Here is a 144,179-nt window from a genome sequence, read left to right on the forward strand (position 1 = left end):
GTTGGGAGGAGGTTTCAATGGATTTTATGACAGGTCTACCCAAGTCCGAAGGAAAGAGTTTCATCATGGTGGTAGTTGATAGACTTACCAAGTATGCACACTTTTGTGCATTGTCTCATCCATTCAAAGCCAGTACAATTTCTACTACATTTATTAAAACAATTCAAAAGCTACATGGAAACCCAAAGATTATTGTAAGCAACGGAGATCCTATTTTCACTAGAAATTTTTAGACATAATTATTTTCCTATCTCGGTACTCAGTTAGCTCATAGCTCATCTTATCATCCTCAATCTGATGGGAAGACTGAGATAGTGAACAAATGTTTGGAAGGATATCTTCATTGTTTTTTATCTTATAAACAGACACAATGTGTCAAATGGTTACCTCTATTTTCCTGTCTCGGTACTCAGTTAGCTCATAGCTCATCTTATCATCCTCAATCTGATGGGAAGACTGAGATAGTGAACAAATGTTTGGAAGGATATCTTCGTTGTTTTTTATCTTATAAACAGAAACAATGTGTCAAATGGTTACCTCTAGTTGAATGGTGGTATAACACTTCCTTCCATACTTCAGCAAAAATGAACCCATTTATGGCACTTTATGGATATCATCCACCGTCCATCACATCATATTTAAGAGAAAATTCTAAGTTTCAAGAAGTGGAAGATCACATCGAGCATCAACAAAAATTTCTCCAACTCTTACAGGATAACCTGACTTTGGCGCAGAATAGAATGAAACAACAGGAAGATCAACATCGCAACAAAAGAAGTTTTTATGTAGGTGACTGCGTATTTCTACAACTACAACCACACAAACAAATTTCCCTCAAGCAAGCTAAGAAGGATAATAAATTATCACCAAAGTATTATGGTATGTACAAGGTGTTGCAAAGATTGGTACTATGGCATACAAATTGGAACTTCCCGCATCTTCCCGAGTGCACCCAGTTTTCCATGTTTCATGCTTAAATAAGGTTATAGGTGACAAGCTCCCAGTTCAAACAATATTGCCAGAACTTGATGAGGAAAGAAAAATCATATTGGAAACTGAAGCAGTCACTGAAACAAGAACTTGATAACTACGAAATCGATCAATTTTAGAGTATCTCATCAAGTGGAAGAACTTACCCGCTAAATATTCCACGTGGGAGGATGAAAATTTTATACAAAAGCATCCAGAAATACTCAAGTGTTGAGGACAACACTTTTTTGAAGGAAAGGGGCATGTTAGGTCCCTATAATACTAGTGTATTCCCTTATTATTATTATCATTGTATCCCCTTATTATTATTGTTATGCCCATGTTGTCCCCATATTGTTATTGCCGTGCCCCATAGAAGCACACTATTGTTATTGTTGTGCCCTTACATTATTATTGTTATGTCAGCTCTGATTATATTGTGACCCCTTAGACTCCTATATATAGAAAGGAGGCGTTGTCATTTGTATTATCCAAGAATTTTTCATTTGTGTAATGTAAAGGAGGTTGCCCCCTCGAAGAGAATGATTTTTAAGTCATTGACCTATATTTTCTTCTATTTTATGAGCTGGTTGCATAACAGTTAGGATGAATCAATGTTTGTAAAATATCGAATTATGTAAAATGTTTTGTGTTCCATCTTTCATAATATCATAAGGAGGTTTGGTTGTCTAATGTTTTTTATGATCACTCAACATATAGAATTCATTATTACCACAATTAAAGCATTAAACTAAGTTCAACATAAAAAAAGTATAACATATGATCCATGGGCTAATGGAAGAGGTGAGGATTTTAATAAGATTCTAGAGCATGCCTTGAAAAAAATATGTAATGTGGAACATGATCACTGAGATAAGTGTGTTCTTTTAGTGTTATGGGAATGCAAGCCCACATGTAAGAGATTGACAAAGAACACTCTATTTTCATTGGTGCAAGGGAGGGGAGTACTGATGTCCTTAGAGTTTTTTTTATCATAGTCTACATATTGTAGCAGCTACATAAATGAATAATGACGAGTGTCTTTAGATGAGGATAGAGGATCTCATGGAGTTAGAAGAAAATTGTGTTATTGTAGGATCGAACTAGATAGTGGTAAAAAAGTACAAAAGGCTTTGCATGACTAATATATTCATTATAAAGTGTTGGAAACCTAGATGACTAGTTTTCCTTTATGCCAATAAATTCTTGGAAAATATAGGGAAACTAAGGATGAGATAGCTTAGACCCTTTTAGATTGCATACATCTTAGAAGTTGGCATAGTAAAGTCGATAAATATTGATGGTTACACAATGAATGACTTAGATAATGAAGTAGAATGAGGTCATAATATAGCCTACTAGAGGCCCAATGATTTGCTAGTATAAGTGAAACACATTTAATATGGTAGGATTAATAGTGGTTGAATGATTTTTTATCATGGTAAAGTAATTATAGTTTATGTCGTTCAGTTCCAAAGCTTGTTGAAAGTACATATTTGTCATTTGCTTAAAACGTGGTGGTTCATAGGTAGTGTCATAATAATGAAACTAACAAATGTACTAATATTTGGAAAATATATAAAATTGGGTGCTCTTGTTGACACCTTAGGTGATTAAGACAAGAAGAAATGCAAGGGTGGTGATTTGAGATTAGTTTTAAGAAATGGTCATGGAAGAATATCAAAGAACACCATATAAAAAAGAATGCAATGAGAATAAAAAATAGTCATAATTTGAACTACCCACTATGGACATTAAACTAGTAGAGCATTACATTAATATGAGCCATGGGCATAATAATTACTAGGTTCATTGTTTAAAGTTCTATAAGTAATAAAGAAGGAGTTGAGGACAACATTAATCATTTCATAACCTACATTAAAGAATTAGGAAACTAGAAAAGCATATTTTTTGTTAGTGAGTTCCATGGTGAATTTGACATCTAAGTGGAAAGCTCATCCAAAGAATAAGGCACATAAATAAGTGAAAATGTAAATTGTAAAATTCATGAGAAGGTAAACATTGTTGAGCCATTACTTTGGAAAGTTAGCATTGTAGAGTAGTTGATTTAAATATTCAATATGCTACATAGTTTCTTGAATTGAAATTTGACTATTACAATAAAGTGAAGATATTATCCAATAATGAGAGAAGAGAGTCTAAGGCATGGGAGAAGAAACTATATAAGTTTTCTATTATGTTTTTATTGGATGTGGCCTATTTTGAATGGAGTATATCAATTTCTTATTGTGTTAGGGTTTTCCGTAATAGGTTACATGGAAGCTAGTTGTAGCTCAATTGTGCATGTCTTCTCAATCTAAATGTTTTATATTGTGCTTCAATTTTAGCACAATAGGTAGAGGATATCATAAAGGTGACAATGTCCTAAAATTTCATGACCAAAGACATGTTTGATAAATATCGAACACAAAGAGGCATGAGAAACATGGTAATTCTAAACATTTAAGATCTAAAAGTGTGATTTACAACTCAAATTTTGGCTTTCAAGTTCGTCTGCAAGTGTAGGAAGAATGATATGCCACTTTGCAGTGGTCCATGTAGCCAAATGGTTCACAAAGAGAATCAAGTTGTCTTAGGTTCTCTACCTTTAAGATGAATTTGTATAATAATGTTTGGATGTGCATCAACATGGTTATGATTTTCACTACAATTGGATCCTATTACTTTTGGATATGTTATAATGGGAAGCGTCAAACAGGAAACTCTTCGACACAAAAGTCAAAGAATCATTCCCAGTGCCCAAATTCAATATGTGGTTGTTCAACAAAGACAAATGATTTTAGGAATATATAAAATTTTCTTTTCAACATTAGCATATTAGGACAATACATGAAACTATCTAATAATTTCATATCTATATAATATCTATAGAAAAATGAGATGATTTTATTTATTTTGAGATTGAAACGCATAATATTTATGTGAAATCTCACACATATATCCATAAGAACTAGCATATGTATTATCATTTTGTAGTTCTAGGAATGATATTCAAAGTGTAGTTACGTGATGTCATAAGAACTTGTGCCTTCAACTTGACCTAGAAATTGAGATCACACAAGTGAAAGAAGCCCACAACAAGAAAAGATATAGAATGGAATCACATGAACACTTACTTCTAATAAAATGTTTAAGAGTCTCCCCATCTGACAAAGCAAAAAGTAATATAGAGAGAAGGAACATGAGGAAAAATCTAGACAAGAGGAAGGGGATGCAACATGCGCAATAAGACTTACCAAAAAAAAGGAAAAATACATATGTTGTCATTTCATCACAATCAAATAGAACATCTAGTCATGGAAAAGGAACTAATACACAAGTCCAATCAACTTCAAGACCTAGGGAGACTGTCCATAGACCAAGTCAATCCAAGTTACTAGTAAAAGAATAGTTATTACCAAAATAGTTAGCATATATCCCATAGTTGTAGCAACAAGAAAAATAGAACAAGATTTGATTTTGAAATCACAACAATAGAAATAAATAATAGACACCTTGGGTAAATCTCATTTTCCTAAGAAGGTATTTAATATTGTTGACAATTTACATTCACACATAGGGGTTCAAAAAAAGATTCATAAAGACATTTCCCAACAATTAGATAATTTTGTGTTCATCTCACAAACCAAAGAAACAATAAATGAATTTGTTTCCCCTCTTTAAGAATAGAGTGGCAATGAATTAGGGACAGGGTAGCATATTTTTCTCCAAGCCCTACTAGAAAGATCCTTTATGGCCAAAGGGTTCAATGGAGGATGTTTCAAATACATCATATGGCCCTTATGACCCAAGAGGATTCTACATTTCATGAAATCTCACAATGAATCGTACATGGAGAACTTAATATTTATACTATTTATTCTAAAGATTTATCTATTTATGTATCTCAAATGTTGAAAGAATTAGATGATCAACATTAAGGACTTGGAAATTATTATCAAGAACTCACTTGAAGCCATGCAAGAATGGTAGTTGAGCATAAATGGCCTAGTGCTACATTTGATGATGTATACTTAGTGCTTCCTACTACCCCTATTGAGGCAACTCTACCTACTTCTATGCAAGAAAATCTTATTTAGCTACACAATGCAGTCCAAGTGTTGTGAGGTAAAAGTTTGGAGTTTTAAGGAAATCTTAAGGAAGTTTCCAATCCATAGGGATTGAGTTAGAGACACGTATTGAAAAGTTCCAAATGAGTTGATTCAAATTGGGAAGGATGGGGAGGATAGGCTTTTGGGCATAGTTAACTCTAGGTTTTATCTTTGGATACATTTGTATAATGTCCTTGAGGTATGTGTTAAGGATGATGATATCATAAACTTAGAAGGACAAATTTCAAATAAACAACAATCCATTCTTGAGTTACCAGTATTTGCCTGTAAAGGGATCATGGTTAAGGTATTTTCCCTAACTAAGTGTATTGTCACAACATGCACTATGCAGTAGCAAATTACCAATAAATTTGCACAATTTCAAGAGAATTTAGAAAAGAAGTATTCATGGTTAGCATGTGTACACACAATATATTTACAGTTATTCAAACATGTGAACAAATAAAGGTAGAGAAAGGGAAAGAAATTGTAGAGTCTGTTAATGGTGTTAGACCCGTCAACATGTCAGGGATCTCCCAAGTAAGAAGTCCCAATTAGATCTCACACCATTTGGAGTAGGAGTACCAGAAGTGGGTCGTACGGTAATGCCTTGACCACGGTTTCGCACAAAGGAAAGTAAGATGTCCCTGTTGGTAGCAAGGGTGTGACATATGCAGTAAGTCAAGGAAGGTCCATGAGAGGTTCTAACACATGGAGGGTGAGGTGAGTGCACCCCTTGGAAACCTGAGATAACATGGAGTTAAGAAGGGAACACACGAGAAAATATACATCACAACATGGAAGGCAAGTTAGCTAGCAGTCAAAAGTAATGGTTAAACCAACAACATGTTTCAAAAAGATTCATGCATACATATACAGAAATAGCTACACATGCATGCGTAAGAAAACATATACATATATCATTTAGAGTACTCAAGATAGTTGAAATACAATACAACATATGCATGAAACGCGTTGGCTCTATTATATTAAGAAATGTAAGTTCCAGTCATACAATACATCCATGTCCAACCACTAATTCTGACAGCGGAACGTTACAGCCACAACCACCTGCTCCTCCAAAGAGATATACTTGCTCTGGGCAGTGGAGAATCCAAGGCTCGCTACAATATTGTCCAAGATTTCTCTAAGATACTCCTATCAGAAGCTTGGCTGACCAAAAGCCTTTACAATGAGTTATGAGGGACTATTTATAGCAAAGGGTGGGGCCACCCTTGACATTCCCCTTTGTGAATGTTCATCTACCCTCATGAATCTTCGACTACTCTATGATTGTTACATTCAACTATTAACACTTGAACTTTCACTTGAAAAGACATTACATTACAATGCACATGTGCCCATATGAGACAAAATAGCTTGAGAAGGCCATGTAATACATCGCTGACACTCAGACCATTGTGTTGAGACAAACTCTTTGACATCCTTGTGATGGTCAAAGGTGGTGAGTTGATGCCAAGATTGGTCATTCGTGATGGTGTCTGTGCGCTTAATGGTGACATCTTGCTTAAGCGAACTCTTGCATTTGTTGCATCTGAGTGCAATGATATGGCTCCTTAGTCCAACTCATCTGATAGCATGTGCATGGTCGTCCTGGGTGCAACCGGACTAGAAACATGTTGATGCATAGTGTCTACGCTGATCGCCAAGCATGTCCTGGTGGATGTGCACATCAACTTGTCAAAATACATGTTCAGCACCTGTTGGACTTGCTTCTTGTCTTCGCCTCAATGAGTGTGCCAAATGGGTGGGATCGCATGTGTGCGCATAATGACATGCATGCCGTTGAATTCCTTGCATGCGATCAACAACACTACTCACCTTGTCTACTCCATGCCAGATGCTGGGATGGATCTATAACTTGTATGGGCACAGTTTCATACGTCTATGCATGTTGTGCCCCCTGTTGTACATGATTCTATAGCAACTCATTCTCTCGTCTGTGTAGCTCCTATTCTTCCTTGATTTGAGGCTTCAACACATGAAACTCCTTCTCTGTTCCTTTCTCTACCTTCACATGATGCTCATGTCGCACCGTCATCTCATAGTCTTAATCTCCAAATCTTCTTTCGTCATGAGTGGATCTGATTTGAACTTGCAGCTTTGCTCCGCCTCTATGTTATCAACAACCTTCCTCTTGCACTTACCGCATGTGGGTGTGTTGCCTTCTACTGCTTTTGATGGTGTTGCTCGCTGTGATGCTGCTACCATCTTATCTTGATTTCCTTGTCTACAAACAACTTGATGTCTTCATAGGTAGCTAAGCTCATAGACACTTACTTGGTTGCAACCCCGTTGTGCTCTCAACGATGTCCTTTGACTCTGCTCTCCTGAAGGTGATTGTACTTGTGTTTCTAAGAGACAGAAGAACACCTGTGATGCCTGGAGACATAGAAACACTCATGGAAAGAAATCTATCAGTCGAAAACAAAAACAAACTTGAGGACTGACTTGCAACATACGTATGTGACTGATCATGAAGGTTGCGCAATTTACACCGGGATATTGGGAGACTGACTACCAAAACTATGCAAGGCACAATCTGGGCTATCAGTAGGCTGATTGATAGATGGAACTGCACAATGCATAGTCCATCCTAGCCTACTGAGGGCTGAAACTGCGCAATGAGCAATTTTCAGTCAGCAGTGACATGCAACCAGCGAACTACATTTTGCAGTTTCTAGGGCCAAGGCACGGTCCGGGCCAAGGCAGCTCAGACCAGTCGACGGGCGACTGAAAACATGAGAAGTATGGATGCATGGTGAGATGAGTGCAAACAAGAGTGAATGATCATACATTCAAACAACAAGTGCAGGATTCATGAAACGGGAAAGCATGCATGTGTGTGAAGCGAGTCGCCACAATGGTGACCATTTGTGAAAAAACAGTGTCATGCATGCGACAGCAGTGAGATGCGAATGAAAACTGAAACAGTGCTTCTACAAGATAACATACATTAAAATGACAGCAAGCGCTCATTGAAATCAAGCAGACAACACTCACACAAGGCGAAACACAAAAAGCGACATAAATGTCGCGCAAGACATGAAAAGTGATCTTACCCCGAAACAACTGAGTTGAATGTGTCGACGACTCCTAGATGCAATTTGGGATGTCAAATTCGTAAGGTCAATGTGAGGAATGAGCTCTGCAGCATCTGGTTAATGAGTTTTGATAAAATTGAGGTTGTGACACTCATGCCACAAATCTAGGAAAAGCGACACTTGGCAAGAAGTTTCTGAAATGATCCTTGCATGTAACCTCCAGCTGCTAAACATAGATCCCTGAATCAAGGGATTCCTTTGCATGTTGCCTTGGGAGAAGCATTCCATGCATGCAAATCAATTTTGCTCGGTCCCAGAGGGAACCGATCAATTTGAAGGCACATGCATCGGTTTGTGAGCCTAGGATGAAAATCTGCGCAATTTCTAGCTTGAGCAGAGATGGTTGTCCTAGAGGGATTGCACAATTTCTAAGAGGAATAGGTGACTGTCTCCCAGGATTGCACAATTTTTGGGCTGAGCAGCTATCTTGGGTCAGACCTCGTAATTTTTTCAAGGAAGCCCATCTGATTGTATTGCGCAATTCTAAGCCCAGCAAGCTACCTGACTGGATTCGCACAATTTCTGCTAGCTGTTGCGCTGATTGTCCCATAGGGATTACACAATTTCTTGGAGCAGCAAGTGACTGCTTCCTAGAATTGCACAATTTCTGGGCTAAGCAGCTCTCTTGGGATTAATTGCACAATTTTTGTGAGGAAGATTGTCAGGAGGAATTCCACAATTATGGATCCTAGCTAAGTGTCCAGTTGGGTTTGCGCGATTTATGGAGGGAAGGTTGGTTCCCCTCTAGAATTACACAATTCCAAGAGGGAGATGCTTAACCAGAGACTATCACTAAGTCAGAAAAGCAGCCTGTGAAGGGGGTGGAACAAGCTTGCATGCACAGGGTGACAAGACTCTGTGAAACAACTAAAGCTGATGTGCTTGACAGTGCAAGACATGTTTCTGAGGATGGTCGGTAGGGAGGCTCGAAAAGGAATCTAAGGAAAAATTTTGGAGGGTAGTTGTAGCTGCTACAACACTTGGTGACACACTAGTTGAACTCTAGCTCTCTGAATGGACCTTGTTCATGAAAATAAAGTCTAACACCTCCGAAAGTATTGTTCAGTTCTCTGTTTGTCTTAGTTTCCACACTTGCTTGATTGTAAGATGTAGCATCTGCCAAGCCCTTGGTCGGTCGACACACATTCCAAGTCAAGCCAACGCAGTTGTTTCGATCGGGGATGAGGGATATATTGGTGCACAAGTAGTATAGTCGCCAGAGTTTTGGTTTCATCTTTGGTGTTGCTCCGCTCCCAGTAGGCCTACACAGTACCCCGACAGAGTCACACAGGAACACAAGCATCACTCCACTACCAGCAAGCCTGGTCAGTACCCCAGCGGAGTTAATTGTCTACATAGGAAGCCTTTCTCTTCTTTCACCTTGTTCATTTTCATTTTTCATTTTTTTCATTTTTTCATAATTGTGCATAGCACTTATTCATTTCAGAGGCAGAAGAGTGGTCCCGACTTATTGAGAGCAGAAGAGGTTGTTCCTTCAGAGAAGTAGTTTGTATATACCTATAACGTGCTTGTTAAGGTTTCCCCCTCACCTTACTCTACTTAACTGAGTTGACAAGGATTAATCCAAAAAAAATCGACTAGAGTAGGTGATACTAGTTCACGCTCAAGCGTTGTGTTTTCACGAAGGTTCACTTTGAATAGTAGGTATTTTCCTTTAATGTATCATGGACTGAAGACAACAAGTTCTTCATACATAGGTAGGACGACTGTACTAGTCCTCTTGTACTTCACCCAGCTTGTTTCAAGAGTCGCACATGGTCCATGTGAAACTAACCTACATACATAAACAAGCAAACAAACCAAAAAGAAAAGAAATAAGTAGAAGCAAATGTGTATGAAAAACGAGTAAGCAAACAAACAACTAGGCATGAAAACACACAAAGAAAGAGGCAAACATGCATGCAAGCAAACAACTCAAAAGAAAACACTACTCCTACTCCTAAGCTAATAGTGCATGGGTCGGATCACGTGAAGTGATATTTCCAATGCAGCCACTGGCGCATTGGTCGACCCATGTTGGTGAAGGCATGGTTTGCGAACAACACAGTTGTGAAAACCAGCAAACATTAAATATATAACGATGAAGACAAACACACTCCGATCTTATAGGTGTCCATAGAACAAAAATGAGTGAAAGTGCATGACATGCACTCTGTGGACTTGCCATGGTGTTGTGCTACATTACGTGTAGATGTTGAGTGTATCCATTTTCTTGACTGTGACATGCAAGCAAATGTGAGAAATTTATACCACTTATGTTGTGAAAGATTCCTTCAATGCATGAGTGATGGGATCGTGTAGTTCGAGTGGGGGAAGTGAAATCTGAGTGTTGGATTGATATTGAATTTTCCTCAACAGTATCGGGGGTTTCGACTTCGTCGACAGATAGATCATCGTAGACCGGTGTCTTAGACAGATTAACAACGATTGAATCAACATCGTGATTGGATGAAGAAGTAGAGAGATCTTGACAACCAAGATCATAAAATTCAAGATGTTTGTCAGCATCCTCATGATTTGATGAATTGTGTAGAGGGGTAGATGAGAAGCAAGGATGTTCACCCTCTGCATTTTTAGAAATGACAGATAACAGATTGGACAGATTTTCAGAGGAAGGTGTGTCCTCTCTGCAATGTAATGACAAACTGACATCCAACATGTCCTGTGAATGATCGGAAGTAGAAACATCGGGAAATGAGTTTTCACAAGGGAAATCAATAGTGGCAGAATCACAAGGGATGTTAGGATAGATCGGATGAGGCGTGGCTAGAAGGGAGTCATCCTTAACTGTGGGTTCTTCTTTAAATTCCTACACACACTCATCATGAATGATGGCGCAAGTTGGCTGCATAACACCAACTTTGTCAACAACTTGATCCTCGTTCACAGCAGGTGAGGAGTCTAGAATGGAAGAAAATAAGACAATACAATCCGGAGGATCAATAGAATGCGGGGATGGTGGTTGAATGAATGAATCGACGTGAAAACCAATAGGCTTGCAAGCCAAATCTACACAGATATCAAGAGTGGGTGGGGTGGCAGGATGTGACAGTTCAACAAATGTGTGTGCATAATCTCCCACATCACTCTGCAGTGGTGGAGCTGTTTGATGAGGTGAAGGTGGACAATCACTTGTGACAACAACTGTGCCTGCCTGTGATTGCGCAACTCCATCACCAAAATGGGTTGAGCAGGGTTCAGATTATTTCAAGAATTGCGGATTCCGGATATGTGAAGAAGATACTCAAATCTTCCATAAAGAAATTCCCAACCAATTTCATCTTCGGAAAATCAGTATTCCATATTACAGAAGCGAGTGTAAAATTGTTCAACGGATTCATCGGGTGCATTTCGTAATTTCATAATTTCTTGGTTGAGTGCTTTACAGTTAAAGCGATTGAAAGCACGGTCTATCTCTGCAACCAGATGAGCAAGAGAATGCATAGATTTTTTAGGCGGTGTGGCACACCAATGCATTGGGTGGCCTCGAAGCGTGTAGATGAACAACGTGCGGGTCATGTATTCTTCAAAGATTCCATGTCTTTCACATCAGCCTGCAACATTGGTTGCGTGCCTAACCAATTCTACGTGGCCTCCACCACCATATGTTTTATGTGACAAGTTATCCGAGAGATTTTCTGAGATAATGAAGTTGTTTCCATAAGACATACACTTCGGAAGAGAAACTCTGTAGTTAGTCATGATAGATATATAGAGATTCAAAATAGATGTGAGGACTCAGCTTGTCATCTGGCCCTCCTTCTAGTGCCAAAATTTTGACAGTGATGGACCTTCCAACATGTCAGGGGATCTCCCCGGTAAGAAGTCTCAATTAGACCTTAGACCGTTTGGGGTAGAAGTCCCAGTAGTGGGTCATACAATAATGTCTTTACTACGGTTTCGCACAAAGGCAAGTAAGATGTCCCTGTTGGTAGCAAGGGTGTGACATATGTAGTAAGTCATGGAAGGTGCATGAGAGGTTCTAACACATGGAGGGCGAGGTGAGTGCGCCCCTCAGAAGCCTATGATAACATAGAGTTAAGAAGGTAACACATGAGCAAAGATGAATCACAACATAGAAGGTAACAACACATTTCAGAAAGATTAATACATACATATACAGAAATAACGACACATGCATGCATAAGAAAACAGATACATATATCATTTAGAGTACTCAAGATGGCTCAAATACAATACAACATATGCATGAAACATGTTGGCTCTATTATATTAAGAAGTGTAAGTTCCAGCTATACAATACATCCATGTCCAACCACTAGTTTCAATAGCGGAATGTTACAGCCACAACCGTGTGCTCCTCTAAAGAGATATACTAGCTCTACATAGTGGAGAAGCCAAGGCTCATTACAATATTGTTCAAGATTTAATTAAAGTAACTCCTATTGGAAGCTTAGCTAATCAAAAGCCTTTACAATGAGTTATGAGGGACTATTTATAGCAAAGGGTGGGGCAACCCTTGACATTCCCATTTGTGACCATTCATCTACCCTCATGACTCTTCAACTACTCTATGGTTGTTACATTTAACTATCGACACTTGAACTTCCACTTGATAAGACATTACATTACAATGCACATGTGCCCAAGTGAGACAAAATGGCTTAAGCAAGCCATGTAAGATGTCGTTGACACTTGGACCGTTGTGGTGATACAAACTCTTTGACATCATTGTGATGGTCAAAGGTGGCGAGCTGATGCCAAGCTTGGTCGTCCGTGATGGTGTCCGTGCGTTTAATGGTGACATCTTGCTGAAGCAAACTCTTGCCTTCGTTGCATCCAGGTGCACTGATATGGCTCCTCCATTAAACTTGTCTAATAGCATGCGCATGGTTGTCCTGGGTGCAACCAGACTGGCAACATGTTAATGCATAGTGTTTACGTTGATCTCCAAGCAAGTGTAGGTGTTCATGCGCATCAACTTGTCAAAATATGTGTTCAGCTCCAGTTGGACTTGCTTCTTGTCTTCGCCTCGGTGAGTGTGCCAAATGGGTGGGATCACACGTGTGCGCACAATGACATCCATGTTGTTGAATTCCTTTACATGTGATCAACAACATTGCTCACCTTGTCTGCTCCATGCTAGCTGCTGGGATGGATTTATAACTTGTATGGGCGCAGTTTCATCTGTTTGTGCATGTTGCGTCCCCTGTTGTACCTGTTCCTGGTGTAACTCATTCTCTCGTCTGTGCAGCTCCTGTTCTTCCTTGAGTTGTTGCTTCAACACATGCAACTCCTTTTATGTTCCTTTCTCTACCTTCGTGCGATGCTCGTGTCACATCATCACCTCATAGTCTCAATATCCAAAGCTTCTTCCATCATGAGTGGATCTGTTTTGAACTTGCAGCTTTGCTCCGCCTCTATGCTATCAACAACCTTCCTCTTGCACTTTCCACATGTGGATGTGTTGCCTTCTGTTGTTGATGGTGTTGATCACTGTGATGCTGCTGCTATCTTATCTCGATGTCCTTGTCTACAAAAAACTTGATGTCTTCATAGGTAGGCAAGCTCATAGATACTTGCTTGGTTGTAATCACATTGTGCTCTTAATGGTGTCCTTTGACTCTGCTCTCTTAAAAGCGATTGTACTTGTGTTGCTGAGAGACAGATGAACACTTGTGATGTCTGGAGACATAGAAACACTCATGGATATCAATCTGTCAGTCGTAAACCAAAACAAACTTGAGCACTGACTTGCAATATACCTGTGTGACCGATCTTGAAGGTTGCACAATTTCCGTCGGGAGGTCAAGGGACTGACTGCCAAAACTATGCAAGGCACAATCCGGGCTATCAGGAGGCTGAATGACTACTGGAACTACACAATGCACAGTCCAGCCTAGCCTGTTGAGGACCAAAACTACGCAATCCGCAATTTCAGTCAGTAGTGACATGCAACTAGCAAACTACATTGCTCAGTTTCTAGGGCCAACAGGACACTGCCTCCAAGAATTGCGCAATGCAAGCCTGGAGGTCATTGCTAGGCTAGAATTGCACAATTTCTGGAGGGAAGGAAGAGCCTTCGCTTCCAGAAATGCGCAGTGCTAGCCGGGCAAGGCATAATCCGGGCTAAGGCAGCCTGGATCAGCCGAGGGGCGACTAAAAACATGAGAAGTCTAGATGCATGGTGAGATGAGTGCAAACAAGAGTGAATGATCATACATGCAAATGACAAGTGTAGGATTCAGGAAACGGGAAAGCATGCATGTGTGTGAAGCGAGTCGTCGCAACGGCAATCGTTTGTGAAAAAACAGTGTCATGCATGCGACAATAGTGAGATGCGAACGAAAACTGAAACGATGCTTCTATAAGCTAAATACATTAAAGTGACAACAAGCACTCACTGAAATCAAGCAGATAGCACCCACATAAGGCGAAACACAAAAATCGACAGAAACATCGTGCAAGACATGAAAAGCGGGCTTACCCCGAAGCAGCTAAGTTGAATGTGCCGATGACTCCTAGATACAATGTGGGATGTCAAAGCTGCAAGGTCAATGTGAGGAATGAGATCTGCAACGTCCGGTTGATGAGTTTTGATAAAATCGAGGTTGTGTCGCACATGCCACAAATCTAGGAAAAGCGACACTTGGCGGGAGGTTTCTGAAATGATCCTTGCATGTAACCTCCAATTGCTAAACATAGATCCCTTAATCAAGGGATGCCTTTGCAAGCTACCTTGGGAGAAGTAGTCCATGCATGCAAACCAGTTTTGCTCGGTCCCGGAGGGAACCGGTCAACTTGAAGGCACATGCATCGGTTTGTGAGCCTGGGATGAAAATCTGCGCAGTTTCTAGGCTGAGTAGAGATGGTTGTCCCAAAGGGATTACGCAATTTCTGAGAGGAATAGGTAACTGTCTCCCAAGATTACGCAATTTCTAGGTTGAGCAGTTGTCCTAGGTCAGACCTCGCAATTTTCTCAAGGAATCCTATTTGACTGTATTGTGCAATTCCTTATCCTAACAGGTTGCCTGGCTGGATTTCCACAATTTCTGCTAGCTGTTGGGCTAGTTGTCACAGAGGGATTGCGGAATTTCTGGGAGTAGCAAGTGACTGCTTCCCAGAATTGCGCAATTTCTAGGTTGAGAAACTGTCCTGGGATGAATTATGCAATATTTTAGAGGAAGACTGTTAGGAGGAATTGTACAATTCTGGAACCCAGCTGGACACCCAGCTGGGTTTGTGCAATTTCTGGAGGGAAGACTAGTTACCCTCCAGAATTGTGCAATTCCCGGAGGGAGCTGCTTAACCAACAACTATCACTAAGTCCGGAAAGAAGCCTTTGAAGGGGGTGGAACAAGATTGCATGCACAGGCTAATAAGACTCTGTGAAACAGTTGAAGATGATGTGCTTGATAGTGCAAGACATGTTGCTAAGGATGGTCGGTAGGGAGGCTCCAAAACGAAGCTAAGGCAAAATTTTGGAGGGTGGTTGTAGCCGCTACAACAGAGTCTTTTGCTAAATTTGAATTGAATGTGGAAATAAGACACAGTTGTAGTGGCTATATTAGTTGGAAAGAAAGATCCTCTCAATATGGAGCAATCTTCAAAATCCTAAGGATATTATAGCTCCAAAGGAGAAGTTGATTAAAGAACATAGAGATGCATATGACCAAGTATTCCACAAATATACAAACATTAGTAATGAAGAGAAAATGAAATAGTGCGTTTCATTATAGCCCAACAAGTTGGAAGATCGGGAAAAATTGTTGTTGAACATTGCTAGAGAGCTCGAAAGAAAATCTCAAGAGAAGTTTGTCATTTTAAAAAACACTAAGCAATGCATATGTTCTTAGTTAAATGCAATTTTAGAGAGGGCCATGACAGAGGAGAATAAGGCAAAAGGGTCTAAGAAATAAAGGATAACAACATTTGGACTTCCACCTTTGATACCTAATCACAATTTTGGGATATCAATGGCATGGAAAATTTTATTATTGAGTTATTTTTTAGCCCAACTCAATGAGTTGTGTAATGGGATCAAGGATTATTGCAATTAAGTTTTGAACTCTTTTAAAAAAAAATGAAAACAAGAGTGCACTGAGAGTTTATTTAATAAATATATTTTATAACATGTGTATTTTTATAAAGTATTAGATATTACTCCAAATTTCATAACATATGAGATATTTACTTCTCAAAACCTTTTTTTTAATTGAAATTAAAGAATATTATATTCAAAAAGTTACTACAAAGATAATAGCCAATATAAATAAAGGTAATGATATAAATTTCTAATTTAAAAAAAATCATATTTTCAATAAATATTTAAATTATTTATTTTTAAATTATTTTAAGATAATAACATGATATAATTATTATTATTATAGTAATTCAGAACAACCTGGCACCTCATGTCACATAAGGCTACCAATAAACCTATAAATATCTATGACTTGTACTCCTCTCCTTAAATCAAATCACAAATATTTATTAATTTTAAATAAATATATATGATGAGTTTTTTTTAATCTTTAACTTAATAACTTAATTATACTCCTCTTTTTTATTAACTAATTATGACCCATGCTATCACAATGTGTATATGATTTTAATGTATTAAAAAATAAACCTTATGTTTCATACCTATCCCCATAGAAGAGTAAGAAGATCCATGGTGGAGGATTGATCCATAAAACACTGATAGTCACATAAAGTGAGTAATTCTCAATGGAAGAGCAAGATTATCCAATGTGAAGGATTGATCCACAACACATTGATAGCCATTATATAGTAGGCTACATACCCATTATAGTCTAGGCTACATATGGTAAATCTCCATGGAAGAGCGAGATGATCCAAAGTGGAGGATTGGTCCTTAAAACAGTGAGTCTCTACACAGAAGCCTAAGTACATTTCAAATCATCCATACAGGCTTCGAGTCCAATGACATCTTGTCAGAGTTAGTGATGCATTTTGTTCTTAGTGGGAAACAAGTGTTAGGTTTATTTTATTCGAGAAGTCTTTGTAATCCACTAGGATAAGATATGAATACCCGCTTTAGATTACATTGACAGTTTCTGATCAAGTTATTATTACTTTTAAGTAATAATTAACAATGTGCTTTTTAATTAATTATCAAAGTTAAATTTGAAAAAGGATAGGGAATCTACTAGTTTCTCAACTATTTAAATTAATTCTAATTCACAGACGCATGTAAATTATAAAATTATCTAAATTCCATAGGCCGATGTAAATTTGTGTATAGGGATTTAAATAATGTATTTATAGGTATTAAATTAACCAAATGTCCAATAATATCTAAATTTCATAGATCTATGTAAATTTGTGTGTCTACAGATCTAAATAATGTACTTATTGTTATTAAATTAAACAAATGCATGATAATATACAATAATATATATGACACTTAATTGTACTAAACCCCAAACAATATATGTGTATTAATATTTCACAAGCCAGAACAATCCATTAATGGGATGAATCTTAGTTTCAATTTTTTTATAAATAGATTTAAATAAATTAACAACTAGTTGTACTAAACCCAAATGATATATATGTATTAATAATTTATAGGTTATAATAATTATTTATCAATATGAATTTTGGTTTAAATATGAGAATTCTTAAATTAAAAATTGTTTCTCATTAGAATTTATATATTATATTATATTATATGTATTTAATTTTTAAAGTTAATTTAATTGGTAAAAGGTTTATTGTTAAAAGCACTTTTTAATTGGGAGGTTATGGGGTTAATTTGTTTCCAGTGAGATTAGATTAAGCTAATGCTAACAACATAAACCATGGAGTGATATTATAAGGAGAGGTGAGTGAGACATTAACCTCTTCATGTCCTTAACAATTAAATATCTCAAATTGAAATTATACAATTTACAAAAGCTTACATAATTCTTAGTATATATATATGGTACACTAAGGGATCCCTACCAAGCTGACAACATAAACCATGGAGTGATACTCTCTTTTATGATTATTATAAGGAGAGGTGAGTGAGATATTAACCTCTTTATGTCTATAACAATTAAATATCTCGAATTGAAATTATACAATTGATAAAAGCTTGCATAATTCTCTTTCTCTCTCTCTCTTGTGGGCTTAACCACACAGCGTGACCCCAAGAGTGTGGAGAGAATTGAACTCTTGACCTTTCAATAGCAAAGGTGCTTTAACAAGACCAATAGAACTAACCCTAGGGGCTAGTGCACTTTTATATTATAAAGATTGAAAATACATATTCTAACACTTTGTGGTGCATTTGCATAGTACAAGTGAATGTCAAGTTTTTATTCTATTTGGTAACATTTTTACCTAAATATAAATTAGAATTTATAGATTATTATAATTGCTTCGATAGGCACTCTCCAGCCCAATATGGAATAGATGATGTAATATCATGTCATGTCCCATAAATATTTTGACTAATAAAATTAAATAAAATAAATATTAATTATAATTATAATTAATAAGTAAATTAACATAAATCTATCTTAATTCTGGCTGCAAATATCTAGATGGATCAATTTTTTTTCACATTTAAAAAAGTATTTCTTTTCATTCTAAAAAAAATTACATCACAAAAAAATTAATTTCTCGTCAAATTAAAATAAATATAAATTAATTTAAAATACATTCCCAATACAAATATACTTATGATAAACAAATAAAAATTAATTATAAAATTATAATGAACTATTAAAATCTAATTATAAAATAATTATTAAAAAATATTTAATATTTTTGCATATTAGAATTTATATCATTAAATTTAAATATGTAAATTAAAAACACTGCGGAGCATAAATACAGTGAAAAGCAATAATTTCAACACACGCCAGTTTCCCATTACTCTTTTCAAGTACTGTTTTGCTAATTTGCTAACCACGACCCAATTGGCATTGCCCTGGGAGGTAAACAATATTTTCTGTCATTTGTAAATCTCAACCTTATCCTAGGAAGTTATTTCCAATTACATAAGCATTAAAAGACGTGCATCTTTCCAAATTTGGATAAGTTATTCAGAGTTTTTTCTTTTTCAATATCAAACACATGAAACTAAGTTATTCCCCATTGCCTTTAAAGTTGTTTTCTGATTTTGGACAAAGAAACTAAGTTATTCCCCATTGCCTTTAAAGTTGTTTCCTGATTTTGGACAAATTAACATTATGCTAATCACTGATTCCAAGCTATTCACTTTACAGAAATAATGCTGAGAACCCTAAGCCGGCAGGTCGGCCAGGAGTGAGAACAAATTCTCAGTGCCAACTTTAAATATCGACCACACATGTCACTTAGGAGAAATTTTAATATATATATAAGCACATTTACTTTAAATCTGATGGGCTCTGTTATTCTATTCTCTCCTGGCCCAATGCCTTGAAGAGCGAATCCAAATAGATAATGTGCTACTCATATAAAAAACCAGGCTCCTTCAAACTGAAGGAAAGCATGAGGATTCCCTCGTATCAGTGGACCAGAACTTTGGTAATAACTGTCAGTCAAAACATATTATATTCTGGGAACTATATTGAAATTCAGTGAAACATTACAGAGATAGCTTCCTTTCATCTACTTACACTCTTGGGATAACTGAATTAGCATCTCTTCTCTTCCTTACTGAACTCCCTAACAGCTTTGGAAAATTAAATAACCCAGGGCACAATTAGGGGTTGTAAATAACTTTGTTTTAGGTGGGGACCCCCACTTTCCTTTATTGTGGAGACCGGCGATCTAAGAACACTTGCACCTACTTATAGCCGGAGAGGGAAGGGGAGAAACAGAGAGAAGTGAGAGGAGAAGGCCTGTGATGATTGCCCGGATTTCAACGGAGAAACCAGCTGATATCTGTTGTTGCAGAAATTAGCAAAAATGGACGAGGAGCAGCTTTCTCTTTATATGGAAACTCCCACTCCTGAGGCATCCAAGACAGATCATGCCAACGGCGATGGTAAATACATTCACTTTCTATAAACAGTAAATATATTAAATTTCACTGAAGTGAACCGTTTTGAACTTGTTGCAGATCCATGGTACCAAGTAGGTTTCATTCTGGTAACTTCAATGGGCAGTGCCTATGTGTTAGCATATTCATATGTTGTAATGGTTCCCCTGGGATGGTTAGGAGGCACCGCGGGGTTGGTAGTATCGGCCATTATATCCCTGTATGCAAATCGCATGCTTGCTCGCCTTCATGAAACTGGAGGAGTCCGACATATTCGATACCGAGACCTCGCTGGTCACGTTTATGGTATGTAAACAAAAACTCTGCATTTTTTTTGCATCTACCACACATGCCATAATCCATCTGCAGCATTTGCCATCAAGGCCAATCTTAGCAAGGATGCATCGAATAAATCCCGCAATACAATATTTTAATTTCCGCAATCCAAATTTATAATTTTAAAATTCAAGCTAATAATTTCCAGCAATCCAATTTTAAAATTGGAAAATTTATTATATGTAGAGTTCGGAAAATTGATTATAGAAAACCTCAATATTCTTTTGTTACAATTGTGATCAAGAAACTATGAAAACTGATAGCAAATCTAAAAACTAAATACCCCAAAATTCTTTTGTTACAATTGTGATCAAGAAACTATGAAATCTGATAGCAAATCTAAAACCATCAAATTTAATTAATAGATTTAGGTTTAGTAGGCTGAGGAATTGTTCGAAAAGTTATGGAAATTCTGGTCATATTTAAATAAAATCCAGCGAAATTTTTTGTGAATTATCGAAAACACTTATTAATTTTTTTTAATATAATTAAACATTTCTTTGGTAGATAAAGGTTATATATAATTGACATTGAAGAGGATGATAACAAGTTAATAATTATTTATTTAATATTGAATGATAGTCAATTTGTTTATATAATGCTCATATTATAGTACACATGTCATGTCATTAAAGTATAGATTGAAATAATGAGAGTTGTACAAATGGTACACATGTTATTTTTACATATTTTTTCAAATTTATATTTTTTAATTATTTTTTGTAAATTAAAAAATAAAACCCATAAAAATGATCTATTCAATATTTTACACCTATGAGAAAATGGAATTTTTGAATTTAATTACAAACCATTTGTGTTTACGGTACATAGTAACTAATATATAATGTTATTTTTCAAATTATTTATATTTATTGTATATCGTAATTATTGATATAGTACATAGTAATTAATAATATAGTACAGAAAAGTCAATTCTTGTCATCATCACACAATAAGAGAGGAGACATTTCAACCAATCATATTTGAGATAAATAGAAATAAATTTTATTTTAAAATAATAAATTTAATTTCATAATGTTAAACTTTGGATAGATTTTAAATTTTTTTCATCAAAACAAAACTAATAACAAATCAATAAAAAACTGAATACGTTATGTTATACCATGCCAACAGCCGTATAATAAGTTTATGCATATAAAATATAAATAAATAACTTTGCTTTTAGTAAGTCCTCTTCATCTTCTTTTTTTTCTTGATTTTGATTTTAATTTGATAATAAGAGCTTAGATAATGTTTCTTAGTGACTTTGAGTTTATAAATATTGTAATAATAATTAACTTTATTTTTAATAAATATTTTTTTAATTAACTTTGATAAAAAATCATTAGAATATAAATTTAAGTAATATAATCGGAGTTGTCTTTAGTGTCATTTTTTGGAAGTTTTCCCGGCGGATTTTTCCGGTCTAATTTATCTAAAATCCGTCAAGAATCATTGAAATCGGAAGTTCCTTAGGAGTTTTTCATGGTGCTGAATCTATATACAATCAAAAAAATAATTTAAATAACATAAATCAAGATTTCACATCAAAATTTTCACCAGATTCCAGCACAAAAAACTCCAAAAAAAATCGCATCATAAACAACTCCAATATAATATATACAATTTTAATTATTAAATTTAACTATATAATAAAAAACACAATTAAATAATAAAAATCGTAATCCTTTCGATTATTATAATACTAAATTATAATAATAATAAAAAAATTCAATTTTCATAATCAAATTAAAAAATATATTTAAATAATAAAAATCACAATCTTCCTATAAAAAAAATGTATACCGCTAAATTAAACCAAGTTTAATTTTGTCAACAAAAGTAAAGTCTCGGGACGATTCTTATTCGTAATTTTTAGTATTAGTTTTTAGTCACGATTCTGATGGTCTTCTATCACTTTTTGTTTGGATTCTTGTCTGGTTTTTTTATACTATTATTTGTTTTTGTCATGGTTCTGAGAACTTGTATAAGAGGCTTTATGTTACTGTTTCTGTGATGACACTTCAAAACTTTTGATAAACATGTATTTATAATATAAAAAGAAATTGGATTAGGGTGTTTTTAATTAATCTCAATAAATTTGTCAATTTTATAAAATATTTTATTATTAAAAAAATTAATTGGTTTTCTAGAACATTATGAACAAAGAGTATTCAATATGCTTCTATATTGGATTTTATGATTTCATATAATTAAAAGGATTATTGGGAAGAAAAGCCTTTGATATATTTTTGATATATCTTTTATATGTAGATTAAGGGTAAAAGGAATAAGTCTTATATGGAAAATTATACTTAATTAAACTATTTTATTGTGTTTATGAGATATTTAATTTTTAATCTAAACAATATATTAAAATGAATCATTTTTATTTGTGTTATATTAAAAATCATGGTTGTTAATATTATTAATTATTTGAAAGTAGAATTTGTTTTTATGTAAATAATTTATTTTTGAAAACAAAAGAAAGTGACAAAGGAACTTGTGAATAGACATGTAGCCTATTGGTAAATAAAGAGTGGTAGATCCTTGATATATGTGAAGGAGTGTAAATAAAGAATCCATGACTTAGAAGAACAATGCATGATTAATTACATTGAATCAAGTATTGCATATATTTTTCCTAATTTTTCTAGTTATTGAAACTTTTTATGAATATTTAAAAATTTACAGCTTTCTTCTTTAATCAAACTTTTCTTTCATCTTAATTTCCAAATAAGCTCTCCCTTCAAGAGTTCAAGTGGTTTCTTTGGGCTAATTTCAATAATGGAGCTTGATTACTTAATTGGTCCCTTTCTCATTATTCAAGTGGATGTCATGGCCAATTTCATGACAATTTTGCAATAGTAAATGGATTCCATTTCCTTCCACTTCCCATCTCCTTCATTAGCATTCTTATTGTAAGCATTTTTTGAATAGAAAGATTTGTAGATGAAAACAAGAAACTTAGGACAATGATTTTGTAATCCCGACTCTTGCATTTTTTAACTAATATAATGGTTGTTTCATATATGAATTTTACAGTCCCCAGCATTGGAGCTACCATTTGATTAATGAATTATTGGATTTATGGTGAAATTAGAATCTAGGTTATTTCCACTAATCAATAATAAATTCAAGAAATCTATGTTGGTTTACCTATATCATTTCTTGTCTTATATAATGTTAAATGAGTTAATGGATCAATGCTTGTATTTCCCATAGGTATTCAATCTCATGAATATGTTCTAGGAAAGTAGTTCCATGCCACCCATATTTTTTCTTTCTAATATATTTTCCTACCTTAATGAAATTTTGGTGCCCATAGTTCAAAAGATCATTCCTATGGTTTAATTTTGTCACAACCCCTTGTTGGTTGCGCCCCTTTTGAATTTCATCCAAATTAGAATTCAACATCCTATTCACATTTGGGTGAATAGTAGAGATTGACTTCATGCATAAATTTTCTATGTTATAAATCAATTAATGCCTTCATTTGTTAACTAGGTTATCCTTCGTTAAAAAAACATAAACACTTTCCTTAGGAAATATTGAGGTTAATCTCCTTATATCCCAAGAACAAGATTGAAGGCCTACAATGGTGTACGAAGGTGCATTTTGCACATTATGCGCTATATTTTGGCACCTCTATGAGAGACAGTGGACAATGTGGGGATAGCATAGGAACAGAAAATGAGGGACCCATTCTAGTATATGACATTTTTGTTCTCTAGTCAAAGAGAGAATGAACTACTAGGTGATATTGACACATAACATCTTTCAATGGGTCTATTTATTGAATCAATTACCACCTATCATAGACAAATATATAGTTGTTACTCTGTAGGGAAATATTGGTAAGTGATCCTTTCTCTATAAATCTAAAGACTCTTCCAAGAAGCCAGCCCATAATGTACAAATCTGGGAAGTGTTCATTGCAATAATCTAGTTCCATATTCATTGTCAGAAAATCCAATTCTAAAGGATGTCCAGTGACTCGAATATAAAGTTTTGAACAAATATGGTAATGAAGACAAAGGAATTTAAGCCTCTAGGCCCACATATAGGTAAGAAATTAAACTATATTATTCATTTTCTACTTCCATAAAAGGGTGTGTTGATATTCTTATGCTAATTCACATTCCATAGTAATATATGACAGATAAAACTTTGGGCGTGTGGCCTTTCTTATCCCACCTTAATAAATTTATTAGGAGGACCCATCTTTTTTGAACAATCTCGGAAATTAATTATCATGTTATATCATAAAGCCCCACTTGGGAAGAAGATTACTCCAAGTTGTATCCAGATAAGAAGATAGAAACCACAACACATCAGTGTAAATATCCTAGTAACCACTGTAACTTCTACAATATTGATGGTCACATAGAGGAGAAGTGATGGAAATTACATCCATATCTCAACCCAAAGAATTGAAAGAAAGATGGAAGAAGAAAAATATTATAGCTACATATTTGAGAAATAAGGTAGAAAGCAACTTGGACATGAATGGAAATATTGTCTACACATTAGTACAGAAGGAGATGAAGCTAAGTAGCCTTAAACAATAGGGAGAGAATGAGATGAACAAACTCTTCCATATAAATATATAGGTCAAGAAGACAAAATTTAATGCTCTATTTGACTCAATATCACTGGAAAAAATCATTGCAACAGATGGTCGACAAACTAAGATTGAAGGTTTGAGATCATCTTAGAGAATATCCATTGGGATGGGTCAAAAATCTTGTAGAAATCAAGGTAACAAAGTAGTGTAAGATATTTTTTTGTGTAAGTGCTAATTTTATTAAAGCAATAGAATTGGATGTAGTTCCACTTGATGTATGTCGAGTGGTGTTTGGGAGTGGTGCAATTTTCATGTGGAGAGCCAACTTGTATCACCTCATCAAGGAAGGAAAGTCCTTCATCATCAATGCACACAAAGGAAAGTATAAAATTTCATTGGTATGTGCCAACCAAGCTAAAAAATGATTAGTTCTAGCAAGAAGTGTGTTTTATTATTTCTAAGAGAAAAATAGTCTATAGAAAAGTCAATGAGAGTAAAGGCATCCTTGGAGGAGTGCACTAAGGAATAGACAAAACAATTGGAAGAACTGCTACAACCATATAGTGAAGTGTTCCAAGAGCCTAAAGGGCTACTTCTTAGGAGGAAAGTGGATCATATGATCCAACTATTACAAGAGTCTCCATTACAAAAAATTGGGTTGTATAGGTAGTTTGTTTTAGAAGAAAATGATGTGAAGAAGTAGTTGTAGAAACTATTAGAGAAGGGTGTTATTTAACCAAGTACCTCACCATATGGGTCACCCATCATAATTGTCCCTAAGAAGGATGAGACTCAGTGAATGTGCATCAATTATAGGGTGTTGAACAAAATTATATTAAAGAATAAATACCCCTATCCAAGATTTATGATTTATTACATTATTTTTAGCAATTGAAATACTTCATTAAGTTGGATTTAAAATTTGGTTATCACCAAGTTCAAGTCGAAGAAGAAGATACTTGAAAAAATGCCTCCAAAACTAGACAAGGATTGTATGAGTGGTTAGTCTTGCATTTTGGTCTAATGAATGTGCCAACTACATTTATGAGATTAATGAATGACATATTGTGCCCTTTTCTAGATTCATTTTTTATTATTTATTTGGACGATATACTAGTATACAATTCTACCTAGGAGGAGCACATCTCACACTTGATGTACATGTTAGAGACATTGAAGAAGCACCAAATATTAGAAAATCTCAAGAAATGTGATTTTGCACAACAATCTTCAATGTATTTAGGATATGTTATTGGTGTAGGAGAGGTCGAGATAGATCATGTAAATATGGAGGCCATCATGAAAGTGGTTGGTTCCAACTAATGTTTTGAGGTCATGATTTTCGTTGGGGTAGCACAATACTTGAGGAAATTCATAGCCTCATTTTCAATAGTGCTTACACCACACCACACCATATCACTGAGTGGTAAGATTTTCAAGTGGGGAAAGTGTCATTAGAAGGCCTTTAAATAGGTGAAGAAGAAAATTAGTCAAGCATTGGTTGTATTACCAAACTTCTAGAATCCCTTTGAACTAATACAAATTCAAGTGGGTATGCTATGAGAGTAGAATTTATGTAGGGAGGAAGGCCTATATGCTACCATTCTAAAGTGTTTCATAGGGTGGTTCCCAACTACCCTGCCTATGAAAAGTAGTTATATGACCTAGTACAAGTTTTTAAGAAGTGGAAACACTATTTGATGGGATATGGGACAACCATCCTCATATATCAACATTCATTACAGTACTTGCAAGCCAGGGTAAGTTACAATAGACCAAAAATTATAAGTGGATGTAGTTTTTATGGTTGTTTCATTTAGTGATGAAGTACTAGAAGGGAAGCACAAGTAGGTTGGCCGACATGCTTTAAAGGCCACCCACATAAATAATTATAGCTTTGGGAACTTTTATGCACATGGAACCTTTCACCCATGATCCATATAGAGAGGCATATGCAAAGGTTGAGTAGTTTGGGGAGGTGTATCAATAGTTATAGGGCAAGAGTCATGTAGACAATGGTGGTAGCATAGTTGACTAACATCTCCAGAATGGGTTACTTTATAGGGTGGAAAAGTTGTATGTTCTTAAAGGTGAGTGATTATAGCTAATCATAGAGGCTCACATCTCCAAGGTTGTAGGACATTTTGGTGTAGGGAAGATAATTGACGATTTGCAGAGGTATCTGTACTAGCCTAGAAATGTGAAAGAATATGTAGCTAGGCTCATAAAGGGATGTATTACTTATTATACCAACAACTTAAATTATAGAAAATAGGGTTTATACCATCCCTTACATGTACCCATTCGTCCTTGGGAAAGCATCTCTAGGGACTTTGGAGAAGGTTTACCACCAATTGGGAAGAGGCATGATTCACCTACATAGTAATTAACAAGTTTAGCAATATGTGTGCTCTCATGCCTTGTAAGAACACCATCTATGGGAGAGAAGAAGAAAAATTGTTCTTTGGACATATCTATGTGCACTTTGGGATATCACGGAACATTATTCTAGACAAGGGCGCTAGATTTATTAGTGCATTTCGGACTACATTGTGGGAAAAGATGGACATAAAGTTGAAGAGGTCCAAAACATTCCATCCATAGATAGATGGGAAAAAAAGAGTAATCAATAGGAATTTTTTGTAGCTTATGAGGTGTTACAATTAGAAGAATCCAAAGACATAGGAAAACATTTGGTATACATACAACACTCTTATGACATAGTGGTATACAGTTTTATTGGTAAGTCCTCATTTGAAACTTGCTTTAGATATTGCCACCTTTACCATTGGATATTCCATATGGATAACAAGGAGTGTGGAAGGATCTCATAGGGTATTTTTTAAGGGTAGAGAAATTTGTTGAGAATATTAGGTATCCCTTTGCAAGTACATGAGGCACTAAAGAAGCCATAAGAAAAACACAAGGATAGGCATGATCAAAAAAGAATAAAAATGTTAATTAATATTATGGGGGTTTGAATTTGGAAAGTTTAGTCTACAAAATGAGTAGATGAGTGGTGGTGTAGATCACAAAATATATATTCATTGCAGGAGGCAAGCTCCATTCCTGTGGAGTTGAGGAGCTAAGCTCATGGCGAGGAATGAAGGGGGCACAAACCCCTCCTTCAAAATAGTTTTTTCAAGAGATTGAATTGGGGGTTCAGAGGTTGTAGACTCAATCTTGGAACAATAATGATTAGCCCCAGGCTCAAGTGTTGGGGGACCCTCTAGCAACAAACCACCAATGGGTGCAGTCTAGTAGAAAAAATTACAAAGAAAATGATTTCCAAAGGTTGTCAAAGATCCAAAATATGAGGTGAAATCCACCAAAATAGAAAGTTACATCCATTATATGAAATATCAAGCATTTATTTACAAATTCATTATATTTTTTACATTATAACAGGCTCTCATCAATTGGATCCAACAAAAATGGCATCCAAAAGGCCAAGTGGATTTGGAAGAAGGAACCAAAGGATTTTTTATAGTTATTTTCTCGAATTTGGAGGATCAATCAAAGGTTTTTGAAGGAGGGTCGCATTTCATCAATAACTTAGGGGTCTTCATGTTGAAAATTGTAACTAGATTCAATCTTCACAATGACCTAACTGTAATCATGACACTGTATATTATTTATAAAGAAAGATAAATTATATTTTATTTTGGAGTATGGGTTTCATACTAAAGTTTGAGTCAAAAGCATGTTTTTCATGCTTTTAAATTTTCTAGGTCTTTCTAGGATAAAAAAATAATATTGGTCATGTGTCATAGTCCCATTTGGACTCATTGTAATAAAGAAAGATATTTATTTTATCAAGAAAAATCCATTTTGTATCCCATTGAGACAAAGTTGGCCCAAGATCATATCAAGTTGGCCTAAGAGAGGGTTATTCGATCCCTCGAGAAGGCTATCAATACAAGGAACTCGACCTCATTTGATACACTCACTCATCTCAAGTTCGATATGCAATAGCGAAGAAGAGAAAGAGTAGCTGGGAGGACGAATAAGAGGAGCAGAAGTTGAAATATTTGGAAGGTTATATTTTCTTGTCCATAGGTGTGAAGCTTCCAGGGTTTGTGAAGCTACGAAATTGTAGGGACAAAATTCTAAGAAGCAGTTGAAGGGCCAAAATTTTGGGGCAAAGTTGCAGTAGGTCGAAATTTAGAAGCTGCCTTGGAGAAGATCTTATTGGGGGTTGACTTGGTGCTTGGTAGGGTTGTTGGATTTGTTCTTTGGGTCTTGGAAGTCCCTTTCTAAGCAAAATATAAAGAAAAGGAGAAGCATTTTTCTAGATTTTCCTATTGGAGAGGTTTTCCCCTAGCTTGGATTCTATATCTTGTTTGTTTTCTTTTTGTGATCTTCATTGTTTTGGTAATTGCTTGATGAACAAAGATATAATAAATTAATAAAAGACCAACACATATCACAAGTAATTATTAATTTAAGGAAAATCATCTATAATACACAAGTCTCAAGATTTTCCAACATGGTATCAGAGCTATGGTGCAAGAAGGAGACTGAAGATCACATCTTAGTTGGCACTATGGAAAGGGTTATAAGAAAGGGTTTCAAGTTTCTTGAAATCTTGCTACATCTATCAAGTATTATATATTGAAGATCATCTCCAAGCTTGCAAAGGAAGTAGTAGATGGAAGTTTGTTCTCTGCTTTATTCAACACTTTCAAGGATGAGAATGTAGGGGTTATTGACAGTGGTGCCTCCAGACATATGATGAGATAATGCAACAACTTCAAACCCTATCTAAAGGAAACTCCTCACATTCAATCGAAATTGGAGATAAGAAAATTCATCCAGTGAAAGGCATTGGATATACTTCGTTGGAGCTTGAGTCTGGTGGAAGAATTCACCTCAATAATATTTTATATGTTTCATATTTGAAGAAAAACTAACTTTCTATTTCTTGTCTAGAGGATAAGGGTGATGGAGGTTTTATTTTTTATGGCAAGGTTTTTGTTTGGGGTAAGGGCTCTAGTATTAATGATTCTAAGGTAACTGATATTTGTGAGGAGACATTATATAGACGTTTTACATCCCTATCTCATGCCCTAGTCCACTTGCATGTGAGTCCTTCTGAACTATGGCATAGAAGGCATGGAAACCTTCATTATAATATTTTTCCATCTCTAAGTCAAATGGTCAATTGCATCCCCGAATTGAAGGAAGAACATGAAGGGATTGTTGATGGCCAAAAATGACCTTCATCAACATCATTCGAGACCACCTGGTCAGGGCCCCAAATCAAACCCTTTTTCATTTGGCATGGTGTTTCCAACTGGTTATGGGACCAGTTACTCATTCTCCAAAGACTATCCTGAGTTCAATCTAACCTAATCTTACTTATCCTATGTCAAGACAATATTAAATGTTAATGTATTAGTATTTATCCTCTATGTTATGTTAAGTTAGTGTCAATCCTATGATACTATGTTATCTAGGTATTAATTTTATTCTAATATTAATGTTATGTTAGATATTAATGTGTTAATATAAGTCTCCTAAATAAGCTTATGTTAATTGTTACCTAATATTATATTGATCTGATCTACAATATAATTCTAACTAACACTATCCTAATACTATAATACAATTATTATACTATACTATGATTTAATATAATTGTATTGAAATTTAAATAAATGTTACTACGTATATGTTTCTAATTCCTTAATATTATTCCTAACACTAACTAGTAATCAATCCATTTATCAATGCAAGTGTCAAGCTAGGTATAGGAGATAAACAACCAATGTGACCCAATGTGAATAGTGAGAGGATGTGACAACGAAAGGTGGCACATCACATTTACACGACTAGTGTCGTCATGAATGTGGCAGGTAAGAAACAATATAGCCAGGAAAATGACAATCACAATGACCATAAAGGAGGATAGGCCAAAACATAATAAAGTCCTGAATAATCAAAAGCTCCAAAGCCCAACAATAAAGATCAGAAAAGTCATTAGTCACCAAAACGCCAAGAAAGAAAGGAGTTTTCCAACATGTAAGAAGGAGGGACCCCATTATTTTTCCCAAAAACAAAAATATTTGTGGGGTTGTGGCCACAACAATGGTGACTCATGGGGAAGAAGCAGTTATCTCTAGTTTCAAAGGAAATGGGTTTAATTTACCAAAAGGTTGAAGTGATAGATTCCGTGAAATCTGCAAACATTAAAACATTTCCCATGGGTACCACATCAATAAATCAAGCAATAGAAATTCTTAAAAAGATAAGTACTTGAAACAAGCTAAGTCTAAAACCATGAATCCAAATTTGAGGAAAATAATTAATTTTAAATTTACCTCATGTGAATGAAAAAAGAGGTACAAATAGGAAGTTTTAAGGAAAGTATACATCCATTGATATAGTCTCCCTTACCTGACATCGCTTCAGTTCCAGTGAGTGTCCATAGCCCCAACAAAGTTGTCTTAGTACTACACAAGCATAGCCCCGCTACCAGCAAGCCCGTTCAATATCCCGACGAGTTCACTTATGCTTCCCACACATATGTGCTCTCGACCTTCTTTTACCACCCTTTTGGTAAAATTTATTTAGAGAATTGCTTTAAGCAATTGGATGAAGAGGTTGGGGTGGTACGGGAGATTTTAAGGTAATGGGTATGATACTTATAAAGTTTAGACTCCCTTATCTTTCCCTACAACTATCAATTTAGATGTTTTTTAAGTGAAGAGGTGGGAAGGATGGGATTCATTGAATTAGACTCAATTCAATACCTTTCCTTGAAAACATGAACCTTATCACTTGGAAAAGATAAATGTTCCTCCACATAACAGATTTAATGTGAGAGGACTCAGAATTCAGTAAAGATTCCCCTTTAAGGTAAATGAAAACCCATTTAAATGGCAGAGTAAAAATTCCCTTAAATCACTATTGGCATTAAACCAACAAATCCCCTTTATTAGAAAGTGAAATCAAAATCAAAATCAAAATATAATGGTAAAAAATAGTGAAATAAAGGAAAAAGTAAAATCAAACCCTGCTAAACTATGAAAAATACAAGAAGCCAAAAAGAAATGAAAGAATGAACTATAAGAAAATTCTCACAAAACAAAATATAAAGGCTTAACTTATATTCTTGTAAAGAGATTTATTAATAAGGCTCTTATTCCAAAGCATGGTTGTGATTTACATTTGAGTGCTTTACTAAGAATTTTCTTTATTTCACAAAACTTGCTTGAAAACTAAACTTGCAAGCCTTAAAGATCAATTTTAGGAATAAGACTAACAATTAGTTTCAAAAGAGTATACATAAAATAAGAAGAAAAATTGGAAGAGGGAAAGGAAAATCATTGAATGCATTATGATGATTGTTTTTCACAACTGCTATATTTTAAGATGGATGTAATTTTCTATAAAAATCAAATATTCAAATCAAACTAGTGAAGACCTACACACGGAAAAACAAAACAAGATATAAATAAAGGAGAAAAGAAAAGTTGAAACTAATGGTAGATGAAAATCGACATGTACACATACCTAGACGAATATGAATACGATTTACCTTATATATCTTGTCATCCTCTCACGGAGGTTCTATAGGAAAAACAAATTACATTTTCCTCCAAATTTCCATATGTTGAAAATCATGAAATTATTAAATCTAAATGCTAAGCAATGCACTACAAGGATTTTTCACAAGACAAAATAAAAATCTTGTCATATGAATAGAATGCATGAAATAATATTGTATGCCAAAATTTGAAATTTTGTCTTATAATCTCTTTTATTATTTAAGCGCTTATTTAGAATGTAAATTCTAATCACAATGCAATTAAATTACCTTGAAATAAAAATGAGTAGTATATCAAGTTAACATCCTATTATATGGGTTTTGCCATTAATGATATAAAATTTTAACGAATGATAACCCACTATAAGCAAGATGATAATTGAATGAATGGTAAAGACTCATTCCTATTCATTAAAATACCATAATTGCTTTATTAAACTACACTAAGCTTAATCTATTCCTAATCTAATTCTACATAGGAAAAATGACTAGGTATAGAAATATTTTCAATGCAACCAAGCAAGCTCTTTATTATCTGCACAAATATACATTACATACATTAGTAAAAGTATCCAAACCAATGCTAAAATATGTACAAAAATCATAAAGTCGGCATACATATTAATTCCTAAAAACAAAGATAAAAGACATCGATAATTAGAAAAAATCCTATTGTAAGAATCTTCAAATTGTAAAATATGGAAAGTATTAACATCAATTATTTCTAGGAATTTACAAAAACCATGTTTTACATTGTGAGATATTGATTATAATAATGAAGAGAAAAATAAGGAAGATCCTTAAACGGACATATTATATGTACATAAGAATTAAGGCATTTGGTAAACCCATGATTATTTACAAAGGTAAAAGGGCCATCAGATGATTGTATCAACCAATTTATAACACAACAAGTTTCAAATTTAAGATATTAATGATTATCGAAAACATGTAATAAAAGTTAATGATCCCAATCATAATGAAAGGAAGTAGGTTTTTTCTTAGAAAATGAATAAGGAAAATATGTTATGATTGAAACAAATGATCTATATTCATAAATATCGGGATAATTGTTAAAGATCACATCATTTTCCCATGGTTTATTAGAATCATGATAGTATTGAATGTCATGAAAAGGATGAGTAAAAGTTCCTAAACTAGTATCAACAAGTAATTGATCATTTAGGGATACCACTTGAGTTTCATCATATATTTCATTCTTAAGAACTGAACTAGTAAATATTCCAAGAGGTTAACTCATGCTAGGATTATGTTGCAAATAATGATAACTAGAAAATAAATCATCATTTTGAATTTCTCTTGATAATTCATTAAATGATTTCTGGTTTAATAATGTGTCATATGTTGTCAAAATAGAACCTAGCTCATTTTCAGAAGAATAAGTATCATCATGATTATTCATTAAATCTTGATGCTCCCTATAATTTAATTCTATTGAACTTGACTCATTATCACAAACATAAGGTGGTACAGTAGAAGCACTTTCAAATGTAATATTTTCTCTTGATGTTGATGGTTGAGGAAGATTATTATTTTCATTTGAGGGTTCAATAGGATTAATTGTAGGATCAAGATTTGTTGATGGAGATTCATCTTTATGTTCATTAGTGATTATTTCATTATGTTCTTGAATAATGGAGATAACTTTTTCTATCAAAAATTTCTTAGGGGGTAAGTCATCATGAAAAAATCTGTAGCATAATGACTATAAATATATCACAAAATTCACTAATAGAGTCATCTTCATAGATTGTCAAGTTATCAAATTCTAAGCACAATTTCTCATAACTATAATTGTGATGTCCCAAAAAAATACATGCTTGAATTGACTTAGTTGGTAGCATCTTTTACCACTCATGTATCCTTCCTTGAAGCATGAGAGTAAATAACCTACAAATTGCATTGTCATTAGTGATGTTAAAACATCTACATTTATGTATAAACTGATCAACATGCTCTAAAGAAAAAATGTAACTCTCACCATCATATTGCAATTCAGATAAGGATTCAAGTTGTCTCTTGGGTATGTCTCTTGTAGGGTTTCGTGAGCTAAAAACATGATCTAAAGTAGGAATACATATAGGAGCCATAGTTAGTTAAAAACTTTAAAACCAAAACTCCACACAGATAATCTAGTTGTGGCCCTCTTTATAGCGCCAAAAATGTTGATGGCTAAAACTGACCTTCATCAACATCATGGGAGACCACCCAGTCAGGGCCCTAAATCATACCCTTTTTTGTTTGGGATGGTGGTTCCGACTAGTTATGGCTCAGTTAGCCACTCTCTGAATACTAGCTTGAGGTCAATCTAACCTAATATTACTTATCCTATGTTAAGACAATATTAAATGTTAATGTATTAGTATTTATCCTCTATGTTATGTTAAGTTAGTATCAATCCTATGATACTATGTTATCTAGGTATTAATATTATTCTAATATTAATGTTATGTTAGCTATTAATGTGTTAATATATGTCTCCTAAATAAAATTATGTTAATTGTTGCCTAATATTATATTGATCTAATCTACAATAAAATTATAACTAACACTATCCTAATACTATAATAAAAATACTATATTATAATATAATAAAATTATTATACTATGCCATGATTTGATATAATCATATTGAAATTTAAATAAATGTTATTATGTATATGTTTCTAATTCATTAATATCAGTCCTAACACTGACTAATAATCGATCCCTTTATCAATGCAGGTGTCAAGCCAAGTATAGGAGATAAACAACCAATGCGACACAATGTGAATAGTGAGGGGATGTGACAATGAAAGGTGCCACATTTCCTTTACATGACCAGTGTCACCGTGAATGTAGTGGGTAGGAAATAATCCAGCCATAAAAATGATAATCACAGTGACCATAAAGGAAGATTGGCCAAAACATAATAAATTCCCGAATCATCAAAAGCTCCAAAGCCCAACAGTAAATATCAGAAAAGTCATTAGTCACCAAGATTCCGGGAAAGGAGTTTTCCAACATGGAAGAAGGAGGGTCCCCATTATTTTTCCACAAAAAAAAATGGGTGGGGGTGTTATGGCCAGAACAGGGACCTATAAGGGATGTGCTCTAGGCAATAATGTAAATAAACCATTTGCAAGAAGTGATACTAGATCTACGGAAGTGTTAGATCTCATACATTCAGATGTATGTGGACCTATGACAATTAAGTCTCTTGGTGGGAATCAATATTATGTAACCTCCATTGATGATTTCTTAAGGAAGACTTGGTTATACCTTCTCAAGAACAAGTACGAGGTATTCAAAAAGTTTCAGGAGTTCAATAATGAAGTGGAGAATCTAACTGAGAGAAAGATCAAGACTATGAGGTCAAACAATGGTGGAGAATACACCTCCAAAGAGCTGATAGCTTTCTGCAAGGAAGCTGGGATCAATAGGAAGCTTATCACTCCTTATAATCCCGAATAGAATGGTGTGGATGAAAGGAAGAATAAAACTATTGAATAATGTGTCAGGGCCATGCTACATGATTAAGATCTCCCTTAATTCCTATGGGGAGTGGCATGTATGACAATTGTTTACTTGAAGAACCTAAGTCCTCACAAAATTCTCAACAACGTGACTTTGGAAGAAGCATTTACAGGAATTAAGCCAAGTGTGGATCATCTTCGAATATTTGGGTGTCTCGTGTATATTCATGTACCCAAGGAAAAGAGAAAGAATTTGGATCCTACTAGTCCAAAGGAAATCTTTGTTGGGTATAGTGCTTTATCAAAGGCGTATATAATCTATATTAATGAGGGTCATCAAATTTAAGTAATCAGGGATGTCATCTTTGATGAAAGTATAGCTCACAAGAAATCAAATGATGTTCTTGTTGACTCTGATGAAGAAGAGATACATGTCTTTGAGGATATGTCAAGGGAAAATAATGGTCAATATCAGAAATCTACTCAAGAAGATTTTGAAGGTCCTAGTGAGCCTATACAAAAAGTAACCATTACAAAAAATCGAAAGAGGCCAAATTGGTTGAGAACTGCTCTACAAGAAGTAGAAGGACATATGACATTGGGGACCTCTAGGGAAAGTAAAAGATCAAAATGGTATTCCAGGTATGATTCATATATGACAAAGCTCATTGAAGTGGAACTTTCCTCCTATGAATATGCAACTAAACATCAAGAGTAGAGGAATGCTATCCATGAAGAATAGTAGTCCATAATGAAGAATGATGTCTAGGAAATTGTCCCTAGGCCAAGTGACAAATCTATAGTCACTTCAAAGTGGATTTACAAGATAAAGTGCATTGTAGATGGGCGCATTAATAAATACAAGGAAAGGTTTGTAGAAAGAGGCTTCTCACAGAAAGAAGGGATTGATTACAAGGAAACATTTTCTCCCATAGCTAGATATGCAACAATAAGATCGCTTGTTTTGTTGACTGCTACTATGGAATGGAATATCCATCAAATGGATGTTAAGCCAACTTTCCTAAATGGGACCATTGATGAGGAGGTTTACATTAAGCAGTCTCAAGGATTTTAAATAAATCAAAGGGAGACGCAAGTCTGTAGGTTGAATGAAGCTCTAAATTGCTTAAAGCAACCACCTAAAGCTTGGTATGCAAGAATGGATGTATACCTATTGAGACTTGGTTTTACCAAGAATACTCTAGATCCTAACCTATATATCAGGGTGGTTTAGGGTGAAGTAGTTATCATACTCTTATATGTGGATGATCTACTAGTCATAGGTGTAGAGCACTAGATTCAGGAATGCAAGAAGCAGTTATAAGTTGAGTTTGATATGAAAGATCTTGGGATTATGCATTATTACATGGAACTAGAAGTATGGAAAAATCCATGTGAGATATATCTTGGACAAGGTAAATATGTGATCAAGATACTTTAGAAGTTTGACATGATGGACAACAAGCCTATGATGACTCCCATGATTATGAATTTAAAGAAGTTGTGGAGTTTAGAATCTAGTCCTGTGGATCCTACTTGTTACAAACTGTTGATTGGGTCCTTGATGTATCTAGTAAATACAAGACCAAACATTTGTTTTGTAGTAAATGTCCTTAGTCAGTTTCAGATGGACCCAGTCAACTGTTTGTAGTAGTTTCAGTTGATTGGGTCCTTGATGTATCTGGTAAATACAAGACCGAACATTTGTTTTGTAGTAAATGTCCTTAGTCAGTTTCAAATGGAGCCAAAAAATGATCATTGGATTGCTGCTAAGCATATCCTAATATATTTGCGTGGAACCATACATCACTGCCTCTGGTATACTGGTAAAGAAATCCAACTCATGGGATATACAGATTCAAATTGGGGTGGAATTGAGACAAATGGAAGAAGCACAATAGGTGGATGCTTCAACCTAGGGTATTCCATGGTCTCATGGATGAGAAGAAAGCAGGATACAATTTATTTGAGTAGTGATGTTAAATATGTTGCTGCAAGTGAAGTCTGTTGGGAAGAAATTTAGTTCAGGAAGTTGTTATCAAACTTGTTTGAATGACCACTTAGACCTACATGAATACATCGTGCCAATAAAAGTTGCATAAGATTGATGGAAGACCCGGTGTTTCATGCTAGGAAAAAGCATATAAATAATAAGTACCACTATGTCACAAGCTTGGTACAAGATGGGGTCATGGAGTTGCACTATCTACCTACAGATAGATAGTCTAATAACCGGGAAGTTGATTGGTTGAGTGAGTCACTCTCGGCACGAAGAGATGCCAGATTGGCCCTTGCTTAGGGGGATAAGGGGCAGGGACAAATTCAAACCAAGCTAGGGGATATAGATCTACCAAGTGGTCTGAATTAGTTAGGGGAGTGAGTTCATACTTCCCTCACACACTTTCACATATCTAGTCTAGGTGGTAGCTAGCTAAAGGATGCAAAAGGGATTTCCCTTTATATGACAAGAAATCTAACCTTTATTGAGGAGAAGGAGGTAGATGATTAACCTGAGTATCAAGGAGAAGGAGATGGATAATTGACCAGAGAGAGTGGCTTCATAAAGCAAGATTATTCATTTATGTTTCTCTCTGACTTTTCTCATTTCAGGTTCCTTCTCAATTGTCGAATAATGTGAACGTGAGAGTGTGGCCAAATATATATGGGCTTAGTTTCTCCTTTAAAATCGCACGATAGAACTTTGAAAAGCCATCTAGGAGGGAATATTTAGTTCAAGGATTTATTTTGTTCAATGGTTCCACACTCTTCATACCCTTCCTCCTTCCTATTCATTCGTGGAGCCATGCGAGCAATTAAAGTCACAACACTTGTCATTCATTTCACCACATCAATTGTAACACCCTCCTCCCACATTTACCCAAGTTAACCAGTCTGTTGGGGTAAACATGTGATGAGAGGCTACTATGATCTTATTCAAATCCCCATGTACAGTTAAGAAAGTGGAACTAATAAAACACAACCAATCTGACCTTCTACACATGTTACAGAACCTCCAGGATCCAACCAACCTTTCCAGGTGACCAACCCTTGAGGCAACTTAACATTTTACTAACCTAGAGCCTCAGTCACTCCCATGACATGGGAATGCATGCAAATGGGACCCTCCATTCGCTCCCATAGAAAGGACATGCCAGCGACTGGTGACATTTTCAACTAAATCTGAGCCTGCGATCTCAGATTTTGTGCCACTTTTTTAGGGCTAGGACTCAGGCCACTTCCCATAACTCCATGAAACTTTCATAAATGAAAAATAACATTGGGACAATGATACTAATGCAAATACTTGAACAAAGACTTTATTGGATCCCTACTAGCCATGATAGGAATTTAATCAAACATGTCACAAATATTTATTCTACACGTCATAACAACAGATCTATGCATAGGGGTCTCATACTTATTTGAGATTCGTAAAGAAGCATTGTTGCCTTCTCATAATAGTTGCATTATCATCTATTAGGTCATATTAGGTCATATGTTCATTGTTCATTCATTTACTAATCAAAACATGATGAGATCCATACATCATCACTGTCATAAAACATACTCATAACCATCATATAAACAATAGAAATAATAAGGATGCAACAACCATAAAATCCATATATAAACCAATACATTTACACATGAAATACCAAGGAGAAAGAACTCTTATTAATGAATGCATAAGCCAACCAGGTATGGGACTTCCACGAACCACCCGACCATAGATTGGCTGAACCAAATATTTCTTTTAGTCAGTCACCCTCGTACCATATTCCAAGCATGAATGTGGGGCTCATAACCAAAATCAACTAGGGCTTCCTGAGGCTACACCACCTCACCCTCAACAATATAACTAGGCTTTACCGCAATCCCAACCAAATCACTAGGCCCTAAACAAGCATGGATGCCACCAAATTTCTCCATTCACATTGCGAGGAATTTTTTTGTCTCCTCGTCTCTAGAATTTACTGTACATCCCGCCATACAATGGTTGAGGATCCCTAGGCGTAATCAAGACTCCACCCTCTAGGCTTTACCATATATCCTGTTGTTCACTGACCAAGGATTCCTAGTCCTAATCGAGGGCACCCACATCTAGGATTTATCGTATACCCCGCCATTCATCGGTCGAGGATTCCTAGGCCCACAGAGGTAACACAAAGTTTGGCTTTACCGCAACCCACAGTCAAGTTCAGGGGTTACTAAGCCAAGGCTTTAACGCAATCCATAGTTTGATTTAGGGATCACTAGGACATGTGTTCTTTCTTTCAAAGACCATGTCACTCAGTTTTGAATCCATCTGACAATCCAGCTCAACCAAAACATGAGAACCCCATCACACCATGGCTATCCGAAAATGGCAAGGCTAGGCTGAAAAACATTGTCACACCTAGAAAAACCCATGCCCATGACATCAAGATAACCAAGAACACGCATGCATAACTATGCATTCCAAAACTAGCAAGGAAACCATACATGCAACTTGATACCTGCAAAGAATCCTGATGTAGTCGCTTGATCCTGCTCTTCCTTGCTTGATCTTTGCTTCCTCTTTTCCTTCTTTACTTTTCTTGATTCAAAGTTGAAGTGCTCCAAGAAAAATTTAAGTGTTCAAGAGTGTGAGAGAGAAAATAGAGAGAGTGCTCCAAAATTGAACTAACAAAAGGTTACAAACTGATCCTCAGAAGCCTTTTTATTAATGAGGCCTCTATTTTATTCAATTTTCCATTATTTTCCTTCAATTTCCTCCTCACATGCAACCTATGACCTTTCACCTTCCTTTTCTCCTAATTTCCATCATTTTCATGAATAAAATGCCAATTAATGCCTCATGCCTTTCCAAAGCCTTTGCCATGGCCTTTGACAATTTCCTTAGCCATAATAAACCAAATGAACACCCACACTAGGATGTTTTTCCCAACATTCAACTCGGAATAGTGTCCCATAACTATGGTTATTATTTTTCCTTTATTAGATTTTATTTACTTGGGATTTTCAACAGCGTTGTTACATCAATAGACTTGTTGCATCTATAAATTGCTAGGCTCCCCGCCTTAGCGAGAGGTAACGAGCCTTTCTCATGCCGTTCTTGAAAATAATTGTCATGTGATTGGGGAGCTCAACAAAGGCTGGAATCACCCTTCTAAAGATGTTTCTTTTACCACAAAATTATTGGATGGTCTTTTTGTGCCTATGATCCAGGTGGCTCCAGAAAAGACTGAGAGGTCGAAGGTGGCTCCAGAAAGGCTTGAAAATCAAAGTCTTTTAAATGTAGCCAAACCAATACCAAGTTGTAGTGCTCGTCATTACGATTCCAATGGCATAGACGACACTCAAATACGAGTCTGTATGACCAATTTATGGCTCTTTAAAATTTGATAAGACAAGGAAAAAGTGGGGTCCATAGTGTGCCACATGGCATCCCATCAAAAGTTGGAACCCACAGTGTTCATGGCAACCCATCAAGCCATTGACATATGGCACCCCATCATTAACCTCCTAACCCTGCATAAAAGACAAAACAAATATATTAAATATAAATATGAAGTGTTTATTAAAATAAACCATAATAAATAATAAATTAATTAACCATATAAACAAAATCAAACTCAAAGTATGAAAAAAATCAACCATATAAACAAAATCAAAATCAAAGTATGAAATTTTGAAAATGGTTAAACCATATGCCAACCAACGAATATTAAATAAAGTGGTGGCTTAATATATGACATATGGAAAATGGTTATGCAAACCAACGAATAATAAAATTCGAAATAGTCAAATGAGGTTGTGTTATTCAAGAATGGTTATATTAGAAGGCATGGAGATAACGAACATTTTAGAGACTGCTTTTCGTGCAACCATAAATCGTTACCATTTTATGTAAAAAACGGAGCACTATATGTGTTAATAAAAACCATCACCACTCCAAGTTTGAATGCACGGTTACAACAAAAAAAAGAATTAACATATATTTTGGTTAGGTACATGGTTAGAACCTCCAACCTCCACCAACCTAATTCCAACATCCACCAACGGCCCACAAGGGTGCTCATTATTTACTTTGCCAATGCAAACATATAAAGCTATACATTCCATGTGACCTGGGCGGAAGTGGATTGGAGCAGACCAATGGAGGAGCACCGAGTGGAACCAAGATTTGCAGAGCGGAGTGGAACCATGTAGGCACGCTTTTCGAGATGACATTTGTGTAGGGAATATTATTTGATGCGGAAAAGGTTCTCTTAGAGGGTCAGAGATGCCAATGACATAATTTGACAAGTGGATAGTCATTTTTACAAGTTTTTTCACCAGGAGTCCAACCGTGCAGTCAGAATATCCATCTAAGCAACAGAAATGTAGGTGTCTAGCAGCAAGTAATCTTTGGAGAATCTTGTAGAATCTTAAAGATTCCCTTGGACACTGATTTTTTTACTAAGGAAGAATGTTGTCAACTTTATAGTCATTTTTCATAGAATTTCGCAGGGAGCACAGTGGTGTGCTCAGAATATTCATCCGAGCAGTCAATTTTTTGGCCATATTCATCTTTGGGGGAGTCTTCACGACTCTAGAGGGTCCAGAATTTGGAGGTATCAGAGAGAGGAAAATTTGATAGTCATTTGACACGATTTCACACTACGAGTTCAACGGTGCAGTCCATTTCAACAGATGAGTTTTGCATTTTTCAACCATCCCCGAAAGTGGAGGTATATGATGTAGTTATGTCATACTTTTCTTTTGATTGTTTAGATGATGTTTTTGTTGATGAGATCCCTGATTACTATTATGTTGAGGGATATTTGTATGCCACATTTTGTGAGATTTTATTAGCTTGTCATGCTGAAGGAAGACCCATTTGAGTGAGAGTTCCTATAGGGAGAATGTCTCGTGAAGAGACATGCCACCCTTGTTGAGGGAATTTTCTCAGATGAGTGAGAGTTCCTCATAATGTCTCGTGGAGAGACATGCCACTCTGGTTGAGGGTATTCATCCTTGTAATGACAAAGAACATACCATGTACATCATCATCATTTGCAGCATTAATGGAGCAGCCTCCCGACTCTTGACACCAGGGCCCGAAGACGTAACCCACACTGGGTGAACTCCGTTATCAATGATTTTGTGTTCTTGATTTGATGGTCATCGTTATGTTTCATCTTCTTTATAGTATACACATGTGGCTTTTCATGCTCTTTCATATGCAATTCTGCTAACATCACAGAAGTAAAAGGTCTTGGTTAATTCCAGTAGTTGAAGAGATCTTGATCATCCTAGGAAAGGGAATGGTGTTTATAGCCTTAACCCTTTCCATATTGATTTATACTCCTTGGGAAGAGACAATGGAGCCCAACAACTTTCCTTCCACAATCCCATAGAATGACTTCTTTGGATTGATATATATGCCAAACTTTTTATATCTTGAAAAGACTTTCCATAAATTCCCCAATTGGTCTGCTTCCTTTAAAGGAAAATGGTCATATCATCAAATTATATCACAATGAAATGGTCCTTGATGTATGCAAAAGAATATTCCATGGCTCGGATGTATGGAGCAAGATGACGCCAGCATATGACACCATCCCCACGGAGGTCTGGCCCAGAGGTACCCCGAAGAAAATTAAGGATTTCTTAATAGAATAACTAGGATGATGTAAGATGAAATTTAAAAGGTGTACAAGTTTGAATATTGATTGGGTGCCATGTGTCCCCACCGGTGCATTGGAGGTATTGAGTGTGGGTCCATTGGCTTACTTTTAAATGGCAGTGGGGGTTGTGCAAAGGGCGGTTTTTCCTAGACTACCAATCAGAGATCAATGGTGGTGATGCATTGTGCACCCCCCCCCCCCCCCAAAAAAAAAAAAAAAATCCACAAACAACTAGAGGGGGGATGCACAAACCATGAAACAAAAAATAATTAGCCAATCAACGTGGAAACAAAAGATGAGCCAAGACTTATATAAATTTTTATAAAGGAAATTAGGTGAAAAAACAAGGTTAATGAACCCTTTATCTCTCCTCTAACAGGAGGACAAGTGGCAACATACAATTGGTCCAGATGAAAAAGTGATGATGTCAGCATAGGCCAATCAGAGGTGGACACAAGGCATGTATATTTGGATTTTTTGGTCATCCAAAGGGCCTATTTTTGAGTGACACGTGTCACCAATCATAGGCTGACATGTAGCAAATATGGCGTCAGAATGGCATCATCCTACTGGTTGGAGCACGATAGGTTGTTAAGAGTGCATAGAGAGGAAGTTTTGGTTAAGAGAGAACCAGGAAACATCGAAATTAATAGGTTGGTAGGTGGCATCCAATTAAATGAAGGCTGAGAGGACCCCACATGATAACTAAGCCCACAAGGTCTAGCTCAAAGGATTTTTAAAGTACACAAAGCAAAAGCACTGAGAGATAAGAGGCATCGAGACACGGAGGATAATAACAACCAATCAAAGAGCAGGTGGATGATCCCCACGGGACACGTTGACCTAACGGATAGAACCCAAAGGATATATAAAGAAGCACAAGTTTAAAATGCATCGGGATAGAGGGGCTACGAACTAATCCCTGACCTGTGGTTGTTTCCTGTAGAAACAAGACCATGGGCATGGAGCATAAAACAAAGGAATTTGACCCCCGACATGTAAAAGCGGCCTAGCCCCTAAAGGCCTAGACAGTGGTCACAGAGACCTAGTCCTATGGCAGAAAAATAGGTAAATGGCCTGAGAAAAGGTGTTAAATGCTAAATCTGGTAGAACTATAAGTTTGGCAGTGCTTTTGGCAATTAAGCCAAAGTTAACAACAAACAAAAATAGAAAAACTTTTGCTAAAACCTATAAAAGACCAGATAAGCTAAAATTAGTGAAATAACTTAGTTTAGGTGGAAGAAAAGGATGATAAGGGTTAGAGAACATGGTGAACACAGTCAGAGGACCAAAATAAACTAGGAATGGGAAAAAAAATATTCATGCAACAATACAAGAAAAGCAAAAAGGCCAAAAATATCAAGCCAAATTCTTTATAAGAAAGCTTGAGCAAAATGGTTAAGAGAGATGAACAAAGAAGTGATGTGAGTTTTTTGGGCGAGTTGTGGTGAAGTTGTTGGTGTTTTCTCAGTGCTCAAATATTACTGAAGGTGTTGGTGATTGATGGAATCGTTTTTACTTTGAAAGCAGAGAAGGCATTCATTGTTTCTAGTGTGAAAATGGATGAAAAATGAACCAGTGAGTGTCAAGCAAGTTGTAGCTTGCAAAATCAGGGGTTGGTGCTCCTTCTAGTGGTTGCTAGTAAAAAATAGGGGTTGTAGCTCCATTCAGTTGTAGCTAAAAAATCAGGGAGTGGTAGCTTCCTAATGGTTGTCTCTAGAGAATTGTAACAAGAAGTTTTAGCTTTCCATGTGAATGAATTAAAAAGAAATTTTGACAATTTATTTATTCTTTGTGTGTTCCATTTTGATTACTGAGATTATATATTGTCATGATTATTTAAACTAATTGCGAAAGCACTTTATGGTATCCTAGTGTTCTAACACAAGTAAAAGAAAGTTTTTAAAGTGGTAAAAATTTCTACAATAGTAGTTCACCCCCCCCTAGTATTGTCCTTGTCATAACAATCTACCTTAGTCTTGTGAATAAACAACCAGTCCATGCCCAAAATCATATTGTATGATCTCGAAGGAAGCACATTTAGATGTGTTGATGTAGACATACCATTAAGCTCAAATGCACAAGCTATCACCTAATGATGAAACTCTTTTCTTTGTCCCTATAGCCAACTGCACCAACCAAGACTCTGCATGCACTTCTTTATTCAAGCCACACTTATCAACCAGGTTAGGATTAACATAACTATAATTAGATCTAGGATCAATCAAAATGGAAACAACTCGATCAAAAATCTTACCTTCCATCTCAAGAATGGATGCCTAATGGTTTGTTTGCCTATTATCAAGTTCTACATAGATCCAAGGAATACTCTGAATAACATCCCCAACTCCCTGTGCCTCCTAAGCACTATAAATTTAAGGTCCACCACCCTGATACTATGGAAAATCTCTCCTGTGATGCTCTCCACCACTAGTCTAACACTACAAAGGCTTCCTTCCATCACCATTTTCCTTCTCCTTAGACTGAAATCCATTTCCTATGTCAAGTGCATTGAACTTATTATAAGGTGCCACATTCTCCTTACCACATGCATCATGAGGTATTCCTCGCTTCTTATCCCACTTTCATTTAGTCTTCTAATTACCTTTCCAATCCCACTTAGGCTCATACTTGTGCTAAAAATGCTCATAACAATGCTTCAATTTCCTGATGACTTCCTCTAATGATGGAGGCTCATCATACTCAATTTGATCCCTAAATTCTAATGGCAGTCCACTAATGAACCTGTGGACTTTTGTCTTCTCATTGTTAATATATGTTACATACCAGAAACTTAGTCGTATACTCTTCATTTGTCATAGATCCCATCTTCATCTCATAGAACTCCTTGGCATTTCCTTGATAATACCTCTCAGATAAGTGCTTCTTTTGAAAGAGTCTTTTAAACTCATCCGAAATTAACTCCTTTGTCTTGATTCCTCTGACACACTTCACATATTCCCACCAAATGTCTTATCTTCCCTTCAGAGAGAAAATAGTTATCCTAGCTTTCATGTTCTTTGTATAATCATGCAATTTTAAGAACTTCTTCATCCCAAGAATCCATGCTTTTGCATATTCTTTCTTCACATGCCCATCAAAAGTAGGAGGCTTGGCTTTCTTGAACACATATGGAAAGTAATGCTTCTCACTCCTCCTATAAGGATGATGGCAGTGATGACTATGATGTCTCTCTAAACCAGAACTAGAATAAAACCCATAATCACTACCTCTCCTATCAGGTGTATCCAACCATCTGTCGCCTTTCACTGTGTCATCCCTATCCAACCTATATCTTGATCAAGACTTGCTGCCATATGCCCCATTTGTCCTTTCCTCATGTCCATAAATGATCCTCAGTTGTCCCTACTTCTACAAATCTTATAAGCTATGAAGAATCACTACATTGACCTATGCTTGATATTCCTGATCTCTTGCAAGTCCTTCTTGAGACTCAATTAGCCTGTTATTATCTACCTTGCAACTTTTGATTTTTTTCCTTCAAACTTCTTAGTGTATCTGCTAAATCAAGAGGATACTCATCTCCTTGTTGCTCAACTAATCGATGAGGAGATTCATGTGAACTGTAGTTCACCATTATTCTCGTCTTCTATAACCTTCTTCTTCCTGCAAACATACCATGTTAGATAAACCAAACATATACATAATCGAAATCATACATCAATGTATCTCAGGGGAGGCTATCTCATCTGCACAAATCAGTCCAAATTCGAACGATATATATATATATATATATATATGAGCGAGGTTGTAGCATTGGACCTCAGGGTAGATGATATTGTTATACATGCATGCTAGTTTCATACATGCATTGCAGTGGCTATGGTTGTCATGTATGAAGTCAACCTATTGACATCATGCATGATAACACAAACTGTAATACTGACTTCATACATGACAACCATAGCCACTGCAATGCATGTATGAAACTAGCATGCATGCATAACAATATCATCTACCCTGAGGTCCAATGCTATATATATATATATATATATTGAAATCAACATATCAACCTATTGACATCATGCATGATAACACAAACTGTAATACTGACTTCATACATGACAACCATAGCCACTGCAATGCATGTATGAAACTAGCATGCATGCATAACAATATCATCTACCCTGAGGTCCAATGCTACAACCTCGCTCTGATACCACCATGTGGTATCAAATATCACCCTAAGAGAATACAACCCACTCTAATACCACCCTGTAAGTACCCCTCCCACATTTACCTAAATTCACAAGCTCTCCATGGCAAACATGAGACGAGTGTCACTATGACATGACCCAACCTTCAAGTTCTAGTTAAGGAAGTGAGGCCTACAAACTGAAAACTTACTGACATCCTACAGGGACTATAAATCACTCAGGAGTTTAACAACCATCTCAAGTGATCAGTCCCTGACCTAGAACCCTTGTTCACTTACCTAACACCCAAACCGCACGCACAACAAGGCAAGAGTGTGGTTATGAAACCCCAACCGCACACACAACAAGGATTCCATGCAATTATGACCAAAATCCTGCAGTTCAGTGCCAACGGTCCCGAGATCTGAGCCACCTTCCTAGGCTAGGCTCTAGACCACTTCCCAAAACTCCTTGCAACTTTCTAGAATCATAAAAGAGATGGTGACAATGATATCCATTCAAACTCAAGCAAGAACTTGACCTAGACATGCCTAATCCACATCCGAAATTTCATCAAGCATATGGTAAAATTGTCAGCTACAATTGATGAATGCATATCTAGTCATAAACTTCTAATTTTCATCTAAGAATCACCACGAAGGCTCCAAGCCCTCGATGGCTAGTTTTAATAACACTTGTTAGCCCATGCATTCATCAACCATTCAATAATTGATAGAAACATGTGAAGATCCATATATAGTGTTGTAGCTCCTAGAGGCATCCTCTGGGTTGAAGAGAGATGAGTTCCTAGGACACCTTGATGAGTGCTTTAAGGATCTACTGATATTTTTTATTACCCTCAATATTTAACATATTTGAGATGAAATTGATTCATAACCTTCCTTAAGAGGAGAAATACAAAGTCGAATGCAAAATATTACTCACATGTGCATTAATATTTGACTCTAGTGGCCAACATTACATGAACAAGTATTTTTAACAGTCATTTGTAGTATATCGGATAGAAGAATCAAGGAGGAAAGAAAACCAATGCACAGGGCTTAAAATAAGAATCTAGTGCATCAAAGTTCAGCATGAAGTGGATGAGAAAAAAATTTAAATGAAGTGCTAAGATACATGGAGCACATTTTTAAGGATAATCATTCACATCATTTATAGGCATCTTTAATCAACATATCCAACAGCTACTATTACATGTAATATGAGAAGAAGAGTGAGAACATATGGAACAAACACAAGAAAGAATACATACTACACATTCATATGAGCCGGAATCACCAAAAACAATTCATTAATCTTCCACAGAACATGCATTTCATTGACAATTTGCAGAGCTTCTCTCTTGGAAAACAAAAATTCCAAACCCTTGGTTTTGTATCATAAAACTATTTTTGTAGGGCCTTAGAGGGAGAACCCTTTACAAAATATTCTTTCTTGATTTGGCAGTGAATCATCATAACAAAATATCAGCGTGCTTTAATGGCACAAATGTACTAGTCGGATCCTAACTAACTAGTATTGAGTCTTGGAAAACATAATATTTACATGAAACAGAAAATATAAAAGTTTCATGATTCGACACAATCAACAATATATTTAACTATGATAGACAGGTTCTAGAGACAACGTCATTGGGTCGATGATCTGGAGCACAGGAGGATTGACGAATTGTTCACACCTTTTCCATAGTGTCAGAGCTAGTAGAGGAGCATGAAAGAATCACTGATATGAAACCTTGTGATTTGTGAGCCCTGTATAGTTCAACCAAGGGTGGAACAGGGTCTTCATCGATCCTAACAGCTGAAATTCATTTCTGATATAATTAACCATTGTTTTACCTTTAAGGGTGGTAGTCTTCTCATGGGAGGAATTCAACTTGCTATTGGCCTCCACTAACATCTGATTATATTGTGCCCATGGGACCAACATTCCCACAAGATCCCAGAATATAGGAAACCCTTCTCTAACTCTCTCATCAAACTCAACATTGAAGGCAACCACATCCTTCAGCACTATGTCTAGGAATTCTTCAGCTTTTGCTCTGGCCTCTTCTTTCTAGACTACTTTGGAGATCTCCATGATAGAAAATACTCTATCCACCACATCTATGGGCCTCAACTCACTGAGTGGCCTTTCATTTACAATCTGAATGAACTTATTGGAAATATGGGAGTTCTTTTCACCCTCTTCCTTGGCAGTTAGGATGAATAACTCGTAGTCCTTGATTGCAATATTTTGTTCATCCATCAAAGTTATGTACACCCAATTGTTTTTCATCTCTACTATAATTTCATCCCAGACTAGTTTATTAGCTTGCACGAGAAATATATTTCCTTTCAGAAGGCCTTTGAGCTCAACAATCTCCTGGTTGGTTGCCTATAGGTTTTTGCTGATCAGATCTGCATTAGTCTTGGATATCTCAAGCTGATTTTATTTTTGTGACAGGGCTCATTGGGATGTGTCTAAATTCTTTTTCACCTTCTTGAGCTCTCCTTCCAAGATTTGGAGCTCGGTTAGGGTCTTTTTGAGTTGTTTTGTGGGATTTTGAGGGTTCTCAAGCATCAACACATTACATATGTGAGTGTCTATTCTCAGTTGAAGTTGAACCACCTGTTTCTTAAGATCCACCACCTCATTATTTTTGTCTATCAGCTCCTTTTCTAGGATTTCTTTCTCCTCCACTTGTGCAAGTTCCTTATACTGCACATGCTCGCTGGCTGACATCTTCAATTTGTGTCTCAACTGCTAAACCTCTTCTTTCCCTTTTCTTTGTAATGACCCCGTGAGGATTATAATCCCAAACATATCCCAAGTCAAAATTCATTTGTTTTAGCAATTCCTCAGCTATCAAGAAGGTATGTTTAGAGTTAACAATAAAAGGCCCTATATGTTTTCCCAACTTGAAAATATATCCCTTCTTGGCAGGGACAAAATTGACCTAGCCCACATTAGGCCTTTCTCTAATGAACTCGAGGGTGAATATCCTCATAGGTATGAACATAGGAAAGTGGTATGGAGGAAGCTCACACCATAGACCTAAATCTCTGTGTAATCCTCAAACAAGTACCAAACTCCCACCCTGGTGTCCTTGCTCAGTTGAAGGATTGCTTTCTGCTGAGGGAGAATTATTAGAGGGGACACATTATAAATAATTTTATTGTAAATGGTCATGTAGGAGGAAATGAACTGTGAATAACCATCATTCTTTGGTTTCCTCCTAACAACAGTGTCCCTGTCAAAAACAGACTTCCTATGTTTGTCTGGGGCCACCAGACTGATTCCCAGGCATTCAAACTCCTCCACATGGGTGTACAAAAATAGGTAGAACAACAGAGAATAGTACTTGAAGTATGAAGTGGTGGAAAAATTGCATAACTAGAATTTTATGGACTCAGCCAAGTAAGTAGGTATGTCAAATAGATGACCTGGCTGCATCATCTCCCTAAGAAACCCTAGGTATGATTTGTTGGCCATATTGGCATTGTCATCTCCAAACAGGTGAGAAATCACAAACAAGATAGGATGTATAGACTCAGAAAATATAGTTATTGGGAAACTATTAGCAATGGGCAAGGACTGTAAGCTAGGGGCTAACACCATTTGCAAAAAATATTATTGTTCAACTATTGGGAGGGTAGTATAGTTGTAAACCAGGGTGGTTTCTATGAACTGTTGGGGTTCAGGGGAGCTTGGGTAAACTAGAGCCTTTTGGATTAGCTCTGGGGTCACCTCTAGGATTTTGGCTCCAATGGGGGAAACAAAACAATTATTCTCCTCTATATAAGTTGCAGTTAACCAAGACACGAACTTGGGGAAGTTATGTACAAAAGAGGCGATCTGATAGTACAACCTCGATTCAACTACACAGAATGGGTCCTCTCCTTAGACATGGTGGCCATACAAGTTGAACCGGAGGTGCGACAAGTGGAAAGAACAAAGAGGGTCTGAAATTTGAGCCTTAGTGTCCATGAGAGGTTCAACATTAGATGAGGATTTGGCTTCCCAAGTTTTAGGGGTCTTGGGGACCTCCTTCTTCATATTTTAATGAGTATTCAAATAATTTGCAAGTGGAGGGGACAAATCGATTACCTAGTAGTCCTAGCGACAACTAAAAATGACGTTGGAGGGAAGTCAAGACCCAGCTGAGTAACTGAATGATGTTAGAGAGCAGAAGAATGGTGGGAGGATCTTGCACTGGGAAAGCGAGACAAAGATTTAAAAATTTGGAGTGGGAAGGGTTTTTATAGGCAGAGAGGGGTCAACGGTCGTTTGACGTGGGATGACATCACGAGGGACACATGGCAGAAGGGGATTAGGTGGTGACATATGATAGGTGGACAAGAACAAGGGTGGAGAGGTTACCATTTACCTTTTAAATTCATCACTCGCTTGATACTGGCGCTGACGGACTAATAATCGTGGTGTATGGTCCCCACCATCCTCCAGTGGGTAAAAGAACAGGAGGTTGGATCCAATGGCTAAGCCCAGGAATCAATCTGGGACGTCGGATCAATGGAGCCACCCTTTTGATTTTTCAACACTATGGGGTAGCGCTTGTCTATTGCCCACAAAGGTTACCCCCCCAACCCCTCGAAATGCTTTCGAGGGCTGTTTAGGTAGAGATAGATGACGATCCACCCCTAAACATGCTCAAACTTTAAATGAAAAGGCATACCCATGATAATTTACTCTTTTAGCCCTCTTATCTCAATTCCCCCATAGGACTGGGTGCCATGACTAGTGGTTTGGGCGCTTGGGTGCTTAAGCCTTCGAGCTCTTGTCGGGGGCCTAACTCCCTTTATATTTGTTCTTTGACCCTTGGTTCTTTGAATTCTCATGACCCAGTGCCACATAACATCAAAGCCCCTTCATTGGAGTCTTTTCAAAAACCCAATTACAATAGGGGTCTGAAATTTTGGACCTCCGATATTCAACATAACACCTAGGTGCTCTGCCTTTTCTATGCCGCCTCCATCGTATCGGAAATTTTTAGAAAACATTTTAAACAGGGGTTTACGAAATCTCTTTCCTCTGATGTTTAACCTTCCGATATTGGGCCCTGATATACCTTCCTTCCATTCTTCCAATATCAATTTCTGATGTGATCGCCTCCCAAATTTCAATGCTTTCCTTTTCATTTCGGCTCTTCCTTTTCATTTTGGCCCTTCTCTCAATTTTGGCTCCCAAAATTTCGGGTCTCCCATATGATATCAGCCCCCGATATGTTGAGCCTTCTCTGAAATGGTCATTTGATATGTTGCCCCTCCCTTTTGATTTCCCTTTGAATGACCTAGACCGCACCTCTTCATTGTTGTATCATGGATGGAAAAAAGGACCATTCGATAGAAATGCAAAAAAGTATTATAAATACAACAAATAGAATACATCATAGAATCAGGATAGAAACCATGGAAAATCCGCCATAACATCGCCATAATAACTAGTACAAGTGCTCATAGATCACAATAGGAAAATGTTGGAAAATTGGCATTGTCTCGATGGTGGCAGTAAGTGTGTTGGCATTAATCTCAATCAAAGTAGCATTGAGGTTGGTGGAAGAAGATGTTGGCATAAGCCCAGGGGTAGTCCCATGGTTTCTACAGTGTTCTGTAGAGAATCATCATAATAGAAGGCTTATTGAAGAAGACATAAAAAGATGACTATGGTGGTTATTAGTATCAAGATTGGAGGATATTTTGCCTTAGGAGACTAGCTCAGATGTATCTAGAAATTAATCAGATAGTGCTCTGAAAGAGATTTCTATTGGTATGTTGAAGTTCGAGCCTAGTCGGAAGTCGGGCCTAGTCGAAGGTTGGGGCCATGTAGCAAAGTTGGTAGGAGAACATCATGACCCCCTCGACCCCAAACCTGTGTGGGACCATATCTAAGTCAGAGGTCGAGCATTACAGCAAGTTCAGTAGGAGAACAAAGTCCTGACTCCCGACCTCTCGACCAATGTGGGACTCAGTACAAGTAAACAATTGGCAAAATGTGATTGCCTCTATGATGAGTTAGAAGCAACATAGAAAATGAAGTCAACATGGCATGGTAGTACGAAAGTCACCATTATGGGGTGGCATAATGGGCCAAATTTATGGGACACGTGTCACCATACAGAAGGTGCCACGTGGCCCAAATGATGTCAACATGACATAAACTGATGATGTGGCAAGCCTCAAAGTTTGAGCCAAGGGGTAGTTTTATAAATATTTTCCCATGTATTTGATTGAATCAATCAAATGGGCCCAGAGCAGTAGAAAAGGGCTTTAGTCAAGCCTAGAAGAAATTCGGGGTTAAGGAAAATGTAGGTGCGCAAGCAAACAGAGTGGACCGACTCACAAATCCCCAACCAACATTGAAAGGTGTGCCTAGGAGTCAGGTTTGTGGTGTTTTGTTTTTCAATGTTAAAGAATTATTTGGCCTCCAGGACTAGTTGTGAATCCAGAGGCAAACACAAATGCATAAGAAGTGAAGCGAGTCGACCCACGACCTTTCGACCTACCGGCCAACGGTGAAAGGCATACCCAAGTGTTAGTTTTGCATGGATTTCATGTGTTATTGGTGAGTTCACTAACTATGACAGAGCACCATAGCTATTTCCAGTATTAATGGCAACTGCAGAGAATAGAGCCACAAGGAAGCAAGGACCATGATTTGTAGAGCTAATTTACTGGGCCTGACTCAATGAAACAAGTCATCCCTGATCTATCCTACAAGTTATGAATAATTCAATTGAAAAGATGGTTGGGTGTAGAAGAGCTTATTGATGAGTTGACAACTCGTTGGCATTATGTGTCATATTTTGAAGATATGCCAACTAGGCTATTCACCATAAGTTGGGTATGTAGACATGGATGAGTTGGCATCTTTGGAGAGAAGTTATGGAGATTTGATAGGTATGTCATATTTTTCCATAGCCATGGTTGGATTAGCAGAACCCCATGATAGCCAAGTAAATGCGCACAAAAGAGTTGGTCACTAGAACAATCGAAACTATAGAAACTCTTGACTCGAAGAACAGACGGGACCACAGTTGCACAGGGTGAAATAATGGAGTATGTCATGAGCTAAGACAAGCCATCCCTGATCTTTCTTGTGTGCTACAAGGAATTGAATGAAGATCGAAGCCTCAAGGACAAGAGATTTGTTCACAGAAAGAACAAGAGCCTTGTTGGAGCGTGCAAATTGACTGACGATTTATGTCTCAGCATGGGAACACTCAGGTGCCCATCCTCATGTTTAATGCAACAATAATGGGTGATAGAACAGATCCCATTCTTAGTGGTTAATGAAGCTGCAGTTCCTATGTATCAGACACAACAACAGGAAGGAGTGTCAAGTGCAGGAGTACACTCAGGTAGCGTGAATGGAAAAATGATGGCTGACAAAGAAAACATCGAGCATTGTGTTGCAATGAAACAAAATCCAAGATTGCAGTTGAGCAATGTGGGGGAATGCAGCATAGTTGAGTGAGTTGTGTGGAGAGCTCTATGAGTGAGTGCACTGCTAAGGGGAGGAAAAGTTGCATGTGCTAAAGAAGAGGGCTAAGAGAAGAAATATTTGTGTGAGGATTGCTGGGAAGAGGTTGAGTGAGCATGTGTTGCAAAGAAGAGGTTGAGAATGTATATGTAGAGGAAAGAGGCCAAAAGTGCCAGAGCCAAAGAAGAATGCTAAGATTTGAGTGTATGTTTTTTAGAGCAGAGGAATGACTACATTGTGTTGCTACAAAGTGAGCAGAGGACAGAGTGCATCATGGTATGAGTTGATATCAGACAGAGTAGGTTCCATCTACAAAGAACATTAGTTCCTTATTGAGTGTGGGTTGGAGCCTGTATACAAGAAGTTGGTGCTTCCATCTCTAGTGGGTGTCTGAAGAAATCTTCGGGGTTGGTGCCTCCTCTGAGTTGGTGCTTGCATAAATCCAAGGAGTTGCAAGTTGGTGCTTGCAACAAATCCATGAAGTTGGTGCTTCACATGGTGCTTTTAGTAAGTTGATCAGGTGTCTACAAAATGAGGGAGTTGGTGCTTCCTACTAGTGGGTGTGTCTACAAAATGAGGGAGTTGGTGCTTCCTACTAGTGGGTGTTAACAAGAAAACAAAGGGAGTTGATGCTTCCTATGAGTGGTGGCTTGCAAATAGATTTATGTAATAGAGTAGGTGCTCTTATTTTTACATCAATAAAAAAACAAGATTTAGTGGTTTTTATCCTGGAAGGGTTTTGATCAGGTGCTCAAAATTAGGCTCAAAACTCAAAGTGTCAGAATCTTGATAAACTTAGCTTCAAATCGAAGAGCTCGTCATTATAAATCCAACGGTGTGAACGATACTCAAATTCGAGCTCATATGCAGAAGTTAGAGCAAGTCAAAGTTCAGGTTTGACTTGCTCACATGGCAGGATTGGATGACATGGCAGGTTCCATCAGCAAATCGAGAGGTGCCAAGTGGCAGACCGCCATTGGTCCCCACATTTCACAAATTTCACATCGGCAAAGGGAGGTGTTACAGAATCGGCCCTCAATAGGTATCGGGTTGTGATGCGATCGCATATCTTGCACGACACTACAAAATCGGCCCCAACACGTTTGGGTTGTGATGTGATATCGCAATTGCAAATCGCAACACATTGCAAAGTCCCGCATATACATGACCTCGGTACTCTGCCAATTGCAAAAGGATCTCAGATGTGATACAATTATAAGCTCCAGTTAAGAGTTTCGTCGGGTCCGCCAAATTGCAATCGCATATTTCCCACCTAGTTCACAGTCCATAAGACCGCAAGACTACACAAATTGCAATTTGCGATGGACAGTTGATGCCGATGGAGCAAAATTGTGGGTTCATGTCGGATGTGGAGCAATTTGTGGAACGAATAATGGGAAAACAAGGGGAATTCATAACGTCTTTAGTTTTTCACCAAATTGGATGCAAAAGGAGGTTAGATAGCCATTTTTGGACATTTTGGACTCTTGGGAGTAGTTTTCAGAAGCATTTGAGCATTGTAAACACATATTTGTACACTTTTGAGCATAATAGAGAGATCCAAGCCATTGGACGCTGGACCAAGGAGACGTAGCCCAGGAGGGGTGAACTCCTTTATCATGTGCTTGCTATAATGTGTTTTTGATGATGTTTTGTACATGTTTATGCTCTTGTTTAGTTTCTGATTTATGTTAAATTTCTCATAAAATTAACATAAAAAACTCTTCAATTCGCTTGCAAAAATTCATGAATCCTTAAGTACAATGAAAGCATTTTGTTTATAATCTGAGGAAGATCTTAGCACTTCAAACTAATATTCTAAATTAGATCAATTTGGTATCAGAGCACTAGGTTTGCTTTGTGAAAGAAGGATTTAATTGTTTGCAATTTTATGTCATTCTTTCAAGGTTAAAACTCAAAAGATGTGAAGGAAAGCTGGTTGGAAGCCCTGAAGTTGGTTCAAGGGGAAGAAGAGAAAGGTTGCCACAATCTCCAACACCAGTTCAGCCTCAGGTTGCAGTTGAGACTCCAGAGAAGATGAGAAGACCTTCATAAATGTTTTCTTTGATATGACAAATATGGTGAAGGTCCTCTATGAAGAGATGAATAGCAAGTTACAAGGATACAGTTCCAAACCTCCAAATGGAGAAAGCTCTTCAAGAGGAGGTAATGGAAAAGGAGGTAATGGGAATGGAGACAAACATCCACCCTCTACACCATCTTCTTCATATTCTCCTTCTCAAGCATATTCACACTCTTCCATTAATACAACTCTTACTCATACTCATCATTATTATTCAAAAGGAACTGGTAAATCACTTTTTCTAAACTTGATGTTAAATTCGAGTTTCCCATGTATAACAGTGAAGTGAATGCAGAGAAGCTTGATAATTGGATTCATTAGTTGGAGGTATATTGCAGGATTCAAAACATTCAAGAGGATGACATAAAGATTCAGTTAGCTTCCTTGAGAATGGAGGGTGCAACACTAGTATGGTGGGAATAAAATACCCAAGAGGAGATTAAAAACAACGGTAAGATCTCTATTTCTTGGAATGATTTCATTGTTGCAGTCAAAATATAATTCTACCCTCTAGCTTATATGCAGAAATCCATCATGAATTGGCATAACTTTAGAGAGCTTAAAGGTCAAAATGTGCAAGATTACACCCAATAATTCAGAAAAAGGTCTTTGATGTTATGTGTAGATTTGCAATCACAGGACACATTGTTGAAGTACATAGGGGGTTTACAAAGTTACCTTAGGCATACTATCTTAATGTTTAATCCCAGTAATCTAGATGATGTGTGTGTAAGCCACTCATCTTGAGGCAAGAGGGAAAAACACCCCAGGAGAAGGTAGTAAAAATATCTTTAAGGGTAAAAAGAAAGAAAAGGGTTTCAAAGGAAAGAAAAATGCATCCATTAAAAAAGAAGGAGAGAAAACAATATGTAAAAATTGTTCCAGAGAGGGTCACGATGAAGCTCACTATTGGAAGCTTCATCCAGAAGTGAAACCAAAGAAATTCAACAACAAAAGAAAAGAAAATACAATTACAACCACTCAAGAGGATTTGGGATCTAAATCGGGTGATGAAACGAAAATCACAGCCATGGGGTTTCAAGGAAAGGATTCCATTGTCAGCACTAGTTCTTTAGGTGCGCAAAATGAAAATCCAAATGAAAAGAGGATAATAGAACTGTTTCACATAAGGGTGATCTCCAAAAATAACAAGATTGATACGTTGTTTGATCGCAGCTCTCAAGCCAATCCTATCTCATAAAACATTGTTAAGAGTTTAAATTTGGAAACTGTTCCACATCATAAACCATATCCACTTGGATGGGTATGTGATAATGCGCAATTGCAGGTTACGAGTGTAAACTGAAATTCATAATCACTGCAAAATTCATAGATGAAGTGGGGCTTGACGTTGTGCCGTTAGATATTCATGGCATCATTTTGGACAACCAATACCATTATGACAAAAAAGTTATTTTCCATTGACATGAAAACAAATATCACATATTCAAAAATGGAGTAGAATATATCGTGAGAACTCATAGCAAAAAAATAAATATTTCGATTGTTAATGTAGGGCAAATAAAAATACTGGTGAATTTGAGCAAGAATCTTGTGCTTCTCATGATCAAACCCGAGAATGATATGGATTATGAAGAATTTGATGGTTGTAATCCAAATTTGAAAACTGATTTGGTTGACGTCGTTAACCAACCTGATGAAATGTTTCAGGAATCAAAGGGATTACTTCCCAAGAGGGGAATCCAACCCGAGTTACAGTTGAAGAAAAAGTGTCTTCTTCCTAACATTGGCATGTACAGGATGTCAGTGATAGAAAGCGCAAAAATTAATATGAAAATCCAGGGATTGTTGAATAAAAGGATCATTTGGCGTACTCCTTTACCGTGTGGTGCACCTCTTGTTTTGGCACCCGAGAAGAATGGTAAGCATTTCCTTGAATGGGATTCAAGAAGTGGTTTTCATCAAATTAGCGTTGCTGAAGGAGATATATGGAAGACGACATTCAAAACTAGATAAAGTTTATTTGAATGGCTTGTTATGATTCTTGGTCTTTTCCATGCTCCTGCTACTTTTACACATATGAAGAAAGATGTGTTGAAGCCATTTCTGGACAAGATAGTCTATTTGGATGACATTTTCATTTTCAGAAAATTTCATTATGAACATGTCATGTGTGAGAAAAAAATGCTTGATGTCGTCAAGAACATTTGTTTCTGAAGATGTCAAAGTATATGTTGGATAAAACTTCTTTGATATACTTGACCTGTGAAATTGGTTGTTCCAAGTGTGTTCAGGTTCCCAAAGGCTTTTTGGCAGTCTACATGGGACGTGGAGAAGGTAAGCTGAAGTTAGACCTCTCCAAGAATGAAGCCGTAACAGTTTGTGGTGGCATTGACTCCATTCCTGCAGACACGGGTGAAGGAATCATACATCCCCGTGAAGTTGTAGATGCCTTTGCTCTACTCGTAATTTGCACAAGCAGGCTCAAGATAGCCATTTGGATAAGAGGTTTTTTGGGAGCAGCCCAATATTGGAGGATAATTTTTGTTAATTTTTCTTCTATTGTAGTTCATTTGCATTCATTGGCAGTTATGCAAAAAGTCTTCTAGTGGATAGGCAAACAACGAGAGTCATTTGATGCTTTAAAACAAAATATTAGTATAGCTCCAGTTCTTGCTTTTCCAGACTTGAGACAATCATTTAAGTTTCAAGTTGTTGTATGTGACTATAACATGGGCGAAATCTTTTTGCAATGTGGTAAGCCCATCTCTTTCATTCAAAAATTTTCAATGAGAAGGTGTTTAAGTTGCAGCGACAAAGGAACTTCCATTGGATGGGTTTTCTTCTACTATTCCACTCAGTCCTGACTCCTGAGTCCCAACTCAGCCTTAAAATATCAACAAAAAATATAATAATGTATCTCATCATGTCATAATGTCATATACAATAAAATGAAGGAAATAACTAAAGTCTAATCCTATTGATTTCCTCTGCCCCTCTTGCGAGAAAATGCCACAGCTTTCCCTTTCCCTCTAGATGTAGATGCTGGTGCCTATGCTGGTGGAGTTGGCAGTGGAGTCTGATGTGCTCTAGAAGCCGAAGAATTAGAAGTAGGAGCTATAGGAGGTAGACCACATCCTTTACTGGTGGCAGGGGTAGCCGGGGCAGGTGGTGTCGCCTCCTCCTCCTGTTCCTCCTCCTCCTCCTCCTCCTCCTCCTCCACTACATCCTGCACTAACCAATCATCAGCAGACTCCACGAGAGGCCTCTCCGCCTCAACCCTCCATGTAGCAGTGGTGTCAATCCCATCCAATGAGATGGCCTCCACATCAGGTGTCCTCTCAAGTTGCCTCACCCTCTTGTTCCTCCTCCTCCTCCTCCTCCTCCTCCTCCCCCTCCTCCTCCCCCTCCACTATATCCTGCACTAACTAATCATCAGCAGACTCAATGAGAGGCCTCTCCGCCTCAACCCTCCATGCAGCAGTGGTGTCAATCCCATCCAATGAGATGGCCTCCACATCAGGTGTCCTCTCAAGTTGCCTCACCCACAATCGAAGATTGTAGTAGACATAGACCATGTCATTAAGTCGCTGGGACTCCAACCTGTACAAAGATCATGAAATAATAATTAATAATTATAAAAAAAATATTGTTTAATGAATTCAAAAATTTATTTGGAAATTTGCAATATTTTAAATGTTTAAGTGTTAACCTGTTGCGCTTCTTGTTTTGTATTTTTTCAAATACACTCCAGTTGCACTCACATCCTAAGGAGCTACATGTTTGGCTGAGGACGCGAATGGAAAGCTTTTTGCATAAGGGGTACCCTGCCACCATACATTCTCCACCATGCATCTACAACAAAATTACAAATAAATTTTTAAATAAAGATAAGAAAAAAATGGAATTTGAAGAGACAATGAAATTTGAAACAAAGTTACAAACTAAAAAATACCTACCATTTTAATCGTCCTATTAGTGACAGCCATCTCAAAGCCAAATGTGCCACCTGCCATCCTATATGTCTCAATTTCTTTAGAGATATCTATACGTTCTGTTGGAGATCGCACCATCTTCTGGACACGGGATAAGAATCCATCCATGATCTCAGCATCAAATACAAACCCACATGCGTAAGAAAATGTGGGGTTCAAGAAAAGCCCAGCAGCATGAATGGGACGATGGAGTGTGTTGTTCCATCGCTCGTCAATCACTCCCATAGGACGAGTTGTCTCTGAAACCCATCATCTCCCTTATCATCATAGTAGGCCCGAATGGCTTCTTTGGCCCTGTCCATGGCCTCATACAAATAGCCCATTATGGGCTTCTTACCATCAACCAACCGAAGAACCTTTACCAAAGGTTCAGTAATGGCGCACACCTCCTGCACTCCTGCTCAGAAGTCTTCCTGGTATGAAACTAGTTTCAATACGGCCTCTCCCTCTGGTTTGTGGCTCATTGGCAAAGCATGCCACTCCTCTGAAAGAAACATTCTCTTCACATCTCACATAGAATTCAAGAGGGATTGAAGAGATATGAAACTGGTGGAAAACCATGTAATGGCGGGGCGCACCAACTCTTTGTTGTTGGTGAATCTTCTCATCAAGCTAAGCACATATGTATGGTTATATATAAATTTTGTAATGCTTTTGGATGAATCAACAATATCTTTGACAAAGGGGATTTTCCCTATGTCCTCCAACATCAAATCAATACAATGTGCAGCACAAGGTGTCCAAAATAAAGTAGGATGCATGTCCATAAGCATCCTGCCAACAACAACATAATTTGCAGCATTGTCCGTTATGACTTGGACAACATTTTCTGCACCCACCTCCAAAATAAACACATCTAGCAAATCACATAAAGTTCTTGCATCTTTGATTTGTATAGATGCATCAATAGATTTGATAAACATAGTCCCCTTGGGACAACTAACCAAGAAGTTTATAAGGGTTCTCCCCTTTTGGTCAGTTCAACCATCTGACATAACAGTGCATCCTATTTGTGCCCATGATGCCTTAAAAGCCTCCAATCTTTGGGTGCAATCAAGCTTTTCATTTTGAAGAATAAGACCTCTAAAATCATGATAAGAAGGGATTTTGTACCTTGGGCCAACACTTGCAATAGCATCAACAGTAGGTTGGAAAAATGGATTATTCCTTACAATGCTGAAAGGAATATCACTCCAGAGGAGAAATTTTGCCAGCAACTTGTCAACTTGTTCTTTCTCGGTTCTTTTTAGCATTGAACTGATAGATGGTTGTGAACCAGGTGTGGTTTGAGGAACAAAAAATGATGTGGCAGCTACCAGATTGGTTGATGCTACAGTAGAACCAGTGCCACTTGCTTCAGCTGACTTTTTTAGTTTCCTCTTCATTTCTTCTTTGGCCTCTCTATTCTGGTCTAAAGTTTCCAATGCTTTCATGGCTCTTCGAATGAGTTCAGAATTTGTATTTGTGCAAGGCCCCACATCAAATCCAGGGATTTGTGCAAGGTGATACTTCAATCTGTACACCCCCCCCGAACATAGGGTGGCCACACAACTTGCAAGTCAAGTTTAGTCTATCATTCAGAGCTTTAGGTTCACCATATTCCCAGAAAGGATCCAATTTCCTTGGCATGTTTGTTTTTGAACTTTGAAGTTGAAAACTTGAATGGTGTTTCGGTGAAGTTGTGAACCTATGGGAAAATAAGGATTACAATTTAGTATTTACAAGTTACAAATTTACAATTTAGTATTTTAATTTTTACATTGTACAAAAACTAAAAAAAATTACATACATTTTAAGAAACCCCATTCCAGAATCCAAACCCAACCAAAAAAAACTAAAAAAAGTAAAACAATACATCAAAAACCCCATTCCAAAATCCAAACCCAACCAAAAAAACAAAAAAAAATTACATTGGGCAAATTTCATAAACCCCATTCCAAACCCAAGTTACCCAACCAAAAACAATGAAAAAAAAAAAACAATGTTTAAAAACAATGAAAACAAAAAAAAATTGGTGCCCATACCAAGTTACCCAACCAAAAACAATGAAAAAATACAAAAACAATGTTCAAAAACAATGAAAACAAAAAAAAAAAAAAAATGGTCCCCATACCGTTTCTATGGAGATAATCGGTCGCCTCCTCTTGATTTTCTCCTCTAAGCACTTGAAAAATCTCCAAACCCTCTCTAAGCAATATCTCTAAGCCCTCTCCAACGCTCCTCTGCCCTCCGTGCGCCTAACTGTGCAAATGAAATGCCAAAAAAATGAAAATTTTATTATAAAGCCTCACTGCCCCGATGATCCACGATAAAATCGGAAAAAATCGCGATTTTTTTTTTTTAAATCGCGAGTAGTACTCGCAATAATATCAACAACGGGAAATTATCGCGATAAAATGATAATATTGTGATATTATCGCGATTTTAACAACATTGGGAGAGAGCCAAAGGTCGATAATCTAGTTTCCTAGTCATTAGTCTCAAGTCATAGAGAGCCCACCCATAAGCGCTTGTGAGCTTAGCACTCACTAGAAATATCTCACTAGTCACATTGTCAAATCAGAAAGCTTAGGAAGATCTATGATAGGAGGGGGTCGAGCCTATCCAAAATTTTATAGGAAGGTATCCCCCCCAAAGTGGAAACCATTATGATTTATTGTCGGTTATGTGGAATCTTGTGATTGGTTGCAGGATACCCCCCTCGCTCTGCATTAAAAATAGGAATGGTTCATTGTGTGATACCAGTGGTTTCCTAGATATAACATTGTAGGTGGACCCCAAGTTTTTTGGATAACATGTGGAAATTGTTAGAGTCGGTCTAGTAGCCCTCCATCAGCGATCAAAACTCTTTGCATTTGCATAAGTAGGTGTCTCATCAGTGTCAATTTTTGCATTCCATTAGGCATGCCATAACCCTGATGGAGGAATTGGTGTCTTTGTCCCCCTCTTGGCATTGCTGGATCAAAGTCATTTCAGTCCTTAATCTCTTTCAAGCTTGTCTTGTCTTGTCTTGAGGTCAAATTCCTAGGTATAGGGTTCTGGTCAAGTTTGTCTTCAAGGTCATGCCTCTGAAGGTCAATAAGTGCTCAGCAAGCCAGAGGGATGATTTTCAAAGTGTTTCTTCGAAAATTTCTATCTTGTGCAGTTAAATTTCACCTTGGATTTAAAAACCCTATTTTTAAAGCCAAGGTCATTTTTCAAATTTTTGTAAAAAATGGTAAAATTTCAAAAGACTTCCAAAGACAGCATGTAACCCTGGCTCCCTTGCCAAGATCCCTCAGATGCTATCCCTGCAAAAAGCATCAAAGAAAAGCATCAAATCAGTCAATTTCAGGACAAAGGAAACCAAGAAAAAGTCAAGTTTATAAAGTGTCAAAGAAAAACATTATAAAGTGGGTTTGGGCATGAAATTAATTCAAATCAAAGTTATAAAAGCCCAATCTCCCTCCATCGACCCTCATTGTGTATCCAAGTCGTTGAGCAAGTGCTTGCAAGTGATTTCGAGCTGAGTTTGGGAGCTTGACAGGCGCGCGACCCGTCAGACCAGGCGCGCGACCCGTCAGAGGCGCGCGACCCGTCAAGCGCCTTCCAGCAGTGTTAATTTCTAACGGGCGCGACCCGTCAGTGGCGCGCGACCCGTTGGGTGAGGCGCGCGACCCGTCAGCGCCCTCCTTATAAAATCGCCTGCAAATTCATCCAAGGAGCCAAATTGCCTAAGGTAGGCCCTCCAACTTACAAATTGCTGCTTTATATGGTTAAAGACATCATGAATACATTTTTAAAGATCTCATGTGCAAGAGAAAAAGCTCTATGTGGCTGTGGTTTAAAATTGTAAAATATGCCTAGGGTTTTATGCTGTTTTAAGGTATTCCCTTGTAATCATTTTTCCCCATTTCCCATTTCAGTTTCCTTGTCTTCCTATGTAAATTTCCCTTCTAAATTTGTAAAGAAAAACTGAACCCTACCCCTCTTCCCTAAAAAATAAAAAAAAATCAAGCCCTAATCCTACCTCTCATAATACCCATGTAAACAAATTTATATAATGATGCATATGCAATGATTTTGTAATGATTTTTCCCAAAATCCCTGTTTTATATATTTATTCCCATTTTCCCTTTAAAGTGTCCCTCCCCTAACATTCCCCTCATGCTCCTTGTCCCCTTGAAACAGCATATAGATCAGCATTTTGCAAGGCAGAAACAGCAGTACATTTTGGCCACTTTGCTCCTTAAACAATGTCAGAAACCGAAACCTATGAGCAGAGTGATGACCAGGCATCAGCTTCAGAGATTGAGGTACAGAGGAGGCCTCATAAGGGTGGAAAGGGTGGTCAAAATAAGAGAGAGGAGCCCACTTCTTTGACAGATTTACAGGCTTGTCCTATGGCAGTATCATGTTTCCAGTATATGTCTTGTTACGAGTTTTGCGAGAGGATCTCTCGGATTCAGCATCACAGAGAGTTGGCTCACCTATTTGTTTTACATTTGCATGATGGACATGTCAACCTTGCCGGGGTGGACTTTACATTGACACCCGAGATGATTGCACAGGCCACAGGGATACCTAATGTCGGAGAGGTATGGAATAAGCGCAAGGTGTTGGACAGTGTTCATTTTGAGCCTTTCGTTAGACCCGCACTCATGAGACACTTGACAGGTGTGTTCCCCTTCAGATTTCTCAGGAGTGAGTATGCTCCCATGATGAGGCTTATCATGCTCTATTTTACCTGTGAGGGCAGATTTTCACAGGTATATTCGTACCATATTCGCCTATTGATGCATTTCACACGGGTACGGATGATGAACATCCCTGTTTTCTTCTGCCAGAACATTGAGAGGATGGTGCCCGTGATGCAGCGGAAGAGCCCAGCACAGCAGTATAGGAGCCTTTACCATTATGGTTTGATTCAGCTTGTGGTCTTACATCAGTTGGCTCAGCAGGGCATCTCATGGGAGGAGTTCATCTCTCGTGAGTTCTTTACAGCACCACCACCACATCCGGAGATTGTTCATGAGGAGGGAGGACCATCACAGCAGCATGATATCCCTGGGACTAGCCATGTTAGCTCTCCTCTGCTTGTCACTTATCAGAGAGGCCAAAGGGCCTTATTTGCAGCAGCTCGGCGAGTACTTTCTCCACAGAATGTGGAAGGGGTCTCGCCTTCTTCATCAGCTCAGCGAGTGTTATCTCCACAGCAGGTGGAAGGGGCCTCGCTTTCTTCAGCAGCATGGGCAGCATAGAGGGGCAAGAAGCCCAAGATTGATGAGGGACCATCAGGTGTTCCAGATATAGAGCTTATTGATCTTGATGTCAGTTCTCCTAGCCGAGAGTCAAAGGAGATCATTCAGCACCTTAGAGCTGAAAATGATGCATTGCAGAGGAGATTAGAGGGGGCACAATGGACAATCTCATATCTAGAGCAGCGCAACAAACAGTTGGAGGATGAGCAAGCTCTTGATGAGTTGTGGAGGATCCGTAGTGACCGCAACTTGAATCGAAGAAGACCCAGGGATCCATTGCCCGCTAAGCGAGAGTCTATGCTTATCCAGCTCAATGCTCACTTGGAGAGGCTGTTGGCTAAGGCCAACCAAGATAAGAAATTGTTGAGAAACATGAAGAACCATTATTGGGTGAGGATGCACGTGTGCAAGGCAAAGATGAAGATGTTCCAAAGGCGGTTGGCCAAGGCGCAAAAAAGGAGAAAGAGGCCCGATCCCCTCCAAATCTTGGCCGAGGCTTCCTTGAAGGAGCATGGCACTAAATAGCTCAGCCCCAGCACAAATTCCAAGAAATTTTGAGCATTTTGGGTCAATTTTGGTTTTTTCAGGCAATTTACAGGTTTTGTCCCTTTAACGGGTCTCACCCCCCGTGCGACCCTTTCTCTTGGCAACTCCATTTTGCAAAAACTCAGCATTTCCAGATTTTTCATGAAAAGTTACATATGCTTATCCATTTCCAAGAGATTTTGTGAAGTTTTGGGCCTCCAGAAAGTCAAAAAACAAGCAAAAATGACTTTCTGCCACATTTTTGAGACACAGAAAGCAGTCTTGGGAGATTGCAATTTTGGAGGGGCAAATGACAACCAAATTCAAAAATTCTAGTTGGGTTGGAAAGTAGACTCACAGACCTTTCCAACAAGCCTACTCTTGCCTCATTTGGACACCTGGAAGTGCCCCAAAAGTGATCTCAAAGGCGTGCGACCCGTCAGGCAGAGGCGCGCGACCTATCAGGCAATTTTCTCAAAATTTCATTGTACAGCTCAGAAAAACGCAGATTTGACCATGTTTGACTTTTTGGAGTGGATTGTTATCCTCCTTGATGTAAATAATGTAATTTTTTGATACTTTTACACTTATGTATCTCTTCTAGAAGATTCATTCATGAAATAGGTGAAAATTAAATGAATGAATTGGTTTCCTAGCTTATAGAGGCAAGTTGTTTTGACTACCTAGTTTTCAGTGCTTAGTTTAGAAGTGGTTAAAACAGCTCCTAGGATAGTGAGATCGACCCCTAGAGGCAGGGAAAGATGTTAGAGGATCTATATTATGTACTTTCTTGCTCATTTTCATGGTTGGACTCTTGAGGGAGAAGCTATCATTGTATTATTCACTGTATCTCTGCAATTTTTGGCTAAGGAAGACCAGGGTTTTGCAGTCCTTTTTGGGATTCTTGTGGTTACATGTATTGATGGTGTGTTTCTCTATGTACTTGTAAGTGTGTTATGTGAATCATTTCCTTTCTTTTCCTTCTGCACATTAAGCAAATGAAGTGTTAAAGTAGAACTCATGATTGTCATGCTCTGCTTTTAAGTTTGTTTAATTTCAATGTTTTCTACTGTTTAAGGAGAATTCAAAGTTATTGTTTGCTCTCCTTAACTCCTCATCTGTCATTCCTAATCATCCACCTCAATCAAAGGCATCAATACTGTCTCCTACCTCGCCCCAAAGAACCCCCTGCAGAAACTGTGTCCTATCCCCGCGCACAAAATTGTCACTCCTCAATTTGCCACCAAAAACCCTAAAAATCCCAAATCAACCCTTTTGATCAGTTTACTAGCCTAAAATCAGTGTTACCCTATTGGTTATCTCGCCCATTGAAGATCTTTATCGAGATAGACCGGAGAGAGCCCTCTCCTGCCCCGTAGGGCTAGCTACGAGGCTAAGTGGTTTAATGTTGCCTTGAGGTTTACCTTTCTCAGCCTGAGGTGAAATTTCAAGCGCTAACATACTGGCGACCATACTGGGGAGAACAAACTTGTTTGTGATTGATGTGTTTGTTTCATAAGTCTTAGACGGAGCCTAAATTTATGCCAGGTAGCCTTCGAAACGCTTTTTCTTTGCATAAGCGGAAGTAGATAAACGCTGCTTCAGTCCATCTCCGTGAGCTTGTGAATACAACACTTCATTTGCATTTTACCCCAGTACATGTATCAAGTTTAGATCTGATTGTTGATAATGGACAACGATCAGACACTTGAAAGGCTGAAATCATTCACTTGGCGACTCTAAATCATTTTCGAGATCAAATCCAAAGACTCCACTGGAGGATGATCCCGACCAGCAAAAACATGAAAGGACAACATGGACAGATCAGGTATTCAAGTTGGAATTTCATCCAAGACATTTTGTTCTTTGTCATAAATTATTTCTTCTCTTTTCCCAAGAATGTCAAGAAGGCTTTGCAAAGTATATTGTATTTGAGAAGAGATCCTCGGCCTGCAGTTGATTCTTTCCCTTTGAAAAGTGTGAATACCAAAGATTTGCATACCTTTGAGCTTGATCAAGACCTTTCTTCTAAATCTTGTGATGACCATCTTCAAACTGATGAACCTCAAGCGACCAAGACCAATTCTATACCTTCTGTACATACCCCTATACCTTGTAAAATTCCAGATCAGTATAAACCTCTTGTTTTACCTTCTGTTCTTCATGCTTTCCCCAAAAACTATGATCTATACCTGTCGAGGTTTGATGGTGAAAGTAAGAATGTCAACACTGAGCAACATGTGCAGAATGTTGAGACTTTTCTAGATCTTTTTGAAGTTGATGATGAAGATGTTAGTATTAGGCTTTTTGTTCTTTCTTTGCAAGCCAAAGTGAAGAGTTGGTTCAAAACCCTGCCTGATGCAAGCATTTCAGATTTCTAGCAGTTTGTCAAAGTTTTTCTCGACAGGTGGATGATCGGGCAGAACCTTTTCTTGATTATAGAAGAGTATAACCAGCTGAAAAGATTGCCAGGGGAGACAGTACAACAGTTTTCGGCCAGATTTAATCAAGTTTATTATTCGATGCCATTTGATATTAGACCTTCTCCTAGATCTACTCTCTTGCACTATCCGGGTGCCTTTGATCCGGAGATGGAGTTTCAGCTGAGAGAAAGGGATATTGCAACACTTCACGAGATGCAAAACAGTGCAGTAAATGTAGAGGCTCATCTGCTGATCCGACGGGCAAGGTTGAAAGAAGAAGAGATGAAAAACATAGATCTGGCCGAATCAACATCTCTAGAGGTGAAGCTTGCCATTTTGGTAAGTGCAGTGGAAAAGATGATGGACAAGATCAACACAAGGAATGATTATGATGTTCAAGCTCATGGCTCGCTGATTGAAGAAGAACAAGTTGCTATTCCAAAACATTTTGTTTCTTATCCTAGTTGTCATAGATCTGATAATGATTGTTTTGTAGATCACTTTGGAGAAGAGAGATCTGTTGATATGACATGTATTCTTGATGATGTGTTCTATACTGATGATTTGCCTCAGTTTGATCAGTATGATGATGATTATGTTCTCCAAACAGAAGCTAATCTTGCAGACAAATCAGCAGCTAGTTGGTGGGAGGAGGAAGTTCATTTTCAGCAGCTTGAATACAATGTTCAGCCATCACATATCAGCTATGACATTGATGAGGAAAGTGCAGCAAAGTTTGAAGTAAGTGAAGGATCTTTGCCTTTTTGTTTTGATTCGTTTCAGTTCATCAAAGATAACTACCATGCAATCAGAAATCAAATGTCAACAAGTCTTGATTTGAATCATCTTGAGAGCAATGAAAATTTTGTTCAAGACTTTACATATTCAGATTTGCAACCCCCGAATGCCATTTATTGTCAAGTTGCAGCCGAAGACTTGGAAGTGCACACACATGATTTAATGATTCAAGGTGACTCCGTACCATTCTGTTTTGAATCATTTCAGTTTTTGAAGGGTAGATTGCATAGTAAATCTTCAAATGAACAGCCTATAACAAATCAGCAATTTCTCAGTGTTAATGTTGAGGATGAGACAGATAACAAAATTCTTGAGCAGCCTGTAGCATCAGATTTGCAGCCACCAAATGAAATTGAAGGGCAGATTACAGATGAAGTTGTGGAGGACGAATTACATGATTTGATGATGCAGGAAGATTCTATACCCTTTTGTTTCGAAGCATTTCAGTTTATAAGGCAGAATCTTTGTAAAATTTCTCAAGAAAAAGATGAACAGCTAGAAGGATGTCATACATTTTCAATGGATACATTGCAGCAGTCTTTTCAGGTTTTTCATGATCCAATAACTAATGTTTTGGATGAGGTTTGCAGTCAAAGTCTTTCTCCATTAACTACATGTGAGCTTGAAACATGTGCTGATATGAATTTGATCCGGCAGCCGGTTTCTTTGTCATTTTCAGCAGAGGTCTCGTCACAAGGCTCAGATCAAAGTTTGCATTCATGGTATGAGGAGAAGAGAAGTAATCCATTGGATGAGCTAAGTTCCAGTGTGCTTGAATTTCAAGATCCTTATGCAGTGTTTTTGGAGGCAGATAGCGGATTCATATCATTCAATGGAGCTGTTCCCAAGTTGCCATCGGAGTTGCCTTTCAGTAGTTCTCTCTTGTTGTTCATAAGTGAGCACTTGCGGAGAATTCGAACAGCAGACAGGATACTTACTCGGTTGCATTGGTTGTTTCATTTCACTTGATCAGGTGATGAATGAAACTGTTAGAGTAGGTTTTGATGAATAAGCTCCCCTTTGAGCATCATTTTCAGTTGGTCGATTGTGTTTAAGTATCGAGTCAGTTTTTAGTTGAGTGAGAGTCAATTTGTGTTGTCAAGTCATCAGTTTTTAGTCATGCATTTCAGCTTGAGTTTTTGACTCCATTGCCCAATAGATAAGACACTGGTCTGCTCTCCCAGAGGTCTAAGGTTCTTGGTACCTCCAAGGAGCTACCATCCCCATTGGAGCCAATGTTAGAGTCGGTCTAGTAGCCCTCCATCAGCGATCAAAACTCTTTGCATTTGCATAAGTAGGTGTCTCATCAGTGTCAATTTTTGCATTCCATTAGGCATGCCATAACCCTGATGGAGGAGCTGGTGTCTTTGTCCCCCTCTTGGCATTGCTGGATCAAAGTCATTTCAGTCCTTAATCTCTTTCAAGCTTGTCTTGTCTTGTTTTGAGGTCAAATTCCTAGGTATAGGGTTCTGGTCAAGTTTGTCTTCAAGGTCATGCCTCTGAAGGTCAATAAGTGCTCAGCAAGCCAGAGGGATGATTTTCAAAGTGTTTCTTCGAAAATTTCTATCTTGTGCAGTTAAATTTCACCTTGGATTTAAAAACCCTGTTTTTAAAGCCAAGGTCATTTTTCAAATTTTTGTAAAAAATGGTAAAATTTCAAAAGACTCCCAAAGACAGCATGTAACCCTGGCTCCCTTGCCAAGATCCCTCATATGCTATCCCTGCAAAAAGCATCAAAGAAAAGCATCAAATCAGTCAATTTCAGGACAAAGGAAACCAAGAAAAAGTCAAGTTTATAAAGTGTCAAAGAAAAACATTATAAAGTTGGTTTGGGCATGAAATTAATTCAAATCAAAGTTATAAAAGCCCAATCTCCCTCCATCGACCCTCATTGTGTATCCAAGTCGTTGAGCAAGTGCTTGCAAGTGATTTCGAGTTGAGTTTGGGAGCTTGACAGGCGCACGACCCGTCAGACCAGGCGCGCGACCCGTCAAGCGCCTTCCAGTAGTGTTAATTTCTAACGGGCGCGACCCGTCAGTGGCGCGCGACCCGTTGGGTGAGGCGCGCGACCCGTCAGCGCCCTCCTTATAAAATCGCCTGCAAATTCATCCAAGGAGCCAAATTTCCTAAGGTAGGCCCTCCAACTTACAAATTGCTGCTTGTTATGGTTAAAGACATCATGAATACATTTTTAAAGATCTCATTGTGCAAGAGAAAAAGCTCTATGTGGCTGTGGTTTAAAATTGTAAAATATGCCTAGGGTTTTATGCTGTTTTAAGGTATTCCCTTGTAATCATTTTTCCCCATTTCCCATTTCATTTTCCTTGTCTTCCTATGTAAATTTCCCTTTTAAATTTGTAAAGAAAAACTGAACCCTACCCCTCTTCCCTAAAAAATAAAAAAAAATCAAGCCCTAATCCTACCTCTCATAATACCCATGTAAGCAAATTTATATAATGATGCATATGCAATGATTTTGTAATGATTTTTCCCAAAATCCCTGTTTTATATATTTATTCCCATTTTCCCTTTAAAGTGTCCCTCCCCTAACATTCCCCTCATGCTCCTTGTCCCCTTGAAACAACATATAGATCAGCATTTTGCAAGGCAGAAACAGCAGTACATTTTGGCCACTTTGCTCCTTAAACAATGTCAGAAACCGAAACCTATGAGCAGAGTGATGACCAGGCATCAGCTTCAGAGATTGAGGTACAGAGGAGGCCTCATAAGGGTGGAAAGGGTGGTCATCATAAGAGAGAGGAGCCCACTTCTTTGACAGATTTACAAGCTTGTCCTATGGCAGTATCATGTTTCCAGTATATGTCTTGTTACGAGTTTTGCGAGAGGATCTCTCGGATTCAGCATCACAGAGAGTTGGCTCGCCTATTTGTTTTACATTTGCATGATGGACATGTCAACCTTGCCGGGGTGGACTTTACATTGACACCCGAGATGATTGCACAGGCCACAGGGATACCTAATGTCGGAGAGGTATGGAATAAGCGCAAGGTGTTGGATAGTGTTCATTTTGAGCCTTTCGTTAGACCCGCACTCATGAGACACTTGACAGGTGTGTTCCCCTTCAGATTTCTCAGGAGTGAGTATGCTCCCATGATGAGGCTTATCATGCTCTATTTTACCTGTGAGGGCAGATTTTCACAGGTATATTCGTACCATATTCGCCTATTGATGCATTTCACACGGGTACGGATGATGAACATCCCTGTTTTCTTCTGCCAGAACATTGAGAGGATGGTGCCCGTGATGCAGCGGAAGAGCCCAGCACAGCAGTATAGGAGCCTTTACCATTATGGTTTGATTCAGCTTGTGGTCTTACATCAGTTGGCTTAGCAGGGCATCTCATGGGAGGAGTTCATCTCTCGTGAGTTCTTTACAGCACCACCACCACATCCGGAGATTGTTCATGAGGAGGGAGGACCATCACAGCAGCATGATATCCCCGGGACTAGCCATGTCAGCTCTCCTCTGCTTGTCACTTATCAGAGAGGCCAAAGGGCCTTATTTGCAGCAGCTCGGCGAGTACTTTCTCCACAGCATGTGGAAGGGGTCTCGCCTTCTTCATCAGCTCAGCGAGTGTTATCTCCACAGCAGGTGGAAGGGGCCTCGCTTTCTTCAGCAGCACAGGCAGCACAGAGGGGCAAGCAGCCCAAGATTGATGAGGGACCATCAGGTGTTCCAGATATAGAGCTTATTGATCTTGATGTCAGTTCTCCTAGCCGAGAGTCAAAGGAGATCATTCAGCACCTTAGAGCTGAAAATGATGCATTGCAGAGGAGATTAGAGGGGGCACAATGGACAATCTCATATCTAGAGCAACACAACAAACAGTTGGAGGATGAGCAAGCTCTTGATGAGTTGTGGAGGATCCGTAGTGACCGCAACTTGAATCGAAGAAGACCCGGTGATCCATTGCCCGCTGAGCGAGAGTCTATGCTTATCCAGCTCAATGCTCACTTGGAGAGGCTGTTGGCTAAGGCCAACCAAGATAAGAAATTGTTGAGAAACATGAAGAACCATTATTGGGCGAGGATGCACGTGTGCAAGGCAAAGATGAAGATGTTCCAAAGGCGGTTGGCCAAGGCGCAAAAAAGGAGAAAGAGGCCCGATCCCCTCCACATCTTGGCCGAGGCTTCCTTGAAGGAGCATGGCACTAAATAGCTCAGCCCCAGCACAAATTCCAAGAAATTTTGAGCATTTTGGGTCAATTTTGGTTTTTTGAGGCAATTTACAGGTTTTGTCCCTTTAACGGGTCTCACCCCCCGCGCGACCCTTTCTCTTGGCAACTCCATTTTGTAAAAACTCAGCATTTCCAGATTTGTCATGAAAAGTTACATATGCTCATCCATTTCCAAGAGATTTTGTGAAGTTTTGGACCTCCAGAAAGTCAAAAAACAAGCAAAAAATGACTTTCTGCCACATTTTTGAGACACAGAAAGCAGTCTTGGGGGATTGTAATTTTGGAGGGGAAAATGACAACCAAATTCAGAAATTCCAGTTGGGTTGGAAAGTAGACTCACAGACCTTTCCAACAAGCCTACTCTTGCCTCATTTGGACACCTGGAAGTGCCCCAAAAGTTCTCTCAAAGGCGCGCAACCCGTTAGGCAGAGGCGCGCGACCTATCAGGGAATTTTCTCAAAATTTCACTGTACAGCTCAGAAAAACGTAGATTTGACCATGTTTGACTTTTTGGAGTGGATTGTTATCCTCCTTGATGTAAATAATGTAATTTTTTGATACTTTTACACTTATGTATCTCTTCTAGAAGATTCATTCATGAAATAGGTGAAAATTAAATGAATGAATTGGTTTCCTAGCTTGTAGAGGCAAGTTGTTTTGACTGCCTAGTTTTCAGTGCTTAGTTTAGAAGTGGTTAAAACAGCTCCTAGGATAGTGAGCTCGACCCCTAGAGGCAGGGAAAGATGTTAGAGGATCTATATTATGTACTTTCTTGCTCATTTTCATGGTTGGACTCTTGAGGGAGAAGCTATCATTGTATTATTCACTGTATCTCTGCAATTTTTGGCTAAGGAAGACCAGGGTTTTGCAGTCCTTTTTGGGATTCTTGTGGTTACATGTATTGATGGTGTGTTTCTCTATGTACTTGTAAGTGTGTTATGTGAATCATTTCCTTTCTTTTCCTTCTGCACATTAAGCAAATGAAGTGTTAAAGTAGAACTCATGACTGTCATGCTCTGCTTTTAAGTTTGTTTAATTTCAATGTTTTCTACTGTTTAAGGAGAATTCAAAGTTATTGTTTGCTCTCCTTAACTCCTCATCTGTCATTCCTAATCACCCACCTCAATCAAAGGCATCAATACTGTCTCCTACCTCGCCCCAAAGAACCCCCTGCAGAAACTGTGTCCTATCCCCGCGCCCAAAATTGTCACTCCTCAATTTGCCACCAAAAACCCTAAAAATCCCAAATCAACCCTCTTGATCAGTTTACTAGCCTAAAATCAGTGTTACCCTATTGGTTATCTCGCCCATTGAAGATCTTTATCGAGATAGACCGGAGAGAGCCCTCTCCTGCCCCGTAGGGCTAGCTACGAGGCTAAGTGGTTTGATGTTGCCTTGAGGTTTACCTTTCTCAGCCTGAGGTGAAATTTCAAGCGCTAACAGAAATGACATGGAGCATAGGTGGCAGTGATAATGACATGGCTAAAGAAGCTAACATGGTAGCCTCAAGGTAGTGACATATGGCATGTGAATTCGACATTTTTGTCAGTCCAAGTGGACATTTGACAAGTGACACATGGCAAGCACATGTCAACGAGGGGAAACATGGCGAGTTCTTATTGGTTGTAGTAGATGACATTTATACATGATGTGGTAGATGAGATGGGACATGGGTCCCTCACCATAGTGCCCAATTTGAGGGTGTTGTAAACATCAACATATACAACTAATGAGTGGTGGCCAACACACTGGAAATATTTGGTTGCAAGTAATGACAAACAAGATTGAAATTAAGTGAAGCATTTGTTGTTTAACTGTCTGGTTCAAGGGTGTTGTAAATGATAAGTGAATGCAATCGATGAGCGGTGGTCGACAAATGGGAAAATATGTGCAATAAGTAATGGGACAATATTGGACCTCTCAGATGGAGGGTGTTGTGAACATTTGTGAAATGTGGCCAATGAGGTGGGAAGTAGATAGGAAACAACCCACAATAACTAATGAGAAATATCGCTATCAAGTGAATTTTCTTCCTATCGGATTGCTCAGCTTGAGGGTGTTGCAAACAACCACGAAATAGGGTCAATGAGCAGTGATTTATAGACAAGAAGCAATCTATGACAATTAATAGGAAAAGATCAATGAAAAGTGACGTGTTAGTCTATCATACCACCCAGTTGGAGGGTGTGGTAACCATTGGCCAATGAGCAGTGAGCAAAAAACAAGAAATAATCCATGGAAACTAACGTGACATGATCACTAGTAATCGAAGTATACGTCTATCAAATCACCCATAGATGAGAGGCATGTATCTATAGGCATGTCTTCTCTAACATGTGGTAATCTAGGAAACATAGAAATCATTGTTAATCCTGCAGTCACCACTAAGGTCACATGGGGCTAGGTGTTAAACACTTAGGGGAGCCATAACTAGATTTTTGGGTACCAAATTTATTAAAAAATTATGTCAAAATTGATCGAGTGTTGGACCTATGTGTTTATAAGTGAAAATGAAATGGACCTGAACTCAAGTTGTTCACCTACAAATTAATAGTGTGAATGTTGTCGATGAGTAGAATAACTAAGGTACTTTTCAGGTCAAATCATGTTGCCATGAATGAAAACCATGGATAAATACCGATGGTAATAAGTGTAGTAAACTATAAATTCAAATCAACAAGTAGGAACTTAGTGCACAAGTAAAGGCACAATTGTTAGAATAAAAAAAGAAAAGATTAGCACTACGAAGGAGTGATGGATATGTTGTGTGTCAGTTGGTATAGATCTAAGCGCCAAATCTGAAATATTGGAGTGAGAGCAAGAAGATATGTGTAGTGAAATGGTGTAAATGCAAATTTGTTGATTTTTTAAGATACCGCATAAAGGAGAAAATGCAAATTTGATGAAGTCATGAGCCAATGGTTACAAATCTGAGACAAGTGTTGAAATGTATTAAATAGAGGATGAAGGTGAATAATATGAGAGATTTGGAGTTTCTGTGAAAAATAATGTTTGAAGAACATATAAAGAATTGATGTCTAGAGCATATATGAGAATAAAATTTGTTGTTAGTATGATTTTATGATAAAGGTGACATAGATGTGAGTCTGAAAATGTATGAAAGAGGGATATAGGTGGTTGAAGCAATTAGGTGCTTTCATATTAGAGTATTAGAGTCTCCTTCAGGTTGGTGCTTGTAAAGATCGAGGGGTTGGTTCCTACAAACAAGTGGGAGTTGGTGCTTCCAGCAAGTGGGTGGTTGCAAATAAAAAGGGAGTTGTGCTTCCTATAGGTTGGTGCCTATAAAATATAATATAAATTGAACTAGGTGCTTGAATTTACATTAAAAATCAAAAAAATATTTGTGGTTCTCCCCTATGGGTTTCCACGTCAATATCCTATGTTCAAGCTTTATGTGATTGGTGCACTGTTGTATTGTTGAATGTATTTTCTAGGCTAAATATTTGTTAAAATTTATAAAATATTGATTCACCTCCCCTCTCAGTATTTTGCAAGTTTCCAACAATTGGTTTCAGAGTAGGTTCCTTAAATATCAGTATAACAACTAGAAGGTAGATATAAATCATAAACATGGAAAAATAGAATGGAAATTTTGATAACAAAGCTCCTACATTCATAAGAACAAATTATGCATTCTCGAAGGTAAGAATGAGGAATTATCTAATGTCACTTGGTGCAAATGTCTAGGATGCAACATTGGATGGCTATGAAAAGCCTCTTGCATTGATTAACATATATGAGAAGCATGATTTTTCTTATAATTCTTTAGCAATGAATGCAATCCTAAGTGGATTATCTGAATTTGAACTTGTCAAAGTCATGCACTGCAACACATCCAAGGAGATATGGGATAAGCTGAAGAATCACTATGAAGGCGATAGCAAGGTAAAGAAAGCTAAATTCCACATTTATAGAATGCAATTTGGATCACTAAACATGAACGAGGATGAGGACATAACAAAATTCCTTCTTCATGTAGGTGAAATATTTAACACTATAAGAGGTCTTGATGAAATTGTGGATGGTTCCATAGTAGTTCAAAAGGAATTAATATATCTTCCTACCATATTCAATGCAAAAGTATTATCTATTGAGGAGATGCAAGATATCAACACATCACAATGGATCAACAGCATGGAACATTAACTGCCTATGAAATTTGAACTACAAAAGGAAGATCTACATAAAGGGAAGCAACCTTCAATTCTGATAAGAAGATTAGAGACAATCAAGAAGACTTAAGATATGGATTTGATGAATAAGAAGCCAAATTTGTCATCATATTGAAGAGAAGGTTCATCAAATACAAAGGTAGGTTGCCTTTCAAATGTTTCAATTATGGAAAATTAGGTCACTATGCATCTAAATGCCCACATAAGAAAGAAAATAATGAATATGAATATAAAGAAAAGGGTAAGTATAGGAGAGCCAAGAAGGAAAGAAAATTAAAGAAGACGAGCTTCTATACCCAAGATGACAATAAATCCTCAAAGGATGAGGATGAGCAACCTTCTGATAAAGAAAGAACATATGATTTCATGCTCATGGATATTGAAACCAAAGATGAGGGGAAATATGATTATGAATTAGATGAAGAACAAGTTTTAGTAGATATGGAAGAAGAAATAGTTAGTTTATTATAAGAAATATATAGGATCAGGAAAAGGAACAAGCAACAGGAAGAGTTGTTGATGAAATATGAAAAAGAAAAGGATAAAATTGAAGACTCGCCACTTCTTCTTCTAAAGGTGGAGTTGCAGGAAGCCAAGATGATTCATGGCACTCTTTTAGAACAACTAAAAGAGGAAGGGAAGGAATGTGAGAAGATAGAGGAAGAAGTTATCTTAATTAGAAAATAATTAGAAAAGAACCAAAATCATCTCAACCTGAATCTAAGATTTGTTAAAGGATCCGAGAAATTGGATGAAATCCTAAGTGTTTAGAGATATCCCCTTGTTAAAATTGGTGTTGATTATGGAGGAGAGACATGCATTAAGAAAGTTAACGACAAATAACCTAATAGATATGTTGAAGTTCTCAAATAATGTAACAACCATGGAAATGAAGATAATCAACCAAAATCACTGCAAAGAAAAGCAAATGACATCAAGGCAAATGAGAACAACAATTATGTTGGCCAAAAGATTTATTTAGCTTATTCCAATATTCATCCAAGTCAAATAATTCCTTGAACATTAAACAATAAATTAGGATAAATGAAAACTCCAATTTATCCCAATGCTTCATCATTCTTATTATCCCATTTCTCTACCTTTTATTACATCCTCCATATGGGATTTCCATGAGAAGTAGTTCTTAATAGTAAGAAAAAGTTCACTTGTAGTATCCATATTAAATATATAGATAATATGGATTCAAAAGATGAAAATCACTATCTTGTTGGAAAACTCTAAAAAAACTAGATTGTTTAAAAAAATTGGCACTAGAAATAGACTTTGGATGTGAAATTTATGCCCCTTTTAAAACAAGGCATAAAAGGTGATCAAAGTGCCACATGATAAGTAGACAATTGTAACACCCTCCTCCCATATTTACCCAAGCTAACTGATCCACTAGGGTAAACATGTGATGGGAAGCTACTATGATGTGATTCAACTCCCCATGTACAGTTCAAGAAGTGGAACTGATGAAACTAAACCAAACTAACCTTTCACACATGTTGAAGAACCTTTAGGAGCCAACCAACCCTTCCGGGTGACTAACCCCTGAGGAACCTTGAAATTTTACTGATATGGACCCTCAAAAACTCGCATGACAAGGCATGCATGTGACTGAGGCCTTCCAGTAGCTCCCATAACAAGGCATGCCAACGATTGGGGACTTTTTCATCCAGTTCAGAGCCAATGACCCTGGATTTTGAGCAACTTTTTTAGGCCCAGGACTCAGGCCACTGCTCAGAACTTCATGAAACCTTTAGAAATGATAAATAACAATGAAACAAGGTTACTAATGCAAACATTTGATCGATGAATTGACTAGACCCCTACTATCCATGACAAGCATTTTGTCAAACATGTCACAAATATGGAATCTACAAATCATAACAACATATTTGAGCACAGGGATCTCATACTTATTTGATATTCATAAAGAAGCATTGATGCATTATCACATTAGCTGCATTATCATCTATTAGGTCATATATTTGTTGTTCATTCATTTGCTAATCAAAACATGATGAGAGACATACATCAAGACTGTCATAAAACATACTCATAACCAACATATAACCAACAGAAGTAACAAGGATATAACAACCATAAAAACCACATATGAACCAGTACATTTACATAATAAATACCAAGGAGAAGGAACTCTTATTAATGAATGCATAATCCAACCAGGTTTGGGACTTCCACGAACCACCCAACCGTATATTGGCTAAACCAAATCTTTCTTTCAGCCAATCACCCCTGTGCCATATTCCAAGCATGAATGTGGGAGTCACAACAGAACCAATCCAGGTTTCTTGAGGATTTACCGCAATATCCACCATATCACTAGGCCCTAAACAAGCATGGATGCCTCCATATCTCTCCACCAACATCGCGAGGAATTTTCCTGCCTCCTACTCTCTAGGCTTTACCATATATCTCTCCATTCACCTGTCGAGGATTCCTATGCCTAATCGAGACTCCACCCTCCAAGATTTACCATATATCCCTCCATTCATCGGTCAAGGATTCCTAGGCCTGAGCGAGGCACACACCTCTAGACCGTATAGCCCGCCATTCACCAGTCGAGGATTCCTAAGCCCATTGAGGCACACAAAATATGGCTTTACCGCAATCCCACCTTCTCTGATCCAGGGATTCCTAGGCCTTGTGTTCTTTATTTCAGAGACCACCTCGCTCAGTTTTGAAATCATCCAGAAATCCAACTTAACCAAATAAAATAGAACCCATCACACCATGGTTATCCAGAAATGGCAAGGCAAGGATGAACAACACTGTCACACCTGGAAAAACCCATGCCCATGGTAGCAAGAGAACCAATAATACACATGAATAATCATGCATCCCAAAACTAGGAAGGAAATCATATGTGCAACTCGATACCTGCAAGCAATCCATTTATATCTGCTTGATCCTAATATTCCTTGCTTGATCTTTGCTTCCCTTGATCCAATGTTGAAGTGATCCAAGAAAAATCTAAGTGTCAAAGAGTGAGAGAGAGAGAGAATAGAGAGAGAGCTCCAAAACTGAACTGACAAAAGGTTGCAAACTGATCCTAAGAAGCCTTTTTATTAATGAGGCCTCTATTTTCTTCATTTTCCATTATTTTCCTTCATTTTCCTCCTCACATGCAACCTGTGACCTTTCACCTTCGTTTTCTCCTATTTTCCATTATTTTCATAAATAAAATGTCAATTAATGCCTTTCCAAATCCTTTTTCATTACCTCTTCCAATTTCCTTAGCCATAATAAACTACATGAAAACCCACACTAGGATGTCTTGCCCAAAATTCAACTTGGAATAAGTGCCCCATGAACTTGGTTATTATTTTTCCTTTATTAACTTTATTTACATGGAATTTTGACAAGGGTTGTTATAGAACCCTCCCCCTTGGGGGAAGATTTTCGTCGGTGTTCAATGACACCTACAACCAACAAAACCAATGAAAGAAAAACATACCGCCCATGGAGATTTATAACTTAGCTCGTTGTGGTATTACAATGATCAACCTGCTGAGAAGCAAACCAAATAACAACATAACAACATGAAAACCATAATGACATGACACCCATACCGCTTATTGGAGCTTTATAACACAAGTCATGGTGGTATTCATATCCATATACATATGTACATATACCAAAGCATCACACCAAAACATATACCAAAAGCATTCGCTCAACCAATGAATATAGAAGGATTCATAGCCCGCATCTAATCTTCCATCTCCCATGTAGCTTCATTGGACCCAAATTTCTTCCATTGCACTTTAACCTTCTTGATTGCTTGGTTTCGAAGCATGCACATATTTCTCTACAAAATACACTTAGGTTCTGGTTGGAATTATCCTTATGGCTCCACCTATAATATAGACCTGTCAATAACATGATCAACATTTTTAACATACTTCTTAAGCAATGACACATGGAAAACATCATGGACTTTCACTTTCATAGGCAATGCAAGTCGATAGGTTATTGGTTCAATCCTTTCAAGAATATTGAAAGGTCCACAAAATCTAGGTGCCATCTTGGCACATGATCAAATTCTCAAGGATCTCTTCTACGACTTGATGTGCAAGTACACCTGTTCCCCAACCCGAAACTCTGTAGACAACCTATTCGGATCTGCATAAATTTTTTTCATGTCCTGTGATGCCTTTAAATTCTTCTTGATTACCTGCATTTCCTATTCCATCTCCGCCAACACGTTTGGTCCTATCAACACCTTGTTCACTGGATCAATCGAACTGATGGGAGTATTACAACTCCCCCCATATAATGCCTCAAACAGAATCATCCTCAATGACTCCTGATACCCATTGTTGTAAGGAAACTAAACCAACAAAAGGTAATCCTCTCATCTCCTCTATTGATGCATCACATACATCCTCAACATGTCCTCCAAAATCTTGTTGACCCTCTCTTCCTATCCATTTGTTTGTAGATGATAAGTTGTACTGAAGGCCAACTTTGTACCCATACCTACAAACAACTCTTTCCATAATCTAGAAGTGAACTTAGCATCGCCATCTAACATAATTTTCCTTGGAACACAATGTAGCCTCACTACAACTCTATTGAAAACATGTGCTACATCATTAGCTGAATAAGTAGACTTCACTGGAAAGAAGTGTGTTACCTTTATTAACCTATCTACCACAACCATCATAGAATCATGCTATCTAGATGTCCTCAACAAACCTGTGATGAAGTCCATAGAAATGACCTCCCATTTCCACTCTGGAATCAAAATTGACTATAGTAATCCACTTGGATGCTTACACTCTGCCTTTACCTGCTAACAGTCCAAGCACCTAGCCACAAACTCTACCACGTCCTTTTTCAGATGGCTAATAATAGAACTTCTTCACCACTGTCAATATTTTATGATAGTGACTTGAATATGGTTTAGCATGAAACTCCCTCAAGATAAGCTTCTTGATCTCGTTATTGTCTGACACATATATATTGTCTCTAAATCTGACAAACCCATCTATTGTGAGACGATAGTCCATATCCTGATCACCTAAGCTCCATGTACTTGTCATCCTGTTGTGATGCCTGTAAGATCCAATCTTGTAAGTCTATCCCATATGAATTTATAGTTGTTATATGATTTACTTGTACTCTCATGCTAAGAGCATTTGCAACCCTGTTCTCTTTACCTTTGATGTACCTGATATCGAAGTCAAACTCACTGATTGTGGCCAACCATCTAGCTTTCCTGGAATTCAGGTTTGGTTGATCAAACGTGTACCTCAGTCCACTGTGATCTCTCATCAACACAAACCTCCTACCAAGAAGATAGTGCCTCCACGTCTTCAATGCATGAATGATCATTGCCAACTCAAGTTCACATGTCAGATAATTTTGCTCGTGCTCATTCATTTTCCTTGATTCATATAATACCACCTGTCCTTCCTGCATAAGGACTCCAACAAGTCCTCTCTTGCAAGCATCTGTACATACCACAAACTCTTTGTCCGGATATGAAATCTTTAACACTGGCGCATTTGTCAAAATACCACTTTAATTTCTCAAAACCTGTTGCACATTCCTCTGCCCATTAAAATTTCTTACCTTGCCTCTGCAGTGATGTAATGGGATATTCACTTCAAGATAAGTTCCTGATGAACCTCCTATAGTAACCTGCTAACCCCATAAATGATCTTACATCTTCCACATTTCAAGGAGTTGCCCATTCCATGATAGCTCTTATCTTTTCTGGATCCACTGCTATACCTTCCTTAGATACCACATGCCCTAAGTTACCTATGCCTGAAAGAAACTACATTTATTGAGCTTAGCATACAACTGATGTTCTCTCAACAATCTCAATACCAATGTTAAATTTTCAGCATGTTCCTCCTCATTCTTAGAATATATCAAGATGTCATCAATGAATACAATAATAAACATGTCCAGATAAGGACGCAACACACTATTCATCAAGCACATAAAATGTAGAAATTCCCACTATAGATCAACAAATTATGTAATATACTAAAACACAATACAAGATCTACTTCTACAACACTTTGCGGAAGCTTAATCGAATTGAGCAAGATCAATTGAACACATATAACTGATAAGGAGAAATCAATCACACATAACATAGAAGAAAAACCCGGGGAAAGCCTTAGCCTAAAACCCCAATCTCTGTATTATCATACAAGTGGAAAATAGTCACAGAATTACACAAACCCTTAGCTTGGAAGCCAACCAGCTCTCAGTATAATCCCTCTACTGCTCATAGACAGTCAAAGGCCTCTCACAAACATTCTCCTCTGCCCTCCAAGCCTCCTATTTCCTTGCGCAGTTTTTCCTGGGGTCTAGTGCTTCCACATGTGTGAATTGGCCTCTTCACACACTCACTAACCTCTAATCTAACTACGCAATCTTGAAGGAGATAAATCCTTCTCCATGGATGAGCTTCCTTTATAGGAAAAATCCATCCAATTAATAGTACATTGTCCCTCCTCTGATCTCAACTAGGTCTCTGTCTGAACTGACATGCATGAGTTATTCATGAGAGAATATTCAGTTATCTGAAGTGCAACAGTTATACGCAAGCATGCATTAACTAACTGAACTCATATTAATTTAAACAAACTGTTTAAATCAATCTAACTGGACTTGACTCAGTTAACTGAGCCAACTAATTACAACTCAAATTAGAACTCATCCTTATCTCTTTAACTGATGGATAAATTCCTCAATTAATAGAGAAATTGTTGCATGCCTTCAAATAGACTTCATGTTTGATTTTTCACAACTAATTAACTCATGGTGAATTAATTAATTTATTTTCAAACAGTGGTTAATTTCAAATTCGAATTTTACTTCCTATTTTAGTGCAGGGACTGACTAAAATTGGAATCCATCCTGAACTGCTAAAAGTAGCAATTCTATTTTTAGCACTTCCATTTTTCATTCCTTGTTTCTCTATCCATCACTGGTACCCAAACTGCTATTTATAGCAGTGCTATTTTTAGCACTTCTATTTTTAGCATTTCTTGTTGCTATTTTCAACACTCCCTCTCAATAAGAAAGGCATTCAACTCGAACCCGATCTTGTACCTTTGGAATGTTATGCATGCAACACTTCTCCCAAGTGTGGTTGCTCCAACAACTCTAGAAACAAAAAAAAATCCCAACTGACCTCTCTGTTGGGCTAGAAACATACTCTGGTGCTGAAGCTCTACCTGCTGCCGACAAGTGCTCCCTCTCTGACCTCTGAGCTACTGCAACACTCCATGCATCTCGTACCATTGCACACTTCTCTATGCCATCCTACACTAGTGCAACACTAATGTGCCTCTCGCATTGCTGCAGCTTTCTAGCTCTAAACAGTCCTAGGACTCCTGCACTGTAGCTCTCTCTGCCACTCCATCCGCATCTGTCTCTACCCAATCAGCCATTCCTACTACTCCTCATCAGGGCTCCTGTAGCAAATTCGAATCAAAGAGGTTGGGTACCTCAAGGATCCTGCCCCTATTCCAACCTTCTTGGGACGATCACTCCACATCGCCCCACCTCCTACCTAGAGGTATGGATGCATGTGATCCCTCTACCCACTTGGCTTGAAATTTCCCCCTACTGGAGGTCTCTGCATGAGTGGATGCCTCCACTCTGTCTCCTCTCGGCTTCCCTAGTTGTGGCTGCTCCACAAGCTCCTAAATCTGCTTCACCAATTGTGGCTCCTCCACAATCGTCTGAGACTTCTTCTGGCGTTGCATGTTGAGAGGTAATGTACTCTCCCTCTCAACCACCAAGTCTCCATCAGTTTCCTTTCTCCTAAAGGCTTTGCATGCATCTTGAACCTCAAGAGCATACAGGTTCTTGACTCGTGAACCGATCTGCTTCACCCGTCTAGTGATGATGTGTCTAAGGAAAACCTTTCCCTTACTAAAGACTACATCATAGCCTCTGTCTTCCAGCATTGTGATCAACACCAAATTTCTCTTCAGTCCTGGCACATACTTGACATCGATCAAGGTAATGCGAGCTCCATGCTCCCTCTGAAAAACAACCGTGCCTATACCTAAGACACTATACTTTTAATCATTACCCATCCCTATGAGTATCTGGAGATGTTTCTCCTCCAAGGTATTGAACAAACTCTTGTCACCGGTCATGTGGAAAGAAGCTCCATTGTCAAGAAACCAACCACTTCCCACCATGGATGAAACCATGCATGCGAACAGTGTGAAATCCAACTCAAACTATGAGGCCAGTGCCTCACCTTCTGATCCTTTTGGATCCCTTCTTGGATTTCCTCAGTGGACAATTTGTAGCAAAATGGACCACCTCATGACAATGAAAGAATCACACTTTCGATTTGTCAAACTTCTTCCCACCATGGGAAGAACTGGATTAGGAAAGAGAATCCTTCTCCTTCCCCTTCTTCGCCTTACTCGCTAAGGCGCATTTTTCTTCATCCTCCATGGATGAAGAACCATTTCTGGTGCTTCTTCTAATCTTCTCCTGCATCAGATCTGACCAAAGTCATTCCTAATCTGGCAGTTTCTCTTTTCCATTAACCAAGTCTTGGTAGCTATGCCAGCTCTTAGGGATGAAGAACCATTTCTGGTGCTTCTTCTAATCTTCTCCTGCATCAGATCTGACCAAAGTCGTTCCTAATCTGGCAGTTTCTCTTTTCCATTAACCAAGTCTTGGTAGCTATGCCAGCTCTTAGGAAGACCGAGAAGTGCAAGACTCACCATCTCATCATCAGTTGTCATGATCCCTACACTTCCAAGCTCATCCCTGCATGTGGTGATCTTGTTCAGATACATAGAGATCGTGTCACCCTTTTCACACTTGATCTTCTGAAGCTTGTCTTCCAGCGCCAACTTCCTATGTTCGCTATTATTCTGATATAGATCTTTCAATGTTTTCCACATTGAAAATGGTGTCTCCTTCCCATGGAGACTCGAGACTATGTGATCTTGAACTCCCTCCAAAAGGATTCTCCTTGCTCTAGCCACACATTTCTTCCATTCCACTAGTTGAGTAGCATCAGTCGGCTTGGGGACTTCTTGATCAATGAAGTCCTTTAGACCATTATCCTCTAATACTGCCTCCATGCGATCCTTCCAAGCTATATAATTCGAGCTGCCATCAAGGGCATACTCGAGTCTTAAACCACTGAACACCATAGGTGAAATAGGGATGTGATAAGAACTCGATTTCTATATTTAGGAATCACAAACTTCAAACTTCTCCCTTCTTGTATATTGTTCTTCCTTGATCACCTTTGCTCTAATACCATGTAGAAATTCCCACTGTAGATCAACATATTTTTTTTTTTGCTAAGTAAAATTAAACTATTATTTACAAAAAAAGAGATTACTGTTACATCGTTTGAGTCCTGATGTGCTTCGCGCCTGAGGGCCAAGCCGAGTGACAGTCTATTCCAAAACTATAAAACTGGATATGGATATCCCACGCAGGGGAATCAGTAGGAACTATTTGGAGCTTATCCATTGCATCGACACATGACACATGAACATAACACTTGTACATGAACAAACCACTGAGACACTGAACATTCCAGTAGATTCGACACATAAACAAACCACTGAGACACATGAACAAATACAAATAAGCTGACCGACAGAGCCAAAACTGAAGAGGAAATGAGAAATGGGATGAGCATCATGGGGGTTCTTCGACAATCCTACAGCCTCCTTCATCCTCAGGGAGCTCTTCAACGACCCTGCAGCCTCCGTAATCATCTTCCGTGCCTTCCATCCCTTCCATCTGAGCCTGAGCGCTAGTAGTCTTTGAGATTCCATGGTGCATTGCAGCAGGGGGTTCAGCAGAGTGGGACAAGATGCAACTGGGCTCGCCCTCATCCTGAGATTCTTCCAGGAAAAGAACTGAGACATGAGCTGTGATTCGGGGGCGGCTGAGAGTGCAATTGAAAGTGAACGTAGCAGAGCCGAAGGACGACGAACCTGTAGACCCTGGTGAGCTAGGATTTAGAAATTGACCCGGATTAATGACATTTTCAGGTCTCAGGGAATCTGGATCCTGCTCCTTGTGTCCCTGCCCAGCAGAGGGGCGTGATGGGTTTCCCCTACCGGAGCCTCTCCGGCTTAACAGTCGCTGGCGGGGTCTAGTCATGTCTTTCCAAAGATTATACACAGCAAGATGAAATAAGACCAATGCAAGCAGTAATTCCCAATTTACCTTAAGAGAATTACCTGCATCCTTCGTAGTTCCGCTACCATCTGAGAACTCAGCTGGAGTCACTCTACGGTCGCCTCCACAGCAGCTTCCTTCAGCCGCTAAGGATTTCTTCTCCTCAGACCCAATTCTATTGCAACATTCTGAACCAGTCCCTCCTAAAACTTCATCAGTACCAATTCCCAGAATGAATCTAAACCTCAGGAGGCATAGTAGCAATACGCTACAGCCTGTGCACCTATATAAACGAGCGCCTCTACCTCGGTCCGCCCTTTCCATTAACTTCGCCATCAGAGCAGTTGCAGACGTATTATCGTCAATGCGTGCGAAGCCAACCCGCTGATAAATGCTGTGACTGATAATCCCTTCACCCATAACTTCTACCGCGCTTGAAGTCCAATCTTCCCACCTGGAGAACCGTCCGTCGTGCATGCTGGACATGTGCCACTCCCTTTTCACCGTCCACCATCCCATCGCTTTAAATGTCAAGCAGAGCACCTGCATCTGGGGTCTGTAGATCAACAGATTATGCAATATACTAAAACACAATACAAGATCTACTTCTACAACACTTTGCGGAAGCTTAATCGAATTGATCAAGATCAATTGAACACATATAACTGATAAGGATAAATCAATCACACATAACATAGAAGAAAAACCCAGGGAAAGCCTCAGCCTAAAACCCTAATCTTTGTATTATCATATAAGTGGAAAATAGTCACAAAATTACACAAACCCTTAGCTTGGAAGCCAACCATCTCTCAGTATAATCCCTCTGCTGCTCATAGGCAGTCAAAGGCCTCTCACAAACCTTCTCCTCTGCCCTCCAAGCCTCCTATTTCCTTACGTAGTTTTTCCCGGGGTCTAGTGCTTCCACATGTGTGAATTGGCCTCTTCACACACTCATTAACCTCTGATCTAACTGTGCAATCCTAAAGGAGATAAATCCTTCTCCATGGATGAGATTCCTTTATAGGAAAAATCCATCCAACTGATAGTACATTGTCCCTCCTCTGATCTCAATTGGGTCTCTGTCTGAACTGACATGCATGAGTTATTCATGAGAGAATATTCAGTTATTTGAAGTGCGGTAGTTATATGCAAGCATGCATTAACTAACTGAACTCACATTAATTTAAACAAATTGTTTAAATCAATCTAACTGGACTTGACTCAGTTAACTGAGCCAACTAATTACAACTCAAATTAGAACTCATCCTTATCTCTTTAACTGATGGATAAATTCCTCAATTAATAGAGAAACTATTCCATGTCCTCACATAGACTTCATGTTTGATTTTTCACAACAAATTAACTCATGGTGAATTAATTAATTTATTTTCAAACAGCTGTTAAGTTCAAATTCAAATTTTACTTCCTATTTTAGTCCAGGGACTGACTAAAATTGGAATCCATCCTAAACTGCTAAAAATAGCAATTCTATTTTTAGCACTTCCATTTTTCATTCCTCGTTGCTCAATCCAGCACTGGTACCCAAAATGCTATTTATAGCAATGTTATTTTTAGCACTTCTATTTTTAGCATTTCTTGCTGTTATTTTCAACATAAAAGTAGCTGGAGCATTAGTCAAACCAAACAAAACTACAACAAACTCATAATGCCCATAACTAGTCCAGAAAGCAGTCTTGTAGATGTCCTCTTCTTGAATGTGTACCTGATGATATCCAGATCTGATTTATAACTGAAAACTTGAAGATTTGAACAAATTGCAAGTGAAATTTTATGTGTTTTGGGTAATGGATCAATTTACTAAACACATAAACAAGTGATTTTTAACCAAATTTTACAGCTAAACAAAGACAAACAACCATATTTGAAACACATAACACAAAACATAATAAGGGAGTTCACCCCTCTCCTGGGCTACCTCTCTTGGTCCAGCTTCCAATGCAAAGCCTCTTTTATTAAGTGCTCAAAATTGTGTTTTCATGGCTTTACATTTCTCAAAATGAAAAAATGTTGTCTCCAATGGCTCCAGAACAGTAAAAAACCCTTAGTTGGGCTTTTGTTGCAATAAAAAAGGTAAAAAAATGATTGAGTTATGCTTTAGAACAATTTTCTTGCTAACCGTCCTCCCATTCGCACCCACCTGCTATCTATTCTACAAAATCTGCCTTTTTGTGGCTACGTGGAGCAACAATTTTCCCCTGCACCAGCGAGATTCTCGCCTTAATAGGTGCAATTTGTCGAACCCTTAAATGCACTATGTTTACCCACAAACTGTTAAAAACGTGCCATGTTGTGCATTATGGGCCATTGGATGCAGGGTTGGTTTGAACTCATCCCGCCACTTTCTAACCTGTGCTCGGACTGTAGTAGGAGTTAGGTTTGGTTAACATCTATCAGGGGTTAGGTTGATGATTGTCACGCCCTTGGTCACATGATATGTCTAGTGACCTGGGGCTGGCCGCCCATTCCCTCCATCTGGTCATTTGCATGGGTGCCATGACTAAGGGTCAAGCTAAGCCATAGCCCCAAGCCCCCTCTTCCATGGTCCCATGGGTGTGGGGTGTGGCCATGGGCTAAGGCTTAACCCAACCCTTCCCCCAAACGCACCACCATTGAACTTTATATATGATTTGTGACCATACATTAACAAGGAACAAGATAGGCAAGCCGTGGAGGGCTTTGCTGACAGACTATTGGTCGCGGTTTCGAATCCTATGGAGGCAGTTCAACCTCATACCAAAATTTTACACAAATGAGTGGAGGCCACATGGTAGCCACCAATTGGCCCACATGGCTCTCCCTCATTGGTCCAACACAATAATCAATGAACCAATAAAAACCACCATACACGAGCCAATAAGACGATGACACTTGTCATCTAATGATTGGCCCAAATAAATACATAGTCAAGCCCAGTCAACTGCCCAGTCAGTGTACAGATTGTTGACTAGGTGTACCTGCAACCCAACTTTTAAAATTTTATTTGTTTGGCAATTCGATCAGAACACAATATTAAGAGCATACGATATTGGTTTTGAGTGAAACAAATTATATTGGATTCAGATCACCAAGATCTATCCAATCGTTTAGGTTTTGAGCTTTGTCGCACACTTTGAATTTTGAGCACTAATTTGATCCCCTGGATCACTCCTCCCCATTGGAAGCTTTTGGACCTCCAAAAGCTCATTTTTAGTCAACAATTAGATGAGGGTACAATTCCCTCACCCTTCTAGTCTTAATCCACTTAGATTTTCTTGGCTTTTTTCGCTTTGAGATTTTCATGAAAGTACATCACTTTCCCTGATTTTAGAATCCTTCTCTTACTGTTAAAGATGACATCTTGCTGCAATTTCCCAAGATTTTCAGAAAAGAAAACTTCCCTTGAAGGAATTTGAACATTCCCTCCTCAGTCTTCAATCAAAGGAAACTTATTCAATTTCAAATTCACTTCACCTTGAACATTGTCGCCATAATGATGCTTAGCATGTCTAGCCTTGTTTTTGGCTCGACTCTTCACCAAATGTGATCACCATCACCATGCACCATTCTTTCTCAAAGCCAAAATATTATGAAACTCACAAGAAGATGTTTGGCACCAATGTCCTCTTTGTCAAATAGTCTTTGTATTTTCTTTTTGACATTTTCATGCTTTAACACTGGCATCTTGTTCACACCAATGTTCAACAATGAAGCATCCTACTGCAATTGCACTTCATTTTGTTTACCTCTTTTAGGAGGAAACTTGTTAGACTCCTGAAACATCTTATCACATGAATTAGAAACCTCAATGAAATCATATTTCAAACTTGATTCATATCCTTGAAAGGCTTTAGGTTCCTCAACATCTTTGTGCTTGAACATTAACAATGCAAAATTCTGACTAGCATTAACAATCCTCTTCATTTGTCCAACATTCACAAGAGATAAACTCAATTTCTTGTTATGCGCTCTAACAATGTACTCAATCCCATTCTTGAACAAATGATATTTGTTCTCATGGTGATGAAAAATAGCTCTCCTATCATAAAGATATGGACTTCCCAAAACAATACCACATATATCAAGTGGAACTACATCAAGTTCAACCTCATCAAGAAAGTTTGCAATGATTGCAAATCTAAGTATGCATTTCCTTGTCACCTACAATTTTGCATTCTCACATACCCAACCTAAAGGATAAGGTTTAGGATGAGGAATGGTTTCTAAATTCAACTTCTTGACAATGTCTTCTGAGATAAGATTTTCTTGTGAACCACTATCAAACAATGTATCTATCTTGGTATGTTTTGAAATGACTCTAATGTGGAAAAGCTCTATTCTTGTTTTTCATATTGAGTATCATTGAGACAATTTGAAGAACTAGTACTTGCAATGTCCTTACCTTTCAAACCCATGGCTATGATCTTTGTTTCATCCCCAGAATCAGAACCTAAATCTTGTTGTGTAGTTGCAACAATCTTTCTTTCTCCTTGTTATTAAACTTTTTGGGTCTCATTTCAGGATGAAGTTTCCAACAATGGTCTTCATCATGGCCTTCTTTAGAACAATGTTTACATGTGATCTTTTCTCCTTCTTTCTTGACTGCAACATTCTTTTTATCTTTGCCTTTAAATTTCCCTTTTCCTTTTTCTCCATACTTGAATGACTTCTCACTAGTTTCTTCAGAAACATTTTCCCTCTTGCATATAAATGAGTTGCCTGTACACAAACTTCATCTAGTTTGTAGGGTTAAACATGAGAATGGTATGTCTTAGGTAGCTATGTAATCCTCCAATGTAATTAACCAAAGTATCTTGAGAGGACAAATCTATACCGAAAATCAAAGCTCTTTTCCTAAACTCTTGAATATAAGATTGCACATATTGCCCCTTAGTTTGTCGAAATCTTTTCCAATCCATGATAGCCTTTTACATGTATGCTAATGGGTAAAAATGCCTTCTTATTGCAACAACAAAATTATTCCAAGGGGATAAAACCTTACCATGTTTCTTCATGTCCTCTTGAGTTTTGGCTTACCACCAAATAAGTGTTGCACCTTCCAATATAAGAGAAGCAAGTTGAATTTTGGTCTCATCATCCTTGATTCTTTGTATCCTACAATACACTTCAATCTGATGAACCCAATTATCTAATTCTCAACATCTACCTCTCCATTGTACATAGGAAATTCAAACTTAATATCAAGCTTAAATAAAGGAGTTTTACCATGTCCTTTTGGAGAATTTGGAGGTGTTTGTGAAAGGGTAGAAGAAGAAGAAGATGAGGATGAAGATGAGGATGAGGATGATGGAGGTGAAGGTGGTGGTTTGTCACCATTCCCTCCATTCCCTTTTGGAGGCTTGTCTCCTTTTCCTCCATCTCCTTTTGGAGGTTTTGAGCTCTCTCCATACAACCTTGCATTTCTCTCTTCATAAAGAACCTTAACCATTTCAGACATCTCAAAGAATGCTTTTCTAAAAGTTTTTTCATCTTCAAATATCCCTTCAGGACATTATTTGTGTGCCATAACTATTGAAGCTTGAGGTGTGTTTGTTCTCCTTGAAAAAAATTGAGATCTTGGCTCCACAAGTTCTCCTTCTCCTCTTTTAAACTTCAACCTTGTAAGCATCCGAAAAAAACTAGTAAACAAATCAAACCTTCACAATAACCTGTTGCTCTGATACCAAAATGATCTGTAATTGAAAACTTGAAGATTTGAACAAATTGCAAGTGAAACTTTATATGTCTTTTGGGTAATGGATCAATTTACTAAACACATAAACAAGTTATTTTTAACCAAATTTTATAGCCAAACAGAGACAAAAAACCATATTTGAAACACATAACACAAACACATGATAGAGAAGTTCACCCCTCTCATGGGCTACATCTCTTGGTCCAACTTCCAATGCATGGCCTATTTCATTAAGTGCTCAAAAGTGTGTTTTCATGGCTTTACAATGCTCATAATGAAAAATATTGTCTCTAATGGCTCCAGAACAGTAAAAAACCCCTAGTTAGGCTCTTATTGCACTCAAAAAGGTAAAAAAAATGACTGAGTTATGCTTTAGAACAATTTTCCTACTAACTGTCCTCTAATTTTCACCGACTTGCTATCTATTATAAAAAATCCACCTTTTGCGGCCATGTGGAGCAACAATTTTCCCCGCACCGACGAGATTTCCATCGGTTCGGGTGCAATTTTTTGAACCCTTAAATGCACTATTTCGGCCCATGAACCATAAAAAATGTGCCACGTTGCGCATTATGGGTCGTTGGATGCGGGGTTGGTTTGAACTGATCCCGCCACTTCTAACCCGCACTCGGACTGTAGTTGGAGTTAGGTTTGGTTAACATCCGTCAAGGGTTAGGTTGAATATTATTGCGCTCCTAGTTGCATGAGATGTCTGGTGATCTGGGGTTGGCCCCCCATTCACTCCATCGTGGTCATCTGCATGGGTGTCATGACTATGGGTCAGGATAAGCCCTACCCCCATGCCCCCTCCGTCACAGTCCCATGGGCGTGGGGTGTGGCCACGAGTTAAGGCTTAGCCTGGCCCTTCACCCAATGGAGCCACCATTAAACTTTATATATGATTCGTGATCATAGGTTAATAAGGAACAAGATAGGCAGGCCGGTGGAGGGATTTGCTGAGAGATTATTGGTCGCAGTTTCGAATCTTGTGGAGGCAGTTTGGCCTCATACCAAAATTTTACACAAATGAGTGGTGGCCACGTGGCAACCACCGATGGGCCCACGTGGCTCTCCCTCATTGGTCCAACACAACAACCAATGGACCAATAAAAACCACCATACACGAGCCAATAATATGATGACACTTGTCATCCAATGACTAGCCCAAATAAATACACAGTTAAGGCTAGTAAAATACCCAGTCAATGTACAGATTGCTGACTGGGTGTACTTGCAATCCAACTTTTAAAATTTTAACTGTTTGGCAATTCGATCAGAACACGATATTAGGAGCATACAATATCGGTTTTGAGTGAAACGAATTGCATTGGATTCAGATCCCTGAGATCTATCCAATCATTTAGGTTTCTAGCTTTGTCAGACACTTTTAATTTTGAGCACTAATTTGATCCTCTGGATCAATATCTAGATAAATCTTTGAGAACATTGTTGCTCCCTTCAACTAATCAAACAAGTCATCAATTCTCGACAATGGATACTTGTTCTTGATGGTTACCTTGTTCAACTACTTGTAATCAATGCATAACCTGAGAGTACCCATCCTTCTTCTTCACAAACAATATTGGTGCACCCCGAGATGACACACTTGACCTAATGTACCCCTTGTCAAGCATTTCCTTCAACTGCAACTTCAATTCTACCAACTCTAGAGTGCTCATCATGTATGATGTCTTTGATGTTGGTGTTGTCCTTGATACCAATTCAATGGAAAAGTCCACTTCCATGTGAGGAGGCAACTCTAAAATCTCAGCTGGAAACAAATCTTGAAGTTGCTACAAGATCGAGCACCTACTCAATACCTCTGCATCCTCATCTTCCTTACCTTTATCGCTAAAAATATGCACTGCAAATAACACACCTCCTTTCTTGCGACTGCGCTTTGCCTGTATAACTATCACCTTTCTAACTGATGTTGCCTTCTTACCTTGTAAGATTCTTTATTTTCCATTGTCATCGAAGCACTCAATGGATTTGTCATAAAAATCCACCTTATTCCTATGAAGATACAACTATTCCATACTCAGAAACATACTATATGATCCCAACGACAATACATCCAAATGTGCTGAGGTAGGCATACCATTCAACTCGAATGTGAAAGCTCTCATTAGGGGAATTTTGAGGTCTAAAATAGGTCTACTACGAAAAACGTACAACCAAAATAAAATTTATAAGAACCAATAGGATTCAAGATGATGCTGTCAACCATGGAAGACAATTCACCATTTTTGGAGTAAAAAAGTAAAAAGATTAAAAAATAATAAAATAATAAAACTACTTTTTCAAATCGTATTTTCAACTTATCTCCCTGAGGTTTTACTCAAATTTCGAGTGGGAGTACTCATTGGATGAAAAGTTTAATTCCTCATCTAAGGAGTACCTATGTTGCATAATTTTGATGGACCCTACTACACGAAAAATGAGAAATACATGAAAAACATGATTGCAATCACATTTTTTCATGTATTTCTCATTTTCGTGTAGCAGGGTCCATCGAAAGTATGCAACATGGGTACTCCTTGGATGAGGAATCAAATTCTACATCCAATGAGTTTTGCCACTTAAAGTTTGAGTAAACCCATAGGGAGATAATTTGAAAATATGAGTTGAAAAAATAGTTTTTTCTTTTTTCCCTCTAAAATTTGATGATGTAATCTAATATTATTTTATTATTTCCACTATTATTTTATAATTTCCTTAGGAGGCCCATTTTAGACCTCAAAATTCCCCTAATGTACCAAGTGATGAAATTTTTTCTTTGTACCTGTAGCCAACTACACTAACCAAGATTATGCATGCACTTCTTTATTCAACCCACACTTATCCACCAGGTTAGGATTAACATAACTATAATTAGATCCAAGGTCAATCAAAATAGAAAAAACTTGATCACAAAGCTTATTGTCCATCTTAATAGTAGATGTTTGGTGATCTGCCTGCGTATTATCCAACGTTGCATAGATACGAGGAACGCTCTTCCCAACATCCCCAACTACCACCATATGCCCCATTAGTCCTATCCTCCTGCCATGGCTGATCTGATGTGGTACCTGTCTCTACAACTCTAACAAACTCTCAAGGATTATTGCATTGACTTCTGCTTGTTTCTCCTGTGCTTGAATGATCATGTCATTATCTTCCTTGCAACTTCTTATTTCTGCCTTCAAGCTTCTTAATGTGTCTTCTAAGTCATAAGAGTGCCCAACACCATGCCGCTCATCTGATTCATAGGGAGAATCTCGTGAACTATAGTCTACCATCTTGCGAGTTATCTTTGATCTCTTTCCTGCAAGTATACCATGTCAGCTAAAACCAAAACATAACATGATCAACATACCTCAGTGTATTTTTGGGGAGGATATCTCATCTGCAAGATCAACTAGATTAGCATAATACATGTATAATCATAATCATAACATTATATAAACATCATTTCAACCATAATCCAGTTATCAATGCATGACCATACCAACCACATATCATGACCTCATCCACAACAACTATCACCATGTTAATACAAACATAACAACACATAAACATTGATGTGAACAACCAATGCATAACCAACATACACTTAGGATGAATACATCCAACAACAACACTATCAACTTTCACATGGCGACACAACTGCAACCATGACTAACACCATGCATACACCACAAACACATATACCATAAGCACAAAAACACATATACAACCGACATGTAGGTATAACCAACACAACGCCCATCCAATCTGAGGGGTGAACCATGCTCTAATACCACTATGTAACACCCTCCTCCCATATTTACCCAAGCTAACCATTCCACTAGGGTAAACATTTGACGAGAGGCTACTATGATGTGATTCAACTCCCCGTGTACATTTAAGGAAGTGGAATTGATGAAACTAAAGCAAAATGACCTTTCACACATGCTATAGAACCTTCAAGAGCCAAACAACCCTTCCAGGTCACTAACCCCTAAGGCAACTTGAAATTTTACTGACATGGAGCCTTAGCCTCTCCCATGACAAGCCATGCATATGATTGAGGCCTTCTAGTTGCTCCCCCAACAAGGCATGCCAACAACTGGGGGTTTTTTCAACCAATTCAAAGCTAAGAACCCCAAATTATGAGCCACTTTTTCAGGCCCAAGACTCAGGCCACTACCCAGAACTTTATGAAACCTCCAGAAATGATAAATAACACTGAAACAAGGTTACTAATGCAAGCACTTGATCAATGAGTTGACTGGAACCCAACTAGCCATGACATGCATTTTGTCAACCATGTCACAAATATGGAATCTACATGTCACAACAAATATCTGAGCACAGGGGTCTCATACTTATCTGATACTCATAAAGAAGCATTGATGCCTTATCACGTTAGCTGCATTATCATATATTAGGTCATATATTCATTGTTCATTCATTTACTAATCAAAACACGATGAGAGCCATATATCAAGACTGCCATAAAACATACTCATAACCAACATATAACCAACATAAGTAACAAGGATATAACAACCATAAAAACCACATATGAACCAATACATTTACATATGAAATACCAAGGAGAAGGAACTCTTATTAATGACTGCATAAGCCAACCAGGTTTAGGACTTCCACGAACCACCTAACCGTATATTGGCTGAACCAAATATTTCTTTCAACCAATCATCCTCGTGCCATATTCCAAGCATGAATGTGGGACTCACAACAGAACCAATCCAGGTTTCCTCGAGATTTACCGCAATCCCCACTAGATCACTATGCCCTAAACAAGCATAAATGCCTCCGGATCCCTCCATCTACACCATGAGGAATTTTCCTACATCCTAGTCTCTAGGCTTTACCGTATATCCCACCATTTACCGGTCGACAATTCCTATGCCTAATCAAGACTCCACCCTCCAGGCTTTACCATATATCTTGCCATTCATTGGTCGAGGATTCCTAGGCCTGATCGAGGGCACACACCTCTAGGATTTACCGTATATCCCTCCATTCACCGATCGAGGATTCCTAGGCACACAAAATCTGACTTTACCGCAAACCCACCTTCTTTGGTCCAGGGATTCCTAGGCCTTGTGTTCTTTATTTCAAAGACCACCTCACTCAGTTTGAAACCATCTAGAAATCTAGCTTAACCAAATAAAAGAGAACCCATCACACCATGGCTATCCGAAAATGGCAAGGCAAGGATGAAGAACGCTGCCACACTTGGAAAAACCCATGCCCATGACAACAAGAGAACCAAGAACACACATGCATAAGCAAGCATGCCAAAACTAGCAAGGAAATCATACATGCAACTCGATACCTACAAGCAATCCCATTTTAGCCGCTTGATCCTGCTCTTCCTTGCTTGATCTTTGCTTCCCTTTATCCAATGTTGAAGTGCTCTAAGAAAACTCTAAGTGTACAAGAGTAAGAGAGAGAGAAAGAATAGAGAGAGAGCTCCAAAACTGAACTGACAAAAGGTTGTGAACTGATCTTCAAAAGCCTTTTATCAACGAGGCCTCTATTTTCTTCATTTTCCATTATTATCCTTCATTTTCCTCTTCACATGTAACATGTGACCTTTCACCTGCCTTTTCTCCTAATTTTTCATAAATAAAATGTCAATTAATGTCTTTCCAAAGTCTTTGCCATTTCCTTTGCCAATTTCCTTAGCTATAATAAATCACATGAACACCCACACTAGGATGTCTTGCCCAACATTCAACTTGGAATAAGTGTCCCATGACCTTGGTTATTATTTTTCCTTTATTAACTTTATTTACATGAAATTTTGACGAGATTGTTACAAACATTAGTTTATTTTTATAAATAAGTTACTTATAAAATGACCCACTGGGAATCACTTTTACAATGAAACTACTTTATCAATTAAAGTTGCATGCAAAGAGTAATTAAAAGGGAATATTACAACCACTTTATAATGATTATTTTAAAGTGAAATACACTTTACAATAAAGTTATGAAATAACTAAAGATGCATGAAGTTTTTTTCAAAAAATAGCTTGAAAAAAGAAAGATTTGAACTCAAGGTACCTTAATAAACAAAGTAACTTTCAACCAAGTAAGCTAGTGCAAAGTATGTATGATCTTTAATGAATGGGGATATATCTTCTTCTTCTTCTTCTTCTTTTAAATACTCTTTGCCTCATTCTAAATGATGACCCCAAAACGCTTGATTTTGCTTGCAAAACAACTTCAACATGGTTGCATGAATAAACAAATAAGATTTTGAAAACTATTTTTTGAATTATAATGGGGTTAGATATTAATTAGAGTACCTAGAAAATGCAAGTTTTCTCTCTGTTTTTCATTTGCCAAGATTCCATAATGTGCAAGGAAAAGAGCATATGCAATAAAGAGAACACTTTCCACCCTAATTCTGATTTCCTGATATTGCACAAAGCAGATGAAAAAGAACATACGTAGACTGTAAATATTTGCATACTAGGAATAAAAAATAGAAAATTCAAATATGAACTCTATAAAAAGAAAAAAATAAATAAATAAATTAAAAGTGCGTATTCAAAGTGTATATCTCCAAATATGACAAAAAATGTCATATCTTGAGCAAATGGAAACCTTTTCAAGAGAAATGAAAAATGATTTTAATTGAAAGTAGCACTCTAGTCACAATAGAATAGTCCACTCAACCCAAAATTGCACAAAAGTAACAAATCTAAGAAATGTGACAACATAGGCTCAACATCTTGCTCAACAATGAGAGAAACTCTTTAAATGAGCTTTGATACCATATTCAGGAAAACAAGGTATTCCATATAGGAAAAACACCTTAAGTAACCACTTACACAACTAGATAAAAGATCATAATGGCAATATTTTTGTATTATTAAAACCATGTAAGAAGGAAACAACCCATGGTCCTAGCCAATGTGGCCAGTGGAGGCAATTTTATTAATGCAAAAGAAAATTTGTACATAAGAGAGTTTTTCACAATCAATCATCATCAATGACCCTCTATGTTTTTTAAATAGAGATTGTGGACCAATCAGTTGTTAAGCCATTGATCAGTAGTTGTTGGTATTGACAAGAATATGATATCACTCTCTGTCTAAAACATATAATGATCAATTACAATACAACTAATCCATACTAAGCAAACACACTTTTACCTAAAAACACATTAGATCAATCTCATCTTAACTAACTCCTAAGTGTCCAAATTCATAAGAAACCAAGCACGAGTTCCTAGAAAACAAGATGGTCATCTCAAATAGAATCTTTGGCCCAAGAGTGAGATAGAGTTTCATGTTTAACACACTAGGGATGCGTCACCTCACTAATGACATGATTCAAGGACTTCAAACATTTCCTTTGGCCTATACTCTTTTTTAGGGATCATGGGCCATATAAAGGGGCATTGACCTTGACAAGAGCCCCCTCGAAGAAATATTTAGCTCACAAATATATTTAATCGATGATTGCCATGAAATCACATTCACAGCATTGACCTCTTACTACTTATAATGAATATCAAATTATCACTTATTATAGTGAACTCAAAAAGAGGAGTGTAGACAACTCAAGTAAGGCCATTTAATTCTAATAATAACATAGCACACAATAATCCTCCAAATTTTTGGATATAAAACCAATCAAGTTCTTTGAATGAGCAACTGTAAAAATGTTAATAATGCATTTATTAATAGTCGCACCCATTTTTTTGTCATTATATATATATATATATATATATATATATAATGTTTACTTTTATTATATGCATGTTATAGAAAAAAATGAGAGACATTTAAGAAAATTGATTAAGCTATTAACAAAAATAATAATTCATAAGAAACACTTGATGTTAAGATTGTACATTTTTGTATATCTAACTAGGATATTCTAATAAAACAATAAGTTATAAGTAATAGACTTGAAAGTGGAAGTTAAGCCATTGCTTTCATATTTTCAAAGGCCAAATTTCAATAGTCTTCTCCTTCCCTCCGGGTAATGAGTTTAAAATCTCTCTCTCTCTCTCTCTCTCTCTCTCTCTCTCTCTCTATATATATATATATATATATATATATATATATATATATATATATATATCGCACAATAAATTAAAATGCCACTAATAATATTAAAAAATGTGAATATGTTTATATTACATATAGTAGTAAGATGCAAAAAATATATTTTTATCTCAAAAACTATTGTATAACACATTTTCTCTCTTTTTCATATATATATGTGTGTGTGTAGTTGTTACTTTAATGATTATATGTGGATGTGAAGTTAGAGTTTGCAAAGGTTGCAACATTTAGAGATAATTTTGGAGGAAAATGGAGCAAATCTATAAGTATTTTAGAGTTTATAATCTTGAAATTAAAAGAAATATACCATATCCAAATTCTCCTCTTAAAAGTTGGTCTTTCACCCATTGAGAGTATCACTATAATAAAAAAACACAATGCAAAAACCTAATATAACTAACATGAAATACAATAAGCTTCCTATCATTGTTTCAAATTCAATTCAAAGTTACTTATAACTTAATAGAGAGGGGCTAAACCATTGGAGAATACCATCTAATATTGAAATCATTATAAATAGTATCACATCACATTTTAATGGTTAAGAACTTATGTTTCTTTGTAAAAAACCAAAAATTTAAATCCAATAAGGATAGTAGAGATAAGGTATATACACTTTTCTAAACTTTAAATACCAATTTGGTGTCTAACTTTATTGTCTTTTTGACATAAACGGTTAGGTGATGTATTAATTCTCGGCGAAAAATGCCTCATTGCAGATTACAATAAATAGACAGAATTCAAATTTCTCTTCGGATAGGAACCAGATGATTTCCCCCCTAGTGAGTCTGCGAATTCTTTGGACTATCATACGATTGGTCTTCTCTATTTTTCCTGATTTACATAAACAGACAAACTGCTCCAATAAAAGACAGTAAAACATTTTAAACTAATAGTCAAGGGATGGGATCCCAACCTTCATCTTCATTTCTTAGCAGGACTCCTGGAGAGAGGGGAGCCGCTTTGTTGGCTTCAGCATCGGCTTCTTTATTGTTATCTCTCTTTACATGGAAGAATTCCAGGTTCTGAAAGGAATTAATAAGAGTTCTAATTCTGTTCATCAATCTTGAGAGCCTTAGATCAGTAGGAAGGGAGCTGTCAACAATGATCTTAATGATGGATTGGGAGTCCCCAAAAACAATTGCATCTTTGATACCCAAGGATATGAGCTGTTTGAGGCCCTGAAAGAGAGCCAGAGCTTCGGCTTGGATGCTTGTGTTGAAACCCGCGCCCCAGGCAAATCTTAGTTCAGTTCGGTTCTCAGCATTTTTGATTACTCCACCTGCATCGGATTTGCTAGGGTTGCCTTTTGCTGCCCCGTCAAAAAAGAGAATGTATCTTGCCTTCTTGTTGCAAAACTTAGTAAAATCTACAACATCCAGTCGAATTTGCCAATTTTTATGGAGAGGAGGGGATCTGATAATATCAGTGAAATTGAGATGAAGGTGAGCGCCCCATGCAGCTTCTTGGTCACTTAAATATACTCTGTCCAGTTGATCGCCCAAACAGTCTCTTAGATGGCATTTGATTTTTTCCCATATGATCTTAAGGTCACTTTTTTTGTCTCTGAATATACGCTGGTTTCTTTCCAGCCATATATGCCAGCAAATGACTTTAGGGAGGACGATCCAGGCATCTTTAATGTGGGCGTTCTGAAGGGAGCCTCCTGGAAACCTTGACTTCCAATTAGCAAACAGGTCTGCGCAGCGATTTGGCAAGGCGAAGCCAGCATTCCATGGTTTTAAGGCCTCGGTCCAGAGATCAGCGGAGAAATTGCAGCGGAGCATAAGGTGGGGGGAATTTTCCTCATCAGTTTCACATAACGAGCAGCGGGATGGCCCGCTGTAACCTCTTCTGCGCATCCTGTCGTCTGTCAATATCTTTTGATGGCATAAAAGCCAGCTGAAAACATCGATTTTAGGAATTGAGGTCCGCGACCATATCCCTTGCCATGGCTTCGGATCAGGGGGAACGTGAGGTCGAAGGGAGAGGAGTTTATAACCAAGCGCCACTGTGTATCGACCAGATGATGGCCCCCATCCCCTGATGTCGGGTTTCCTGGAATTTAAAGGCGCTTTGCCTGCTAAGAGGGATCGGAGGGAGACGAGATCGCTGGAGAGGTTGTGAGGAACCTCGATGTCAATCCAGTTCTTCCATTTGCCGTTTTCCCATTGAGAGATATCCCAAAGCGTTTTTAGGCCCGCTCTGTCCATCCATTCTCTCAGCATCAGCAGAGAGCGGTCTTCAGAGAGGGGCTCACTGTCCATGATTCGATCATCCCAAATGCTGATGCGCTTACCATTTCCAGGAATCCAGTGCGTGTGGAGATTGATCAAGGGGGCCGCTTTGATACACAGTTTGTGGACCAGCGTTCCAGTTTTAGATTTGGGTTTGTCCAGGCAGCGGGTTCTCTGTCCACTGTAATATTTCCTCCACATCGCAACCTGAGCCCAACCTGGCTTTGGAGCTATAATCCTCCACGGGAGTTTTGCACCCAAGGCAATGTTTTGCTTGTTGAGATTCTTGAATTTGAGACCTCCTTCCATTCTGGGCAGTGAGACTGTGTCCCAGTTAATAAGGGGAATTTTATTCTCATTATCTTTCCCACCTTTCCAGAAGAAAATCCTGATATAATCCTCCATTTTTCTCATAATACCTGTAGGTGCCATCGTGACTGCAGCTTGGTAAGTAGGAAGGTTGTTCAAGACAGCTTTGACCAGCACTGTCTTTCCAGCCAAGTTGAGCCAATTGAATCCCCAAGTGTGAATTTTGAGCTTGAATTTTTCCAATAACGGCATCCAATCTTTGCTGAGGGCCCTTTTTTGGAAAACAGGGAGCCCCAAATATTTGAAAGAGGTCCAGGAAGAGGAGGCTGCAAATCCAAAGCAGTTGGAGATAGCTTGGAGGAATCTGGGGGAAGAGTTCCAGCAGTAAATGTGACATTTGCCTTTGTTAATTCTGCTTCCTGAGTCTTCACAGTAAGCATCCAACACTTCTTTGAAATGATTAGCCGTGGACAAGGAGGCAGCGCCCAGCAGGAGAGAGTCATCCGCAAAAAGGGCATGGTTTATGTTTTTTACACCTCTTGCAATGTTCAGTCCCGTTATTTCTTGGTCATTCTGCTTTTTTATTAGAAGGAAACTTAGGGCAAAAGCTTGGAGGACAAAGAGCAAGGGGGAGAGAGGGCATCCTTGTCTCAGCCCTCTAGTGGCTTTAAAAAAGTCAGTTGCCCTCCCATTTACCAAAGGGGCAATCCAGGGCTTGCTGATACAAGCTTTGATCCAATTGATGAATTTGAGTCCAAAGCCAAATTTGTGGAGGACCTCAAACAAGAATCTGTGCCTTACCCTGTCAAAGGCACTTTCGAGGTCTAGTTTAATGGCCATTCCTTTCTCTTTCCGGATCAGACTTGAATGAATCGCCTCTTGGACCAGAATAAAATTATCAACAATCTGCCTTCCTTGGATGAAGCCTCCCTGATTCTCGAGAATGATGTCAGGAAGGATGGTTTTTAATCTGTTTGCAATAACTTTTGTTATCAACTTGTAGCCTATATTGTAGAGGGAAATAGGGTGAAATTTGGAGAAGGAGCTGGCACCTTTTTCCTTAGGAATAAGGGCCAAGAAAGCCGAGTTGGTGCTTCCCCCAATTTTCTGACATGCTTGAGACTTCCTCACCATTCTGCACAAGTCTTTTCCACTATCTGCCAACAGCTCTGCAAGAATCTAGCTGTGAAGCCATCCGGCCTCGGGGCCTTATCTGGCTCCATTGCGAAGAGAGCTGTTTTAATTTCATTACTGGTGACTTCTGCTTCTAAGTACTGCTTCTTATTGGTAGTGATCAGCGAGGGAACCTCGTCCACAGTATTTAATGCAAGCCCTTGTCCCTCTTCTTCATTATACAACTTTTTGAAATGAAGGTATGCTGCCTTTTTTATACTTTGCATGTCTTTATGGCTTATATTCTCTTCCTTGATTTCTGAGATGGAGTTGAAACTTTTCCGGGCTTGGGCTTGCTTGTGGAAGAAGGAGGAGTTTCTGTCTCCAGCCTTAAGCCAAAGCCTACGGGATTTGACCCTCCAGTACTCTTCCTCAGCCAGACTTGCCTTGAGAAATTTTCCTTGTAGCTCAGCTTCCTTATCTAAAATTTCTTTTGTAATTTCTTCATTTTCCGACTTCATATGGTGGATCTCAAGGCTTTCTTGGATCTTTTTCCTTTCCACTGCTGGGTTAGGAAGGGATTTGGCCCAGGATTTCAAAGCAGCTTTCACTCTCCTGAGCTTTTCCTCCCATACATAGAAGGCAGAACCATTGACTGGTTGCTTCCAAGTATCTTTTACTAGTTGTATGAAGGTCTGTTCTTTAACCCAGAGGGGGCTGAATTTAAAAGGAATGGGGCCTTGATTCATGTGTGCTAGCAGATCGAGCTTAATGGGTCTGTGGTCTGAAACACTGCAAGGAAGAATATGCATTCTAGAATCTAATCCAAGGAGAAGAAAAGAACTTTGTACAAAAAAACGATCTAACCTTGCAGCGATGTGCCCCGGACCGAGTCTTTTGTTGGACCAGGTGTATTTGCCCGACGAGGGTTTTATGTCAATCAGGTCCCAATCCTGAAGCAGATCCTCAACCCATTCTCGCGCCGGATCCCTTACAATGCTTCCTCCACGCTTTTCAGCTAGAGAGAGGGTTAGGTTAAGGTCCCCTGTGATGATGACATTCTTTAAGTCTTCCGAGTCTGCCATATTTCTGATGGAGTCCCAGCAGCTCTTTTTCTCACCTACGCTGGTTGGAACATACACATTGAAGAGGCAGAAGGTCTCATTTAAATCCATGTGTTGTAGTTTGGTGAACAACCAATGGGTGTTGGCGACTTCTTTGATTTTTGAAACTTTATTTGCGTTCCAAAGGGTGCCCAGTCCTCCTGACGCACCGCGGGCTGAAACAGCTTGCCCTTCACTTCTTTTCCACAGTTTATTGACTGAGTGGAGGAAGGACTTATCCTCCATTTTAGTCTCTTGGATGAGGAGTATGTCAGGAGATTTAGTTCTTATCAGGCTTCTGACGGCCTCTTCTTTTGTTCTGCTCCCCATACCTCTACAGTTCCAGGAGACGATCTTCATCACTTGGTTTTTGAGTGGAGAGCTCCTTTAGAGCTCTGGTGCTGATTTCTAGTCATCTTCAGAGTTTTTGCCAAGAGTTTCTCGAGGGTTGGTTGGCTTCCTTGAAGTTTGTCTTTATAAGTCTCCTGTTCTCTTTTCTCGCGAGCTGATTTGCGGCCTCTCAATGATCTTCTAGGCGAGGAGTGTGAATCCCCTATTTCACCTTCCTCTTCTGAGTCCTCCGATCCTTGCTCTTCCTCGGCATCTTCTGTGGGTATGTCGTTTTGCTTGTCTGGACTAGGATCAATTTTCTTTGATCCCAAAGGGACCTCCAAGTGGGGCGATGCTTCCTTCTGGCTCTCTATTCCTTTAAGATATTCTGGTGCTGAGCTTAACGACGTAAATTTGTTACCTTGATCTTCCATGGGGGAAGCTTGAGTCGCAGGGCCTGGCTGGGGGACCTTGTCGTTTTTATTTCCTGGTCTAGGGTTTTTATGAGCATTTTTGGTCCTTTTGACCTGTGTCCATCCTTCCTCCTTGTTTTTTTCCCCTTCACTATTCTTTGGGCAGTTACGGGCAAAGTGGCCATAGACATGGCACTTTCTGCACTTAAACGGTAGCTGCTCATAATCCAACTTTTGGAGGGGCACCCAGTTTCCAACCTTTATTTTTATTGCCTCAGGCAAGCCCACCTCAAGATCCACTTCAACACAGATTCGAGCGCAATCAAATTGATCTTTGTTGTTGGCTCGGTCTATGAACTTGCCCAATGTATTCCCAATGTGTTTAAGAGATTCCCAGTTCCAGCAGTGCATAGGCAGATTGGGCAGTCTAACCCACACTGGAACGGCTGTGGGAACGTCGACTGATGGATCAAAGTCAGGCGTCCACTTGTTGAGATACAGCCCTTGAGGGCCCATGAAATAGGGTCCATTGCGAAATATCAGTTCCTTATCCTCCTTTTCAGCAAATTCGAAGAGGAAGAAACCCTTCCCTAGGAAGTATGAGGTGACTCTGTGGTTGATCAGCGGTGCCCAATTCCTTGCTACCCAGCTCTCCGTGGTTTTGGGGGAGGGCCAGAGTCCAGTGAACTGCCCGACCAAAGCTCTCTCTGACAGTGAGAGTGCAACCTGAATCGGCCCCTCAGGAGGGAGCTCGATCTCAGGAATATCATCTAAACGCTTAACAAACTTTGCGGCTTCAACTGCTTTCTTCTTTGGGAGAGATTCCAACAGTTTTATGAACGCCTCTGCAGCAGAACCTTGAGGCGTTGACGGATCCATATTACCGACGGCTTAGCTCGGATGGGGCGAGCTTGCCCTGGCTTCAACTCTCATAGTCCACGATCCAACCCAGAGAAAGGAGGGACACCGCGCGGAGGGGTATAGATCGGGGAGGGATCCAGAAAAGAACACCGCGCAGGGGTGAGTCCGCGCCAGGAGCCACCAAGGCAGCCAACAGGGCCGAGGCTGGATCAAGCGCGGCGGGTGCTAGGTCTATCGGTGTCTAACTTTATTGTTATTATTAAAAGAAAATGTAATATAATGGAAAAAAAATAAAAAATAATAATAAGAAAATATTATTTAAATATCAATTTGGTGTATAACTTTAGGGCCGAGCGTCACCCGATGCAATGAGTGCTAAGTGAACTATTCAAATAATGAGAAATTAGTCACTTACGACTACCTCTCATGGAAATGGTCATACGTGAATGACTTACTTAACGCAGTTGAATCCCAAAAATGATATATAATGCACTGCGTAAACCCCCTATACTTAAATTCAAAAAGAGTGAAGGGATCTCTACTTGAATGGTTCATGAGGCACAATACTTGCTAAGGTTTTGCAAATGGGGTAGCAAGCTAAGTGGGCTTGATAGTGGGGAAAACTCCACAGTTAAGCGCGCTTGAGCCAGAGGAGATCTGGGATGGGTGACCTCCCGGGAAGTCCTGGTTACCGGGTGTAAGCCCCAGAAGTGATGATTGATGCTATGTGATTTATTTCACCAGTTTCAATCCCACTTCTTCACCCCTGTGAGCATCACCCGATGCAATGAGTGCTAAGTGAACTATTCAAATGCAATGAGTGCTAAGTGAACTATTCAAATCATGGGAAATTAGTTACTTACGACTACCTCTCATGGAAATGGTCAACTATTCAAATCATGAGAAATTAGTCACTTACGACTACCTCTCATGGAAATGGTCATACGTGAATGCAATGAGTGCTAAGTGAACTATTCAAATCATGAGAAATTATGCAATGAGTGCTAAGTGAACTATTCAAATGCAATGAGTGCTAAGTGAACTATTCAAATCATGGGAAATTAGTTACTTACGACTACCTCTCATGGAAATGGTCAACTATTCAAATCATGAGAAATTAGTCACTTACGACTACCTCTCATGGAAATGGTCATACGTGAATGCAATGAGTGCTAAGTGAACTATTCAAATCATACTATTCAAATCATGAGAAATTATGCAATGAGTGCTAAGTGAACTATTCAAATGCAATGAGTGCTAAGTGAACTATTCAAATCATGGGAAATTAGTTACTTACGACTACCTCTCATGGAAATGGTCAACTATTCAAATCATGAGAAATTAGTCACTTACGACTACCTCTCATGGAAATGGTCATACGTGAATGCAATGAGTGCTAAGTGAACTATTCAAATCATGAGAAATTAGTTACTTACGACTACCTCTCATGGAAATGGTCAACTATTCAAATCATAAGAAATTAGTCACTTACAACTACCTCTCATGGAAATGGTCATACGTGAATGACTTAGTTAACGCAGTTGAATCCCAAAAATGATATCTAACTTTATTGTTATTATTAAAAGAAAATATAATATAATGAAAAATTAAAAGTAAAAATAAAATATTATTTACTTGATTAAAAAAATCATTTACCTAATTTAAAAAGAAGCATTTACCCTAATTTAAAACAAATTATCCTGCGACAATTTTCTCCATGCTTTCTTCTCCAAAATTAATAAATTGAATTATAAAAAAATGACCATAAATTTTCAGGCTCACTCACTCAGACCGCAGAGCTCCGAACTTGTAGTATTTGTCCATTCAACCCTAGAAACCGTGGACAGATTGATTAAAAACCCTAGTATCTGGAGCTGTAACAACAAAATAAGCTCATCAATACGTTTTTGGTCTCTAGTACAATTTATATTTGAACGCAAGCAACAATCCGAAGATGGTTAATGATGGTGAAAAAGTTGTGGAGCTCTAGTCGATCGGTGACTCAGAGAAATGGTGGTGATTAAAGAGCTTCGATGGAATAATCGTGGTCAGAAGAACACCATTTGTAAGAAAGGAAAGAAGAATATTGCCGAGGTCGCTCACATACATCAACAGAATGAGAGTGAGGGTGTTGTTGTAGACGAAATTGTGAAAATGGAGAGAAGGATTTTTCCCAAGCACGAGTCCATGGCATCTTCATTCTTCCAGGAATTGAATAAACTGAATTGTGGGTTGCTATACGCTATTTGCCCTACTGGAGAATCGGCACAACCATCTGCAGACAATAATACGGTGGCGGGTTATGTGATGTATTCATGGCCTTCTTGCTTGTTGGGATCCATCAACAAGCTTGCTGGTATGAAATTCCGTTTATTTATTTAAATGAGGTGGTATGGACATAAGGATTTGAAAATACAGAAGGGATTTGAATTTATCAATTGGGTATTTTTTGCAAGATGGGTTTCAGGCAAATTAATGGGTATTTTCGTGACTTTTTTTGTTTGGTTCAGTGAGGGAAAGTTGCAGACGGCAGGGTTATGGAGAAGCACTGCTAAGGACAGCTATAGAGAAATGCAGAACACGGAATATTCAACGCTTAAGCCTTCATGTCGACCCTCTGCGTGTGGATGCTCTTTCGTTATATAAGAAACTGGGCTTCAAGATTGATACATTGATTCATTCTTATTACTCTCAAGATCGCCATGCCTATAGAATGTTTCTTGACTTTTGTTAATGGCGAACAAGGTACACTTTTGATTCCTGAATTGTTTCAACATCACAAATTGTGCTTGTTTATGTTTCTATGTTATCATTGTTTAACAGGAGTGCCTGAACTAATGAATGAAGGATTGCTACTCATTGCTTTTTCATGTTACTAATATATTTTAGAGTTTGAGCATACTAATGTGGTATTATCATTGTTCAAAGATAGAAACTAGTTTTAAGAATCACAGTGAATATATTGGAGTCAAACTGATCATTAAAACATTGGAATTATTGGACGTTTTAATTTTTTACCTACAATTTTGATTTAATTGATTTGACTGATTCTTATCGTATATAAATCCAAAATGTATAAGACTACTCCCTAAATATGATATCCGACTTTAGCTAATTCTGGTTTAATGGACTTAGACTGATTCTAATTTTATATAAATCCAAAATGTATATGTATTATGACTACTCCCTAAATATGATACCTGACTGTAGCTGATGTACAATTATCAGTGAGCAAGGTTCACATGAGCTCTATACAAATTTATAATATAATTATCTCTTTATATGATAAGAATAAAGATGATAACAAATCAGTAATCTAATGAGGTAATTTTTTAGTATATTTTTTTGCAGATTTTTTTGGTAGATCAGGTCAGAAATGTTTGAAATCATAGTTTCACGTTATTAAGTCTACATAATCTAAGTGTTGTAGATGTTTTTCAAAATACTGAAATTATATTTTATTTAAAAATAGAATTTAAATGACAAAACTTCATACTTTTATCCAAAATCATATTGCCAAATTCCCAAAAATAACCTCATTTAACTGAATAAAAAAAATAACTCTAAAAAATATATAGAGCTAATAGTACATGCTCATTGTGAACTTAGAACATAACTCTAAAAAATATATTGAGCTAATACATGTTCATTGTGAACTTAGAACCTCTGATCTGTTGAGAAGTCTCAAAATTTGTGAGGTTCCAATCTCAATGTCTATACCTAGCCCTTGTGCCGAATATCAATGTCTATAGTGGTCCTTATGTGAAATTAAGATTGGTACCTCACGAATTTGAGACCTCTTGACGCATCACACATCCTAGATTGGTATGGATCTTTAGTAGTGGTAGTTATATACAAATAACCTGGAATTAAAAAATTCATATAGATCGACACATATGATCTGAAATAAAAAAATTATATTAGTTTAAACACCGGAAATTCTTAAAATCTATAGATGCTATTGTCTGTAAAATAATTATATAATTATATATAGCTAGATTGTAGATGCTAGGGAATAATGAATTACAAGATTATAGATGCTAAGAAAAAATGAATTACAAGAAACATAGCTAGATTATAGATGTTATTAGAAAATGAGTTACAAGAAATTGAGAATTAGAAAGGAGAAAGGGACGAGGTTTCGTTCACAGATACATCTCTGTTCATGGGAGGAGGGATGCGTTATGATGTGGATGTGGAGTGATTCTGTAGGAGTTGAATTATTGACTGCTAGTTAGGGAGTGCCACCCCTTAATTATTACACAGAATGCATATTTGTAATAAATTGTTCTTAGGTATTTCCGTAATTTGGGATTTCAGGTTTTTGTTCTAGAACTGAATTGCTTCTCAATGTATGGCATCTTGAGTAATACAATCAATTACAGCAAATGTGGGGGATTTAGTTTAGGGTTTCAAGTTAGTTTTTGCCTCTACTTCGTAGATATTTCATCTGGCAGAGACTAAGTCAGGTTCAGGATGAAATTTGTTAGCTAAAGCCTCCTAATAACCAATCGGGATTTTTCTTACATAGTTATTAGTGAGAGGTTGTTCACTCGAATCCAGGGAACTAAGATGCCAATTAACTGTGAGCTCTAGAGCCAGGCTTGTCAAGCTTCATCTCCTAAATTCCAATTGTATTATTGGTTTGTAGTTTTTTTTTTAAAGGTGGTTCATGGACACTGAGTGATTATTACATCAACGGAAAAATTCAGGTAGATCAACCTGAAGGGATCTACCTGCCATTCAAACTAGCAAGGCCTAACCCGAAGGGCGTCGATGAGATTTGACCTCGTGACCTCCCGATAGGCGAGGTACTCAGCAACATGAACTCGACCAGATGAGCTATCCCTTGGGGCTATTATTGGTTTGCAGTTCATTTGCACTTAGTTTACCATATTCAATTCTAAGTAGTCATGATACTAATATTTTTATGTCCAATTGTATTATTGATTTGTAGTTTATTTTCCTTTAGTTTAGAATAATAGTAGTCATGATGTTAATATTTTATGTTTGTTTAATGTTCTTCAGAATCAGGTTGCTAGGAAATCATACTTTAGTTGGCTTTGCTGCCAAACGTCTTACAGCTTACAAGCATTTAGGTAAAAGTTTCCCAGGAACAAGTTAGAATCAGTTGAGCTTTTTATGCTTTTTTTTAATGCTTTCTTGGAATAGATTCTTTTTTGACATTTGGTTGTGTTGTATTATCTATATCGACTCTCGAGCTAAGGACTTGAATAACTCCATATGAAAGCCAAAAGAAAAATTGCATGCTCAATGGATTCTTGAGATGGCATGTTTAATTTTTGTTATTGGTCTTTCCAATTCCTGACCACACCTCGAAGACATGACATATGCAGATTTTTAATAAGGTCAAGGTTCCCATGATCAAAGGGCCAGAGCTTTTGTCACAGGACCACTATTGTTACTTGAAACATATATCAACTTGAAACATACATCAACGACAAGCTTATAGCAATAGAAAGCGTAGCTTTTGTCATAGATCCGCTGTCATCAAGTGAAACCTGTTGTGTCATTACTTCCTGATGCAAACCCTAGGGTTTGCAGATCAGAATTTATATGGCGAAAGAAGCTTACAGCAATAATTTAAAGAATACTCCTCTCAGAAATTAAGGATTAGAATGCAAAGAAAATGAAAAATTGTTTCTCTCGATATTCATACCCACTCAAGGCCTTATTACATGACAGAGGGTTTCCCTCTCTCTAACAGCAACAACAGATGAGTTTTCTGTTGGGACACTTCAGCTTCCCTTGTGCACCTTCTTCTACAGCATTTGGCTTTCCACAACTGCCTCATTCTGATCAGGCTACTCTTCAAAGCAAAAACCCTCTTTGATCTTCTTAGCAACCTCCATTTATAGAAAGAAAGAGATGAACTCCTCTAGCTGCCATATTTTAACTTTTAACTTAATACCAAACGCATATATGACAAAATCCTTTATTGGCATTACATAAGAAAATTATATCAAGAAATCTACAAACTCCTATGATTTGGAAATAACTTCAAACCCTCATTGAATAAAATTGGCATAATAAGACGAAATACACTCATGTAGCGTTAGAATGCATCGTTGGCACTCTATCAATCTTGTAACATCCTTTGATAGGCTTAGCTGCCACCTCCATGCCTCAAAAGTCTAACTGTTATCCAAATTTTCATTTCTGGCTTAAAAAAACAGAGTGCAAACCAGTCTCAGTGGCCTCAGAAAACACCCTTCGATTGTTGTCATGTGGAATCCTAAGGTACAGGAATGACTTCTGGAACTCAAGCTACAAAACCCATATCTAAGAATCTTTAATTCATTATAAAATGCACGCATTTGGTCTGCCAAGTTACCCTTGGACACAGATTTAACCACTTTTGCCTTGCTCCACCTAAATGCATGCCCCATGGTTCATTTTAGGTCCAAATCAAGTTTTTCAAGTTGATGAGTTATCATTGAGGGATGGCTCACCTTTCCACATGCAGCTGAAAAAATTTTGCTGTTCAAAAATACCATAAAACTGCCAATATTGACACATTGACAAATATAGCCAGGAGGGCATGTTCACATGCACGCAGGACTAGTCTAAAAGTATGCCAAAGGAGAATTAAAGGTACAAATCTATATTCTGGAATTCCATCTACAACACCCAGATGTTAGAATCGTCCAACTCACCACTAGTTACACACAGGTAATTTGCCAAGTTGGCACTTTGGTTGTTTTCAACATTTTTTCTAGTTAGATAAAAAAATTCAGAGGCTTAAAGAAATGCAAGCATGGGCTAAAATATTCATGGCATAAATGACTTGGAAGTTGTAAAAGATTCTTCTTGATGTTCACTAGCATCAACTCTCCATGGGATTAAGTTTTATGATTCAATCCAAAAAATATACATTATTGTTAATGGAAGACAAATCTACTTAAATTATGGCAAACATGCATAGACTGGTACATCTAACTTATAACAATTTTTTTTTTTTTGGTGTTGTGAACAATTTGCATAGACTGGTACATTCAACTTATAACAATTTTTTTTTGGGTGTTGTGCAGGATTGTTCACTTGACAAGAGATGCCCTGTGTCAGACTTTCCTGGTTGGAAACTTTTGAGCATCTTGCTCAAAACATTGTTGCACAAATATTACAAGTCGGCATGCTTCCTCTGTCAATCTCTGCCACAAGAATCCACCACATCTCTTTCATTCTCTTTCCACTCATTTGTTCTCTATTCTTCGTTTTTGTAGATTTCTTCTTCTTTATCTTAACCACTTTACCAATAACTGCTTGCAACTCCCACTTGGTGAACAGCGTGTCCTTCCCAGCCTCCCACTCTGCTTGCTGCTCAAGTTATTCTCTATCTTCTTCTCTGCCATCACTGTTTTTCACAGCTGGCACCTTCATTGTAGCGACATCTCTTTTCTTGTCTGTTGCATGCTTTTTTCACCTGCAAGAGTATGAACACATAAAACATTATGTGAATTGCACTTCACTTCAACTGTACTGCTTCTGCCACATCATTCCTTGCTTTTGCAACATCTTCTTCCATCACACAAGCCAACAATGTATTCAACATCACTTGTTTGGTCTCCTCTTCATCTTCAAAGGATTCAATGTATTTCCTTCCATCCTTGGTTATCTGGTGTGTATTGTTTCTTCCGTCATGCACAACATTCGATCAAATTGCAATGGTCTCTGTAACAAAAAAATGACACGGCATCCATGAGCAATACATTACACAAAACATTATTATTATAACCCTATTATGAAAATCATTCATACTTTGCTCATGCATTGTAGCCCATTGCCCCTTCTACAACCAAGACATGGATTTGAATAGAAGCATACAATTCAAAGTCAACTTTTGTACAACTTGAGTAGAAATTAAATTTAATGTGCTCCCACATTTGGGTGGAGGCATACAATTCAAATTCAATATTAAAGTGTAACACTTGCCTCCTGTCTTGCATTTTATTTTGAAAATACTCTTGGCTCTTCCGTAATTTTCTTGCATTTTATTTTGAAAATACTTTTCTTTTCTATTGGCTCTTTGGTAATTTACTTCATTGAACCGTAACAACACTCTCTTCACCATTAGGTTCTATCCATGCTTTCCCCACTTCAGTGACTTTACCTTTAATTATCGCTGATTCTGCTTCAGCAGTGCAAGTTCTTCATTCTACAACTCTTGACACCCAAATGCCATGTGGCCATTATTGAGATCACAAGAGAAAGAGGAGATCAAAAGAAACCAAAACGCCGACCCATTTTACTTCATTGAACCGTAACAACACTCTCTTCACCATTAGGTTCTATCCATGCTTTCCCCCACTTCAGTGACTTTACCTTTAATTATCGCTGATTCTGCTTCAGCAGTGCAAGTTCTTCATTCTACAACTCTTGACACCCAAATGCCATGTGGCCATTATTGAGATCACAAGAGAAAGAGGAGAACAAAAGAAACCAAAACGCCGACCCATAATGCTAATGATGAAAAGAGAAAAAAACAATCCTAAAGAAGTGTCCTAGGGATGAATTAAGTGTGCTATAGAGAAAGATGCCCAAACATGAGTGCAACATATATGAGATGCAAAAATACACATAAAAGTGAAAACATGCTTTCCCTTAAGGTTCTTCTTCTCTCCTACGATGCCCAATGCCTTATTCTGCGTTTCTTCCTCATGGCTTTCTTCCTTAACCTCCTTCCTATCACAGAATTTACTCGAGTCATAGGATTGAGAATTTACTCTAGTACCCGAAAATCCCCAGAAATCTAATTTTGGAGTTCGTGTTTCATAATTGCCTTTTTTCTCCTCTAACTAGCTCTTGTTCTATGGTTTGGTATTCGTCCTTCACGGTTTTGGAAGTTGAGGTAGGGCCATATTGCTTTAAAATTATATTGGAAATTGATCTAGGAGGGGTTTTTGGAAGAAATCTTCCTAACTTATTTCTTTTTCTTCTCATTCATTTTTGAGTAAACCCTAAGACCAATATCAAACAAAAGATCCCTAAAATTGACATTATCCCAGCAACAACACCAAAAAGTGTAAGGATCTAACAATATAAAATCAGAACCTTATTTTAAATGTCGATCCAAAATTATAAGCTTTTAAAAATACTACACACTATATATGCATATTTGGAGTCTGAGATTTTTATACAATATGTACGAGGGTAGATAGAAATTCTTGATGGCATATTATTATCAATGTTAACTAACTAACAAGCAAATAAACTTCTAAAATAATTCTGAAGCCAATTTAATCAGCTAGTTTAATAATCTATTTACTATCACATAAATCAATTACAACAACTCCACTAAGAAATAACTAGTAGAAAATTAAATTACAGCAACTAATAACTTATTACTAGAAGTGAAGTACAACAATTATTACAAAACATAACTACTATTACTGTAGCATAAATTAATTTACAACTAAAGTTTTAAAGCTAAAATTATAGTGGAAATTGAATCTATACCTACAATATTAAAAAAAAAACCAACTTCAGTAATTGAGATTAAAACTATTATGAAAGCCCATGGGGCATAGAGCAAACAATGACAGTTTGTTTTGTTAAGGCATTCCATGGTGAAATATCGGTTTGAAACTTAGTCGGTAGAAATCTAATCACTGGGTGCAATTGCTAGGTGATTTTGAGGGCTTATATGCTCTTGGGTTGTGGCTACTCAAGCCATATTTAGGCGTGCCAGTCATCTTAGAACTCACATAACCTAGTGGATATATCTATATATATATATATAATTCAACTCAAGGAATGCTTCTAAGGGGAAATATGTCCTAAATATACAAGAAACATAAATTACATTTCATGATTAATGTACTTATAGAAAGTCACATGATCAAGAAAATAAATACGCAACTAAAAAAGAAAGAGGAAAAAAATATATAAGTTAACATGGCTATAAAGTGACCCTTGCTCTATAATGAGTTGAGCTATTACACACTTATATGCTCAACTAGCTCACAGAGGAATTGGGGAACAAGTAGTTGCTTTGTATTAAGAGAAAATGATGCAGGAGCATTCAACTCAACAATATCATTGTATTTTAGTAGACATAGGGGATCTTGTGTTTTAAAGAAGTTGGTTTCTTAAGTATTGAACTAATGTAAATATTTAGGCTTATGAGTGATTTTAATGAGAATAGGAATTAATTAGTTATTGTGAGACATATTTGTAAATGTTCTCGAATGTAGGAGAACATGAGAGGATTAGGATTAGTTAGGAATTAGTTTGAAGAAACTGTTGAACAACTGAAGAGTAATTGAGGAATAGTTCCTCAACTGTAAAGAAACCGCTAATGATGTATTGAAAAGAAAAAAAGAGAAAGGTTGGAGAGGGTAGTTAGCCAGCTAGCCAGCTAGGGAGAGTGTGATTGTAAGCCTACGGGTAGATGAGAAAACAGAGGCCACTGTAAAGAAGAATCAGGCTCGAGAGACAGAGATTTCATTCTGTAATCGTTGTTTATGTTTATAGATCCAAAGATTGATTCGAATCTGTATAAATGTGTATTTCGTGTGTTAGATGATGAATTGTGTTATTAGAGATTTGCGTAATACAAATATGTGCAGGCAGAGTCGAGAAAAATCCACAGAGGAGGAGAAGAGACAGAGGAGCATAATGGATCGTTGAATCCATTAGAAGGATCAAAGCCAAATCTCAAGAGGAAGGATGCAGTGAAACAACGAAGGGATCAGAACTCGAAGAAAACCCCAAGAACCACGATAAACATTGAAGAAACAACGAAAATCAAGTAAAGAGGCAGACGAAAGAATGAAGTATCGTTGAATAGCAACCGTTGGATCTTAAGATCAATGGACCAGATCCAATCGCAGAGGAGACAGAGGAATATCACATTGGCGGAAACCCTTCAAGTGTTTTTAGATGGCCGAAGGGAATAAACGATTGCAATCGTGCGATTAATCGTCAACCATCGGATCGCGAGCCTGATCGACAATTGAGGTGTAATCGCATATCGCAAATGTTAGGCGCAGAGGGACAGAGCGATAGAAATAGCCGATAGCGATATTGTGATATCGTCAATGAGCGATGAGGCCGATTGGAGATCGGGCAAATCGGAGATGCGATAGATCAGAGGCATCGATGATTGGGAATCAGAGGAGGAGCAGCGCAGCGGAAGCGTGGCAAACCCGACGATAAATATAAGTGCGGACGTATAAATTTTGAGATCCGCTTATATGGTTCGGAGCGGAACTTTAGTGTATTTCCTTTGTATTCTATAAAGTGCATGGGCCGAGTCTTTTAAGGCTTAAGTGTTGTTTAACTGCTTCCGATAGTCGCATATCGGAGTCGGAGGGGCGTTAAGAGTATATATGTGGTATGACCACAGTAACTTGCGATGAGCGATTGTGATAAAGGCAATCCTTGGGAAATGTGCAAAGGCTTATGTTTGGCGAAAAAGGTATGTTGGTGCATGTTTTTACGTGTATTCTCTTATAAGAGAATTACAAAGGATTAAAGCGCCGATAGAAGGGTTTTACGGTTAAGTCCAGTTTTAACCAAAGTTTATAAGATGAAGGTTTAATGTGAGGGCTTAAGGGTTTTATAAAGGTTATGAAGGGTTTTAAAAGTCCCGATAAGAGATATTTGAGGAAGGCTTTAATAAAAGGGTTAATGAAGGCTTGAGGGTTGATTTAATTCCCGATATGTGGATTTTGCCTAAGAGTTAGGCTATGTTGGGTTTTAGCAAATCATTCAGCATTAAAACTGATAAAGGGGCCTTAACCACTGATGGTTGAAGATTTGACTCCTTAGAGAGTTAAATTCCTGGGGCAAATGTGATTATGCATTTGTATACGCATACTGTGGGTAAAGCGTCAAAAAATCATGAGAAAAGCATTCAAACCCTTTTAAATTATTTCTTCTATCTTTTATCCAAAAACTTCTAACTACTTATGCAAATGTTAGCTAATTCTTTGTGGTTCTTTCCTTACATGAAGGAAAATAGAATTTTTTTTGTTCAAAAACCGATAATTATCTAATTGATTGTCAAGTACTCAAATTGTTGAACTAACTATTGAATCACAACCTATATTTTGGCCTAGTGGACAGAGTGGTCTGAAATGACATTAGTAAAATCTTGTAGCGCTGATGTGGCAAAAATAATTAATATAACCTAGTGGTAAAAAGTAAATAATTACAAATTTACATTGCATCACTATTGACAAAAGATTGTGCAACAATGTTTCCTTTCCTCTTTAGCTCACACAATTGCAGAAAGACTTTGTAGCAAAAGTTATTTCCATCTTAGTGGATAACTGTGGATGAAAAACTCCACAGTGGTTGTTGTCAATGAGAAACTTTTACAACAAGTGTTGCTGACAAGAGATTATGCAGATCCTCTTTTAAACCTAACAAAATGGTGTCTCGTTAAAGACCCATTTTCATTAGTAATCAAACCATGATAAATGTGGCATGTAAATGGAAGAAAATGAGGTTAAATGAAGAAATAGTAGATAAAAAGGCTAAATTATGGATAAAAGGAATGGTTTAATGTGCAACTTAGGAGGGAAATTATAAATCTCATGATTTAAAATGAATAGGGTGAGGCATGAGGGGTGTCTGGAAGACTTCCAATGGACGTTGGAACTTTCGAATCCACAATTACGTTATGACTTCGTGACTATTTTGCACTTGAAGGTCAAGAGTAGTGGCATAACATGGTGGACTACAAAGACAATGAAAGCGTGCACTAACTTGGGTTGTGCAATGTGGTAGATGCAAGATTATGGTTAGGGGTTATTGAAGTCGACACTATGCCAAAAGTGTTTGGAAGACTTACAATGGAAATTGGAATTTTTTAGAGGCACAAATTTTTAAGACTTCCTAACTATTCTAAACTTGAATATGAAAATGGAGAAGTCACTATTTTAATTAAAAAAGAGGCTATTTACAATTCAATGTAAGGTAGCTGTGTAATTTGTTCCTTACTCTACATGGATTAAGGAAAAATATTTATAACAAAACCTTAATATATATATATATATACACTATTTGGATAGTGTACTTTATATATATATACACTATTTGGATAGTGTACTTTTGAATATGAGGGATATATACAATTCCTTACATTTTCAACATGGCGTTGATATGGGGCAACTAAAAAGATATTAATAAAAACACAATATTTTATATCTATTTTAAATTAAAACATATATAAAAAAAGGTTGGAAATAAAAAAATTATAACGAAAATAGGTACAAAGTCTTTTTCACAATTGAATAGAGGGTTATGAGGGTGATAGGTTGATAAGTGGTATTGAAAAAATATTAACGAATTATCAATATTTCAATTTTGATCATAAATAAAATACTTCAACATCAACTTTCTTTGTGTATGAGAGAAAGCTTATAAAGCAACTGAGAAAAAAAAAACCACTTCTTGGGAAGAGATGCAATTTTCATAGTTTGTATGAGATAGATGTATAATTCATTCCCTATTGTACATGGATCTCATGTAGCATTTAAGAAAAATATTAATAACAAAAAAATATTTTAATATTGGCTACAAACCAACATAGATCCATCATAACTTTAGATCTATCACATTCCTAGAGGGTCAGATCCTTTGAGATGCAAACCTTATTTCGAGTGTAGAACTTGAAGAAAGGATTAAATCTCAAGAGATTTAATTCTTTTTTTTCGAGAATAATCTTCCGATTAATCACATTATTAGTTTTTTTGTCGACGTTTTGATCCAACAACTACTGTTGTTGGTTCAAAACGTCAACCAAAAAATTGATAATGTGATTAATCCGAAAGAGTAGTCTTGAAAACAAGATGGATCACAGAAGCTTGAAATCAAAGATTTGATTCCTTTTAACACATGATAAATTTAGAATTCTGAAGTTATGATGAACCTATGCTAATATCACATAATATTACTCTATCTAATAATACTTTATTATAGTAATATATATTATAGTTCTAGTATATATTATTGTATTGATATATTAGTATATTAATATTAATAAATATAGTCTTACTTTATATTAATATATTATAGTATGAATACTATAGTATTGTTAATAATATGGTGTATAGAAACATTATAATATTTTAATACTATATATTCATTATGTTTTATATTATGATAATATTAGTATCAATTACTTTACTTGTATCATTATTAATACTAACTATATTTGAATAACATATATTGTATTTTTCTTTGGTTTGTTTCCTTTTGTTTTAGGGCTTCAAATTCTATATATTTGGTTTTTTATGTTTACTTTTTTCAGTTTTCTCATTTCTTTGTGACTTCCTTTTTCTTTTGTATTTATTAGTCTTTAGTGCAGCTTTGTCTTTTAACAATTAATCTTGATAATGAATCATGTTCTTGATTCAATAAGTGGACTGCAAAAATGAATATTGTGGGTCACTCTCTAATTCTACATCTCAATGAAATGCATTATTAAGATATGGCTATGCATAAGTGGATCCCATTTGAGAAATGTGTATGAGCTTGGTAGGAGCATGAGATACGACTTGTAGGAGACTTGGGAAATGGGGATATTTCCTAGCAACCTTGTTTAAAGAATGTGAATTCTTTAGAAGGTTAAGGCATAATTTCTTATGAGAAGGTAGAATGGCACAGGCCATAGCTAGGTATCCTTGGAAGATGATATCAATGGAAGGATGATATGGCTATGAGAAATATTCCCTTGAGAATGGGAAGTTTGATCAATGATGCAACGACCTGAAATGATGAAGCTAATGTTGAGATAAAGGGGAAGGTCCTGAGTCAAAAAGGCCTTGGTTCATATTGAGAAATGTAGGGCAGCTTAGTTAGGGCTTATTTAATTTGATTTCTCTTAACTTTGATAGTTGCTTGTGACATTATTTTTCATTCTTCTTCTCCTTGTTATTATGTTGTTCTTTATCATCAAACAACTACCAAAAAAATGAAGATCATCAAAGACAAATGGACACCAGATGTAGGCATTCGGTCAGGGAAAAACCCCTCAATAAGGGAAAACCCAAAAGCTTCTTCTTCTTATAGAATATTCTTAAAAGGAGGCTTCCAAGACACAAGACCAACTCGCCAAGATTAGGCCAACCACCCAACCAAGAGATCTGCTTTTCCAACAAGGTCTACTGCTAGCTTCTACAAGATTCAAACCTCTGGAAATCCTAGTCTCCACAGAACTTCACATATAGGAGAGAACACTTCAGAAAAACATGAGATCCTCTTTCTTCCTTCTTCATTGGTTTCCTATAAGACTCTTGCACCTCCTTTCTTGCCTAAGATTATATTAGATGTATCCAAGTGTGGGTCTAATGGAGATCGAACTCCTCTTTATATATAGGCTTCTTGTGGGATGGAAGGGTATCCTCTAGGCCGACTTGAAGGGCTGGATGACTTGATCTTTGGTGGACTCTAGACACTTCTTTACATAAAATAAAATTTCCTTTTTCTTGTTACATGAGCCCCAATGGGTCTTTTACATCATGACTTTGACTTTGACTCAATACAAAAATCCTAGAGCACACAATGGGTGCTTTGACCTATTGACCAATGACCCAAGCATGAAACCCATGCTTTAATAAGTCAATTTTATTTTACAATAATTTCTTTCTTTCTTTCTTTTGACAAGTACAATAATTACATCATGTTATGAAGACCGAAACTAGTTACATTCTTCAACAATTTTAATTCTAGGATATGTGACCTTGATGGATAAGACATGGTGCCTTAAAGAGAAAGGATAAGGGATGATGCATAACATGGAACAAGGGAGTTGAGGAATGAGGTTGTGCTTGTTTATGATTGTCTAAATTGCATAAGGATATATACATATATGAGCTGAGTCAAGAAGCAAGCATAAGGTTTACTTGTTATGCTTTGGGTAGTCTAGACAATGCCTAGTGGCCTCGGTGGAAGGCTATGTGGTATGTGGTACTCACAGGGGTAAGTGCATGAGAGAAGACTCTCCTGATAAAAGAGAGAAATATTATTGAAAAGCATGGGTAAAGTGATGTATAAGGGTATATGTGTCTATGTCTATGAAGGTATGCACATCATACCCAATGGTACCCTTGAAAGTTGGTATGATGCATAACATAGAGATGCATGGAAAATGTATGAATACTTATGTGAGTATGGAGCAATAGGAAGGCCTATTTCCAGCAAGGTCAAGTGTGGGAAGCTAACACTATTAAAGAATTATTCCTAGTGAAGATAAGGATCTTCTTGGATAAGCTAGTGTAAATGATCACTTGGAAAGTGAGTGAGACTTCTCTATGTATATCTAGTCTCCACATAGAAGAAGAAGGTCTCTTGGTGTGAGTTCCTTAGTGAATTTCCATTATGGTAATGCAAAGGCCTTGAAGATGCCTGAAATTAAAATAGGAAGCCCCATGGTAGGGATGTGAGAGTGATGTGAAACATTAGAAGGGCATGTTAGAATTGCCCTTGATATTAGAAAGAACTTGAGGTATTAATGGGAAGTGGGATCTGACATAGGTGCAAGAATTGCACTTAAATGAGCATGGAGAGAAACATAGTAAGTGTTGATAAGGTTAAGGGTTAAATGCTCTAATGTTACATGGGAGGTAAATTATATGAAGTTATGGTAAGGGTGTAGTCCATCCATTTAAAGAGATAAGAGATATGTTATTTCCAATCCTTGAAAAAAGGGGGATGACTTGGGATTCAAAGTTGAATGAATCTCTTATGAAGTGTAAGGTTTGCATAGAGATGATTATGGTAGCCAACTGAGTAAGGATGTAGGATCAGATTGAGTGCAGTAAGCAAGGTTGCATGAAACTAGTTCCTTGGGTGGACTATGAAAGGATTTTGCAAGAAGATGGAGTTTGGAAAATGATAAAAGTTGTAGATGCTTATCTAAAATTAAAAAAATAAAAATAATATATATATACATATATATATATATATATATATATAGAGAGAGAGAGAGAGAGAGAGAGAGAGAGAGTATTTCTTTATAGGCTTTCCATCCCAAAATATCTCTTAATTAGCCTAGGTGAGCCCTTCCCCTTGCACTCCTATGCATACTAGTTGCCTTAACATATATTATATTGTTATATTTTTATTTGGCCCACATGAATTAAAGCACAATTTCTTTTAGATAAGCATATACAACTTTTATTATTTGTGAAACTCTATCTTCTTGCAAAGTCCTTTCATAGTCTGCCTAAGGAACTAGTTTCCATGCAACTTGGGATTCAAAATTGAATGAATCCCTTATGAAGTGTAAGGTTTGCATAGAGTTGATTGTGGTAGCCAACTGAGTAAGGATGTAGGATCAGATTGAGTGCGCTAAGCAAGGTTTCATGTAAACTAGTTCCTTGGGTGGACTATGAAAGGACTTTGCAAGAAGATAGAGTTTGGCAAATGCTAAAAGTTGTAGATGCTTATCTAAAAGAAATTTTTCTTTAATTCATGTGGGCCAAATAAAAATATAACGATATAATATATATTAAGGCAACTAGTATGAATAGGAGTGCAAGGGGAAGGGCTCACCTTGGCTAATTAAGAGATATTTTGGGTTGGCAAGCCTATAAATAAATAATCTCTCTCTCTCTCTCTCTCTCTCTCTCTTTCTCTCTCTCTCTCTCTCTCTCTCTCTATATATATATATATATTGTTTCATAGGTTTAATATGCTAAGTTTAAGATGAACTTCCAAGTTCACTATTGAGCTAATTATACAATTGCATAGGAGGGCATAATTGGATAAGAATCAGTGAAGATAAACTTGACTAAGCTAATGCAAATAAATGGATTGAAGAATCCTCAATTATGGGAAAGATTAAGGAAATCATAGTTTCTCTTGAATTTTTTTTATGTAATGGTTGTGAGGCCTATCTTTAAAATTGAAGAAGGCTAAATTTTGAAGTAGCCTTGGGCTAAGAGTGTTAGATTGTTGAGGCATGATAGTACCATTGGAAGGATTGAAAGCTTGAATGGATGAATGAAGTGCATGTAACTAAGATATGTTGTCCATTAATTCAGAAGAGCTAAAGAAGATGTTTTCATTAATTGACTAATAGCTTATGTATAATGAAATTTCTCATCAAGGAAGGATGCATTCTATTCTCAGGAAAATGATATTAAAGTTTCTTGATTGGAAAAAATCTAATGAAAATAACAAGAGAATGCTTGGCAAGGAAAGCCAAGGACGGAGCTAAGTGAACTCCTTGAAAGAATTCTTGACTAAGTAAAAATGGTGGTGGCAACCATGTAAGTATAGAAATCAGCCATGTTACAATGACTGATAAGTTTAAGGATCTGGGTAAGAATTCCTTCAAAGTTGAGTTATAATTTTAATATTGTGTTATTACTACTATGAATTTGTTACATGGATACTAGGAGTATGGATTAAGAAGTAAGCTACCAATACCTAGGGAATGATACAATTACTACAAATTGTGCATATGAGAGCTCCCATAATGGAGAACAACTCGGTAAGTGAGTAATACACTCACAGGTTTAAGAATTTTTTGTTCGAAAATGCATTTAGGGAGTGTGTGGGTTTGCTTGAGGCAGGAATTGCATATAATTTGCATTGTGCACTTCAATCCATGATTATTAGCTAAGGGATTCAAGTCTGAAGAAAATGATTTCATAACCGAGTAATAAGTGATATCATACAATAGTGTATGCATGACTATTGATTATATGAAATACACTGTATGCATAAATACTTGAATGCCTCAACTAACATAAGTAACTACGAAATTATTATCAACTAGTTGAATCATGTATGAAACAATATATGGATGGATATGGAAAGGCTATAGCACTGTACACCAATATCCAGAGGTGTCCCTGCTTTTAATTGATATTTGGGCCACAACCATGTTGCCATCACTAAAGAGCACCAAAGAATAATATCCCTTGGTGTTGTGTCTGTGTTGAAGAGGAAGGCATACACATAATTAAACAAGTAGTAGGAAGTTAGTAGGGAAGTGTGTGGAGGAGGTGTCAAAGTGATAATAAAACCTTCTATATACACCATGGTGAGATACATACCTCTGAAATGGTGTGTTGACAATAAAAACAATGCAATGTTGCATTCAATATATATGTATGACTAAGTATAAAATGTACAGTTGGAAAACATATACTTGCGTAGACTAATACATTTTATAATAAAAAGCATTGTTAACCGCAAAGATGATTGCATTTATGTGAAAAATGTATATGAAAATGTTTCTGTTACAATTGAAATAGTGAATTGATCATTAACTCATGTGTGAGAAGATTGCAAGGGTTGTAGTCAAGAGCAACGAGAGTTTCCGGTTAAGGTAGCCAATATCAAACGATAACATGGAACTTTATTAGGAGGACAATAACCTAAACTGAGATGGTTGAAAGCAAGAAAACTTGGGAAAATGCCACATTAATGACACTATACCCTATGTTTGCAAAGGATTGCTACATAATAATTACCATTGGATGTTTGATATAAAGTTACACTCTTATTTCATGATAACATCTTGGCAAATGATGGATCAGCCAAAGGACTGTAGTTAAGAGAAGGGGATTCCTAAGCCATAGAATATGTATAGAAAGGAGAGGAAACTCCAAGATTTTTTGGAAAATAATGGATTTCTTGAAGGACTACAATGAATAGAAGGGCATGCCTAAGCTAAGAGGTTGAATATGGTTTATGAATGGAACCATAAGGATGTTTGAAAGAAAAAAATCTTGTCGAGGGAGTTGGTAAAGCTCAAAGTAACCATACAAATAAGAGCTACTGAAGACCAAGGGAATGAAAAGGATGCAATGATGTACTTGGAAGGAGAACATAGCTCAAGGTTAAAGTGTTTAATTTTACATATGTAAATAATGCATTGAGGATAGTGCATAAATAAGGGGGAGAGGAATGTAGCATCACTAGGATGACCCTTCTATGTATTCAATATGTATTATTAGGTTGGTGAGCCAGGTTGTGTTGGGCTTCAATGCACTTGTATATTTAATTAATTATCTATTTGTTTTGGGGCATATATGCCTATGGATACCTGTTCTAAGGAAAGTGAGCCTAATTTTTTAAATGTAATCATATGCATTATGATAAAAGTACATCACAAACACATACCACCTAACATAAAGAGTATGTTGGGTGTTAACTCCATAAGAGGGAAAGGTGAAGGGTAGAAACATGATATGGCTCTTAAGCCTATGAAATGTTTAAATCGTCATAAATTCACTTTATGAATGAAACCATAGCCTTGAAGGAAATGATATCCTAAGTCCAAAGAAAGGGGAGCGAGTCCCTTATGCGCCACTTGGAAAAGAAAATACATGCACACACGAGTCGGGTTTCCCACTATACTGGGGGAGTCGATTACATTTAGGTATGATTGCATCGATATCTTAATACCTTCTATAATAGTTGAGCTATGAGATTATACATGCATTGAAATTTTGTGACCTTAAATAGCCATTAAACCATGTAACTAGGTTAACTCTATCTTCTTGGGTGAGATTGGAGTTTGGACGGGAAATTGATTGGGGTTGGTATGCCTGGGATGAGGTTCGAGGGGTGCTTGGAAGACTTCCAATGATAGTTGAAACTTCTAGAGCCACAATTATTTTGTGACTTCCTAACTGTTTTTCACTTAAAGCATAAGATTGAGTAGTAGCATGTCTTAATGGACTATAGAGGCACAGACTCATAATGCACATCGACATAGCTTGATGGAATTCAAAGGAAGTGGAAGAGTGCACTGTCTTAGGTATGTAAGGTGCGAGATGCGAGATTGTGGATAGGAAGGCTATTGAAGTTGACATTTGACCTAGTACTTGTATAGTACCAACTACTTGTTGTAGTAGATTCTAGGTGATCCTTTACCTTTGTGGAGTTATGGCCCTAACTAGGGGGTTACTAGTTGTTAAGAAAATATGAGCAGTGTAGGCTATGGTTGGGAAGAACGTTGGAGGTTTGCATTCAGTTGATGGTTCATTGCAGGAAATACATATTCAAATTTTGCATATAATGCAAAATATACATGTATATCTTATGTTCTCTTGTATGATTGTATACTATGATTTAATTATGCCTCATGTTATATATATACTTTGTGCATGATTGTAAGTATTTTTGAGCACATCTATCAGAGCATAACTAAGTAAATTGCTTGGGAGATGGGCCAACTCTAGGTGGGTAAAGGATGTGTTAAATTTACTACTCATGAGCAGTGAGTTCCACTGATGAACTGGACCCAAAATCTTGAGTAGGGATTGACCTTAGAGTGAAGACTTAGTGGAAAGAGTCTTTACAGAACATCTAACCCTTAAGGACAAAAATCCTTGTTAATAAACTTAAGAAAACTATTATAATCAATTATCATATTTAATTGGTATTGTATAACCTTATAAATGAATGGCATTGAAAATAGTTTCTATGTAAATAACTAATGATGAATAGCTAGGCCATTCCCTATTTGGTGGGAAGATTTAGAGGTTTCTCCTTGATTGGAAACCTTATACATGATGTATTAAATTCTTGATGTGGCTCAGTTATGGAATTGTACCTAAACTGATTGTATAGTCTATAAAATCCTTAAGTTATCATAAATTTGTATTGATATGTACAATTGTAGGAATGATTATCAACTAATAAGAGCCATGTGAGGAACCAGTTTCCTACGAAGAATAACCATAATGATGGCCTCTTCAATTGAAATGGATATGGGCTTGAAGCCTCATGATTGTTTAATTGAGATTGAATGGAAAGTTTTTTCTCAAGTTAAGCAAGATGAATAAGTGGCCTATGGCCTTTAGACTCCTTAGAAAAAATTCCTAGTAGAAGGTTGTGGATTGAAGGTTTGCATTCCTAGGATGATGAAGATCTCAACATTCCTAGAATAATTAATCATGGTATTTTCCCTATCAGAGTCAATTTTTTCCTCATAAATTGGCTATAAATTACCTAATTAAATCCCGATCTTTGAAAATTTGGTCATTGGACGATTTATCCCCAACCTTTGGTTTCCTGGTTGATGGGGTTGTGACCATGGCTTAACCGAAAAGGGGCTAGGAGCTTGAAAAAATTCCAATAAAGAGCAAATGTTCATCTTATTTAAATATTTGGATAATTAAACATCCAACTTTATTTGTTAAGCCACTAACAAAGAAATATAGTGATTTCCTTTTTTCATTAATTTATAGATCTTCCCGTCATGAAACATTATCCACATAACGGAGATTTGAAATATTTTAATTAGCATGTTTGTCAAAATGTTGAGGTTTCCGTCCCATATATAAACAAAATATGGATATCGGATATCCGGAATCTGTTAGTTTCCATTTTTTCAGAGCCTTCCTATCACCTAAGAAAATCCAAATCCATAATCTGTTAAATCCAAGAATCCTATAAAATTGCAGCTTTTGGAAGATGACTGGATTGGTGGAATCTCATTTGACAAAACCTATTGTGGATTAACCTTTATATTAAGGTTACATATATTGCATTTGACACCTTGTGGAATACGCGAAGGCAAGGATGTTCCGTATATTCAAATATTCATATATCCCAGCATCCAGGTATTCAAATATTCAAGCACCTAAGAAAACTTGTAGTTGGTGATCAAACAAAATCCCAGATCTACATGCCAATTGGCCAAGGCATGTGGCTAGTTACATGTAAGTCAATGTGGTAACTTGGTAAGTTGTCGTCTTCTACAGCTATGGGCCTTCACCAGGCGCGGATCTTAAACTTCCGATTTTGTGTCTGTGTTATTTGTGTCATATGGTTTTTCATTTTCCTCAGTTTATACAGGCTTCGGGCCTTTCTATGTAAGCTCTTTCTGTCCGGCGACTGGGGTTTCTCTATTGCGCTCATATGGTTTATACAATATGCACATCTCATACAGACAGCCCCTTATACTCTGATGGTCTGTCATCTTTTGCATTTCACTTTCAGATATTGGCTGCGGCACTGCTACTTCTGCACATTTGGTTTATGTTTGTATGCTCTCCATATACAGATTTTCAGATTGAGACAATGCGTCTTCTATGTACCCAAGATCTTTATATTTTCTCAATATATATATATCCTGATTTTTCTTTCTGAAAAAAAGTTGTTGTCAGAGTAGGAGGTGAATGAGTGATGGCATGTCACCTTGACATGTCATTATTGACGTGGTAGCTTGACATGTCATGTTGATGTGGCAATATGGGATCACTTGTGTGGGATAATGACATGGCATCTAGGACATGGCCATGTTGATGTTTCAATCGAGGTCCCATCTCTAGTGGATGATGACATGGAATTTGGAAGACCAGAAATATGGAAGTTTGTTAAATGACCCTTTTGGAATTTTCCCTTATCTGAATCAATTAGTATGATTGTATATTTGGATGAATCCAAAAGATTTTAAAATATAGATATCCGAGGAACAAAATTTTGACTCACTTGACATGGAAAATATGACATGTTCTGACAAAAAGGCTATGTGGTGATGATGACGTGGGACCTGAGAATCTAGAAATTTGGCTCTTGATTTAATGTATATTATCTAGAGCTTCTAAATGGTGGATGCTCCAGATATCTAAAGATCCAAATGTCCAAAACTTCAAATATTTTATTAAAGAGGCTTAAACAAAAATCCAGATCCAAATGTTGGCCATGGATTGAGCTTGGGCCCGAGTTCGACTGTATCCAAAAAGCTAGAAAATTTTGGAATATTAGGGATCCAATTTTTTTATAAAAGAGGCATTTATGAACCACCCAAATTTAGATGTATCTTGGTGATTAACATGCCTATTTTGCAAAGGTGGCATAATATGATGATGACACTGGGGTGAACAACTACCTCATCTCGACCACATGACTAATGACGAGGCATAATATGATGGTGACACATGGAGGAATTACCATGTTTTTGCCAAGTGTTAAGTGTGTGATTTCTAATTGGTTATGAACTGGAAAATATTATGAGGGACATATACTTGCACTTAGATCTCAAAATGATGTAAAATTTATATCGTTGAAAATCTCTCGATGAGCAAATTATGATGGTGACATTGTAAATGAAATCTGAGGTAGTTGCATGAAGAGAAAAAAATTGATACCCCACCTCTATAAAGTCACCTAAGGGGTTCGTTGTGTTACATAGAAGATTACAAATGTCTTGATTGAATTTGATTTATTACAAGGGATTTTCAAGATTTTGGAGATAGTAACTGGGGGGAATATATGAAAAATTACTAGATTACATGCACATTCCATTTGGATGTGTGTGTTTCCATACTATTGGCCACATTGTGGATGGTTGTTTCTATCAAGATATGAAAAGGACCACAATACTTGGTGGAACTATTGTTGATAATTACATTGACATATTGTACAAGAGTACAATACAAGATTATAGTAAAAATCCATTTAGTTGAGGATAAACTCTAGTATCCCTAATCTAGTCATTAAGTACCTAGGTGACCTTTATAACACATAACAAGGTAAGTTATGTTATTTAATCCCAAATCCATAGATCATGCATGTGTGAAAATCTAGTTTATGGAATTTAATATATATAGAAAAAGGAGTGAGATGGTTTGAAGTAGCCAAGCTTGCATGGAGACTCTAATAAGTGCAAGAACAAGAAGGGAAACAAAATAACAAGGATACTTCCACTACACATTGGTGAGGACCTTAACAACTATGATTGAGGACCTTAAAAATCACCATGACCATTACAATATTAATAATCGCAGTGAAGAAAAATGTTGGAACTACATCTAAAGCTAAATTCCAAGAACCACAAGTAAGAGCAATTCAAGAAGAATAGTCCTCCAATGAAAGTTAGGAAGGATATAGAAGGAAGCATGGACGTGGATGATAAAAATCTACACACAATAATGGAAACATGAGTGAAATTGACTAACCTCCATCATAAAAAGGAGGAGGTTACAAATAATTTCCATATCAAAACTCATATCAAGAAGAACAAGGTTAATGCACTATTTGATTTTGGTTGACAAGCAAACCTCATTACAAAGGACTAGTAAGTACGTTTGATTCAAATACACATGATCAACCTCATCCATACCCTTTGGGGTGGGTGATAAAGGATGTAGAGTAAAGATTCACCAAGAAGTGTACTCATAGATTTGTTCTTAGTGCGAATTTATTGATGAAATGGATGTTAATATAGTACATTCTAATGTTTGTGGAGTAATGTTTAGTGGCTCTTACATATATATTAGAGATTCCATATTTATGAGAAAGGAAAAGCAACATTTCTTGCTCAATCATGACAAATATTTTCTCATCATTTCATATGATGGGAAGTTTAATATCTTTGCAACGAAAGGCGATGAAGCTAAGAGATTCATCAACTCAAGAAAGAAGTATATACTAAAGTTGACACATAATTAAAAAGGCATTGAGTCAACAAATGTCAAGGCATCCTTCGAAGGATGTAAGAAAGAACATAAGTAATAGATGGACAATATTATATAGGGATACAAAGATGTGTTTTGGGAGCTTAAAGGAATTCCACCCAAGAAGGATTCGAACTACAAGACACAATAAAATTATAGAAACAAACCATATTAGAATAAGATGAAGTGAAGTCATAGTTGAATGAATTGTTGGAATGAGGAGTCATAAAATTAAATGCCTCACCATGTGGTTTCCTTATTAATCTACCACCAAATAAGTGTTGGAATTATGATACAAGTGTTGTTCTTGATGGTAACTCACTCAGATGACAATTCACAGTGCAATAGGTTAACAACAAAGGATTACAGATCAGACTCCAGAGATTGAAGAAAGAGAGTAGTTTAAGAAGTATACGTTGGTTCAATTTGTCCAAGTAGCATATACACACGGGTTAACAAAAAAAAAGGAGTGTATATGTATACACACACTCTCACAGAAGGAAAAGCGCGTATGGGATGGAAAACCAAGGTTTTGGTCCGAGGTATTTAGTCCAAGGTATTTTGGTCCAAGGTATTGATCCAAAGTATTGATCCAAGGTATTTGGTCCGAGGTATTGACCCTAGCTATTTGGTCCAAGGTATTGGTCCTAAGTGGTTTTGGTCCAAGGTATTGATCCAAGGTATTTGGTCCGAGGTATTGACCCTAGGTATTTGGTCCAAGGTATTGGTCCTAAGTGGTTTTGGTCCAAGGTATTGAGAAAGGACTAAAACTATATAAGGAGGAGAATATCATTAGGCCAAAGTGTGCAAGTATTGAATATCTTATGAAGTGTTAGATCAAATATGTAGGTTATGGGCTTTTGATGCTTTGCTTGATCTGAATTAAGGATGCACCTATGTGGTTGATGATGGAAGATGGAACATGATCATAAGGCCGGAAATGAATTATCATTATGTGGTTTGATCATGGATAGTCTAGATCTGAATGCTGACACATGTTTTATTTTGTAAATGTTATGATCTGGGTATGACTAAAGTTTGGAATAGTTGTGAAGTTTTAAGTTAGTATTTGCAGATCTGTACGTTGGTTCGCTTTGGTAAAAGCGCATATACACGTTGGTTCAACACATCGAAGTAGTGTATACATTATGAAATATGATGTTTGAAGTTGCAGTTGGTTCTGGTTGTTGATGCAGAGTTCTGGGTTATGCTTTGTGTTCTAGTGACTGTATTTTGGTGACAGTGTTCTGAATGTTCAAATTGATTGATTGTGATTTTCTTCAGTGATGATGGGTTTTTAGTGATTGATTGATTCAGTTGTGGTTGATTTAGAGAGTGATGATTGAGTTTCAGTGTTTGGTTGATGCAGATGTATTTAATGGTTGTATTGCAGTTATGATTTTGAGCTTCAATGTTGTTGATGGGTCTAGTATGAAAATTTGATGAAATGAGGCCTTTAAATTGTGGTGTTGTGTTCCAAGAGTATCCAGTGTGAAAATTTATGAAACATGGTCCCTGGAGGAAGAGAGAAGGTCATAGCCTTATGTAGGCCGGTGCCTACATACTGGTAAACATATTACCCAGTACAAGAGCCAGGGGGTTGGAGCTCCCTTCCAGTAGCAACTAGAAAACGAGTGAAGGTTGGAGCCTTTAGTAGGTCGGTGCCTACGTACTAGTAAATGGATCAGCTAGTACAAGAGCTAGGGGGTTGGAGCTCCCTTCTAGTAGTAGCTAGAAAATGAGTGAAGGTTGGAGCCTTCTGTAGGTCAGCGTCTACGTACTAGTTGTAGAAATTTCTCTATAGATCAGCTAGCTTTGATACCAGGTATAAATTCTCACTGTGGATTAAACTGATTATGCAATGTACTAAAGAAAAATACTTGATCTACTTCTACTATCAAACTTGCAAAAGCTTAATCGATTTTGAGCAAGATCAACCAGAACACATATAACAGAAAAGAAGATTCAATCACACATGAAACACAAAAGAATACTCTAGGGAAAGCCTCAACGAAAAACCCCGCTATCTGTATTATCATACAAGTGGAAATATCTCAGGATTACACAAAGCTTTAGCTCTCAAGCTATCCAGCTCTCAGTACAATCCCTCATTGCTACTCATAGATAGAATAGACAACACATATGCCTTCCTTCAGTCCTCCAAGCCTTCTATTTCCTTGTGCAGTTTCTCCTGGGTCCTCCAGCTCCCACCTGTGTGATTCTCACCTCACACATTGCTCTGACCTCTATAGTAACTATGCAACCCTGAAGGAATGAATTCCTTCTACATGCAAGATATTTTCTTATAGGAAAATTCTTGCAACTAATAGTACATTGTCCCTTCCTTTAATCTCAACTGGGTCTTTGTCTGAACTAACATGCATGAGTTATTTATGAGATAATATTAAGTTATCTGGAGAACAATAGTTGCATGCATGCATGCATTAACTGACTGAACTCACAATTAGTTCCACAAACTATTTGGAACTAATTTAACTGGACTTAACTTAGTTAACTGAGCTAACTAATTACAACTCAAATACAACTCATCCTTATCTCCTTAATTAAGGGATAACTTCCTCAATCAAAGGGATAACTGTTGCATGTCTTCACAAAGACTTCATGTTTGATTTTCTCCAACTAATTAACTCAAGATGAATTAATTAATTATTTTTCAAACAACTGCTAAGACTAAATTCGAATTTTAATTCTCAATTTTGATTCAAGGACAAATCAAAATTGGAATATATCCTAAAATGATATCTATAGCAATGCTAGTTTTAGCATTTCTATTTTTATCATTTCTTGATGCTATTTTCAATAGAGTTGGAGTATATCCTTAAATGTTATTTTTAGCATTTCTATTTTTATCATTTCTTATTGCTATTTTCAACACTTCCTCTCAACAATAAAGGAATTCAACTCGATCCCGATCCTGAACCTTTGGAATGTTCCACATGAAACACTTCTCACTAGTGTTGTTGCTCAAGCAACTCAGAAACAAAAAAAAATCCAACCTGAATCAAAATTATGCCTCTGTCATCAAAGTCTCTAACTGCTATTGCCTCTATTGACTAAAAACTCTGCACCTTTGTGCTCTTCAGTATTTGACTGCTCTAGCCTCTGTCACTTTGATCTCTGACTGCATCAATCACACTGATTCCTCCTGCTGCATCCGTGCTGCTGTTGATCCTATCTCCCAGCATGCATCCACACTGTACCTCCTCTCATCATGTTGCAACGTGTTGCCCACTGTTGCACTGCAACTTAGTTACTGAGAAGTAAGTAACTGATCTCCCAACTGACCTCCCTGTTGGGCTAGAAACACCCTCTAATGCTGAAGATCCCTCTGCCGCTCCATCTACATCTGTCTCTACCCACTCAGCCAGCCTTGCTACTCCTCGTCAGGGCTCCCGTAGCAAGGTCTAGTCAAAGAGGTTGGGTACGTCAAGGATCCTGCTCCTATTTCAACCTTCTTGGGACTATCTCTTCACATCGTCCCACCTCACACCTGGAGGTATGGCCGCATGTGATCCTTCTACCCACTTGGCTCAAAATTTCCCCCTACTAGAGATCTCTGCATGAGTGGATGCCTCCACTTGATCTCCTCTCGGCTTCTCCATTTGTGGCTGCTCCACAACCTCTTGAAGTTGCTTCAACAATTGTGGCTCCTCCACAATTGTTTGAGACTTCTTCTGAGGCTTCATGTTGAGAGGTAATGTACTCTCCCTCTCAACCACCTAGTCTCTAACAGTTGCCTTACTCCTCAAGGCCTTGCATGCATCTTGAACCTCAAGAGCATACAGGTTCTATACCCGCGAACCGATATGTTTCACTTGACCCATGGTGATGTGTTTAAGGAAAAAATTTCCCTTACTGAAGACAACATTGTAGCCTTTGTCCTCCATCATCTCAATCGATACCAAGTTCTTCTTCAATCTAGGCACATACTTCACATCAGTCACGGTGAGAGGAGCTCCATGCTCACTCTGAAACACAACCATACCTTCACCTGAAACACGGTACATTCCATCATCGCCCATCTCGATACACATATAGAGGTCCTTCTCCTCCATGGTACTGAATAAACTCTTATCACCGATCATGTGGAATGAGGCTCCACTGTCAAGAAACCAACCACAACCCATCATCGATGAAACCATGCATGCGATGAGGGTAAAATCCAATTTGAACTAAGAGGTTAGGGCCTCATATTCAGATCCTTCCGAGGATCCCTTCTTTGATTTCTTCAATGGAAAATTAGTTGCATAATGGCCCACCTCATGACAATTAAAACATCGCACTTTAGATTTGTCAATCTTCTTCCCACCATGGGAAGAAATCTATTTGGAATGAGAATCCTTCTCCTTCCCTTTCCTTGCCTTACTCACTAGGGCTAGATTTTCTTCATCCTCCTTGGATGAAGAACCATCTCTGGTGCTCCTCTTGATCTCCTCTTGCATCAGATCCGACCACAGTCGTTCCCAATTTGGCAGTTTCTCTCTTCCATTCACTAAGTCTTGGTAGCTATGCCAACTCTTAGGAAGATCGAGGAGAGAATGACTCACCACGTCATCATCGACTGTCGTGATTCCTACACTTCCAAGCTTATCTCTGCAGGTGGTGAGCTTGTTCAGATATGCAGAGATCGTGTCGCCCTTTTCACACTTGATTTTCGAAGCTTGTCCTTCAGAGCTAGCTTCCTCTGGTCACTACTGTTTTGATATAGATCCTTCAATGTCTTCCACATTGAAAATGGTGTCTCCTTCCCATGGAGACTTGAGACAATATGGTATTGAACTCCCTCCAGAAGAATCCTCCTCGCTCTTGTCACACATTTCTTCCATTCCGCCAATTCTTGGGCATTAGCTGCTGCTGGCTTCGGTACTTCTTGATCAATGAAGTCCTTCAAACCATTATCCTCTAATACGACTTCCATGCGATCCTTCCAGGCTATGTAATTTGAACTGCCATCTAGGGCATACTCAAGTCTCAAGCCATTGGTGAACTTTGAGATGTGATAAGAAATCGATTCTGTACCTACAATCAAGAACTTTAACCTTCGAACTTCGAACTTCTTTGTATAATGTTCTCCGCTTTGATCAACTTTGCTTTGATACCATGTATAAATTTCTATATAGATCAGCTAGCTCTAATACCATGTAGAAATTCTCACTATAGATTAAACTGATTATGCAATGTACTAAAGAAAAATACTTGATCTACTTCTACTATCAAACTTGTAGAAGCTTAATCGATTTTGAGCAAGATCAACCAGAACACATATAACAGTTAAGAAGATTCAATCACACATGAAACACAGAAGAATAATCTGGGGAAAGCCTCAGCTAAAAACCCCGCTATCTGTATTATCATACAAGTGGAAATATCTCAAGATTACACAAAGCTTTAGCTCTCAGTACAATTCCTCACTGCTGCTCATAGATAGAATAGACAACACATATGCCTTCCTTCAGTCCTCTAAGCCTCCTATTTCCTTAGTTTCTCTTGGGTCCTCCATCTCCCACCTATGTGATTCTCACCTCACACATTGCTCTAACCTTTGTAGTAACTGTGCAATCCTGAAGGAATGAATTCCTTCTGCATGCAAGAGATTTTCTTATAGAAAAATTCTTGCAACTGATAGTACATTGTCCCTTCCTTTAATCTCAATTGGGTCTTTGTCTGAACTGACATGTATGAGTTATTTATGAGAGAATATTCAGTTATCTGGAGAACACTAGTTTCATGCATGCATGCATTAACTGACTGAACTCACAATTAGTTCCACAAACTGTTTGGAACTAATTTAACTAGACTTAACTCAATTAACTGAGCTAACTAATTTCAAATCAAATACAACTCATCCTTATCTCCTTAATTAAGGGATAACTTCCTCAACCAAAGGGATAATTGTTGCATGTCTTCACAAAGACTTCATGTTTGATTCTCTCCAACTAATTAACTCAAGATGAATTAATTAATTATTTTTCAAACAACTGCTAAGACTAAATTCGAATTTTAATTCTCAATTTTGATTCAAGGACAAATCAAAATTGGAATATATCCTGAAATGCTATCTATAGCAATGCTATTTTTAGCATTTCTTGATGTTATTTTCAATAGATTTGGAGTATATTTTGAAATGCTATTTATAGCAATGATATTTTTAGCATTTCTATTTTTATGATTTCTTGTTGCTATTTTCAACACTAGTAAATAGATTGGCTAGTACAAGAGCGAGGGGGTTGTAGCTCCCTTCCAGTAGAAGTTGGAGAACGAGAGAAGATTGTAGCCTTCTGTAGGTGGGTGCTTGCATAATGGTATGAGTCTTCACCAGTACAAGATTTTAAACAGGTTTTTCTTATATTAAAAGAAGACAATAATAGGTGGTTTTTGTCCCACATTGGGTTTCCACCTTAAATCTTGGTGTTCATGTGTGTTTCTTATGTGTGATGGTTTGTTCTGTTATTAATGCACATGGTTACTGTTTATATGGTTAATGAAGTACTGATGCACTGATTAAAGATCAACATATGATGAATTAACTGAATCATAAGTTTGTTGGATATATGCTGGTTGCCTTAAATACAGTTGCGTGCACATGCGAGTTACCTTCATTGAAGTAGTGTATATAAATCAGAGTATGAAAAGAAAATGTTATTGATTTGACTAATATTGATTTATCCCCCCTCCCAGTATTATTTCCAACAATTGGTATCGAAGTAGGTCCTTTGGTAGAATCTTGGTTGCTTGAAGGAGATCTGTAGAAACAATGGGAAAGAAGCTAAAGAAGAAAGCGCCTTAGAAGAGGAAGACATCTCAAAGGAACAGTGACAACAGAAGAGACAATTGGCCATTAGGTGGAAGAAAGTATTCAGATTCAGAATCACCTCAGATTGAAGATGAAAAGGCAAATGAAGTATCGGGTACAAATTTTTGGTCTTCTAGTGATACTTTTCTTTGTTCATGCAATAATGAAGATATTGGAAATGACCGTGAAAGAAACATAGTAGCGGAAGTTAAAAGACTCACAGATAAAATCAGAAGTCAACAAGATCTATTTAACAAAATGGAGTGTGCCTTCAAAGAAGAAGTTACCAGACTAAAAGCTCAGTTGGAGGAAGGAAACAAAGTAAGGAAGAAATAAAAGGAAAAGGAAGATCAATGTCAAAAGCTACAGGATGAAGTGACATCATTATGAAATGAAGTAAATGAAAAAATTACAACAATCAAGAGACTTAAAGATAGATCCAGTTAATATGAAAGTCTTAAATCTAAGATCCTCTCTTTAAAAGAAGATCTTGAAAATAAGTAGAATGAAGAACTACCCAAAGCAGATGAAGAACAAGAAAATGAGATTCTCAAATTAAGACAACAAGTGGTAGAAGGAAGAAACGCTGAAGAAATCCTGAAGAAGCAATATCTGGAAAAGGAAGAGCAATATCAGGGTGAGGTAAATATCTTAAAAGGTAAATTAGAAGAAAAGGATAAACTGTTACAATTTCAAGACAATACTAAGATTTTGGATAATATTCTTAGTAGTCAAAGGTCTCCCACCATCAAAATTGATCTTGGTTTTCATGAAATTGTTGAAGGTGAATCTAGCTCACAAGATGAGGCAAGGAACTTTAATGCAAAATATGAAATGCTCAACAAGGATATGAGAGGTCAACCCCACCAACAACCAAGGAAATAAAGTCTTCAAAGAAAATCTTTTACTCCTAACTGTGGAAGTGATAGTCAGTTATTTCCTCTAATGAATAATGTTGAATGTTTTATATGTCATAATTTTGGACATGTTGCAGCAAGATGCAGAAGTAGAATGGTTCAAGACCATCACACAGAAAGATCATCAACTTCCAGGTACTTTAAGGGATATTGTTTTTCTTGCAATATGTTTGGTCACAAAGCCATTGACTGCTATAGAAGGAATATGAAACATGTAAGATGTTATGCATGTAACAAGTTTGGACATATAGCAAAGGAATGCAAGAGAAAATTTTGGGCACCATACCAAAAGGAGAAAACATCATCACACTCAAAGATATGGAAGAAGAAGGAAGTACAGTCAGAAAGATGTGGCATAACACAGTGTACAGACATAACAAACTCAGGGGGAGCTAAAAGTGTGAAACTTTAGTGTTCTAAATCTCATACACAATTTTCATGAAGACAAGTCGCGTATATACGCGAGTTCGAAGCTGCACAGTCACGTATATGTTGGTTTGAGGAAAAAGCAGTGGGACAGACTCAGGAAAAGGGGTCTGATATGGTTCAGTCAATTATCTACTCTGTTTGATGATGGTTACAATCTGCTGATGATATGTGGAAATGTGTTGGTCCTCATAAGCTATTAAAAAGTTGATGTATATCTGATTGATGATGATGCCTTGATGATTCTTACTGATATTTGCAATGATCAGATCTGACAATGAACAGTTGGCATAGGTTCAGGGGGAGCATATGCTTCTAATAATGCATTGTTGGCATTATGTTAGAAGATCTTGGAACATGAAGATGCTTACATTTTCTTGATCCACATAGTTGTTTTGATTTAGGTGACTCTTTTGATGATGGAGATATACAGGTTGTTGATCTTGATGCTGATGACAAATGCTGATGGTGTAGATCATATATGGTGTATGATAGTTGTTGATGACTATCATGGTCCTGCTTATATTGTTGGTCCTTGTTATAAATGTCATGTATATCATTTGATGTAAAGGTCATGAAAATACCTAATTTGTAACCCCACTATGCATGGGAAGGATGATGTAATAATTTCTATTTTTAGTCATGTATAAACATTTGGTATATCCCCACTTGGTTGGGAGATTGATGTATGTATGAGTCATTGATGATAGGAAGATCATACTCACATAGTTGAGTTATAGAGTCATGTTATTCTTTTGGAAAATATTTTTGCAGACTCTGCATGTTCTCAGGAGGAGCATGGACGGTTTAGTGCATCTCAGCATGTACAAAGGGGGAGCTTAATCAGATAATTCAACATGTGCTTAGGGGGAGCATGGACAACATAATGTTTATCAAAGGGGGAGAATATCTTGGTCTGACCTTTGCCTTTGATGTCAAAGGGGGAGAGTGTCTTGGTGTTGTTGTTGCCATCAAGTCCAATGGAGAAGATTGTTGGCATTATGATACAGGTGTTGTCCTTGATGGAAACTCACTTAGATGACAGTTTACAGTGCAGTAGGTTAACAACAAAGGATTACAGATCAAACTCCAGAGATTGAAGAAAGAGAGTAGTTTAAGAAGTATACGCTGGTTCACTTTGTCCAAGCAATGTATACACACGGGTTAACTGAACAAAAGGAGTGTATACGTATACACACACTTTCATAGAAGGAAAAGCGCGTATGAGATGGAAAACCAAGTTTTTGGTCCGAGGTACTTATTCCAAGGTATTTTGGTCCAAGTTATTGATCCAAGATATTTGGTCTGAGGTATTGACCCTAGGTATTTGGTCCAAGGTATTGGTCCTAATTGGTTTTGGTCCAAGGTATTAAGAAAGGCCTAAAACTATATAAGGAGGAGAAGATCATTAGGCCAAGGTGTGTAAGTATTGAATATATTATGAAGTGTTAGATCAAATATGCAGGTTATGGGCTTATGATGT

General features: G+C 37.5%; 1 protein-coding gene across 2 annotated transcripts; it reads left to right on the top strand.

Annotated features, from left to right (window-relative positions):
* The first annotated feature begins 19,734 nt into the window (after nt 1-19,734).
* LOC149151940 (putative proline transporter 2) lies at nt 19,735-116,695 on the top strand. 2 transcript variants are annotated; one of them, XM_089441398.1, is made up of 3 exons: nt 19,735-20,177; nt 20,253-20,477; nt 116,195-116,695. In XM_089441398.1, the coding sequence occupies exons 1-3, from the start codon at nt 20,099-20,101 to the stop codon at nt 116,206-116,208; spliced, it is 318 nt and encodes a 105-aa protein (XP_089297524.1). In that variant the 5' UTR covers nt 19,735-20,098; the 3' UTR covers nt 116,209-116,695. The 2 variants fall into 2 exon arrangements, with proteins under 2 accessions (XP_089297524.1, XP_089297523.1); XM_089441397.1 differs by lacking the exons at nt 19,735-20,177; nt 20,253-20,477 and adding exons at nt 110,912-111,498; nt 111,653-111,887.
* The last annotated feature ends 27,484 nt before the right edge of the window (nt 116,696-144,179 follow it).

Source organism: Pinus tabuliformis, chromosome 9 (genome assembly GCF_031772625.1).
Source record: "Pinus tabuliformis cultivar Carrire ecotype Pingquan chromosome 9, CPIR1, whole genome shotgun sequence".
Lineage (NCBI taxonomy): Eukaryota > Viridiplantae > Streptophyta > Pinopsida > Pinales > Pinaceae > Pinus > Pinus tabuliformis.

Coding starts and splice junctions, on each gene's coding strand:
- LOC149151940 (XM_089441397.1), top strand. CDS start 111,153: ATGGTGGTGATTAAAGAGCTTCGATGGAATAATCGTGGTCAGAAGAAC. Junction 111,499..111,652: donor ATCCATCAACAAGCTTGCTG/GTATGAAATTCC, acceptor TGTTTGGTTCAG/TGAGGGAAAGTTGCAGACGG.